Here is a 131,699-nt window from a genome sequence, read left to right on the forward strand (position 1 = left end):
AGTAAAATACAGCTCTGAATTTGGATTGTAATACTATTTGACGCATAGATTTATGACACACAATAATATGATCGAAGAACTTAAAAATTTGGAATTGGACATTTGCCTACTATGGTCCAATATCCAAAATATAAATACATGTTGAGATTAAGTGTATTTAAGAACCAGAAGAATAAATTTTTTGAGGAAACAAACAGAAATTAATTTCAGACCCTTTGGATTCTGCATTTCAAAGAATCCGATATATTTAACTTTTGTTGAAATTAAATGATGTACACATATTTGGGCCTGCTTAAAAAGTGTAAAAGTGAATATTTACCTGTTTCGAGCAAATGGTGAGACCTGTCTTTCATTTAAGAGATATTCTACATCATCTAACCTCCCTTTAGCAGCAGCAACATGAAGTGGAGTTTCTTTAAGATAATCACTGCTGTCCATTTTGAAATATGTGTACCTGACCAATTGAAATTAATTATAATGAAATACGTTGTTCATATTCTTCATGAATAAACTATTTCACTCTTACAAAAATACAGTGTTTTTTATTTTGATAAATCAATAAAGACTATAGCTATGATATAACATGTATAGACTTACTTGAAATCCTTAAGTGTATGTAAATATCCCTTTGAAGCAGCCATCATTAGAATAGTCAAGGTTTCATCTTTTACTGAAAGCTTTACATAAAATGATGAATTTAAACACATTAGGTAAAATAGTTCATTTTAAAAAAAATTACAAACTGTTGACAAACAGATATGTTTTGTCTGTTTTCACTTTAAAACACCATTTGAGCGCTGTTCAAATGCTCAAATAGACTAATAAATAACCCAACCTACCCCAAAAATACACATGCAAATACAGTGGTATAGATTCACACAAAATTTGTCATGCAATTTCATAGAAATTTATAAAAAAAAAAAAAAAAGGGAGCTTATTTCAATTAATATTTAACAAGTTACCATAGTGTCATGGAAATTGCTGAAAGTGTTTATCAGTTATTATGAGAAAACTTGTACAACCACATTAAAGTCCCAAAACTCCAATACATAAAATCAGAATATTTTCCTGATAAATTTTTTTCTGATTTTATCTCTGATTTCTAGATCTTATTTTTTTCAAAACTCCATAAATTCTATCCAGGTTTGAAGTAATGTTACATGTATTTGATAGATTTAGATAAGATTTTGATTAAAATGAGTGGCGTTACCACATCCTCTTTTAAAAAAATTATTTGTTATCTCCAAGAAGGAACATTTTAAATGATAGAAGTACTTGTTGGAAACTTTATTCATAGAATTTTACTAAGTTAAACATCACTTTATAATTGGCTCAATAGTTTCAAATAGGTTTACAATTAGATAAACTTTAAATATTTATAGAGACAAACTCTATACACTACATACCTTAGCCTTTTGTCCTGCATTATTCTTATATTTTGTCAAAAGCTTTTGAATATCTTCATTGTTATCATTCATTGGTATTCTGGATTCTCTGTAGTATTAAACACATACATATGTACAGTAAAACATAAAGACTTAATAATTAATCGATTGCTACCCTAAAACCATGTAATTAGTTTGTATGATTTTACAACTATCACCATGTTAAACTGATATTTATTTTGAGGCTTTAAAAATAACCATAGATAGACATTTTGCAGAAAGAAGAAGTCTAAGATAACTCTAAGATTTTTTTTGAAGAAGGATATAGAAGAACATTTGATAATCGATTGGTTTATTGGTGTTTTCAAAGATTTGCGTTTTCATTTCAACCACCTGTAATTGGTGGGAGAAGCAGGAATGCCAAAAGATAACCACAACCTTCCACAGGAAACTTGCTGCCTAAGTCAATCAAGACTGAAGTACTTCACATTTGTCATATGCTGGTTTCAAAATAACAGTGGATTAATTACTAATACCACTTGGTCTCGTCCAGGCCCCTAGTAGGACATTGAAAATATTGCAGGGAGGTAACAGAAAACCTTTAATACCATCTTTTGGTGGGGTTTGTGTTGTTAAGTCTTTAGTTTTGTATGTTTTGTCGTGTGTACTACTTTTTTTCTGTTTGTCTTTTTCATTTTTATCCAGTGCGTTGTCAATTTATTTTTGATTTATGAGTTTGACTGTCCCTCTGGTATATCTTTCGCCACTCATTTTAATTTTTTCTATCCATAATTTTGAAGCAGAAAATATGAATCCTTCCATTTTATACTTAAGTTCGTTCAGTTGTTTTAACTGGTTTTAAGATGATTTAATGATTGAAGTTTTGTTGGTTTTTGTAATATTTGATTTTCAATTTCTCTAATCTTTCTTTTGTACATGATCATAAGAGTGAAAATAAAAATGCGAAATGTGTCAAAGAGACAGCAACCCGACCACAGAAAAAACAACAGCAGAAAGTCAAGAACAGGTCTTCAACGTAGCGAGAATCCCGCCCCTGGAGCCGTCCTTCAGCTGGCCCCTAAACAAATATATACTAGTTCAGTGCGTATGAACTCCATACTAATTCCCAAATTGTACACAAGAAACTTAAATTAAAATGATACAAGACTAACAAAGGCCAGAGGCTCCTGACTTGGGACAGGCGCAAAAATGCGGCGGGGTTAAACATGTTTATGAGCTCAACCCTCCCCTATACCTCTAGCCAAAGTAGAAAAGTAAACGCATAACAATACGCACATTAAAATTCAGTTCAAGAGAAGTTCGAGTCTGATGTCAGAAGATGTAACCAAAGAAAATAAACAAAATGAAAATAATACATAAATAACAACAGACTACTAGCAGTAAACTGACATGCCAGCTCCAGACTTCAAATAAACTGATTAAAAGATTATGATTTCATCATATGAATATCAGACACAATCCTTCCCGTTGGGGGTTTAGTATCATACCATCATAACATATATGAGGAGAACATAACCCGTGTCAACCCATGTCCTTCTTCATCATGATAAAATATTTTTTGGGGTTTTTATTGAAATCTTTTTACACTGTGTTGTGCATAGAATTAATATTGAAGACCTATTAAAATGAAAATGAACATTCTGTCCTACAAAGTGCAGGATATAAATGTGTACAAAATTTAAATAAAATAAATAAGCTTGTCTAGAAATAAGTGAAAATGAAAGTTCCCTAAAATATCCTTCTTCCCTCTCACAGAAAATTCATTGTTTGTACCTTTAGCTGTATCGAGGTTATCGTTTCTTTGGAGAATCTGATATGAGTTCATCCATCTCTTGTTTTGGAACTGTCTTCACATTTTACAAAATCATACAATTTCATAAACATAATATTTGATATGCCAAAAGAAGAAAAGTTTAACACTGTGAGGTTAATTTACTCATTATGAGATGGCATAGATTACAATTTATTTTATGAATTAAATTTGGTAGACAGTTTGTATAATTTTACAATATTAATGTAAAATCTTTAGTTTTATGTACCTGTCTGGTATTGATACGGTAACCTTTGCCTCTTTGACAAGAAATTCAACAGCTTCCACATGTCCATTTGCAGCTGCAAGGTGCAAGGCAGTACGTCCATCGTAGTCTCTCAAATTCATGTCCACTTTCTTTTCATGTAAGCTGTCGAATAGCATTAAATTAAAAATTTGCACAGAAAGACAGTAAAATATTTCTCTTGTAAAAATTAGATTTAATATTGTTCTATATATATGTATATATTAATCTTTGAAACCGTCTATCAGTGCACATTCTATATGTTTCTGGAATGATAAGCTTAATCTACACCGGTTGAAAGATTTCATAGCCAATATATCATGGTATGAGTGTCAGTAACGCAGACATTCAGTTTCCAAAAGATTTCAACACATTGTACAATGTACTTTGAAAAACAAAAAAATGTATCCTATCCTATATTTTTTCCACAAAAATATGTTTTGCTCTATTATTACACATTTGCATTGAGAGATAAATAGATTTGACCAAGATCAGAAGCAGTCATGAGGTTTTAATGGCAGCATTGAAAAAAATCAACATCTAATTAATTTCAAATTTTTATGATTTAATCAGCAACATAACAGTGGCTTATTCCAACCACTCCTTTAAAAGTAAGTTTTTTTGGATGAGAGCATACAAAAAATACATACTGGATGTTTACATATATACCTTTGTAAAGTGGGAACATCACCATTTGCTGCAGCATATATCAATCTACATGTTCTATAATCATCATTCTCTGTGTCCTTTAACTCCTATCATATAATAAAATATATACACAAATAATATGTCTGAGAAGATAAATGCTCCCTGATCAAGTGTTGCAATATAACAATTTAAAAAGGAGCATAACTCTAGAACAGTGCCAAAATTTCATGAAAATAATACCCAATGCTAAAAACTATAACATGCAGAGTTCTCATTTTGGCATGAGTGAAATACTGAAAACATTCAAGTTTGTCGGTCATTAAGACATTAGCTCACTTGCCGTCCAGAGCTAATCTTTAGATAATCAGGCATGGACTAAGGAATAAGCTCATTTGATATTTTTATAAATGTTACGGACGCAATCATGAGTTGGTTGACCGTTATGAAATAACCATCTCACAGCTCATATCAGATATGTTTCTTGTGTTGTAACTACAATACCCTTCAATTTTCACGAATGTGACATACCTAATTAGATTATATACCGAATTTGTAATAACATAAGCAACACGAGGAGGGCCACATGTGGAGCAGGATCAGCTTACCCTTCCGGAGCAACTGAGATCACCCCATTTTTATGGGGTTCGTGTTGCTTATTCTTTAGTTTTCTATAGTGTGTCTTTTGTACTTTTATTTGTCAGGTTGTCTTTTTAATTTTAGTCATGGCGTTGTCAGTTAACTTTTAATCTATGAGTTTGACTGTCCCTCTGGTATCTTTTGTGTCTTTGATAGTTACCTACTTTTTTATTTATTGATATCAAAGATAATCAATCATGTAAATCATTGTTACATTTGTGATATAGAGTTTTCATGGGCAATGTTTTCCAATTAAAATGTATAGCAAATTGTTATTAAAATTGGGGATATTCACAATTTAATTAGTTCTTAGTTATTCTGTTGTGGTACTTACTGAGCAGTGGTTTAAAAATTCATTATAAACAACCTCCAGTGCAGAAGTTTTTGCTGCTTCCCAAGGAGTGACATTCCATCTATATGAAAGAATGTTATAAAATGATATAGTTGTTTAAATTATTAAGCATTTATTCACAAATTAACTGATGTTTATTCAAACATTGAAGATAAGGCACAGTTGTTATCCCCACCCTGGTAGATTAAACTCACTTCATTTAAATTCAAAAAAGATAAAAATCCAAGATAAAAGAACCCCCAAAAAATCTTAAAAAAATAGTTAATGGGAAATCAAGTCTGTATATTTATGAAATAAATGCCACAATTAGAAAAAAAAATATTATAAATAACGACTCAAATAAATTACTGACCAGATATTAAAACACAGAGAGCATGATACGCCGTCACTATCGATATTGAAATTGTTGCAAAATAAAATAGATCATTTAAAATGCATTTAATCATACGCAAATACAAGGCTCTGTAAAAAAATAACATGCCTGAGGATACACTCAGTCAAATAAGTATAAGTTAGCTGTCAGATAACTGCAAGTACTCTCAGATCTGTTCATTGTGTCTTTTTGTGTCGGAATGTATAAGTACCCGGCCACGTCCACTTGTATTTTTTGTCTATCTGATGAGTTAAGCCTTTTTCAACTGATTTTTATAGTTCGTTCTTATGTTGTACTGTTATACCACTGTCCCGGGTTAGGGGGAGGGTTGGGATCCCGCTAACATGTTTAACCCCGCCACATTATTTGTGTATGTGCCTGTCCCAAGTCAGGAGCCTGTAATTCAGTGGTTGTCGTTTGTTTATGTGTTACATATTTGTTTTTCGTTCATTTTGTTTACATAAATAAGGCCGTTAGTTTTCTCGTTTGAATTTTTTTACATTGTCTTATAGGGGCTTTTTATAGCTGACTATGCGGTATGGGCTTAGCTCATTGTTGAAGGCCGTACGGTGACCTATAGTTGTTGATGTTTGTGTCATTTTGGTCTTTTGTGGATAGTTGTCTCATTGGCAATCATACCACATCTGCTTTTTTATATTGCGTCACTGACTGTTAAATGTCACATAACGACAGAATGATTTACAAGAAAATATTCAAAATCGTACAACAGTGTTCAATTTGTAGTAATTTGATCAAGACATACCAGAGCTAGTACATTAAAAAAAAGACAGTCAAATTCTATTAACGCAAATTGTGGAAAGGCAAACTGGAAAATTGAAAAAATCATAAGAGGGTTTCCTTTCATTCATACCAACAGGAATGTAAAGTTTGAAGAAAATTAATATAGGACTACTGGATTAAATGAGTTATTTGTAAAAAAAAAATGCCTTGGGTAAAAGTAACAAAGCCAAAAAATTTTAAATTGAAAGAAAGATTTCTTCACCTCAATTTATATGTTGTGTATAAGTTATTTAGGTTAAAGCGAACATAAGTTATCCTACAAAGTATTGATGGACAGACAGATAGATGGAATGACATACAGCTATCAGTATACCATAATACTTTCATTCTTTGACATGTATATACAATTTCAAGGCTTTAAAAATATGAAAAGTGTGATGAAAAAAGAAGAGTGAAAGCAGGCCAAATCAGATTGATAAACAAGGTGAATGCAATATAGCTAGCAAACCTACAGTTGAGGGTAAAATAAAAATTCAATGGAATGTATAATGTAGAAATCAGTTTTTATCATCTTTTCTTACATACAAAGTGTCTGTACCATACAAAGATATATATGGTAGAGAAAAAAACATACCTATCTGCGCCATTCTTTGCAATCCCTTGTTGATCACATTCTCCTAACAGGAATTTAACAATATGCTCCTGATTATCACTGACTGCAATATGAAGTGCTGTACGTTTGTCATAATCACAAGCATCCATATTGTAACCACACTCCTTGAATCTGTCATTACAAGTAAAGGGTAAAAAAACATCTACATCCAGTATATCAACATCAAAATTTTTACAGATATGTAAAAGAACAGAATAAGTTATGTTCCAAAAAAAAATCAATATAAAAGCAATTTATGATTGATAAATCAAGTCCTAACCTGTGTATCACCTTTGTAAAAAAGAGCTTTACATAAGAACATTTTCTTATATTGAAATGTAGCCAAACTTTGTTATAAGTTTTTATATTACAATTCAAATCATGTTCACAATGTCGTATTTTTCTCAGTGTATTAATGACGTTTTTCACTTAATTCATTGGATGTTGGATGTGTACTGATTGATATTTCAATCTTAGTCACATGATTTTTTTATTTGCTGTTATTATTGTTATTCGCTTCAAACCAAATGTCATAAAGTGTGATTACTCTCAGTGTCTTTTTTGTTGTAAGCGAATAAAGCATGATGGATGAATAAATTTCTGTGTTTTTTTGTTTTACGTTTTCTGATTTGTATTGATCTAATGAATTTAGCCTTTTTCAACTGAATTGTATATTTCTTTCTCATATTGTGCTGTTACACTATTGTCTTAGCTAACAGAGGGAGGAAAGAGCCCTAAAAAAAAGTGTATGATTGGTGCCATCTCATTCTTTATGTGCCTGTCCATATTCAAGAGCCTGTAGTTCAGTGGTTGTCGTTGGTACATGTCTATCATATTTGTTTTCTTAAAAAATAAGACTGTAATTTTTTTCAACTGAATTGTCTCATATATTTTATGCAAATGTTTTACACAAATTAAACAACTTAAACACACAATTTGGAGGTTTCTTCAGCCCTTATTGTATTTTTTGAAACACAAATCTTACTGTCTCATCCTTTTGATATCCCCTCTTGATGCACAGTTTAGTAGCCGAACAATCTGAACATCTTCTGGTGGGGTGGCCTCCTATAGCAACAAGAAAATTTCATTTAAAATTGATGGGAAGAAAAATTATCAATCCTATCAATACTGTGGTGATACATTGATAATTAATATAGGCGATGGAAATGGATAGGCCATGTTCTACGAAAAGACAAACATGACATAACAAGGATAGCTCTACGTTGGACACCAGCAGAGGGGAAACGAAAGAGAGGGAGACCAAAAGAAACATGGCGACGTACAATAGGGAGCGAACACAGAGTCATGGGAATTGCATGGGGAAGGGCCGAAAGAAAGGCACAATAAAGGCAACAGTGGAGGGCGTTGGTAGTGGCCTCATGTGCAAGTACGCACGAAGAGGATTAAGTAAGTAAGTACATTAATAATAACATAATATATTAGAGTCAAGAAAATATTTCAGAAACTCTTATATGTACCTTACATGTAATAAAATAATTTTTATGGTGAAAATACAAACAAGATTTAATCTTTATAAACTTCAAGACTTTGTTTTCAAACATTCAGTCCAATATAAAGATATTTAAAAGTAACTTTCCCTTGAAATAAAAAAAATATAATTATAAGTGTATATCAATAAACACATTACAGGTCAGATTCTTCTCTTCATATTTTAACATATGCATAATGCCTTAAATATGTATCATTTAAAAAGCAATAAATTTTATAAAAACAATTAAGTATATGATATACTATAACTCATACCAAAATAAACAAGAAGGCAAAAACGTTAGTTTCTTTCAAATTTATGTCAGACTATGTACTGCAATCTCCAAGTATACACAGTGATCAAACTACTTTGTTGAAATAGCAGCAAAGTATTTCCCCGAATATATTAACTTATGTTACCTAATAAAGTAAAAAACCAGCTGCTTTATAAGATGCAAATATATTAAACCCTATTGTATGCGTACTGAAATTGTTGCATAAATAAAATAGGAGACAACATTTCATCAGAAATGAGTTAAATTATCCTACAGAAAATACCTTCAAAGGATTCATTACAACTATTATTAAAAGTATTCAATACAATCAACAGGGAGATTAATTTCACCAAGAAAGACAATGTTTTATACAAGATTCTTAAAATTTTTAAAACAGTTTATCAATTGCACAATGTGTCAAGAGGTCAAGGGAGATTATAGCTAGGTGTTTGTCCTCATCCAACATAATAACAGACTAGATGTCAAGGGAGTCTATAGCCAGAAGTTTGGCTTCCTCCAACATAATAACAGATAAGAGGTCAAGAGAGTCTATAGCTAGACGTTTGGCTTCCTCCAACATACTAATAGACTAGAGGTCAAGGGAGTCTATAGCCAGAAGTTTGACATTCTCCAACATAATAACAGACTAGAGGTCAAGGGAGTCTATAGCTAGAAGTTTGGCTTCCTCTAACATAATAACAGACCACAGGTCAAGGGAGTCTATAGCTTTAAGTTTGGCTTCCTCCAACATGATAACAGACTAGAGGTCAAGGGAGTCTATAGTAAGAAGTTTGGCTTCCTCCAATATAATAACAGACTAGAGGTCAAGGTAGAGTATAGCTAGAAGTTTGACATTCTCCAACATTATAACAGACTAGAGGTCAAGGGAGTCTATAGCCAGAAGTTTGACATTCTCCAACACAATAACAGACTAGAGGTCAAGGGAGTCTATAGCTATAAGTTTGGCTTCCTCCAACATAATAACAGACTAGAGGTCAAGGGAGTCTATAGCTTTAAGTTTGGCTTCCTCTAACATGATAACAGACTAGAGGTCATGGGAGTCTATAGCTAGGAGTTTGGCTTCCTCCAACATAATAACAGACTAGAGGTCAAGGGAGTCTATAGCTAGAAGTTTGGCTTCCTCCAATATAACAACAGACTAGAGATCAAGGTAGATTATAGCTAGAAGTTTGTCTTCCTCCAACATAATGAGAGGCTAGAGGTCAAGGGAGTATATAGCCAGAAGTTTTGCTTACTCCAACATAATAACATACTAGCGGTCAAGGGAGTCTATAGCTAGAAGTTTGTCTTCCTTCAACATAAAAACAGATAAGAGGTCAAGGGAGTCTATAGCTAGAAGTTTATCTTCCTCAAACATAATAACAGACTAGAGGTCAATGGAGATTATAGCTAGAAGTATGGCTTCCTCCAACATAATAACATACTACAGGTCAAGGGAGACTATAGCTAGAATTTTGGCTTCCTCCAATATAATAACAGACTAGAGGTCAAGGTAGATTATAGCTAGAAGTTTGTCTTCCTCCAACATAATGAGAGTCTAGAGGTCAAGGGAGTGTATAGCCAGAAGTTTGGCTTACTCCCAACATAATAACAGACTAGAGGTCAAGGGAGTCTATAGCTAGAAGTTTGTCTTCCTCCAATATAAAAACAGACTAGAGGTCAAGGAAGTCTATAGCTAGAAGTTTATCTTCCTCCAACATAATAACAGACTAGAGGTCAAGGGAGATTATAGCTAGAAGTTTGGCTTCTTCCAATATAATAACAGACTAGAGGTCAAGGAAGTCTATAGCCAGAAGTTTGGCGTCCTCCAACACAATAATAGACTAGAGGTTAAGTAAGTCTATAGCTAGAAGTTTGGCTTTCTCCAACATTATAACAGACTAGAGGTCAAGGGAGTCTATAACTAGAAGTTTGGCTTCCTACAACATAATAACAGACTAGAGGTCAATGCAGTCTATAGCTAGAAGTTTGGCGTCCTCCAACATACTAATAGACTAGAGGTCAAAGGAGTCTATAGCCAGAAGTTTGACGTTCTCCAACATAATAACCGATTAGAGGTCAAGGGAGTCTAAAGCTATAAGTTTGGCTTCCTCCAACATAATAACAGACTGGAGGTCAAGGAGGTCTATGACTAGAATTTTTAACTTCCTCCAACATAATGACAGGCTAAAGGTCAAGAGAGTGTATAGCCAGAAGTTTGGCTTCCTCCAACATAATAACAGACTTAGATGTCAAGGGAGATTATAGCTAGAATTTTGGCTTCCTCCAACATAATAACAGACTAAAGGTCAAGGGAGTCTTTAGCTAGAAGTTTGACTTCCTCCAACATAATAACATACTAGAGGTCAAGGAGGTCTATAACTAGAAGTTTGGCTTCCTCCAACATAATGACAGGCTAAAGGTCAAGAAAGTGTAAAGCCAGAAGTTTGGCTTCCTCCAACATAATAACAGACTAGAGGTCAAGGGAGATTATAGCTAGAATTTTGGCTTCCTCCAACTTTATAAGAGACTAGATGTCAAGGGAGTCTATAGCTAGAAGTTTTTCTTCCTCCAACATAATAACAGACTAGAGGTCAAGGGAGTCTATAGCTAAAAGTTTGGCTTCCTCTAACATAATAACAGACTTGAGGTCAAGGTAGTCTATAGCTAGAAGTTTGGCTTCCTCCAATATAATAACAGACTAGAGGTCGAGGGAGATTATAGCTAGAAGTTTTGCTCCCTCCAACATAATAACAGACTAGAGGTCAAGGGAGATTTTAGCAAGAAGTTTGGCTTCCGCCAACATAATAACAGACTAGAGGACAAGGAAGTCTATAGCCAGTAATTTGGCTTCCTCCAACATAATGACAGGCTAGAGGTCAAAGAAGTCTATAGCTAGAAGTTTGGCTTCCTCTAACATAATAACAGACTAGAGGCCAAGGGAGTCTATAGCTAGAAGTTCGGCTTCCTCCAATATAATAACAGACTAGAGGTCAAGGGAGATTATAGCTTGACGTTTGGCTTCCTCCAACATAATAACAGACTAGAGGTCAAGGGAGATTATAGCTAGAAGTTTGGCTTCCTTCAACATAATAACAGACTAGAGTTCAAGGGAGGTGGTTTGATAGACCCTGTTCTCCTTTAACTAGAAGTTTGGCTTACTCCGACACAATAACAGACTAAAGGTCAAGGGAGTCTATAGCTAGAATCTTGTCTTCTCCAACATTATAACAGACTAGATGTCAAGGGAGTTTATAGCTAGAAGTTTGGCTTCCTCCAACATGATAATAGACTTGAGGTCAAGGGAGTCTAAAGCTAAAAGTTTGGCTTTCTCCAACATAATAACAGACTAGAGGTCAAGGTAGATGATAGCTAGAAGTTTGGCTTCCTCCACCATAATAACAGACTAGAGGTCAAGGGAATCTATAACTAGAACTTTGACATTCTCCAACATAATAGCATACTAGAGGTCAAGGGAATCTATAACTAGAAGTGTGGCTTCCCCCGACACAATAACAGACTGAAGGTCTAGGGAGTCTATAGCTAGAAGTTTGGCTTCCTTCAACATTATAACAGACAAGAGGTCAAGGGAGTCTATAGCTAGAAGTTTGGCTTCCTTCAACATAATAACAGACTGGAGGTCAAGGGAGTTGCTTTGATAGACCCTGTTCTAGCTCAAATTTAAAATCAGGATTTAAAAAACATTAAAACAATATTTCATAGTTTGCACAACAACTATATAAAGATAGACTTTATATCTTTTTTGAACATATAGGTATTAACTTTCCTTACAGCACATAAAAAAAGTACATGACACTTTACCACCAAGGTCAATGAAAAAGGGGAATGTTCTGTTGTTTGTTTGGACAGGAAACGGACATGCCTCAAACAACAATTGTTGTTTGTAAATTATTTATTCATTTGTAACAATAAACTTAACTAGTCTGAATAGTAATTTGTTGTACCCAGCATAATATGTTTCAAGGCTTAAATGTGGTTAAAATCCAGATTTGTTTTGGGCATATTAGTGTAAATGTTAGCATTATTCTGTATACAGTGCTTTTTAGTTAAAACAATCCATACCTTTCCGGCAGCTTTTGATTTTTTCAGGTCATCCATAAAGCTCTGCAATTTTTCAGATATTTGCTGTGTTACTTCATTTTCATCATCTTTTAAGATCTCAATGGGTCTTTGATTGCTAAAAAAGTTAAATGTACGGCATAAACACATATCTTGTAAACATGATCTATATATAGCCTTTTTTTAATCATTTTTAAATAACTGACATACACGCTGACATATTATTGTACTAATCCTATTCAAGGCATATTGTTCACCAAAGGTTGTAAAGATCTGTTTCATGGCTCGGCGATATTGTCATAATATGTAAGAAAAAAATTGATGCAAGCTATACTTAATTGTAGTTTTAACATGGGTAGACATTTTATTGGTGATTGTTTTTGCCTGAGCGATAGTGATATTAGATTTATAGACAATGTGATCATGACTAGTTACGCACTGATCTAAAATTAATAGGAATCTTGTTCTTTCCAAAGAGAATTGTGTGGTGAATTCTGCACAAATGGTTCATGTCGTTGGGAATCAAAGTGCTTGGCGAAATTCATGTCACAACTTCCTATATCTGTTTATTGCTATTATGTAGTTTTGCCTTTGTGTCAGTGACATCAAAATTAATTCAAGTCTCCCGTCGATTTACACTTGGAATTATATACAAGATATATATATAGGATAATTAAAATATTATTAAACAGCAGTACAAATTATTTGTCTTATTCAGTACATCAGTCACACCATGAGAGTTTAGTATTTACTTCCATCTTACAAATGGTGATATTTCACATTTGTCTATTAAATAATCGACTATGTCTTTCATTCCATTTTCTGCAGCAGCATGTAATGCTGTCCTCCCAGCAGAATTAGGCAGGTTCATATCAGTTCCAAGTTTAAATAATCTGAAAATACAATTGAGAGAATGTTATATTTTAATAATGATATATACAGTAAGAAGCACAGTTAAATTCCATTAATGATATAAACATCATTGTTGTTCTCGAATAAATATATGTAATAACATTTTTTTACTTCTGACTTTTGTTGGGGTAAAATGCCTAGTCTAGTATATTGAGATCGTCGTTGATTTATGCTTCCTTTTCTTTTGGGCCATTTTTCATTATTTGACTTCTTTTTATTACAAGCGCTGCAGGCAAACCTTAACCATCATACTACCTGATTGTACTTCAATAATGTATGACCAAGTGAAAAATTGAAGCTGAATAAATACATATTACAACAAGGGTAATTTTGACTGTATTTTAGTCATTTATGATGAAATACAGGATAGTGCTGACATGGTAAAATTGACAGTATCTTGAGGGTTATTCACTTTTGTTGTGGAGGAAAAATAAAGTCTTGCTAGTTTAGATGCTTTATGATCGTCAAATAATAGATATTCGTAACAATAACGTTACTTTACGTTAACAATAGTGTGCGCGAAAATACGGGAAACAATTACATAAGAAAACGATCTAAAGTCTTTTGGCCTATGTTCACGACATACTGGGGGCCTCAAAATGCATAAGAAATAAAATTATTTTAAATGATAAATAATCAAACTTTAAAGTTCTATAAATGGATCACATTGAAAGTTTTTTGTAATTTTACTTTACGTTAACTGTCCTTCACAAAAATCCTTCAAAAGTTACTATAGTTCTAATGGATATAACTTCACAATTGGTCGTGTGGTAACTAGTCCTCTAGAAATCCGTACTTTTGCTGCTCGAATAAGTCCATCCCCTCCTTTTATGACGTCTTCTATCGTTCCTAATCTCCATAAAAGTCGCGTTGATTCACATCCTAGTTGAACTACATCACCGATGTTAACTTGTCCAGTATGTTTTCCAGAGGCTCAATGATATTCACGTAACCGGTAAGATATTCATTAAACCAGCGTTTTGCGAAGTGGTCTAATAAGAGTCCTTTTCTCTCAAATAGTTTGTTTGCTGTGATCGTATCAAGTTCTTGAATATTCGCGTTGTGTTTGTCGTTTTGTATCTCTGTGGTCGTAATAATCTTTCCGCGTAAAAGATGAGATGGCGTCAAGGGTTCGTGATCTCTTATATCTGAAGATATATATGTAAGTGGGCGATTGTTTATAATAGTTTCAATTTCAGTGAGTCAAAGATTGTTCGCTGACGAGTGCTTTACTAAATACTTTCTTTAATGTCATTTTCGTTAAGCCAATTAGACGTTCCCACCATCCACCATACCACGGCGCTCCTTTCGGAATGAATTTCCAGTTGATATGCAAATTCAGCTGACTTTAAAGTGCATTTGATGCGGCTATAAATGTAGGTGCGTTATCAGAATAAATAGTTTGTGGTGTTCCTTTTCGACTGATAAAACGTCTAAATGCTAGGATAAAAGTGTTTAATGACAAATCAGGTACAAGTTCCAAATGTATAGCTCGTATCCATGCACATGTGAATAAACATATATATACCTTTCGCGGTTGTGTTGATGTATCCTTGATGTGTAGAGGTCCGGCAAAATCTATCCCAGTTGTACAAAATGGTATGGTGTCTTTAACTCGATCATTTGGTAGTGGCGGTGGTTCAGGGCTATTGTACGGTTTACCAATTATTTTTTGGCATTGTACGCATTTACGTAAGACACTGTTCACACATTGTCTAATTGCTGGTATCCAGTAAGATTGTCTTATATGTGTTATTGACTGTCCGACTCCTGCATCTACATTTCCTAGATGTGCGTCCATAATAACAAAATCTGTAAGTTTGTGGTTCTTTGGTAGTAAAATAGGAAACTTCGCGTTTTCTTCTACAGATGAATTTTGTATTCTGCCTTTACATCGTATGATTCCATTCCCATCAAAATATAAACGTAACTGTTGTACAAGCGATAGTTATTTAACTTTCGGATTTAACAAAATGTATTCTAGCTCTTTTACGAACCTGTCTTGATGTGTATATTTGAGCCATAAATTCATAGCTAATGAAATTTCCTCTTTTGTTAGAATTGTCTTGAGCTTCCTGTCACCTTGTGAACTCCTCAGACGATATTGACGTTTTTCCTGACAATTCTTAACGAATTTTAAGAAATATCCAGTAACAGTTAAAAGTTTATGTAAATTAGAATACCTTGACATATCTATGATCTGTGATATTCGCTGCGGATCACTTGGCATTTTATCGTCACGTCTGTGTGTCTTTGGTCCGTTGATAGCTGAGTACTTATTTTCACATGTGCTGTCCACGCAGGCCATTTGCACTCGTCCGTTAACCACTGGGGTCCATTCATCCATAATGTCGAATCTTCAAATTGAGATGCAGTCAATCCACGTGTTTGTAGGTCAGCTGGGTTCATTTATGTGGTTTATGAGTTTATGGGTTTCAGTTAATTCTTTAATTTCACTAACACGATTTTTTACAAACTTGTTTAACGATTTCGATGAGGTGAGCCAATGAAGAACTTTTTGGCTATGGCTCCAAAATACTGCTCTTTTAACTCCTAAGTTTTTGATTACATCTTTTGAGAGTCGTGCTCCGATCACTGCAGCCATTAATTCTAATTTTGGTAGAGTAATTAATGTTAACGGTGCAACACGGTTCTTTGCGATAACAAGTGTCGACTCTGTGCCTTTACTCAAGTAAACTAAAGCTCCGTATGCTTACTGACTTGCATCAACAAAAATGTGTAGAGTAGAGTCGCTGGTTTCCTCGTCATGGTTTGCAAAATAGTATCTCTGTATTTTAAGTTTCGTAGTTATCTGTAAGATGTCATTCCTCACCTCGGTCCATTCGTTTTCAATCTCTTTCTGTAGTGTCTCGTCCCATGTTTATCATTTTTTCCAAAGTTCTTGAATGAGTGTTTTTGCTCTGATTGTGATCGGTCCGAGTAGTCCTAACGGGTCATATATAGCAGAAGACTGTATCAAAAGTTCACGTTTTGTTAACTGTGTGTCCATCTTTAATTGTGTTGTTTCGGCAATGCTGAGTGTATCTGATTCTGCATCCAAGCGCATTCTCAATATTTTTGTCTCCTTGTTTGAATCCAGTACTTTTTCCGATTGGGCCAAATCTCTGAAATTGTCGCTGTTGGACATCCATGACCGTAAATTGAAGCCTCCCTGTTTTAGCAGTTCTGTGGATTCATTGAAGTATTTAATTGTGGCTTCTTCCGAGTTCATGCTAGATAGTACATTGTCAACATATAGATATTCTTGTAGAATTGTTGCTACTTTGCTCTGATTCGTGGATAAATGTCACAGTAATGTTGCGTTTAAAATCAACGGCGAACACGTTCCTCCAAAAAGAACAACGTTGAATCTGTACATAATCAACTCACTTGTTGGGTCAGTTAAATCCAACCAAAAGAAACGTGTGGCGTCTCGGTCATCATTATCAAGTCTTACTTGTAAAAATGCCTTTTCTATGTCCGTTGTGATGCCATATTTATCTAATCTAAATCTTGTAAGAATGCTTGTCAATTTATTTAACATAGGTGGTACTGAAGATAGGCAGTCATTAAGGCTGGTAAATCTGGATTTCCATGGCAACTGCAGTCATATACAATCCTAAAAGGGTTCGTGTTTGAATCTTTCTTGACGGGATGGTGTGGTATGTAGTGGATTCTTCCATGCTCGCGATCTATTTCTGTAATGGGTACCTTTTCTATGAAGTCTTTCATCTCCTGTTCTTTGATAATCTTGTCATATAGATTTAACATATCCGGATCTTTAGCCAACCTTTCTATAACATTCTGGGTCCATCTTCTTGCTATATATTCATTATTGGATAACTCGGTATTATCTGGTTACCATGGTAGTTTTGCGACATATTTGTTTTCCTTAAAAGTAATGCTAGCGTTTTGGTACTCAAGCATTAGGTTGTGTACATTTTTTGTGTTTTCATAAGAATCCGCTCGACTCAATTTCCCAAAATTTCTGTAAATCGCACTCCTCGGGTTTGTGCGCCACTAAAACATTCATCATCGTTGAGTTCCATTGTTGAGTATTGATATCTGTGTTCAGTGGTCCTGATAGCAAATAGCCTATTTTGGATTTAACAGCTGTTGGTCCGTCACCTCGAATAATTTCATCTTGTACTAAAGACCAGTAATAATCTGCTCCAACGAGAAGCGAAATATTAAACTTTTCATGCTGCGTAACTGGGTGGGCAAGTTGTAATCCTCGTAAATAGGGCAAGCTGTTCATGTTTACTCGTTTCTTCATATGAATCGGTGCGGCAATTTTTGGAACAATAATTACTTCTATTGGAATTCTTTCTTTTCTTTCTGTCTCAATCGATAGTGTTGCTTTCTCTAGGTTGCGTACCTCACCTTCTTTCCCGCAAAATGCAGAAATTTGCATGCTTACTATACCAGTTGGTTTGATATGGACTTTTTTCAGAAATACATGAATTCTGGGCGCCTTCATCGAGTAGAATGTTAGTCATAACACTTTCATCATTGTACCATACGGGCGCTACGGCGGTTTTCAATAGAATTGCGGTATGTGCTGTAACGGCAGAATGCATAACGGCGCTCTTTATTTCTGTGGTACTTTGTAGCTCTTCGTTGACAGGTTTTGTTACGGCTTTATTTTCATTTGAAGTGGAATTTTCATTCAGTAAATTATTACGGCAGATGCTACTGTGATGTTTCTTTCTGCAATTTCGGCAACTGTATTTTGTCTTGCATTCCGCGAAACCTTGTGATTACCGAAACAGTTAAAGCAAACTCGGTTTTCCTTTACGATTTGGGTGCGGACGTTTATATCGATGATCTTTGTACATTCATTTGGGGTGATGCGGGTTTTGACAAAACAAACACGGCCTTTTAGTCTTAACGGAACTATTGTTATTACTATCTTTAGACCCTGTTGACTTCCATTTTTTATTTGTAGTTTCTGTCACGAACGATGCGGTGGGGATAATATCGGTTTCAATAGGATTTGCGTTAGCGGCCTCTTGGATACAAATTTCTTTCTTTATTGCTTTGCGTAAACTTGAAATATCCCAATCATCATTACCGTGATCTCGAGTAATATTTTGTCTTACAAAACATGGAAATTTGTTGAGTAAAAGCGGTATTAATAGGCTTCCGTACGATTCCTGATATCGACCCATTCCTTCTAGTTCACGCATATTACTTTCTAGTTCACGTATATTACTTTCTAGTGTGTCACTGAACGATTCCAGTACCCTCTTTCCTGGCGTTGGTGCAGGCAAATTTAGCAAATTTTGCATGTATGCGTTAACTATTTTGTGCTGTTGGCCAAATCTCTCGTGTAGAATTTGTATTTCTTGATTATAGTTTTTATTAGTCATTTGCATTCCCGAAAAACACTGGCTAGCTTCTCCATAAAGTTGCGATTTTAAATAATTAAATCGTTGCACGTCACTCAATGAAGGATTGTCATGTACGGAATTATTATAGGAATCCCAAAAGGCTGACTATTCTAGTAGATCTCCGCCGAAAGTTGGCAAGTTGAGTTTAGGCGATTTGTTATAATGGCTTGACACTGTGGAGGTGGGCATGCTTGACTGGCTTAGGCTTGTTTGCTCTGAGTTGAAAAATATCTGGTTAGAATGTTCTTGCACGCTGGGGTTATTGCATATAAAATCTGATGCATTAGGGTTGAGCTGATCGATTTTAAAAATGACTTACTTCTTTTAGGATCTTCTCAATTTTCGTTATTCCAATTTGAATATCTAACTCGTATTTGTCAACTTCTTTAATTTATTGGTCGAGGTCTTCTTCTTCTTCAATAGATTCTAGAATCTTCTCATTGAGGTCAGACAATGTCTTCTTCTGGGTTTTGATGAGCTCCATCATTGATCTGAGGTTGACAACATCTTGTTGCGGTTTTTCTGTCGGATCTGCTTTTTTCAGTAGCTTTATTACTGCTCGTCGACGTGCGGCTCGTACTGTTTTGAGTTTCGAACTCATCTCTAGTTCTGGTTTTCGTCACGACACCAATATCTTGAAGGTTATTCACTTTTGTTGTGGAGGAAACATAAAGTCTTGCTAGTTTAGATGCTTTATGATCGTAAGATAAAAGATATACGTAACAATAACTTTACGTTACATTAACAATAGTGTGCGCGAAAATACGGGAAACAATTACATAAGAAAACGATTTAAAGTCTCTTGGCCTATGTTCACGACAGACAGATTTGAGAAGTATAACTGCATAAATTTGTGATGTCTATGATGCAATATCAGATAGAACACTGATTTCTCATGTTTTTCTACCCATATATATCATTGTTACACTTATACACAAGCAATGGTATGATATAAACCAAATTATTCAGTTCCTTCTAACCAATCAAAATCCAAGATTCTTATATAAGTGTAATTATAAACAGTAACCCTACTCTGACAGAAAGGATTTTAAAAGAGTTAAAAAAATATGTTCCATTAAGGTGAGAGGTACGTAAATGAACGCCTCTAGCGGAAAACGGGAAAATCGACGTCTGTTGTTATGGGAGTTATCTCCCGTACACCACAAAAAAGTTTTCAAGATGTCGGAATATGTTCCGCTTCGTCGGAATAATGATCAATAATGGTCAAGTATTGAATGCACCTCATCATAATATATCAAAAATTGAAGTATGTAAATGAAATATCTTGTCACAGTTAAACAGTGCTTCCCTCCCATGAAAATAAAGTAACTTGGCTTTACGTGCTAGCCGGAGAGTGAGCTGACCAACTTTAAGCTTGCAAGAACTGCTATTAATTACCATAATCGTTTAGAACTACAAAACTGTTTAAAAGAACAAAGAATCGGTCTCGGAAGTATTTTGTATATGCATTGGGGTAACTGTACATACATTAACTTACTACACGCCGGTAATCGGCACATATCAGAGACTTAACTTGAAAATCGGGAATGTTGATACGCCATACGGGACGTGAAAACGAAATGTAGTATTGATAAGCATATTACAAACATGTACCGTGATGCATTACACACATACACTCACACAATAACAACTTAAAGCATACTCAATAAAATGTCATTTTATTATTTGGAAATTCTATAGCTAAAGAAAGTTTACTAAAGTAGTCACAGACTTACATTCAGTCATGCACTTGCATCCAAAGAAATAAATTTATTTCTCAAAGCAATTGTGAAAACGTCTAGCACGTATTCAATCTTCGACAATAGGTTAGTTCTGATCCTCTTGTTTTGATATTCCTGTTGTATAACTTGTTTCCCATTTAAATATAAACATATGGATGTTCATACAAACAAAAAAAACTTTCTTTATAGTGCTTTCTTTCACGGCCGCGATTTGGTCTATAAATAGAATTTGAAAATGAAAGTACTAGTAAACAAATGTTACACATTGCTTTTCACTCTAGTTGAATTGAATGGAGCATTGTGAATTACAAGCTTCTAGCATGAAAACGCGGTAATTAGGGATAAATAAAGCTCCGCTGCATGAAAATCACTCTTTAATTCCACTTGAAAGATGAAATAATTTGCAAAGTATATAAATATTATACTGAAGATTTAGAAATTTCTGCGTGCATCAATCAATTCATTTTAAAAAGCGCAAAATTTCGTAATTACTTACTAAAGTATTTCGTTTAAAGATGATGTTGTTTGTATACATGTGGCACAGTGCAAATGCTGCTATCAAAAGTAAGAGTATGAGATTTTAATTTTGCTATACGTATTTTCTTCTAAATTTTCACAATATTTAAAACAAATAATACTGAAGTATGAACAGAAAAATTGTTGGCAAAAGTTACGAGGCACATAATGCCGTTGGCGATGTCAAAACGCTGCAACAGATAGTTAATACTTTAAAGCTCCATCGAAGACGGTTCTTCAAATCACATGCAGCATTTCTATTCAGTTCATAGTTAGCTTAGTCATTACAGCTAACAAATAGTATGGCGGCTTTGTGAAAAATTGTGCACATCCTGCTACAAGCATGAAATTTGGAAAACAAATTTGGACTGGATACTAGTACATTTATCAGAGAGGTCATCTAATGTGTGTTCAAAGTCCGTGTTGAACAATATATAAACAACACATAGCTGAGAGGGGGATAGAGCAGACTGTTACCCCGAGGAAACAGTGTCAACCGCGGAGAAGCCAAGGTTGACCATACTTTTTCAAAGTGTATTTTTTTGCAAAAATCTAATCCTTCCAGGAAAAAAGAGGAGGTATTGAGGATGTACACGAATAGCGCACAGTACAGTTTTACGGAAACCCCGACTAACAAAAATATCAAATGATAAATAAGTTGGAATGTAAATACATTTGATTTTAAGTATTCATATCTATGCATTGCTGTCAATATAATAATGGAACAAAACCGACGATAGGTATAATATAAACCAAATTATTGAGTTTCTTCTATTAAACCAGTCAAAATCAAAGATTCTTATAATAGGTGTTATCATAACCAGTAACCCTTCTCTGACAGAAATGATTTAAAAAAGAGTTCAATTAAATGTTTTTCTAGAAAACAAGTAGCCCAAAAAGTTCTTAAACAAACATAATGATTTCTTTACCGTTTAATTGTATGTAGATCTCCCTTTTCAGCTGCTTTGATCAGTTCCATAGCTTTAATTTCTCTAAAATGTGTCTTCTGCAATGCAGTAGATTGAACATATTAACAGTGATGCACAAAGGTATTTTTGTCCTCTGTCTGAAGAGAATAGTTTTATAAACAGCTTATGACATATACTTTCTATTCTGCACTTCATATGTCCTTCTCAATATAAAACATGATACACGTGTTGCAGGAACTGCTTAGACTTCTAAAGAACCCAATTTTTGGGCAGTTATTTTAAGAGGGGATCAGCGCTTTTGAATTAGTTTTCTAAATTGTATTCAAATGCAAATGTTTCTATCATCATTAAGGGTCTTGTCTATCTTATTTCTCCCATTTCAAAATCATATTTGATCATATATATATATAAGGGTATAAGAATTTATAATTGGTAAACGGGTTAGATCTAAGGTTTAGAAAAGTGACATCTACAAGTATCTGCTATCTATATATGATACTGTATGACTAATGGTTGGTTCCACTGATGGTGTACTATGATGACTGCACTAAACATCCAGTAGCCAATGCTCTAGTATTGGTCAGGGAGCACTATTCATCTTGTATAGGGTCATAAATATCGAATTTGTCATATGCTTAAATTATTTCAGCATATGCTATATTTTAATACAGCATATGCTATATTTTAATTCAGCATATGCTATATTTTAATTCAGCATATGCTATATTTTAATTCAGCATATGCTATATTTTAATTCAGAATATGCTAAAATCATTCAGCATATGCTAAAATCATTCAGCATACGCTTAATTCATTTTAGCATAAGCATAATTCATTTAGGCATAGGCTAAAATCATTTTAGTATAAGCCAAATTTATTTAATATTTGCTGAAATGAATTAATTATATTATAGAATAAGCTTGGTATATATGATTATATATGCAAAATTTTAATATTTATGACCTTGATTCCTCGCCAGCATTTCTGTATAAGGTAATCAGCATATTCTAAATTGATTTTAGCTAATACTAAAATGAATTCAGCTTACGCTAAAATAAATTTAGCTTATGCTAAAATAATTTCAGCATAAGCTTAAATGGGTTTAGCATCGGCTAAAAGCGATAATTATGATACTGTTTCCGCGCCATATGTATGATAATAATGTCGAATTTATCTTTTCATTTCCAGTTCAAAATAAACTATGTATTTGGGTTGAATATAAGTTTGCAACTGTGAGTTCACCTCCAAATTTTGGATGGGTTCAAGTTCAATTTTTAGTTTACAAGCAGACTTTTGTGAACTGAAGATTTCTTTTCTACTTTTCCCCCTGGTCATAGTGCTGTCTCTCCATTTTGATTTAAGATTTATTTGCTACGTTCATATTTTCTTACTCTTAAAAAAATTAGTCTACCCTTTTATGATTTATTATTATAATTATTATATATTGTATCTGGTCATAAATTTACCTCTTTCTTTCTTGATTGGTATTGTTCTTTATATTTCATTAATTTTTCCAAGACTTCATTGTAATCATCATTGTTTTGTTTCTGGTGCCACTTAACATCGTGCTCAGCCGATCGGTTCCATCTGTAAAGTTGGATTATAATTTTAATCCTTTGATAATTACACTATCTTATTGAAAAAAATCACAAACATAATAGAATATTGCCACTAAATTAAAAAAAAAATCCATATAAGTTGTCACTATGACTACAACTCTTAAATATCAGATAAAACATTGAATACAAAACAAATCAAGTATCTAATCAACATCCACATAATTGCATTACAAATCGTGTAGCCGTTATGTAAAGGTATATGGCTATGCTCATATCGAAATTTCAATGACAAGTTCTTAAAATAAGGCTTTTTGGAAGTGTTTCTAGTTTTTCAACTAAAGAGATATAGTTTTTTTTCAAAACTTTTATTGAATGTGCAGAAAAAGATACTGCAACTTCTCTTTACAAACTATAAACAGCCATGTAATCTTACAGGTCCTACCATAATGCATAGTATCTAACTATTTGCATACTTTGACCACTTTGAAGATTCTGCTGGACATATTGAATACTGCATGTGAATTTATATCATCAACCAATGAAAATATTTGCAATCTTCACCAAGTATCAGCACATAGGACCTGAACTTTTATTTCGGTTTTAATTTCATTAACGTGTACCTATCTGTTGCTTGTGGGAAACAGAGGTGATGTTTTACAATAAAATCCACAGCTTTAATCTGATTTGAACATGCTGCTAAATGAAGTGCAGATCGACTGTCATAATCTACATCTTCCATATCTATAAACTGTTCATTTTTCAATCTGAAATCAATCATAATTAAGAATAATGCAGCACAAAATGAGTCTATGACTTCCAAATACAAATTACACCACATACAATATGTTGTTTAAAAATGTGAGAATTAACAAGAATTTGCTTTGAATGAGTTTGAGGCCTAGATGACCATAAGATTCTCCAACTTAACTAAAAGCACAGGACACAATGTCTGTAAATTGTTCCTTTTTAGTATTTTTGATTTGTATCAAGTAGGATAAGAACATTCGTGGGCCTCAATGTCTGTATATTGAATCGTAAGGTTTGTAATTTCCATAAAAAGAAGGGTAGATGATGCAGGTTTACTTTGGGGCAGCGTCCTCAGCTCCATAAGAGCTTCATACGTCATGGCGGTATCTGCTCCCAAAGGTTGAATTGTTACACTATTATTAACAAATGTATAGTCAAAGGGGAGATGACTCTAAATTGATTGACTTTTCATTTATTACATACTATGCCCATTGGTTCAGACTCTAATGATAGTATGGTTTATTTAAATTCATAATTGGTACTTATAATTGTAGTGTATGCAAATTTTATACATGTATCTTTTGATATGATTGATTTTGAAACATAAACTGTCACATCTGTCAGTCTATGGAAGAAGCGATTCGATAAAAAAAACTTTTCTTATATCAACGAGCGATATTGTCTTATATCAACGAGTTGCATTGTTGGAAAAATTTCAGACGAATTTTAGCATTTGTACGAAGAAAGGCAGATTTCACGGCATAAAGTAATGACTATTTTCTTAAAACAGGGTGACATTAAACATGACATACATCTGGTGTATAATTTCCATGAATTATTTTATGTAATAACAAGCCAGATGTATTTAAACGAGAAAATTGAATTGTTGAATAAATGAAACATAATTGCACGATTTATCATTTGTAGATGTACACATTCTATAATTATCATGTAGCAAATTCAGTGTAATGCATTTTAGATGAATTCAATATTTTGCTAAGACAAAATCACCTATTAGTCAAAGATACTGCTATATTTTATTATATCAATGCGATATTTGTCTTATATCATAGCGATGATTTTTTTAAAATCAAATATTTGTGAATGCAATACTTTTCTAATATAACTGCTATAGTTTTCTAATAAAAAATGAATACGATGACACGTCACAATGCATGTCAAGAAAACAGTGCAAACATAATTCAAAAACTTAGATCATGACTGTTTTAATGTTTAGGATCAATATCACCAGCATTTCGTAACTGTAACAAAATTAACGCTTACATGAACATACATTTCGAAAATGTTGCTTGACCCTATTGATAGTTGAAAGTGTTAACAATCTGTTCAGTCTATTGCTTTCAATCACATGGTTTAACCGACTAATTCTATTTGAAGTGATGATGTAATGGCGGAATTTAAATGCGGTTGCAAGTAGTCTACCGACCTTTTAGATTCAAATATATTGGTCACACTGCTATAGCCTAAAAAAATACTTTTAAAAAAGCAACATTCATTCAAACAATCCGATCCAATACAGCTCCAAATAATAATGAATAATCAAATGGTAAAATAAATAATCCGAACAATTTAAATGTACAAATGCTGATGTCCCGAACTTTGAAGATACCAAATGAGGTAGCATCAGACTATAAATTGGACAACTTCAGATACAACGAAAATCAAAAATCCTGTCAAACAGAAAATGTATTTATTATTAACATAGAAAAAAATATTGAGAAGGAAAACAGTTCCTTTTGGATATCAAAGACTTTTCCCGTTGGTAAATCGATATCTCTATGAACATAATCAGCTCGCCGCGTAGACGCTCTTTTACATCGCGATGACCATGAGGGCATTCCGATGTATTGTTGCCACATATTGCGAGCATATCGGATATATATTATTTCGGTGCGTTCATTATAAAATTTGCTTAATTTTATATATGTGAACAATCATTTTGATACTTCGTTATTTGATTACGACATTGTTTATATAACCCTTATTTGATTAGCTTTGCTTCCAAAACCAATGGAGGAATTTGTAAGGTGTTACCAAAAAAAAATTTGAATTTAAAGCAATGGTCTTAAAACTGTTTATTTACAAACAATAGTACTAAGAAGTAAAATCACAAAAATACTGAACTCTGAGGAAAACACAAAACAGAAAGTCCCTTATCAGATGGTAAAATCAAATGATAAAACACACCAAACGAATGAATAATAACTGTCATATTTCTGACTTGGTACTGGCATTTTCTAATTTTAAAAATGGTGGATTGAACTTGGTTTTATAGCGCTTAACCTCTCATGTGTATGCCAGTCTCATCAAATTCTGTCATATTTACTTGATGCGTGATCAAAACAGACATAATAGGTGAAATGTCTTAATATTGGTACAGCAGTCTAAGATTTTAAATACTAATAAGTTCTTATATTGATTTAACAAAAACACCGCTATGATGTTTTAAAATTATCGCATTGATATAAGAAATAATAGCATTTGTTTATTTATGTATATAAGAAAAACACAGCACTTCAAATTTTACACGGACATAAACTATAGCTTCTAATTAAATTCTGAATGGATGTTAAGACTCGATTGTTGTTTCTATTTGAACAATAAATTTAAAGTTAGTATTTTCTTAATTTTTCGTTGCAAAAAACAACATTTTCCGCATGGAATGTCTGCATATTTACAATTGATATTATACAATATCGCTATGTGATATAAGAAAAGTTTTTATCGATACGCTTCTTCCATAGACTGTATGTGGCCCGCATCATCATAAAATGTGTTAGTTGTTATTTTGACTTTAGCGGACCATAAAAAAAAATAAGGTTCAATTCAACAGATATATAAACTCATCATACATACCAATATTAATATTTTGTAAGCCAGACATACTTTTTGTCTTAACTCATCAGTGATGCTTCAATCAAAAAAGTTGAAAAGATAAAAGAAAGTAAATTTCATTATAGAAACCACAAACAATAAGGCAGTTAGAAGACATGGATTTTTCAGATCTTCTTCCATCTTAAATATATAGATTTGTACAAAGAGCTAGGTATGATACCATTATCCAATTAAAACCCTTTTGCAAGAATACTGAGTCGTGTAGATTAAACTATAAAACTAACCTTTGCATTTCTGTTATATCACCTCCAGAAGCTGCAGTTAGTAGCTTAAATATCCTTATTTCATAGTCTTCATTAAACACAACAGGATCCTGAGTGCAAATAAACAATTTATATGTATAAATGCAAGATCAAACTATATTTAACTTCCTCTTCCAAATTCTTTTAGAAGATGCATCTTTACTAATTTCTTAATTCCAAAAAAATGTTGTAAATCAAAAGGACAATTACTTAAGATCACTTAAGTTTCCTTTTTTAATAAATCTACTAGAACACCCGCGAAATTGCGGGCATTCAGAGCGTAGTTTAAAGTATATAAAGTGTTGTTGGAAGAATTTTTTAAAATAGTGAATGACTGAAGAATTCTAGCAAAGTATCATAAGTCATAGGTTATTGGGGACAGAAAAAATGCTTTTTTTTTTTTATTCCTCCTCCTTTATTTCCAATATTCCCAATTTTTGGTTTTCTATCAATTTTAATATGAACATACATTTAGTATGTTATGAACATTTAAGTAAGGAGCCTGTTATTCAGTGGTTGTTGTTTGTTTATGTGTTACATATTTGTTTTTCGTTCATTTTTTTATACAAAAATTAGGCCGCTAGTTTTCTGGTTTGATTTGTTTTACATTGTTAGTTCGGGGCCTTTTAAGGCTGAGTATGCGGTATGGGCTTTGCTCGATGTTGAAGGTCGTACGGTATCCTATAGTTGTTAATATCTGTGTCATATTGGTCTCTTGTGGAGAGTTGTCTCAACATGGCAATCATACCACATCTTCTTTTTTTGAAATCAATGAATTTTGTAAAAGATTTAATGACTGGAGAATTTCAGAAAAGGTATCAAAAGTTCACATGAATATTTTTAGCGCTTATCTGTATATTATGAACATTCATTACTTTATAAATATAGTGTTTTTACTTTCAATTCTTAGTTTACTAATCGATCCATAGTGGTCATTGATATAGTATACAGACCCTCTCTATTTAATAAACTATATGACTGCCGTGGATAGTAAACTTGAAAACGATAGCAGATAGAATTCTGAAAATACACTTTATTCTTTGTATATGTATGTTCAAAGTATACAGAAAAACGCATTCGTATTTGGTAAACATTTTGGAATTTTGGGTCCTGAATGCTCTTCAACTTTGTACTTTTTTGGCTTAACAACTATTTGGTCAGTGCGACTCTGGTTAATCTTATGTAGACAAAACGCGCGTCTGGCGTATTAAATTATAATCTGGAACCTTTAATAACTATTCACAATGAAGACATGCCAGTATTTCTGTTTTTTAAATTGGACTATTTACTTCTTTCCTTTAATTACATAAACTGCAAAGATCATCAAATGTTGACATTGCCCATTGATATTTAAATATGTTTTTACTGTTTTACAAAATTTAAACATATATGTTACATATATTGATAGTCAAAAGTGTGGCATGTCATTTCAATTGCCAACCATCTTTAAAATTTGTTTATGCTTGTAGATAGAGTATCATAATATGTCTATTTTAGGTTTATGTTCATTTCTAGACATTTCTGAGACGTCAAAGTAACATTACATCTGACTTTTGACAAAATTTTCTGATTAATCATTAAATCAATTGATCAAACAAATATTTAGATAATCTTTCTACTATCCTCTGAATTTATATTAGACGGTTGGTTTTTCCGTGTGAATGGTTTTACACTTGTAATATTTGGGCCCTTTATAGTCTGCTGTTCGGTGTGAGCCAAAGCTCCGTGTTGAAGGCCGTACCTTCACCTTTAATGGTTTACTTTTATAAATTGTTACTTGGATGGAGAGTTGTCTTATTGGCACTCATACCACATCTTCCTATATCTATAACATGAATCACATTATACATCATCCTCTGTAATTGTTACTGACTCATCAGTCAATATTCAAAGTTCCTTTTTTTTTTTTAGACATAAAGAAGCAAACAGTTTCAATGTTGAGAAATAGATTCTCAATCATGGTGCATTTAAATGAAAACGAATTAAAAATTAATAATTTGAAATAATGCATTTACCACACCTTTTGTATTGCATAGGTGAAAATCATCGTCATAGCACAAAAGCAACCTGAAAAAAATTTATTTTAAATTAATAGAAAATGAAGAGAAAAAAAAACCTCACACATTTCCTTAATAAATAGACATGCAGTTCAGTTTTCCATTTGGTAAAGACAATTCAGAGATATTGAATATAGAAAATATTAGGAATTTATTAACGTTTCCGAAATTTAAATTTTTGAAAATGAAATTATCAGTGAACTTCAAATTTGTCATCTAGTTATTACGAATTACTGTGATTGAGTATGAAGTGCTAAAACTTGTATCCATATAAACCAGATATAAAATTGATGATTATGAATTTCAAATCTTCGATGGAATTTTAAATATTCGCCACAAATTACAAACTTTGTGACGAATGAACTTCTTATAAAATATTTTCTCTTTAAATAATTTTAAATAATGAATGTTTTTTTAATACTTTTATGATCATATATATCACATGATTTTACCAAACACTGGCACCACGAACAAAACAGTCAAGGTGATTCTGTAGTCTACTGGTATCATCTCTAAGTATATAAAAGTGCTGAAAACTACAAAAAAAATCTTGAAAGAATATATACAGTTAACGAAACTGCACATAATGTTGTAAAAATTTTCATATCAGGATCCATTGTGTTTGTTTGTGTGTAATTTCCAAATATTAACGTTTATTTTAGTGACAAATGTAATAAAAGCATAACTTTGTCATAAAAAATAGTTAAACAAACGTCGTAACTTTTCTTGTATAAATAAAAACAACATTTTCAAAATATATATTATGCGTTCGAAGCACATTTCTAGGTGTAACATCTTTAATGACGTTCAAAACTAAATATTAAAAAGCCAATAGAATTCCATCCTCAATATGATTATAAGAAATGGTTTTACAATAATTTTTATGATGTTTTCAATAAATTTTACGGTAGCAAGTCCTAAAAATTCATTGCACCAATTACAGAAACGACCAACGGTGTTTCCCGTTTTTCTTAAAATGTCCTGTACCAAATCAAGAATTCGGCAATTGCTATTTCAAAGTATGTTGCATTATCGTTTGTGTTTTGTTGCACTTCAGTGTCTCTGTTTTTTTCCTCTAATAGTTGATGTGTTTCACTAAGTAATACTTCGCAACCCGGATTTTTTTCTCTCTCAATCGATTTATGACATTTTAACATGTGTATTTCTCTGTTGCCTTTATGTGATACCCATTTTTCTCTCCCACCTTTGGCGTCTGTACCCGTGAGCAATGTTTAAAAAGAATGCAACCAAGTTACAAAGGGAACGTTAAATTTTAAAACCCCTTGATTAGTGTTTGTCCAGCTGACTACGCGCAAAAAACTACTGCACAAGCTGTTTTAGTTGTATGTAAGTGGCCTATTGAAAAGCTAAATTAGATACAACACAGTTTATTAACTGATTAAATCTCTCAAATTACTAACACGTCGTATAGCTCAACCTAATCGTGATTATGAGCGTAACACTATAATGTAATGGGAGTTTTATGTGGTATGACTGCCAATTAAAGAGCCTTCAATCAGATACCAAATGCCATAGAAGCTAACATCCATAGTTCACAGAACCGCATTTAACAATGAGCAAAACCTATATCGCTTGATTAGCTTTAACACGTCCTGAACAAATGACAACCCCTTAATTACATTACAATTGGGATAGACATAGCAGAATATGGCGGGGCTAAACTAGTTTGATGGCACTTAGCCCCAGGTATAGGGTAAATACCATTGCAATGTAATGCATTTTTTACAATCACTTTTACAAAACCATGCATCATATTACAATTACAATTAAATTCATTTATCAAAGTAATGCATAATATTACAATTACTTTTGCAAAGTAATGCATTGAACTACACAAAACATTTGTAAATGTTATTATTAAGTGAAAACAAATCTAAACATTTTGAAAACAATATGATGTAACAAAATCAGGTTAAGAAAAAAGTTTAATCCGAAAAGAAATTGACTCCTTAGAGGTGTACATTCTTAAGTATGAAATAAAAGTTTATTCAATACAACTATTACGTTTCAACATCATAAGGGTTTCAATGAATACACCTCTGTGTTTTCTCTAAAAAAAAACCAATGTTAACTTCATTATATAAATATACATTTGTTTTAATAATTACAATCAAAAATATTTGCTAAGAATGTCTTTCCTAATTAAACAATAAACAAAGAGCTTAATTTTTACCAAGTGTCAAAATGGTGAACAGATTGGTTGTAAAACAAAGTAATTAGTGTTTTATGACAATTGACAATTTTACATTTAATCAGGGTATTCGTTTATGTTTTGACAACAATAAAACACTTTTAAAGTCTTGCTTTTTAAATAAAAAAATAAATCAATATCCACATGAATATGTACTTAAGTAATTCAAAAATCTTAAATTCTGCTATAGCTGAATATCTAACAATGAGTGAAAGATTTATAGTATGTGAAAAAAGTAATGCCATGCAATGCATAATATTACATTACTTTTTTCTATTGTAATGCATTAAATTACAATAACATGTAATGCAAAAATTGCTGCATTACACATTACATGTAATTACTTGGGAAAAATACCCAATGTCTGCTTAGCTCTGCCACAATCTTAAAAAGGGATATAAAAGTGCAACATTAGAACAAATTTAAATATAAAAATATATTATATAGAAAGAACTATAAAACCAAACAAAAACTACAATCATACCGCAGTTGCCTATAAGCACTAGGGCAAAACACATCAGATATATAGTTTTTTTTATTTGTTCTGTGTACTTGTGTCGTCTCATCATGCGCCAAAAACCTAAATAAAATAAAGAATAAAGAAATCATTTTGTTGTTCCTTTCATGTTCATGTTCACCCATTTATTCTAAAAACAGTTGTTGGCATGACACGGGTTATGTTCTTCTCATATATGTTATGATGGTATAATACTAAACCCCTAACGGGAAGAATTGTGCCTGAGGTTCATATGATGAAATCATATGATGAAATAATCATTTTAAAACCAGTCAGTTTAATTGAAGTCTGGAGCTGGCATGTCAGTTAACTGCTAGTAGTCTGTTGTTATTTATGTATTATTGTCTTTTTGTTTATTTTCTTTGGTTACATCTTCTGACATCAGACTCGGACTTCTCTTGAACTGAATTTTAATGTGCGTATTGTTATGCGTTTATTTTTCTACATTGGTTAGAGGTATAGGGGGAGGGTTGAGATCTCACAAACATGTTTAACCCCGCCGCATTTTTGCGCCTGTCCCAAGTCAGGAGCCTCTGGCCTTTGTTAGTCTTGTATTATTTTTATATTAGTTTCTTGTGTACAATTTGGAAATTAGTATGGCGTTCATTATCACTGAACTAGTATATATTTGTTTAGGGGCCAGCTGAAGGACGCCTCCGGGTGCGGGAATTTCTCGCTACATTGAAGACCTGTTGGTGACCTTCTGCTGTTGTTTTTTATTTTGGTCGGGTTGTTGTCTCTTTGACACATTCCCCATTCCCATTCTCAATTTTATCATGTATAATCAAAATGGTACTTAACACATATCTGTTTAACAAAGACAAAAGTTCCATAGAAAACAATACACAATGCATAGAATCGATATGAAGTATCAACATTTCCACATGTCTTCTTTAAATGCGGAAACTAAGACTCACTGGTTTATGTAATTTTCATCTCAGAAGTCGATCAATTGAACATTAATATATCATCTATAAAACTGTCACCAAATTCCTTGAATGGGAAGTTAACAATAAAAAACAAGGTTAACTCGTTTCCAGAAATTTGCTTGTGACATCACTACTCGTAGGGCTAATACATTTGTTTGACAGATACACAGCTCGTAAATTTTATTATGCTGTTTTTGTGTACTTTCCTAAATTAATTCTAGTTTTTCATTGCTATTTTGTGGTAAATATGTCAAAATGAACTATTATATTATTTATTTATGTATTTCTCTGTCTTGATTGGTCCTGCATTTATTTGTACTGCATTCTCGTCATGTAATGTTGTCATTTTAGCGGAATATTTAACATTGCCATAAAAATCGAGGTTTAACTATCCACAAAACAAGGTTCAATCCACCATTTTTTCTTAAAATGTCCTTTATGACTTTTGAAAAGCGGCATACTGCTGTTGCCTTTATTTACCCAAATTCATGTTAATGAATCTTTTTAAAAAAAAGAACAGAAATTCTACTTATAAATGTAATAATCAATTGTAGAAGTTTTTCAACAAGTAGATTTAGTGTAAACGTATTGCATTTTGTTAAACAAACTGTTACATTGTTTGCGATGAAATGATAAGTGCTTTTTGAGCTAAACTATAAAATTCATGATAGACATTAAAATTTGAATAACAATACATACTTTATCAATCAATTTAAATAAAAGTAAATACCTAATTTATCAATCTAAATAGCAATAAATACAAAAAGAAAAAGAGTCATATGATTTCACACTCAGATATATATTGATGATTTTCAGTCCATTAAAAATCAAAAACATTGAGGAACTGCTTTTTGTGAGAGTTTATAAGTAAACCGTCAGAAAAGAGCAAGAAACTCTCGGTAGACTAACAATAAATAAACATGGGCGATTAACAAATAAAAAGTTGGAAAAGTGTGATATTCTATACTCACTAATAAAGCAGAAGAAGCAAAATATGGCCACTGCGATAAAACTTGCATACGCAGCGGTTTTCTGAATATGTACGAATTCTGAAAAACAAACGAAAAACTTTTCTTGTATTTACGTGTTTAAATGAAAACTGTGGGATAAAGTTGTACAACACGTAGGATAACAACACAAGAAATGAAGAATAGAGTGCGACAATTTCAGAAGGTTTTCCGTATAATTTCCATAAACTTTGGCGGCTGTAAACAGCTTTTAAACTTTGTGAACTTTATGATTCATTTCCTTGCATTTGCTGTAATACAGGGTACGCGATTGATGTTAATTTTCTTCACCATTGATCGATTTAACAAAATTAAATCCACTAAGCATTGACACCTTGTAATGCATTGCTGGATGGCTGAGCGTTTGATCATACTAACAGTCAACAGAAATATATTTTTTGTAGCTTTCCTGGATTGTGGAAAATAAGAATAGAGACACATCATATTTGACTTTCTGTTATGGCTAAAAGCGTATTGATAAGGACAATAAAACATTCATAGTTATGAAAAGTACCAGGCTTAAAATGTTATACGTCAGAATTGACTTTCTATATAAGACTCATCAGTGAAACTAGTTGAAAACAATTACAAAGTTGAAGAGCATTGATGACCCAAAATTAAAAAAGTTGTGCCAAACACGGCTAATGTTATACGAGCCTGGCATGAAACAATCCTAAGTATATCAAATAATTCATACTTTTGAAAACAATCAATTTATAAAAATTACTGTAACAAAAAAAAATAAACTAGAGTTAGAGGCTCAGTTGTTACATCAAAAGCAGGCAATCCAATTGTTGTCCTACAATAGTTACTAAAAAACCCTTCTCATTATCTAAAAAGGTCTGGAAGTTTTGACTATTAGCATTTTTATTTTTATTTCCCATTAGACCTCTATAAAAACAGTTCTGTGTTCAGCCATGGCGGTCATGTTGGTTGGATGACATTAGCATCAGACAATTTTTTTAATTAACATACATAAAGACAACAGTAGAATACCGCTGTTCGAAAGTCACAAATCGATTGAGAATAGTGATTAACTTTAATTTGTTTGGGGCCAGTAGATTAAGTGGAGAAGAACTTTGTAAACCATTAATTGTAAAACAATTACTACAAAGGAACGGACAATTACTCCTTAAAAGGTCAATTGACAATATTTGTCATATTGATTGCTTTTTAGTTCGTACTTTGCTAAATGTCGTTGTTGTTTAGAGTTTATCCTTATCATAATAATATTTAGATAATACCCCAAAACTTCAAAATTTCCTTAGAATTACCAATTAAGGGACAGCAACTCAATAAAGTGTTGTCTGATTCGTCGGACATTTCAGAGCAGATATAGGTAAACCTAATAAACTTTTTACCCATGTCAGACTTTCTCTAAATGCTTAGATTTCAGAGTTAGTAGCCACAAACTGTATTGTACTGCTGTGTTTTATTTTAGCCATGGTTTCCATGTTTATTATCGCACGGTGTCATCAGACACATTGTGTTCACTAGATACCATATCAGGACGACCATGGCCAAGATTAGTTAAATTTGTATTAGTTTCAAGATTACAAAAAAATGTAAAAATATGGACTGTAAAGGACAGTTATAACTCGTAAGGGTCGATTGTTTTTTTCTTCATGTTATATGTTGATTTTATTTTGCCAAACATTATTGATGTTAACTGTTTATTTCTATCTATAAAAATATTCAAGATAATAACCAAAAACTGCAAAATTCCATAAAATTAACAATTCTGCGGCAGCAAATTTACAACAGGTTTCTATTTTAAGCCATGTCGGCTATCTTGGTTGGCAGGCCGAATCATCGGACACATTTTTAAAACTTGATACCATAACGATGATTTTGGCCAATTTGATCAGAGCAGGAAAGTTTTGTAATAGTTAACTACTGCGGTCGACCACGCCTCCGCCGACGTCGACGAACACGACGAAGGACGACGAGTGGATGAAAAAAACTCACTTGAACCTTCGAGCCAGCTGAGATAAAATAGAAAAAAAAAATATTCATTTCATGTTTTTTTTTAATCTATAGTACACTACACAAGCATTATTTCCAGGTAGACTGTACACACATACATCACAGCTGACAGTTTTAATCAAAATATACCAACATATAATTGTAGTTTTGTTTACCAGTGCACATATCGTAGAGACATTCAATATTCATACTCACTCTCTGTTTCTTTTGACTTAAATGTAGATGTATGTCTATATGGTAAAGTAACATTCTCACTAAAACAAGAAGATGCAAAAAGGTCAAAGGTAAATATGACGAAAAGTAAAAGCAAATCGATTTTCAAATTTTAGAAAGAAAAAGTGTGTGTTACCTCTGACTCTTGCTTTGGCTTCCTGAGATAGAAAAAGAAGTGCCATGGTTGAAAGAAAACCAGTGAAAGTGAAAAGACATACACGGCTACGAAACACTGCATAGAAAACTGAAAACCGATCAACAAACCTAACTAACAAGAAGGAGGTCGAAGGTACTCCATACTAGTAAGCTTATTTCGCTCCACTAGTAGCATCTGCCAATTTACGTATGACAAGAAAACAAATATTATATGCAGTGAGTATTCCAGTGAACCAGCAGCTATACGCAAAGTAAAAAGAGAAAAATTAGTTCTAAATTAGACATTCCGAAAACATCAGAATGAAGGATTTGATAGAATTATTTTTCAAAACAGTGCTAACCAACATTCAGTAGTCTATTCTTCAGATTTGCTCTATATATTTTGTGAGTCTTGCAAATGATTACCGTTGATATACTACGCGCGAACGGAATGATTTTTACGCGAAACAGTAATGATATTTCTCGGAAATGAATTGCACCGGTTTCCAATGTACGCGATGTTAAATTAAACGATAATTAAATACTTTATACATAACATACATGGATGAAGAGTTGTTTCATTGGCACTCACACCACATGTTCCTATATCTATATACTACAGATAAATTCATTTTATTCACGCTTTTTTATTATTTTTTACCTAAAAAAAATTGAAATATTATTCGAAAGGTATGTGAATCAAGTTCTATATGTCTAATATATTTTTTGGGTGAATACACATCGTGGATCGTTAATTTTTCAATGTGTTTTATTGTAGTTACTAATATACAGTTTATTATTACAGAAGATTTCTTTTGAATTCCATGGAGACGCAAATACCTAAAGAAATTCCATGACCAAAATAAAAAAAAAAAGGAAATGCAGAAATAATAAAAGTAAAAATATATCTCGGATAACAGATATCCTTCTTCAGTATGATTATGATGTAACATGAATCATTTCAATCTATTCTGATTTAACTATAACAATCTTTCAATTGATGAATTTAAAACGAAAAAACACTTGTTCAATTTTAAAATGTCAAAAAGTGACGTAGGTTGTGCGTGTTTACAACAGCGATTGCATAGATATACTTCTAACAATGCAATGTAATGTGCAATATTAAGTGGTACGTTTCTAACATTTCACAGGTGACAAAAATTAAGGTGGCTCGGGAGTATTCGACTGCGCATAATTTCACGCATGAAGTACAAAAGTATTTGTCGTAAATTCGACATAATATTTTTTAATATTTTCATTGATTAGATATGTTAAATTATTGTAGTTATGTAACTAATAAATTATTTTCGTTATTATCCGTACTTGTTAAAGGGTCAAAATGATATACAAAGGGTGATTAATTCGACGTGGCTGCTATTCAACATTCCAATTGGATAGCACATCGCAATTTAAACTGGTCTAATTCTAGAATATTAGATTTGACAAAGCATACGTGGCACGGCATTACACCAACAATAGAAAATAACATAAATGTTATGTAGCCTAAGTGGCCGAGTGGTCTAGTGCGCCGATATTTATTTGTTTTTAAATCCATTTTTATGTTTTACTTCTATACATATACATTAAGTGAGACCGTTATAGTAATGTTTCACGCTATGAAAACCTACCTAGAGGTGGAACCGCTTTCATCAGTATTTGCTATGCTACACTTAATGCAGTTGTATCCTGAAATTGACAAGATTGCTTGCACAAATGAATAACGCAATAGAAATGTATCTGTTTAGTGAACACCAATTACTTGCTAAAACAAATGTTTTTAAAAGATTTTTCATATTTTTTCTAATGATTCTTTATATTTTTTTCAAATATAATGAAAAATATTCTTTACATCTATATAACTTATTATCTTTTTAAGTTAAGTTCATTCGATACGATTATACATTTATTTCCGAAAAAGAAGGAAAATACATAACCATAATAAAATCCACATTGCTTTACCTTCATCCAGTTCCATATGTAGGCCACATATCTTTTTGTAGCAAAAGCAGTCTGGTAATTCAGACGGAGAACAACATACACCGCCATTCATAGCATAACCTGATTTATAGTCACACTTGCATGTTCTGTCCTTACGATCAGTCCCAGGGTCACAAATTTCCTGTCCTTCGCCACTACATGTTGTCTTTATTGATAAACATTCACTTATTTCGTATGACTTTACAGGCCATGGTTGGAACCTATCTGCCGGACAAGCTTCATAGTCTATAGGATTTCCAGTCGCATAACTATTAAATCTGGGATGATTACCTTCAATCATATCAAAGTCTATTGCAAAAGCTGTCATAAAACATTTTTATTCAAATAATGAAACAAGTAATATGAATCACAACAAGAGGCTGTCACAACGACAGCAAACCGGATTTATTAGCATTTATATGTGTCCTGGCAATATCACAAGAACCATTACTGATGATTAATGAATGTGAAAATCGTCAATTTCAAATTTAGCCTCTATTTTGTCATCAGTATCAACATATTAAAATTTGAAAAGCTTAGATTGAATGGTTCGTGAGTAAATGCACGGACACGACTGGAAACACCATTTTTCAATCTTTCAAGAACCATAACTCCTGAACTGTAGAAGTCAAAATCGCCATTATTTACCTTGACCTCCATTTTGTCACCAGTAACAACATATTAAAATTTGGGAAGCTTTGGTAGAACAGTTCATGCGTAAATGCACGGACACGACTGGAAACGCCATTTTTTAATCTTTCAAGAACCATAACTCCTGAACAGTAGAAGTCAAAATCGTCATTATTGAACTTGACCATCATTTAGTTATCAGTAACAACATATTAAAATTTTAAAAGCTTTGGTTGAACGGTTTATGAGTTAATGCACGGACAACATTTGATTGCCGATACCGCCCGACCAGACCACCCGCCCGCCCGCCCGCCAAGCATCACCAAATCAATAACCGACATTTTTGTCACAAAAATCCGGTTAAAAATCTATGCTATGAAATTGACATCATTTCAATATGCTATGAAAGATTTACTTATAAACGGAAACTCGGAATATTCAACATACATTGACCTGCATTCGTTTGAGTATTCTATCGTATAGTTTTACCTCATATAATACCAAGCAAATAAAATGGTACAACAGACGTGCAATCTGTCTATATAAAACTTACCAGTTAAACTCGAATCAAAACATAAGCAAAACCGAATTTAATACGCCGTTGAAGAGCATATATAACTGAAAATTCCGAAAAATTGTGACAATACGACAAAGGCAATCTACAGTACTTGCAACCTTACAAATGTAGGCGTTACTGTTTGACTTGAATTTGACTGATCGGTGAATGATCGGTGACGGATGTTTGACTAATCGATGAGTAATCGATGATCAGGGACCCATATGGTCCACCAGATAAGTCAAATATCCTATGTGAGAGTTATCGTGAGAACGGTCAGCGATCGATCAGTAAATTGATTTTATGCATGGATCGGACGGATACGTATATATTCAAAATTCTTATGTAAACCGAACTCGACAGTATTTACAATTGATGAACGCGGACGTCTACGACGACATCTTAATTTACACGTTAATTTGTAATAAAATTGATTGCAATAAAAAAGTAAAAATTGTAGAACAGTATAAATTGCTGAGAGCTTTGTTTGTGTGGATTAATAGTTTTGTTATAATTATAATTTCCAACGGTTCGATAGTATAGTGGGAAATTATTGTAATAACGGTACTAGTGAATACTACTGATACGGGTACTTATGTACACATATATACATACATGTATCACGTGATACTGATATTTAGCGGGAATATTTTCCCTTGTTGGTCACTTCTAGCCAAGCATCAGACTGGAAAACAGTGAAATATGACGGACTCCGGTTTAGATAATTCCGTAAAGCAAGTTATTGTCCAAGAAGTACAAAATGCAGTATCACAACAGGATACCCTTAACCAAATCATCGCTTTGATAGATAACAGGCTATCCACATTCCAGGGAAATATCCATCAGTCCCAGCGAGATATCAGTCAATCCCAGATGTCCAAGATTGAGGAGACTTTGTCGGAGAACTATACTTCCAACGGAAGGGGAACGAAAACCAGTACAAGCACGATGTTAAAGTCCTGACGAAGTTAACGGAGGCAAAAGCACAGTTAGACAGACCAGATTTGTCCGTAGAATCCATAGCTGGAGACAAGATTGTTGAAGGTATGGCAATTGTAAGAGACAGAAAAAAACACTCATTAAACTCGCTGATTCATCCGAATTGGGTTGGAGAGTCGTGAAGGAGTACACAACTCACCAATTGCCGTCGACTCAGAAGATGAAAAGAAGATGATAAGAGCGCAAAATAGAGCTGAACGTAGGAGCAAGTCAGACAAGCTAAAAAAAATCAACGAGGACGGTCAGGAAAGTGCCATATTCCACCAAAGAGAGAGAGATCCAACCCCTACTTGGAGAACAGGGAGATGTTTTAATTGTGGCAACAAGGGCCATTGGGCGAATGATTGTCCTGACAAGAAAGATAAGATAAGTATATTTTAAAATTTTGAATGCACTTATTTGTATTATAATATGAAAGAATGTTATATTGGTCAAGCTGAAAATTCATTCAATGCAAATGTAAACAAACAATGCAAAGTAGAAGATAAACATACGATAGAAATTACTCAATCGAAACCAAGTGTCATTGGTGATCACAGTTTGCTAGAAGTTGATATACCTGTCTCGCCAGTAGGTAAATTGAGGTCAAAATTACATGAATGGAAAGCTATTACCACTAGTACACATATTCTTGATGTTATTGAAAACGGGTATAAGTTACCGTTAAAAATGGAACCAGATGTTAAGCATTTGAAAAATAACATATCATCTTTAAACAATGAAGAATTTGTTGTTGAAGAAATTCACAAACTTCTTCAAAAAGGTGCATTTCCGAGGTTTATTCGAAACCAACTGTAATAAATTCGCTCACAGTAACATTTAATAAAAATAAACCAAGATTAGTACTAGATTGTAGGCATTTGAATCCACATCTTTTTAAATTTAGTTACAAGTGCGAGGATACTAAGATAGCAAGAGATCTCTTTCAAAAAGGAGATTATTTATTTAGTTTCGATATTAGATCTGCTTATCATCATTTGGAAATCTCAGATATTCACAGAACTTTCTTAGGTTTTGCTTGGAATTTTGATGGTAATACGAAATATTTCATTTTCAATGTTCTTCCTTTCGGTATATCAACTGCAGGGTACATATTTACAAAAGTACTTAGAGAAGAAGTTAAGCATTTGCGATCTGAAGGCAAAAGATTAATAATGTTTCTAGACGATGGGTTGGGTGTGGAGATAGCAATTTTGAACAATGCATAGAGAGCAGTCAAATAGTTTAATATAAACTAGATTTTTTTTTGATTTTTTATTGCACATGAGAAGTGTTTTTGGTTACCAAGCCAGAGATTAAAATGGCTAGGGTATACTTGGGATAAAAATATAGGTAAAATATTTGTTAATAAAGATAGAATTATGAAAACTGAGAAAAAGATTAGATTTTTAATAGAAGAAACAAACGAAGGGGTAGAAATATTTGGATCTAGATTTTTAGCTAGCATTGTTGGTCAGTTGATATTTATGCAGATAGTCATTGGTGACTTAGTTAGATTGAACACTAGATACCTTTATGATTGTATCTTGGGTAGAGCAAGTTGGTATGCACCAGTCAAGATTGACATTAAACAAACTTGTGTTGATAGCAATATAAACATAATTACACAATGGGTTCCAAGAGAGAACAACACACACGAAGACAAGCTCAGTCGACACACTGATCATGATGATTAGGCTATTCACTCTGATATATTTGATGAAATCAATAGGTTATGGGGTCCATATACAATAGACAGATTCGCCACACTATAACACACAGTTTGAGCGATTTAACTCTAAAATATGGTATCCCGGTACGGAAGCAGTTGACGCATTTAGTCAAAACTGGAACACAGAAACAAATTGGTTAGTTCCACCACCATCACTCACTTCCAAAGTAGAAAACGACAAAGCAAACAGCACGCTTGTTATACCGGAATGGAACTCAGCTCCATTTTGGTCGTTGCTATTCGTATCGAACAATCTCACCAAGTTTATTCAAGGCACAAAGGTGTTTTACCAAAACAGCAATCAGTCGTTAAAGGTTGTGGTAAAAATGGAGTATTTGATGAACGTATTCTGAGATTTCATATGTTAGCAATCAAACTAGAATTTTAATGTAATCAATATTATTTGCAGGTTTAAGATTGGAACAAAACGTCCAGGCTGCCATAGACAACAGTGGTATATCCCTGGACAACAAACTAAAGAATATAGCTTACAAGATGTCCAGCTTTATTGTGGAATACAAAGCCGAACATACCAGTAAAAAGTATTTTTATGGTTTCAAACAATGGAAAACCTTTATTAACGAACACAACATGTCAGAATTACCTGCAAACCCAGTTCATGTCGCGCTTTACTTGACATATCTTATTGACAAATATTGTTCTCCCAGTGTAATAGACTCCGCTGTATATTCTATCAAATGAGCCCATGAGCTTAATGGCTTCATTGATCCTACTAACAATTCGTATGTTAAATCACTGAGTGTAAAACGTTTAAACGGTAGACCAGTAGTAAAAAGGGATCCAATTAACAATAATATTCTTATTGATATATGTTCATTGTACGAAAGTTCAGAAGATTTATTGATAGTTCGTGATTTTACCATGATTTTGATTCAGGGCTACAGTGAAATAAATTTCATTTTCAATTGAATTGTTATTCTAATTTGTATTTAGTAGGGATTTATATTTAACTATACAGTAACTTGATTTATTATTTCATGTAGTATATTTATTTAGTGATATACAGTCCAAGTGTACCTTTCGAGACGGTCTTCCGAGCATTTGGGTTTGGACACAGGTTTCCAAAAGTTTCCACTTCATTTAAAATGTTGTCTTTTGACTGCAGTTTAAATGGAGTTTTAACCGAGGTAACTCGTTGTTTTTGGTTTTTCCTGGCCGGCGGGATCGTTGATGACAGAGCCCATATTTTTGAACACAATTTACTGGTTTTTCCAAAGTATTCCTTATGAAAGTTTATTTATAGTGCATTGATACTTATGCTTCATGTATATTGTGTATACATATTATTTTTATATTTAATAAAATATGGGGTCCACCAGTATTGCTGGGCTATCGGCTATATATAGTATTTTAGTATATATTGATATGCCTAGAAAAGGTATTTAGTAAAGTTGATACATATCATTATCATGAACTTCTTCTTCCGAAAATGGTAATTATTGATCGCCCTTGGATTTTTGAACTTTTTATAGTTTATAATTGGTTGTTTCCATAACATTAAAAGAACATCAGAGAAATCATATTAAATTTTTTTCGCATGATTCTTTTCATTAAAAATGACACTATTAATCAATTATTTCAAACAACTCGAGATAAGTCTTTCAATTACAATTTAGATATAATAAGATTTAAAATACTTAACCTTTGATTTTTTTGTGGAATAAAAATGCAGTTTTTGCTATATTTTGGGGCGTATTGCATTTCCGCTAATTATTCATATTCCCAATAATACGTTTCCGCAAATTTAAAGTATACGTTTCCGCAATATGTATTTATTACTTTTCCGGAAATTAACTTGGTAAATTATGAATATTTGAATATATATATTAGATAAATTATCTATTTTATTTTTTAAATAAAGAAAATGTTCTGATCTTATTTTTAAAATATATATAATACTAGATATAACTAGTTGACTCTGGTAAGGATTACTCAAACTTTGGCTTACTTGCCAACTGACATGATTGAAGAGTGCTTAGATGAATTAATAGCCAATGCTCCATCTGACGATAAATGCATGAAGTTTGCCGATTATATATTGAAATTTTGTATAGATGGCAATTGCAATTTGAGATATCCATCAACCATTTTGGGCATCACCTCCTGACATCGAGGAAAAGACAACAACGAATGGTGCCGAGTATTTTCATGTCCACCTGAACGAGCAGTTTTACGCTAGCCATCCTATCATTTTTGTCTTTGTCGTTGTGTTATTGAAACTGCAAACAACATCTTACATAAAGATGATAACTCTAACTGTAAAAGCATCCGTTCGGAAATATGAAAAGGAGAAGATGGACTTCCCTCTTGAACAAAATACAAAACTTGTAAACGGTCAATGTACAACTGTGGACTATGTACACAGTACGACGTGTTGGCTACAAATATTTGCCAGAACTGACTTAGAAACTCATATCAAGATATATCTGATTATATTTAGTGCTGAATTTTGTACATATATAGATATAGGAAGATGTGGTGTGAGTGCCAATGAGACAACTCTCCATCCAAATAACAATTTAAAAAGTAAACCATTATAGGTTTAAGTACGACCTTCAACACGGAGCCTTGGCTCACACCGAACAACAAGCTATAAAGGGCCCCAAAATTACTAGTGTAAAACCATTCAAACGGGAAAACCAACGGTCTAATCTATATAAACAAAACGAGAAACGAGAAACACGTATATATTACATAAACAAACGACAACTACTGTATATCAGATTCCTGACTTAGGACAGGTGCAAACATTTGCAGCGGGATTAAACGTTTTAATGGATCCAAACCTTCTCCCTTTTTCTGAAACAATAGCATAACATCACAACATAGAAAAACATACGATAAAATATCAATTGGCAGACTTAACTCAATCAAAAAACGTATGATTACACAATGAATATGTTTTTATACATTTTAATTATGAAGTATACTTGCATGTTATGATGACCTTTATATTAATAAATATTTATTTTGTATAATGACTTTGCTTTCGATCAACAGGTATTTTTTAAATAATTTCGGAAAAGTAATGATTTATTTTTTTCGGGAATAGTTACTTTTTTTCCGGAAAAGTAGGATTTTTATTTGCGGAAACGTAAACTTTTTTCCCAGAAACGTCATCTTTTTTTCGATAAACGTCGATATTTTGATAAAAATTATTAACCGCCATATGATTTCATTCATTTTGAACACCAGGATTGGCTGTGCATCGTCAAATATGCTTACTTAAAGAAAAAAAATTGGAAAATATTGTAACTTCAATTGCAATCAGTTTGTATAAATGAATTTTCATATGTATTTTGTATAAAATGTGAATACTTCAAGAATAAATATGCTTAAAGTTTTGTTTTGGTTGAACACGCATGCAATTATTTCTTCATTTTCATGGAATCTTTGACAGCCATTTGATTTTTGTACTTTTTATTGTTGAGGAATGGTTATTTGTCTATTTAGGTAAAAAAAGAAAATCAGAAAAATATAATGTTATGATGTTTGCATTGTTTAAAATTATTCATTTTTCTTATTATTACCAAGCATTTGTTTTGTAATTTGTTATTTTAAAGGCTTCGATTTTGGCAGCAATATAGAAAGTCCCTGATTGTGATAAGGTTTTTTAAAAGAATCTTTTAAAAGATGATTGTCAATAACTGATCCTTTTTTTTTCGTTTTCCCGAGTTGTTTTGGAAAATAATAAAATCAAAATCGCGATAAATACACCGTTTTAGAACTCGCCGGGTTTGAAAATATATATTAATCTAAATAAAAACGAAAATGACCATTCTATAATGAGGATATTTTAATTTAGGTTTTACCTGTACATTTCTTTTCATTTCAATTCATAAAACTTTGTTAAATTATTAATAAAATCAGTTGTACTCGAAGGTTCATATTTCACGGGTCGCCATTTTAATTAAATTAAACGAAACTAAAATTTTGTAATTTGTATGAGTTTATTATGTAACGTGGTAGCTAAAAGTTCAATCCGTCAGCAAGGTCGATCGGTACTATCCGTCCGATCAGTAAATTACTTTTACTTTTACTATAAGTCTGACGGATTGCTGACGTGAGTTTGACGCGAACTTGACTGATCGGTGACTGATCGATGACCGCTGATTGATCGCTAAAACAGTAAAGCATATAAGGTTTCAAGTACTGTATATCAGAGCGCATGGGATCTCGGTGCTTTGAGTTTTACAACATTTTAGAAACATTTAATTTACAGACGGGATGATTGCAATGTATCATTTATTCTATTTTTTCGTTTACTAGTATCTGAAGTCAAATTTGAAGGTTTAATATATATCGTATAAAGTAATTATTTTTTTTTTTTTTTTTTTTACCTCAGTGTTTGATCGAGAGAAAACAATTCAAAGGCAAAATACATGTTCAAAGGTATCGTTAGTCAGACAGACTTGTTGTTGTTACAAGTACTACAGAGAAAAGGGACGACAAAAACCTTTACCTAGTCAGGAATATGACAGTTGTTATCCATTCGTTTGATGTGTTTGGACTTTTGATTTTGCCATTTAATTTTGGACTTTCCTTTTTGAATTTTCCTCCGAGTTCAGTATTTTTGTGTTTTTACTTTTTAATAGTCGACCTTTCTTATTTGTAAATAATTAAAATTGCTCTGCTTACAGCTTTGAAAAATTTAGATAAATCTAAAATTGTGATTGCATTGATAACTTGTCAACTTCCATAATTTTGTTTCGTGAGCAAAAAGTGCATCCCAGTTTGTATTGTTTTAGTTTTATATGTCATATTTTTTCGATGCTTGATTTTTGTTTTCAATTTATTTGTGCATGCAAGGTGTATTCATGAAAAAGATTAAACAATGAAAAACGTATCTATCATACCTGGAGGAAGTTGTTTATAGTCGGAACAAGCTTCTACTAATACGTCGTCTGAGTTAAATAAACAATGATACTTTTCAACTGGGGTACAGTTCACTAATTCTGATCTTGCTAGTCTTTCTTCAAAATTATGTGGACAGCGACCATCTCGTGTGTGGTTAACTTTTCCGAGAAAGTATGCATTTAATGTTACCAATGGTACCTGCAAAACAAAAATTTAGTCAAACTTTTGATAGGAAGTAAGGTATTGTTGCAAATGTGCTAGCTTTATTAAATTTTACATTATTTTATATCTTACTTTTTTATTTTATGCAACGTGTTTACATAATTTCTTATTTTCAGTTATGATTCAGCTTCAAAAATATTCAACTTAAGGTAGTATGGGAGTCTAAAATAGAAATGATAGAATTTGTTCATACTTTGCCAAAACGTCGTATCTATTGATATATGTTCAAAAATATAATAAAAATATTAGGTCACCGCGCATTTTCTCACACTACAGGTTGTGACAAATTTACACATTTTGTATGGATTATACAGGGAAAAACACCACTTTGTGATTAGAAACTAAACAAAATAATAGAATTGTAAAATAAATTAGGAAACGATAGCTTTCAAACAATGCTTTGAGAATATCAAAAGAAAAGATAGGGTCACAGTACGTTTCCCCCCGGCTAAAATACAAAATAGGATATTTCCATGAACTCCCAAGATTCCCTTTTAAATGCCAATTTAAAAACAACCAAAACTAATCTACACTTGTAAAAAGATTAATATTTATAAGATTTATTATCATAAATTGGTTCTTTTAAATGAAAATTCACATTAGATGTCTGTATTCCTGCATCATATCTTAAAATGAGCTTTGACTCACACCCAACAGCCGAAGCCGATGCATAAAAAAGTGTTCTAGCTGGGTTAATGTTCTTCCGTTTTATAAAAGCAACATTCAAAAAAATGAGGCAAAAAAGACACTTAATTTTCATTTTATCATTTGATAAATCAATATTAAAAGTTTCAAAAAAAGTATCGATCATCAAGCAATACATTTTTAGTATGATATATGCGAAATCGACATCTTACAAAAACTTCAAAACAGCACACGAAAAGATGTTTTTTTCTGTATTATAAGGGCATTTGAAGGCTTACTTTAACTGCCACAATGTAAAACTATTTTCCACAGAACATAACTCCTAAACCGCAAAACTGAAAATCGTCAATATCAAACTTGCAATTGAGCTCCATGTTGTCACCAATAACAACATATTAAAATTTTAAATCTTTGGTTGCGTGGTTTACAAGAAATCGCACGAAAACAACATAATTTTAATATGTTTTTGATTGAGTTAAAAGTAAAGTAAGAAAAAAAACGAACTATGAGGAAAACTCAAAAGGGAAAGTCCATAATCAAATAGCAATACAATCGCTCAAACACATCAATCGAATGGATAACAACTGTTATATTCCTGACTTAGTACAGACATTTTCGTATGTAGAAAATGGTTGATTTAAACTGGTTTCATTTCAATTGATAACGTATAGTGTGTCTTTTCTATATTGTAATGTTACACCGCTTCTTCGTGTAAGGGTGAAGGTGTGTGACTGTTAAATCTTTAAAATCCGCTGCATTTGCTTGCACCTGTTCTAAGTCAGAAATCGGTTGGTCAGTGGTTGCGTTAACTGATGTTGGTCATACGTATTTCTCGTGTCTCTTTTTTTTTATATAGATTAGACTGTTAGTTCCCTCATGTAAATCGGTTTACACAAGTCAATTGGGGTCCTTTATAGCGTGCTTTTTCGATGTTGGCCAAGGCTCCGTGTTGAAGGCCGTATTATGACCTTTAGTGATTTATTTTGAATAAGGAAAATAAGCAGAATCTGCTACACGTGTTGCACCCATCGTTTTGCTCATATTATTAGAAATCTGCCAATAAGTTTAATTCTATGTCGGGAAATACAATTGCATATACAATATAAACAGTCTATCCATCAATGACACAAAATCAGTTCATGCACAGCAAACAAACATACTAAAAGGAAAGTAACAGCGCTTTTTTGTGTTTATCATCTCAAATTCATAGTAATGTATTGAACACTGGAATAAACTCTCACCTCACTGTAAGGTTGAGACAAACCCTAGCACAAAATTGACCGGAATTGTGTACAAAATGATGGTTGTAGACTTTGTAAGACGGAACACCACCTAATCGGGCCCGGTCAAAAAGAAAGAAATGGAAAGAAGTACATATTTTTAATACAAAAAAAAAGATCCTTCGCATAGGTTCATACGACTGCAATATGATAGGCAGGATACCAACTTATAGTTGAAAGCATGAACTAAACATACAATTACACAACTATTCTTCAATTTCAAATTGAGAGTCTATCGTCATTCATAAGGACTTGATGTTATCCGAACAAAGAAACTTATTTGTAAAAACATAGACATTGTAACTTACGACAAGGAATACAGTTACAACTTCCATCAGTTTTATCTAAAAAAAAAACAAAGAACATTTTTGTTATCGTTTTTTTTATTGTACCTTTCTTCAAAATTATTATGTGGCTTTATTTGCGGATACAACAACATATTTGCCATGGAGATAGGAATGGTTCTTAACAACATTTGACCAGATTGGTGGTTGAATAATGGTCGAATTGACAGTACAGTAAAATTGGTACCATTGAAATTATCTAGACTTTCAAAACTATTCGTCGCATCTCAGTATTTTGTTTAATTTTGAACAATAATTACTGTTATCTTTAAACAGTTTATTTACAGTTGTTACGCAGAATGCACAACCTCTTTTTATTTGATCAGCACTCTCGTATATGCAATCTATAAATGAGAAAAGACTTGAAGTTAGCCTGCAGGCTTATTTTTTTTTTATAATGTTATTTGACACAAATTTGGAGGAATCAACCTTTGCGAAGTATCAAATTAAATTTCGACATTGTTCAGGTTCAATATTTTTTTTGTTTTTTGTTTTGACAAGTTTCCATCCATTCATCAAATGGAAACTAATTCATTTTGTACAAGTAACACATCTCTGTTATTGTGTTTTGGTATCCATTTTTGTCAAAATTCACCGTACATACTCTTTCATTCATATACGGATTCGAAGTATAAATTAATATATTTATCTGACCTAAAATAATGAAGTTTAATCTATTAAAAGAGGATCGATAAGCATAAAAAATTATGCTTCTGTAGTTATGAGGTGTTCAACAAATGCACTTCTATATCATTTGCATTGATTGAAATCAAAGATTCGGGTATTTTCGTTAATTTCTAACTTTTACACTTCGTGTGTTCTCCTCAATAATTAACAACAAAAACCTGTACAATATATTTTCATAATGAAAGCAGACATGTTTGAGACAATGGAATACCTATTTTATTAATAAAAATATATATTTATATATTGATTTTATCAGAAAATATCAAATACCTAAGAATAAAATAATCAAAATTAATCTCCTTTAAAAAAGTGATAAACAATAACTTATAGATAAATTTATCAAAAACAAATCTATTTATAAAATATTATGTTACAGGTTTAAACTTGTACGTATATGTGTGTGTTAATCAAAATATTTCTTAATAGTTGTAGTCAGTTTTCCTTTTTTATGTTGATTTGAAAACTTTTGATGTGTACAGTTCTTTTATTTATTATTTAAAAGTATCGGTTTACATAACGATCCAAAGCCCTCATAAGAAAGATTGTCGATAATTTTCTACATGGTATTATTATTCAAATAATCAAAAGCAAAACTACTTATTTAAATTTTTGAGTTTAATATGCATTTGCACGATATATAAACAATCAAAAGCAAAAACATTTTGATGATTATTTTTCACACAAATCTTTTCACGAGCCTTACCTAGTAATATTTTTATTTTGCTTACATCAAACTTCCGTGTTGGTCATTATATTTTATAGCGGTTTAATCGGGTAGATATGTATTTATAGTTCCAACAAGTAAACTTGTATTTATAAAAACAGACTTCAAATGTGAAAGTGATCTTTAAATCTACGTTTTAAATGGCAGTACGCAGCTGTAACTTGATATGCAATCAGAGAGATCTTTTTCCGTGATTGGCTTTCTCCACACTTGGTTTTAAATGAAATAAATATGTTTCTCGTCAAATTGTTATTTATATTCTGGTAATGTATTTTCCAACAGATCTATTATGAAGGACCGCATATTTCTCCGAAGAATGCATAAATGCTGTATCTAGGATTATGGAAAAACCAGTAGTATTCTCAACTTTGACCTGGTGGTCTTATAGATCTTATGTTGAACCTTTGAATTAACAAGCATGTGTCCAAAATACACTGATTCCCCACTCAATCATTTTCCATTGACCGTGAAATAATGTAAAAATATCATGTGGCATTAAAATTAGACAGATTATACTATAGGGAACATGTGTACTAAGTTTCAAGTTGATTTGACTTCAGTTTCAACAAAAGCTACCTTGACCAAAAGCTTTAACCTGAAAATCCCACTTTCATTTTCTATGTTCAATGGACCGTGAAATTGGGGTCAAAAGTCTAATTTGGCTTTGAAATTAGAAAGATCATATCGTAAGCAACAAGTGTACTAAGTTTCAAGTTGATTGGACTTCAGATTCATCAAAAACTACCTTGGACAAAACTTTAACCTGAAACTCCCACTTTAATTTTCTATGTTCAATGGACCGTGAAATTGGGTTCAAAAGTCTAATTTGGCTTTAAAATTAGAAAGATCATATCATAATCAACTAATGTACTTAGTTTTAAGTTGATTGGACTTCAGCTTCATCAAAAACTACCTTGACCAAAAACTTTAACCTGAAGCGGGACGAACGAACGAACGAACGAACACAGACCAGAAAACATTATGCCCCTCTACTATCGTAGGTGGGGCATAAAAACATATTGGTTGACTTATGAGTATATCGGCAAACAATTAGTATTGAAATTAGTTCTAATTGTCCCTCCCCCCCTACTAGCCTATTTTTATTGTTCTCGCATATCAAACAAATGTCATACATAACTTTCTCAAAGCCAAAATGAAAGAAGTATCGTGTCGAGTTATTGGTTTCATTTTCAGATAAATTATTGACGATGTTCCATTATTGAATAACCCATATTTCAGTGTGATCACTTCAGTGGTCTCTAAGAAGCATACTAGTCCGGATGTGGCAGGTAGATCACTTGTTTTAGTCTCTGATGCATGTTTTGTTTTTGTTTTATTAAATGTTTTTGGCTTTTTATTAACTGTCGTGCAGTAACTGCGAGTACTGTCAAATCGTACTTTCTTGTTAGTTTGACCTGTTTATACTTTTTGTAATGTCTATTGTTTGTTTGCTGTTGAATTAGTATCAATTCAAGGTTATAATTCGTCTTTATATCAGCTTTTTTGTATTTCAATAAATTTTTGACTTCTTCGTACTATGAACAAAAAATTTTTAATTGATGAAAAATATTTCCATTCACTATTTTTACTGTTTACCCTACCACAAAATTATATTAATTTACCTTTTTGTTTTAGGTTGTTCATTCTCAAATTGTTAAACATCTCACAGCGGTATACTACTGTTGCCTTTATTTTTTCACCCTTTAACTTATTGATTTTATTTGCACATTGTATCATAGATCAACTTTATTTGTTCATTGTATGCTCATCTCGAGATGCTCATTAGCGTTAATATGTCTTTTAATCGAGTTAAGCCACTTCAATTGATATTTTCAAGTGTGTCCATCTATGTTGTGATGTTACGCTATTGTTTTAGATAAGGGTGAAGGTTGGTACCTATTTAAACGATTAAACCCGCTGCATTTGTTTGCACCTGTCCCAATCCAGGAATATGATGTTCAGTAGTTGTCGTTTTTTTATGTGACCGTAAAGCTGGCGAGTGTATAGTTCACTATTAACCTCATAACCGCATCGTCTTGTAAATAAGGTCAGTATACTGTTATCATTCACGCGCGTAACATACTAATTGCGATAAACAGCATACCACCATACAGTAAAAAGAAACAATTATGGGCCAAAGTTCGGCCCTCATCACGGAGCATTGGCTTACACCGAACAGCAAGCTATAAATGGCTCCACAAATGAAGGATGTAAAACTATTCAAACAGGTAACCCAACCTGTATTTGGATTTCACGAGTTGTTATATCTTAATTTATATACTTGCTATATTTGAACATCGGTAAACTAAGATTGCCTCTGATTTTACAAACAAACCATTCTTAGATCGTAGTTATTAACTGCATCCTTTTTTACTCCTGCATATGGAGTATGTCATTCATGTGGTACGTTTATTCAAAGCTTGCATTTTCTTTAATATGTTCACTGATAAAAGATTCCTTTATACAAGTAGGCTATCAAACCAAGAGCTCTTTCAATATTAACGGTATATATATTTCTGCACCAGTTGCGCATTTCGACAATAGTTTTGGAGTGGACATCGTCCCTCAGATGTATACATGAACATTTGTAAGATGCCTGTCATACAATCTTTAAACATTTATGCAAAATGAAATGTCGTACAATAATTAAATATAAGAGGAAATGCAGAAAATCATGTAATCTTGTTGTTTAAATTAAAATTTAACCTAAGTTGTTAAAGAAGGAGAAGTCATATTATCGAAAATAAAACTACTATAAACTACCAAATAACATATGTTCCATGTTCACAATGTATTGGTTTTTCAGTATTTTCGTCCTACATATTTGCATTAAGCCTCGGGCATTTACCGTGTAGCACGAACGGACGCCTAACGGATGAAAATAAAAGTTGTCCGTTGACAAAATTGGTATCCGGTCGGAGTCCATTGATGTACTGACCGAATAAAACAGACGTGTAACGGATGCATAACGGACACACACCGGATATGCAACGTACGAGAAACGGAAACGAAACGGAAAGAACGGATGTCGAACGTTCATCCAACGGACGAGTACCGCATAAAACGGACACCTAACGGAAGCGTACCAGATAAAACGGATAAACAAGATATACGGAAAAAATCAAAGACGACAATAATAATACATGTAAATCGCATAAATATTCAAAATGATTCTGTGCAACTGGTTTTGGTTTGGTCTTTAAAATTCAGTCAAAGGGCAGTGTCTGGCCTGAAAAAGAGCTGCTTGATTGTGAAGATGTGTCATTACTATAAGATCGATTATGAATAATAGGAATTCATGAACCTTAAGAAATCTGACATACCAATAATTGACATTTCTGACGCGAAATTTTCAATTGGCATTTATCCGTTCATCATCCGTTTTACGTTCGTTTTACGTCCGGTAGAAGTCCGTTTCTCTTCCGTTTTATCCGTTAAAAGTCCGGTAAGGTGTGAACGAGGCTTTATGCGTCCGTTCGAGCTATCCGGTAAGGTGTGACCGAGGCTTTAATGTTTCATTATTCGTATTTATAATTATTGGAAAACGTCGAAAACTTCCAGAAGGGCCTCATTTTGAAATATTGTCATGCATGCAAATTTTTTCAACGATATATAACTTCAATGCTCTTCAACTTTTTACTTGTTTGGCTAAATAAATAGTTTGATATGAGCGTCACCGATGAGTCTAATGTAGACGAAACGCACGTCTTGAGTACTAATTTATAATCCTGATACCTTTGATAACTTTAGTCAAGGTGTATTTCAAGATGTTCGTGTAAAATTTTTGTGTACAGATTATATTAGGTAATACTAGTAATCTTTATTTCATCATGATGACAACAACAACAGTGACATCACATTTGACTCCATGCTCCAGATTATATTATTATAAAGGGGTAAATGCATTCTATTTTGTAAGCCACGAATTGACCTTGTGCAGATAACTATCAATACATATGTTAACATTTTAAGGGTGAACATAATTTCAAAGCAAAGTCAGTTACTGTTTAAAAATCGAGAACACAACAAAACAGACAAAATTCGCTGTACAATTTCGTTTTTAATGTGTTGATTCAATGCTAAACATATGGAAAGTTTATGGAAAATCCATATCCTTTCCCCTTGTACTCTCATATTTGGCAATTCGATGACTGTTAGATAGAATATTATTGAATGAAGTGCTAGCATTGATTTCCTTAAAACAAGTTTATTAATTCAGTTATTGGTAAAAATAACCAAATATAAATATGGACAAAATCAAGTACACCTTTTAGGGTGCGCTCAACTCTAGTGACTCAACAAAGATTTTTTGGAATTTAAAGGTTTTATAGAACTTCTTGTAAAAAAACCACGCTAGCATATCATAGAATAAAGGGCTAAGCTTTAGCGCATGATACGCCCGTTGCTCTTTTAACTTGTCTTTTAATGAATTTATATGATCAACTAGAAATAGTGTGAGCCCTGTCAAATACCCCCCCCCCCCCCCCCAAATAATAAATAAAATTGCACGACGGACGGACAGACAGACGGATAAAGGTATACCAAAATACGTCTCGTCTGAAAGACGACGGGCGTATAAAAATGGCAAAAAAGACTACAATGAGGAGCAGCAAGAAGATAACAGGGAAAGTGAAGATGGTGAAAGTGACTCTACTGAAAGTTATGATCTAAATGAGGAAGTAGGTGATGAAAGTAAGGATTTCATTGATGATGAAGATAAAGATTACATTGATGATGGAGATGAGGATTTCATTGATGATGAGGACAGTGATTACAGTGAAGAAGACACTGATGATTAAACCTAGTTCAGCTTTTCAATATTTAGCATAAAAACAAATATCATTAACATTGGCATATAACATAGAAGTCTTCAATGCAATATAAGGAAAGTGATATATGATTATGGGTTTTAGTAATTCTATGGCTGATTTCCAAATTTTATAGTAGTTTGAAAGAAGGTAATTTTCTTGGGGTAAATTGATTGAACCTTTTTATTGTTTAGAATATTCACAAGATGATCATATTGATAAATGTTTAGGAGACTTGATTTCCTTATTTTTTTCATAAAATTACACCCTTTAACATTTAAGGAATATTTAGTCACATGTTAGGATTTTTATGTTATGACTTGTTCACTTATTATGTGCTATTGTAGACTAGTTATGTTTTATAACATTTTTTATTGCCCTCAACTCTTCCACCGAAACTGAACTCTATCAAAAAGCTGCAATGCTTAGGTATCATTTTTGATTTCAATTGCAACCAATTTTAACAAGAGTAAAACATCCTATATGCAAAAATAGTATTTGATTTTTATCCATAGCTTAGATAGTAAAAATGTTATCATGAAATGATATATGCCTCAGGGAACAGTTAGTATCTTAGGGACTGCTAATGTGCTTTCATCCTTGCAACCATTCAATAATAGTACAAACGTATGACATTCATGGAACCTATTTTTTACAAGAAATGTAAGGTTTTAAATTGAACTAAAGATTTTACAAATTTTATGTTTTCATCAGATTTTATTAAGTATTATTTGTTACATCAATAGTTATAAACAATTCTCCAAAGTTTCATGGACATTGGTGAAAGCCTTTTTGAGTTATTGTCCGAAGTGTTAAAAATCCCCCCTTTTTTATGAATAAAGCCCCATAAATCCAAAACTTAAAATCTGAAATTTATAAAAATTGAAAGGGAGCTTACATCAATAAATATGAACAATTCACCAAAGTTTCATGGACATTGGTGAAAGCCTTTTTGAGTTATTGTCCGAAGTGTTAAAAATCCCCCCTTTTTTATGAATAAAGCCCCATAAATCCAACTTAAAATCTGAAATTCATAAAAATTGAAAGGGAGCTTACATCAATAAATATGAACAATTCACCAAAGTTTCATGGACATCGGTGGAAGCCTTTTTGAGTTATTGTCCGAAGTGTTAAAAAGCCCCCTTTTTTATGAATAAAGCCCCATAAATCCAAAACTTAAAATCTGAAATTTATAAAAATTGAAAGGGAGCTTACATCAATAGATATAAACAATTCACCAAAGTTTCATGGACATTGGTGAAAGCCTTTTTGAGTTATTGCCCGAAGTGTTGAAAATCCCCCCTTTTTTATGAATAAAGCTCCATAAATCCTAAACTTAAAATCTGAAATTTAAAAAAAAACAAAAGGGAGCTTACGTCAATAGATATAAACAATTCACTTAAGTTTCATGGAAATTGGTGAACGTGTTTTTGAGCTATTGTCCGAAGTGTGGACGACGGACGGATGGACAGACAGACAACGGTATACCATAATACGTCCTGTCTAAAAGACGGGCGTAAAAAAACAAGTGAGTAATCTATGTTTGAAATTTTATAACAGAAATCTCTTTATTAAAGGCTGTGGATTTTCTATAAAAATGTTGGGTTTTTGCCACACTCTTTTCTATTTAAATGCAATTGAACAGTTAAAAATAATTGTTTGCAAGAGGTTTCCCCTTGGTAAATGTACAAAATGGCATATCTCTATAATGTATTATATTTGTTGTATTGATACTATTGCAGTTTCAAAGGTTCGTAGTTAACTGGCTACAGAAGGGATCATAAACCTTAGACATGTACATGTTTTTGGCACTTGTATTTGGTCGATTTCGAACTGACAAATTTCATAGCAAGACTCCTTAACCCTGTCACTATCTGTATATTTACTTGTGAATAGTAGCCTGTAATTCCGTTCATCATATTTGTTTTTATTTTATTATTTTGTATATAAGTTAGCAAGTTTTCTTATTTGTTTTTTTTGGTCATTTTTCTAAGGTCTTTTAAAAGCCTCGAAAAAAACACCAATCAATCAATCAATCTGCTATACCTTACTAAAAGGTATGGTTAAGCCTCAATGTTGAAGACTGTGCAGTGACCTTACATTGTTTACTTCTATGTCATTTGGTCTCTGGTGGAGAGTTGCCTTATTAACAATCATACGAAATCCTCTTCTTTTATATACAGCTACAAATATAAGATTAATATTCAAATTCAACATTCAGTATGAATTTAAGATGTGGTACAAACAAGCATTGATAAATTGTAAAGCACATGCTTTCACACAGCCCCCCCCCCCCAACCTAAATAAAAGGAAGACCAGACTAACAAAGAAAACAAACATGTTAAGCTTTAACAAATATATTTTCTTGCATCAAAAACGAAAATAAAGATGAATCAATATAAACATTTCATATAAAAGTTTTACACTAAAAGTAACAAGAATGAGTCTTAAGTAAACGGATGCCCCATCCACACTATCATTTTTTTATGTTCAGTGGACTGTAAAAAGGGGATAAAATCTCTAATTTGTCATTAAAATTAGAACGATCTCATATCATAAGGAATGTGTGTACTAAGTTTCAAGTTGATTGGACTACAACCTTATCAAAAACTACCTCAACCAAAAACTTTCACCTGAAGCAGGACGAACTGACAGACAGACGAACGAGCTAAACAGACGCACTGATCAGATAAAATAATGTCCATAAATGGGGCATAAAAATGTTGCTTACACAAAGCATATACTTTAAGTCTTATTAAGGTGTAACACCACTAATTAGGACCCAGCCAGAAATCACATACCAGAAAGTAGTACATATTTAACACACAAAAAATCCTACGCATGTATGATATTTAGATATTTTTGGCATCAAATAAAATCTGAGGGACTGGTAATCATTGTAGAACACTTTTTGACTTTTAATTTTAAATAATAAAAAAACTGCATCAAATTAAACTAGAGACTCTAAAGAGCCTGTGTGGCTCACCTTGGTCTATGTGAATATTAAACAAAGGACAAAGATGGATTCATGAAAAAATTGTGTTTGGTGATGGTGATGTGTTTGTAGGTCTTACTTTACTGAAAATTCTTGCTGCTTACAATTATCTCTTTTTAGAATAAACTTGGCCAAGTAGTTACAGTGGAAAAAGTCAGTAAAAATTTCCAAATTTTATGAAAATTGTTAAAAATGACTATAAAGGGCAATAACTCCTTAGGGGGTCAATGGACTATTTCGGTCATGCTGACTTATTTTTATGTCTTACTTTGCTGTATATTATTGCTGTTTACAGTTTATCTCTATCTATAATAATATTCATGATAATAACCAAAAATGGCAAAATTTCCTTAAAATAACCAATGCAGTGGCAGCAACCTAACAACAGGTTGTCCGATTCATCTGAAAATGTCAGGGCAGACAAATTTTGACTTGATAAACAATTTTATCCCATGTCAGATTTGCACTAAATTGTTTGGTTTTTGAGATATAAGCCAAAAACTGCATTTTACCCCTATGTTCTATTTTAAGCCATGGCAGTCATCTTGGTTAGTTGGCGAGTTCAACAGGCATATTTTTTTAACTAGATATCCCAATATTATTGTAGCTAAGTTTAGTTTAATTTGGCCGTGTAGTTTCAGTTGAGAAGATTTTTGTAAAAGATTACTAAGATTTACGAAAAATTGTAAAAAATTGACTATAAAGGGCAATAACTCCTTTAGGGGTCAACTGACCAATTTGGTAAAGTTGACTTACTTGTAAATCTTACTTTGCTGAACATTATTGCTGTTTACAGTTTATCTCTATCTATAATAATATTTAAGATAATAACCAAAAACGGCAAACATGTCAGATTTGCTCTAAATGCTTTTGGTTTTTGAGATACAAGCCAAAAACTGCATTTTACCCCTTTGTTCTATTTTTAGCCATGGCTGCCATCTTGGTTGTTTGGTGGGGTCACCAGGCACATTTTTTAAACTAGACACCCCAATGATGATTGTAGCCAAGTTTGGTTTAATTTGGTCTAGTCAGAGGAGAAGATTTTTGTAAAAGTTAACAGACGACGAAGACGGAATACAGACGCAAAGTGATGAGCAAAACTCACTTGGCCGATCAGGCCAGTTGAGCTAAAAAAGAGGGTACATTGTGTCTGTTTGTCAGAGTTATTACCTTTATTTATATAGGAACTGATTTATCTTTTTAGAGCCAAATATATAATCTTATGTGTTTTACATAAACATACCATAACTGATGTACTTATGCTATTCAGCAGATACATCATTTGATATATAATTATATTTGAAACATAACATCAAATTTTTTTTTTTTAACTGAAATAAAATTGGAAGAATTGACAGTGATAAGAATCATGGACAACAATGCACAATACTATAACATTTTACAGATCTCTGCAATTAGCATTTATACAGTTACACAATGCATACACTTAGTTAATAAGATATTGGAACCATGTAAACACTTTGATTATACAGTTCAGATCTAATGGCATTAAATAAATATTGACACCATGTATAACAACCAGTCATGTGAAAGTAAACCATTTACAGAAGTATATCTTTAGTCTTCACAAGGACTTAGTTCAGGTAATAAACATTTAATTTACATCAGACCCATAATCAATACTCCATTGAAAGAGATGAAAGGGCTAAATCAAGTAAGAAATTAATAATGTTCAAATAATATAAATATAAAGCTTGAAGAAGAATACCAATATAAGTACAAGGCATAAATAAATAGTAATTCAGGCAATATTTTACAGTAAACAATTGCACAAAGTTGACATACATAAAGATTCAAATACAAAATAAGCACCAAGATACTCGCAATGGCTAGTTAAAAAGAAATAAAACAAATTCAAATATTATGTAAAAATAAAACTAGAGGCTCCAAAGAGCCTGTGTCGCTCACCTTGGTCTATGTAAGTAAGTAAGTAAGTAATTTTTATTGGTTTAAAATCCAAAATTACAGGATTGATACCAAGACAATACAAATTTGTTATACACAAACATACAAACATATATATATATCATACCAAATTTATAAACATTATATGAGGAGGTGGTACCACAAAGTTATTTAGTGCTTAAAAAAGCATTTCTAGAAATGTACATGTCGCTTATAAATTTAACAATAATTCTAATTATATCAGTCTCAACACACGTATACAAAAATTTAAATCTTGCTTCATTAGTCATATTGAAAAAAGAGGGAACTATTTCCCTAATTCTGGAAAACAGTTGGTCTCTAATTATATTTAATTTTGTACATTTTAAAGTGAAATGAAATTCATCTTCTACTTCTAAGAGACACAAAGGACAAATTCTTTCTTCTACAGGGGTTTTAGTGTGACGCCCTTGTTCAATTCTAAGAACACTATTACTAATACGAATTTTAGCAAAATTCCCTATTACTTTTCTGTCTATATTTAAAAATAAATAGGTTTCCAATTTATAATTTTCTTTAAGCTGTCTATATGTTCTCAGCTTATTACCATGTACTGATTTATTATCACAAAATATATTTTCTTTCCAATAATTAAGATATCTATCATTAAGTTTGGTATGAATTGCATATAATAAACGCTTTTTTGAAATAGTATCATGATTTTTCCAAACATGTGAAAAATTTAATGTAGCAAGTAACTGTTCAATCTTTTTAGCAAATCCATTGGTTAATTGCAGGTTGGAACAATATACATCTTTTAGTAAACAATTGTTATCAGATTTTATGACATGCAACCAGAAGCCAATTGACAGTTTTAAAGCTTCTATAAAAACTGGATACATACCAAGTTCAGCTAGTACTGCAAAATTGACAGCTGATTTATTTACTCCAATTAAAGTTTTTGCAAATTTAATTTGGACTTTGATGGTAGCCAATGACCAATATTTTGACTCTAGATTTGTAATATCTTTTATCATATACAGAGACCAAACTTCGCTACAATAAAGAAGTATAGGTTTAACACAAGCATCAAAAAGCTTTAAGTGAGGTAATACATTGATATTTTCAGAAAATAACAGTTTTCTAATACAAAATATAGCTTTTGAGGCTTTTTTACAAAGAAGTCTCACTGCCTCTGTAAAACTACCAGATGGTTTAAACAGTATACCCAAATATTTATATTCTGTACAGTGTTCCAAAATATTATCACTAAAAACAAACTTACCTATAATGGTTTAATTTTTAAATTGTTATTTGGATGGAGAGTTGTCTCATTGGCACTCACACCACATCTTCCTATATCTATTGTCTTTTATAAGTTTTTTACCTGATTTGTTAAAAATCATAACTTTGGTTTTGTCAATGTAATAGCTGACTTTTAGGCCTCAAGGATAACTAAAGTCAGTTTGCTAGGGTTCAGGATATTTATTAATCAGTAACGTAAAACACCCTGTAATAACAATATGATAAAGTTATACTAATTTTACAGATTAAATAATAAATTAGTAATACACATAATAAGTATAATATTCTTTCATTACATATAATGGTATTATACAAAACATTACTCTTTAAAAATACATTTAAGTTATGAACATAATGAGATCAAATATTATGTTTAATCATCAAATCATAGCATTAATGTCTTTACATATAATGTTCAGTTGTTCCGATTTACAACATTGATAAATTAAACAAATATTAAAAGCATCTAAAATCAAGGGAAATAACTCTTTATCAAAACTATGTGCTTAACATACTCCATAGTTAATTCAACCTTTTAAACGAAATACATTATAATTCTAATAACATATTACTAATCCTTACCAACTTGTGGAGCAAGGTTGTTACTGTCGTGGCACAAACCAATTCAAACGTACATATTGTTATATCACACAGTGATATCTATATGACAGCTTACAAGTTCTGTAAACCAAAATTACAATGTTAAATAACGGATTTTAATGAAACCGTATTTAAACATAAACCTAATTATAAAACATACAATATAAACAATGTCCTTGTGTATACAATAAAACATAACTCGGACAATACTTTAAATATGTGCAGAAACGTAGTTCGCTATCTAATACAACTTTGTTTATGTTTTCTATTTATAATCAATCAACAATGTTATTGTGTACAGACTAGTTCACACAACTAATACACGGTGGTATTTAAAATCTACTCATAACAAAGTCTTATCGAATACACCTCAAAGTATCGATCGGAATGTGTGTACTTTCTAAAGTGATTTACATATAGCTCTAGTGAATGACTACCAGTACTTTATATAATAAAATAAGTGTATAATATATGCATTTTATGTAGCGATAATACTTTTCGGGATCATAGAGAAAAATAACCTTTCATACCAAAAATCATTCAATCTATGAAAATATATTAGAAATAGTAATAAAGAATTAGATAAAGAAAACTCACGTCAAAATGTCAAGTCTGTCAATACAAATACAATCATGACTATTCTTCAAACTATCAAACTATTTCAATGGCTACTGGACATAAACGTCTGTCCATTTCGACTCCATTAGTCCTTCTAACTCTAAACAAAGAACCTTGGAACTGAGCGGTAAAACTTTAAACTAACCAATCAAATCCAAGTAATCATGAATAATGTATGGAAACGTTTCAGTGTAATAAAAGTTTATATGAAACAATATGTTTTGAAGTTTATTTAATATTAACATAATTATACATCTTTATTTTACAATTACAATATATACAAAATAAAGAGGCTACCACATCAAGATTTACTGTTAAATCCCAACTAGTGCAATATAAACTAAGCTTGTCAAGGCATTTTTGTAAGCCATTAGCCGATTCAGAAATAAGAACTAAATCATCAGCATATAACAGACATGATATATCATTATCATTTAACTTGGGTGGTTCACATGTTGAGTCAAAAATAGATGGTAAATCATTAATATATAAAGAAAATAATGTAGGGCTTAAAATACACCCTTGTTTTACCCCAACTGAGGAATTAAAAAAATCAGTGATACATTCCGAGATCTTTACCGAGTACAAAACCTCTTTATACATATCTTTCATTATACTAAAAAAGGGACCATCTATGTTGTAATAAGACAATTTGTAAAAGAGGGCATCTCTATTAATAGTATCAAATGCCTTCCTGAAATCAATGAAACAGGCATATATCTTTTTTGATGATTTAAATGCTTTATCAATTATAGTTTTTAGAGTTAAAACATGATCACTTGTTCGACTTCCCTTTCTGAATCCAATTTGCTCACGACATATAAGTTCATTTCCTTCAAGATACTTTTCTAATCTGTTATGTAAAACTTTTAGAAAAATTTTTCCCAAACAACTTGAAAGGGCTATACCTCGATAATTAGATGGATCATTAAAACACCCACCCTTGAAAATGGGCTTAATAAAATTTTTTCTCCATAAAGTTCGGTAGATACCAGACTTAAGAATAAGATTAAACAATTTTACATACACATCAATATTCATATAACAAGATATTTGTAACATTTCATTCGTAATACAATCTGAACCACTTGCTTTATTATTCTTTATTCTTTAATATTCTATGTGAATATTAAACAAAGGACGCATTTGAATTCATGACAAAATTGTGTTTTGGTGATGGTGATGTGTTTGTACATCTTACTTTACTGAACATTCTTGCTGCTTACAAATATTCTATCTATATTGAACTTGGCCTAAGAGTTTCAGTCGAAAATGTTAATTAAAATTTACAAATTTTATGAAAATTGTTAAAAATTGACTTTAAAGGGCAATAACTCCTTATGGGGTCAATTGACCATTTAGGTCATGTTGACTTATTTTTAAGTCACACTTTGCTGTACATTGTTGCTCTTTACAGTTTATCTCTATCTATAATAATATTCAAGATAATAACAAAAAACAGCGAAATTTCCTTAAAATGACTAATTCAGGGGCATCAACCAAAAAGCGGTTTGTCCCATCCATCTGAAAATTTCATGGCAGATAGATCTTGACCTGATAAACAATTTTACTCCCTGTTAGATTTGCTCTAAATGCTTTGGTTTTTGAGTTATAAGCCAAAAACTGCATTTTACCCCTTTGTTCTATTCTTAGCCATGGCGGCCATCTTGGTTGGTTGGCTGGGTCACGCCACACATTTTTTAAACTAGATACCCCAATGATGATTGCGGCCAAGTTTGTTTAAATTTGGCCAGGTAGTTTCAGAGAAGAAGATTTTTGTAAAAGATTACTAAGATTTACGAAAAATGGTTAAAAATTGACTATAAAGGGCAATAACTCCTAAAGGGGTCAACTGACCACTTTGATTATGTTGACTTATTTGTAGATTTTACTTTGTTGAACATTATTGTTGTTAACAGTTTATCTCTATCTATAATAATATTCAAGATAATAACAAAAAACAGCGAAATTTCCTTAAAATGACTAATTCAGGGGCATCAACCAAAAAGCGGTTTGTCCCATCCATCTGAAAATTTCATGGCAGATAGATCTTGACCTGATAAACAATTTTACTCCCTGTTAGATTTGCTCTTAATGCTTTGGTTTTTGAGTTATAAGCCAAAAACTGCATTTTACCCCTATGTTCTATTCTTAGCCATGGCGGCCATCTTGGTTGGTTGGCCGGGTCACGCCACACATTTTTTAAACTAGATACCCCAATGATGATTGCGGCCAAGTTTGGATTAATTTGGCCAGGTAGTTTCAGAGAAAAAGATTTTTGTAAAAGATTACTAAGATTTACGAAAAATGGTTAAAAATTGACTATAAAGGGCAATAACTCCTAAAGGGGTCAACTGACCACTTTGATTATGTTGACTTATTTGTAGATTTTACTTTGTTGAACATTATTGTTGTTAACAGTTTATCTCTATCTATAATAATATTCAAGATAATAACCAAAAACAGCAAAATTTCCCTAAAATTACCAATTCAGGGGCAGCAACCCAACAACAGGTTGTCTGATTCATCTGAAAATTTCAGGGCAGATAGATCTTGACCTGATGAACATTTTTACCCCATGTCATATTTGCTCTAAATGCTTTGGTTTTTGAGTTATAAGCCAAAAAACTGCATTTTACCCCTATGTTCTATTTTTAGCCGTGGCGGCCATCTTGGTTGGTTGGCGGGGTCACGCCACACAATTTTTAAACTAGATACCCCAATGATGATTATGGCCAAGTTTGGATTAATTTGGCCAAGCAGTTTCAGAGGAGAAGATTTTTGTAAAAGTTAACGACGACGGACGACGCCGGACGCCGGACGCCAAGTGATGAGAAAAGCTCACTTGGCCCTTCGGGCCAGGTGAGCTAAAAATGCTTAGTACATGTAGTAAATATTAACAAAAAAGTATATAAACCATAAATAGTATAACTACATTATAAATGATCGGTATAGGAGATAAAAATATTAAGACAACTGCAAATAGGTTCTGTAATGACTAGGTTGTTTGGCAGTGTGAAATTGTCTAGATCTGTAAAATTGACTTTTATTTAAGGATCTCTCCAAGTTTATTTAACTATTGCCTATAAAAAGAAATAAGAAACCACATATTCTGAATAATCTTGGCCAGACCCAAGATAAAATAAGGAGCTAGTTCAATTCATATTGCTAAAATGTCATTTCAACATCAAAAGAAACTTTTGCAGTAGGAAAACTGCTTTAGAGCATGTTCAACAAATATAAAATTTGAACCTAGTTGACCTTTGATACCCAAACAGTGAAACTCAATTAGTTACCCTGATTTAAACTTGTGAAATAAATGAACTCACTGTACTGTTTTCCCTAAGTAAAACATAAAGGGGTCAAACATGTTTCTTAAATCTGAGTGTTTCATTTGCCTACACTATTTGTGTCACAGTTGCAATTTTTAAAAGTCACAACTGATTGGTGGTTATGAGCAATACACAAACTCATCTTCCTTCTAATGTGTTTTCATCATGGGTATTGACTGGTAAGGAGTAAACCTAACTGTTTTTCTTGTCTACACCTTGCTCCATGTGAGCCCACACTTTTGTTTTTGCCTAAACTTATTATAGTTCTTTGTCAATGATGGTCATTCTCTGCATATGTCATATGTTACTGTAGCAACAACCTCACATCAAGTGAATTTTACATTCACACATAGAATGTGATGTAATTTTACCAGTTTAACTATTTATAAGCCCATTTAAAGTATGAGGCCATTTTAATCTGGTTCACCAATGGATAGGGTTAGATGTTTAAAGTAACCAAATGTAACCTTGATTTCAGGAAATGCTTCATACAAAGAATGCTATCAAAATTCAAAAATCAAAATTAAGCAAAAATAAAATCATTGCTAACATCTATAAATTGACAGACTTAGTAACATGCATAAAATGATGTCACTCTTTGTAAAATACAATAGAAAAGTGACTAGTCTTTTGAAGCGTCTGTCCAACACAACACTGAACAAAGACCTCACTTGCACTTCAATAATACAACAACATTTATCCAACATTGTACACATATTGGAAATATCTATTTAAAAAAAAATCCAACATTGTTGGTCCAATTTTTACTTAAGTAAGAGCACTATTGAATGGATCAAAATTCATTCACTGTTAATAATGTACAATAGAAATTTTTTCTTATGAAACACTGTTTGTGAGAGTGGCTGACTTTAGTTAAAAAAATATTATAACACAGATAGTTCCTGAATAAGACTATGAACTATACCTTTTTGAAACTTTTTTCTTTGCTAAATTATAATTGTGTACAAAATTGTTTAAAACATTTTTTAATTCATGAGTGAAACAGACAAACATTTCTTGTTATTTCATCTGCAGTATTTATAAGTAGTAGTAGTGTAATAAAAAAAATGCCTTATTTTCTTTGTGTGAAAAAAAACCCTGTACTGATCCTTCTTATTGCATTTAAAGTAAGTGTATTTTTCTGATTCACTCTATGCAGTTGCATATATCCTTAAAATTGTTTACAATAAATGCATGGCAAAATATGCTGTCATTTATCATGTGACAGTTCAGTGAGGCAACATTTAGATGACATGTAACAGAAATGTCAATAACTTCATATACAATAGATTGAGGAAATTACTTTTTCAACAGCTCAATCATGTCATTATCTTTCCTATTCACTGCCTCATCGTAAGGTGTACATTTCCATCTAAAATTAGAAATAATTTTCACTAAAAATTCATGAAAAAAACTTTAAAGACTTAGTGAATGTAGAGAATGACAACATAATATCATAGCAGCAGGTTAAGAACGTTGTGCTTGATTTCAGTAGCTGGAAGCACTCTTTGAAACAGTTTTGTTAATTGTTTTGTTTGTGCATGATTTTTTTCTATCTACTATACAATTACTTTTAAGTTAGTTGCTTTTCTAGTAATTTTTAGTCCTTGTATATACATTTGTCATTCTACTAATTGAAACTAGAGGCTCTCAGGAGAATGTGTCCCTTTCAAGTATCTACTGTTGTTTTGGAAATCATGTTAAATAAGTTAAAAGTCATAATAAATAGAATTAGATACCCTAATAATGATTGAGGCCAAGATTGGTTTAATTTGCCCAGACGTTCAATTGCTGGCCATCCCAATGTAGTCTAAAACAGTTACTGAAGACCCCTTATCATTATTTAAATTTACTTTTTTAGTTGTGATCATTTGAAATTGTTATTTTACAATTTTCCTATAGATTTTTTTAGTAAACCCGAGCTATAGTAAACCACAGCTATAATCGTGAAAATTGAACTTGACCTTCATTTACAGGAGACAACCAATCTAAATTTGAAAAAAAAGTGTCAAAATGTTTTCATGTTAATGAACGGACACTGTTTGGCAGCAACCTGCCTGCCTGCTGCATATCAAAAAATCAATAACCGATATTTCATTAAAAAATCCAGTTAAAACTGCAAAATTTTCTTAAAATTTTCAGGTGTAGCAACCTAACAACAAAATGTCTTATGCATCAGAAAATTTGAGAGCAGATAGATCACGACCTGAGGAACATTTGTAACAATATCAGATTTGCTCTTATGTTTTATCTTCAAAATTATAAGCGAAACACTGAATTTGTCCCCATGTTCTATTTTTAGCCATGGTGGCCATCTTTGTTGATGAACAGGGTCATAGGATACATTTATTAAACTAGGTACACTAAGAATGATTTAAATAAAGGAGTAGGTAACTGATTAAGTAAAGAGATAAAATTAAAGCTGCATTGCAACTTACTGTTTTAGTATAAAGTAATGGATTTTATTGGAACTCTATAAATATAATAGTAAGGAATGTGGCTTTTTCTCTAGATAAAGAATATCATATTTATGAAATATTCCTCATAAGCCTGTAAAAAAAGATATCTGTTTTTATTGTAATTTTTTACTCATTAATTTAGGAAATTATTTTATGACTCCAAATTTTACCTGTCTTCCACATCCTTATTCATGATGTTTTGATTCAGAAGAAACTTAAGCAAGTGAATATGTCCCTCTGCTACTGCCATATGTAATGCTGATCTTTTATCATAGTCAGTTTTATTACAAAGTGTTGGGTCTGTCTTTAAGTACCTGCAATACAATAAAGGGAAAAGCAATTATAGGAAATAAATTCAGATTATTGAGTACAATAGTCCAAAAAATTGGTCCTTGTCCATAACTCCCTTAAAATTTGTCATAATGACAGTATAGCATGGTCATTTACATATGATGTTAAAAAATAGTGCCAATGATAGTTTTCTGTCAAAGGACATCAGAAAACTTGTGTTCATAATGTGCTATTGTTTCAATGCTGAAAAAATAGTCTCAGTTTAATAGAGATCCTGTATAAATGGTCAAATCAAAATGTTGGTAGAGTCTGGTTGAGAATTTGATGACAAATAATCCTACTGACAGTTTCATGCAAGGGTGTGTTTGAACAGACAGAGCATTTTACTATTCCACAATTGTCACAAGAATAATTTACATTTCAATGTATACCTGCGAATTGTCTTTAAATCACCTTTACAGGCTCTATTAAGAAATAGAAATATCCTTTCTTCATCTGAATGTTTGATGAAGTTTTTGTCTTCCTCCTGTTCAAATAGAAACAACGTCAGTTTTACATTATCATCATAATTTGTCTAGTTTATCCATTATAAAAATATAAACAATAACCATGTTAAAACTCAATAGATAAATAATAAGATATACTTCATTTACAAACCAATCAATGTAAAATGATAAACACTATATTCCATTTAATTTTTACATTTGTTTGATTACATTACACTTAAATTTAAAAAAGAAAGTATCTGCAGTAATGATGGTTTCAAAATTCAGCTATCAAGCATAAGCTTATCAAATATTTCATTTTTTATTGCATACTAAAGTTTAATGGTTGTAAATCTTTAATTGAAATCCAAATGACTAGAATAGTTTATAGTTTTCGCAATAGTTGATTTGTTGAAATTAAGCTGTAAAGATCATTTTGTTATCTGCAGATAAAACCAAAGTACTAACATAGTTTAAAATTTTTGCAATTTTTTTTTTGTTGAAACTAGCTTTTAAGTTTATAACCATGACTATAATTATTAAGGAACATGTAGTGATTGAAAAATTGCTGAGGTTGCATTAATAACTTCAACAGTACCAATTTAAGTGCATCAAATGCACATGTAGACAATTAAAGTTTTATGCGCTATCAAATAAAGATTGCCAGCAACTAACAGCTGATTTGTAGCGCAGACACTCTCATGATACCATGTCATGATATTGTATGGATGCATAGAAGTTGATGTTTATCCCAAATGAAACAAGCAAAACTAATCAACTCTATTATAATACTACCATCAAATCGTAAAACAAAAAACACAAGTTGAAGTATTTTAACCAATCCAGTAATTTTTAACCTATGAATGACAACAGGCTTGTGTAAGAAGCAAGAGTTGTTGTACTTATTTAAACTCAATGGCATTTTTTTTCCATATGATATAACAGATTTCTCAAGGGTTTGATGCTCTCACACTGTTCATTTTCAAACAGAATGGGGAAACTCATGATTGAAATTGATGCCATCCAAATTCAACCTTGTTCTGTGTTTTGTGATAATAAGCCTTGTGTATAACTTTCATATCATTTGGTTGATTCAAACATAAGCATATAGAGTGGGGTGCTCATTTTCGCCATATCTTTCCATGTTTTCTTCAGTTTATGTTCAGGTCTTTATGTTTTTGAATTATACTGATATTTCTATATGAAAATAACTTCAAATGCAAAATATTCTTAGCTTGAAAACGTGTTTGTTTTGAGTAAAATCATCTGAAAAGTTGGATTAAAGGGTATTTGAAATTTCCTAATTTTTTGTTGACAGGGGACACATATTCGCCGTTTTTACATATCTATTTAAAACCAAATAACTGCAGCTTTAAACAATATTTATCAAATAAATTTCATTATAGACGAATAGTGGACATTTCAAAGGTATAAAAAACTGAAATGTAGGGCAATCAGTCAAAGAATTACTAAGGAATGTTTCTTTGAAATCGTTTTTGTCATTCAGGAAAATGGCTGAAAATCGTTGTCCATTTTTCGGTCATTTGCCGTAAGTGCCGAAATTTAGTTTCATTTTAAAAAATAATCATAGTTGCTATAAAAATATAATTTAACGGCATATTTCTTCCATTTCAACCATCCTTTGAAGTTTTTACACCTCAAAATCATATAACGGCGAAATTGTGTCCACGGCGAATATGAGCGCCCCACTCTACACAACATGTGTACATAACATACAGACCAATGGACAATGGTAAACCTTATTGACCTCTTTGTCTAGTGGCAACATTAACTATATGAGTTCTTACTATATCTATATCTTCATTAGAGGCTTCATCCATTGCCTTTTGCAGTACTTCTTTTACTTCTTCAAATTCCTTTTTGCGTAATGTATTTCCTTTTTGATGCCAAAAGTTTATTTTCTCATTCAGTAAATCTACCGGCATTTTCAAAAAGCTGTAAGTAATAGAATATGAAAATACAATAGATAATGACAAGAGATTTTTTAAGTAGTATGGTTGTTTTGTGCTAAACGTCCAGTGAATTTTTCATACATTTTCAGAATATGGAAAAATTAATTTTGGTCAACTGAGTTGAATTATAGTAATCTCATAACATTACCAGTGTGTACCACCAAGTTTATACCATTTTGTAACATTGTATGCTATTTTTTTTAATTGTCCAATATTTGATAGAAACAGCAGCAATTTTTTTGATTGGTCACAGAAGGTGCAAATTCTTAAGCAAACAGACAAATGTGTGACTTCTTTTCATGAACAAATGTATTGACCTTTCCTCTGCATTTTCTGGCATTTATTTTTTAATGACTATGAAACCATATGCAGATTTATATTCTTTTGTTGTTTAACTAACCTAATTTTTGAGGAGTTAACAAATCAATTAAGCTTAAAATATACATATAGTGAGACTATTAAAATAAATATATCTGAATGTTTACCTGTTTCGAGCAAATGGTGAGACTTGTCTTTCATTTAAGAGATACTTGACATCCTTTATCTTTCCTTTAGCAGCAGCAACATGTAGAGGTGTATCTTTAAGATAATCACCACTGTCCATTTTGAAATATTTATACCTGACACAAAGGAATATAATTGTAATGGTACATGTACTACCTGGTTAATGGTTGATACTAAACAATTAAGCTATTTCACACAGACAAAAATAATTGCTTTGCAAAGAGCAGCTAAATACTACCTCAGAGGTCCAACCCTGAACAGTTGGGGCAAAAATGTACACAATATTGGCACTTGATACAGGTCTGAATTTGGATTGTAATTTTAAAAATATATTATTGTCCATTAACCAAGAAATCCTTGTTTCCCCCAAAAATCCTCAACAGTTTGAACCATAACCCCCAAAGCCAATTTTACAATCCCTTTGTGGTATGAAAATTTGTGGGAAAATTTTTCAGAGATCCATACACCATTCCAAAAGTTATTATCTTGAAACTATAAAAGTGCTTATTTTAGCCCCTTAATGGCCCCTAATTCCTAAACTGTTGGGATCATAATCAATCCAATATTATTGTAAATGCCTGTATTTTTATATTTATAACTATAGAAAAATTTCTATTGAAACAGTCAAGATTTAATCAAATTAGAACTAACAAAATCAGGTCTGAAGATGTATGCCAAACAATTATCCAGAACTGTCATTATTAACAGATGCAGATTTAGGGGTGTGGGTATGTGCACATCTTGATTATATAGGGAATCAGTGAAGCATGACTTGAGCAGGTCCTCACTTATGAAAATTTATGGATCTGCCACTGATCCATTTTAAATACTATGTGCTACTTACTTAAAGTCATCAAGTTTATGTAAATTTCCCTTTGAAGCAGCTGTCATTAGAATTGTCAATGTTTCCTCTTTTGGTGTTAGCTGTGCCCAAAATGAAAAATTAACACACATTTTTACACATACATTGAAGTAAAGTTTATTTTGTAATATAAACTATTGAGAAAGAGATCAGTGTGGTATAACACTAACTACAATCATTTTCCATGTTTTGACTGATGCTAATGTTGACGCTAATAGCAGACTTATGTGTTGCTTCCTTGACTATTGTTGCAGGCTCACAAAGCAAAACACCTCATAAAATTAAATCAAATATTGTATTGTTTGATTTGAAGCACAAGACCATCTGAAAAATAAGGAAATTAAATATTTTTGGATTGAAAAATACTCTTGTGACATTTTAAATAAATAAATTGCTTTTAATGATCCTTCTAATTTCAGTTATGAATTTTTGACACTCTTCACTACAGTTTCACACAATCTTCTCAAAAAAGACTATTTAGAAATATATATTTGGATAAACTTCTCTTTAGAGGATTTCAATTTAACACTATTGTAAAACTTATGAATACTGCCTTTTTTGTACTAACATTGATTTTGTTATCAACTAGAAGTAATAAAAGCAAACCTCACAAAATGATACCCTTGTCGCTTGCATAGTCCATCATTTGCTCAGGGAAACTAAGCAAGAGTACACATGCTGAAATTTTTTGCCTGCTTTACTGGTCATTGATTAATCATGAAAGTCCTTAACATAAAGTTTTTACTACAACTATCACGTAAACTTAACATTTTCAAAGATCCATGACAAAAAGGTCAAGGTCAGATAAATCTTGTGAAATGAAATGTTTTATACAAATAGTTTCTCTACCAGAGAGTACATGTAAAACCTATGTCTCCCATACTGCATATTCATCATAGGTGAGACAAAAATGATTTCAATATTAATGTATAAGTATATTTGAAATTCTAATATGATGTTCTTCAAACACTTTGAGTACACACTCGTGGTAAAATATGAATATATTGTTTGGCCTGTTCCTTTTGTACTTCAACATCATATGCTTTCCAACATCATAGAACAATGACCTAAGAATATTAGCATTTTAACGGAAAATTCACGCTTTTGAAATCGAAAATCATCAAATGGAAACATAATGCTTAAATGTGTTATAACCGTTTTTTTATACATATAAGACATATAAGTAAAATAATCATTTAAATTTATCTAAACCTATAAAAAGATGTTCATTTAATTTCACTTAGTTCACATTTAATTCATGATTTATTTGAATTGGTTGTAGAGACACACAATTAAAGTCTGTTATAAACTACTAACCTTAGTCTTTTGCACTGTATTGTTCTTACAATCCTCCAAAATCATTTTTACTTTTTCAGTCCCATCGTCTATTGGAAGTCGGTTTTCTCTGTAAAAGGATATGCTAATTATTAACATGTGATTTATAAGTCAATTGAAAGCTTTTAAACCAGCTATGATTTCACATTGTAACTACAGTGTTTCATTATTGGCTTTTTTATACATAATTGCAGTTAGACCATGTTGAGTAGAAATGCCTGAATAATTTTTCAACTTTTTTAAATATAATTCATTGAATTTACAATATTGAAAATTAACAGAGAAGTAATATATTCTTTTTCAATTTTTATTTTAATTCATATCTTTTTTTCAAAATGACTAATCTTTCAAAGTCATGTCACTTCTTCACTATGAAATTGATAGAACAGTTGTCATCGTAGTTTGTCTTAGTAACAGTGATAAAACACCATTACTGGCATGTGTGTGTTAAAGACTTAAATCTTAAGTGAATATGATTTTCAGTCTTCCTGCAGATGGCTGTGGTTCTCTGAGCTGTTTCCTCTATTAATAAGAACTGGACACCACAAATTTGCATAAACATGTGTTAAAGACTTAAATTCAACCAATCCTTCACCATGAATCACTTTTCTGCATTTTTTATATCATTATAGTTTGAATCAAATGATTTTTGGCAGAAATTCAGCCCAAAGTGTAACATTAAAAGCAATGTGTTGATTATTATTACATTTTTTTTATATTGTATTTGAATTTATCATAAATTTGGGTGGTAGGGTACAAACTTAGGTAGAACCTAAGTGGTGATTTACATGACAAATAAAACCTATGATCTTAACTTTGTGTAATGTAATTCTAGCAAAATTGTGATTTGATGAATAACAAGTGATTTGAAGGATCAGAATGATGTAAAACAAGACATTTTTGAACCTGTCCTAAGTCAGAAGACTGTTGCTCAGTGTTTGTCATTTATTAATGTGGTTCAAAAGTGTTTCTCATTATTTCATATAGAATAGATTTTTGGTTTTCCTGTTAGAATTGTTTTACATAAGTTATTTTGGGGCCCTTTATAGCTTTCTGTTCTGTGAGAGCCAAGGCTCTGTGTTAAAGGCCATACTTTGACCTATAATTGTTTTCTTTGTACACATTGTGACTTGGATGGAGAGTTGTCTCATTTTCACTTTTCTTAATTCTTTAAAACTAAATATACCTGTCTGGTATTGCAGCAGTAACCTTTGCCTCGTTGACAAGAAATTCAACAGCTTCCACATGTCCGTTGGCAGCTGCAAGGTGCAAGGCAGTACGTCCATCATAATCTCTTAAATTCATGTCCACTTTCTTTTCATATAAACTGTCAAATAGTGTGAATTTAAATATTTTACAAGAACACAGAAACTTAATACTGATATCAGCAATTCTTTTTTTAAACATCTGGCTTCGTATTTTAGTCTTGTACAAAGCAGGGTTAATATTTATACTACAAGTTCTTACTCAGAATATGCATTTACTTTGCCACTAGACATTTAGCATTCATACATTCATGGTTATTGGTACATGCCATCTGTTACCATTATTTCAATTTTTTTGTATTTTTGTAAAATAAATAATAATAAAGACAACAACATCCACCAATTATCGCATTTTTTATTGGTCTACATATTTTGCCAACAGACGGCATCTTCAGGACCCAATTCCTGTTCCTGAATCCAGAATGATTGACATTAGCTGGTAAAAAGTCACCATATGAACATCAAAATTGTAATTGATTGACTATATAACAGCTTGAACTAGCTCTTTCATGTCATTAATCTGTTTAAACAAACCATTAAGGTGTATCCATAGTTACATTAAGACATATTAGAACAATATTCATCAAAAAAAAAAAAAATAATGAGTCTAACTATTAGATGACCGAACATGCAAATCCATTTTATTGTGATTTTTGTGATTCTTCTCAGATTTCATACATTACGTGCTAAATGTTATAGGTATATATTTACCTTTGTAGGGTGGAAATGTCATTAGTTGCTGCAGCATATATCAATCTACAGGTCCTATAATCATCATTCTCTGTGTCCATTAACTCCTATCATATCATAAAGTATCAAACATTATTATACCTCAGTTATCATTTTTTATATAAATAATTACATTATATTTTAACAATTTTTCAAATTGCAAGCTTTGAAATATATACTGCAAGCGTCATTATATCTAGTAAAATATCAAATGCAGCTACCTATTGTATCTCTGGTTGACATCAGTGCAGAACGTAGTAGTATTTGCAGTATTTTCAAAGATTTGCATGATGTGAATTTGATATCATAGATAAAAAAACAATGTAAAATATATATACATGTAGTAATATTGAATTTTAATGGGCCAATGTTTTCTGACCAAAAATTTGTATCAAACTTTTATAAAGATCATGAAGATAGGGGAGATTCACAATTGAGTTAAAATTGGTCTGTTGTGATACTTACTGGACAATGATTCAAAAATTCATTATATACAACATCCATAGCAGAACTTTTTGCAGCTTCCCAAGGAGTTATATTCCATCTGAAGAAAAAAAAATCACACAATTACCTGACACTATAGGTGTTTATCTAAACAATGGCAGTAGAGGGTTAATTTTCTACATCAGGATAATAAAAAATCTAAGACAAAACAGAAATGTATCCATAGTACATGGATGTTCCATTTGTGCTATCATTGTCTATGTTCAGTTGACTGTGAAATTGCAGTAAAAACTCTACTTTGGAATTAAAATTAGAAAGATCATATCATAGGGAACATGTGTACTATGTTTCAAGTTGATTGGACTTCAACTTCATCAAAAGCTACCTTGACTAAAATCTTTAACCTGAAGCAAGACAGACAGACCAACAGACGTGCAGACCGAAATACTTAATGCCCTATAGTGGGGCATACAAAAGCTATAAGTCTGCTTATTTAGAAATAAATGCCAAAATAAAACTTTGCTTATCTTATATTGATTTATTCATTATTAGTGCATCCATTTTTCAGTGAATATATATACTGTTGTTTAACATTTGTTTTTTCCTAATATCTATAATACATTTGGTGTATATAAATAATATTATGAAATAGAAGTGGCAAAACTTATAAAATTTTTTCAAGTTCTGTTAACGTCAATGTTTCAATAGACAAGTTGAAGTATGAGCTATTGTAAAGCAAAATTATATCCAGGTGAAATTTGATCCGGTGGAAAAAAAGTCACAGTAGTTGATGTTATTTTTTTATCAAAAGGAAAATATTTTCCTGGGATATTTATTCCTTTGCCGTGAAATTCTATCTAGGTAGTTAACTTATTGCATAGTTATTAAAAAAAACATAATCTTTTCAAATGCTATGAAATAGTAATAGTGTATTTGAATTTAAGCTCCATTGTTAAAAAATGTATTATAATGGAAAATATTTTACATTGAAAATAATAATAATATCCTGAAATATTCAAGTAAATATCATTCTTTTAAAAAGAAAATTAGCATGAAACACAAGAAAGAAAACCAGAAGTAATTTCAATAATTATCATAATATCATGATTAAATAAGGTTAGTCAAACAAAGATAAAAGTAAGTTGTTTTCAGATCTCAGTACAAATATAAATTAAGAAGTAAAGGTAGCATTACTACTGTTAACAGTAATGGAAGAATATGAGTATGATGATATTTCTAAACTATATAAAAAGTTTTATCTGGGGACAAAGATGTAGTTGTTGATTGTATAGAAATCAGATAAATCATAGCATAAAAATAAATTAGAACAAAAGCAATTTCAACAACTGGATAGTATTTATATGTGAAATATTATCTGTCTTATTAAATCATGTTTTAAGTCATCTTTTTATATAAATGAATATATAAAAAATAAGATTCAAAGAAAAATTTCACTATGAAATAGATTCTGGAATATAGTGCGGTGACAGAAGTGTAAAAAGTCGTCTAGATCGCGAGATTAATCTCCCCAAATAACACATGGCTAAAAATGGTCTTAACTTAAAGACAAATATGTCTTCTTTAGTTTTTGCCCTGTCGTCAGAATTTCGTACGGTCACATTTTTCTAAAAAATCGTTTTAATGACTAGTAGTATATTGGAGAGTTTCAACCCCCCTTTTTCAAAATAAAAAATTGTGTATGTTTGCTTACATTTAACTGAAATAGTTTTTCCTGAAGGTATTTTCATACATCGAAATATTCTATTTAGTATTTCATTTTCTTACAATCTATAAAATTTGCGAAGTTTAGACTGTTAAAAATTGAGGTAATTTTAATTGTAAATTCGGACACAAACTTTAGTTTCTTTTTCATAGTAGTTATAAACATTATCCCATGATATGTTCAGCATATAGTATTATATAAAACTAATCAGTGATAAAAATTTCGGAACCAAGATATGAAAAAAACCTTAAGAAATCAATGGAAAAAGAATGGAGTAAAAAACTTCAATTTCAACACGGAACTTAATCACCTGCCTTCCGTCACATTTTGTGTATTAGCCAATAATTTGCTCTTAACTGATATATGATATTACTACCTTTTCGCTATTATATTCACATATTTGCACTGATATATGCTACATTCTTTGTTTGTATGTGTTTATATTCTATGTTTTTTGTTATAAAACATTAAATATACTTTGTCAGAAAAGTCTAATTGTAAAATCAAAATAATTGACGGATAGTTTCAGTAAATCTTCCGTGATATGTCAAGTCCGTTGTAACTTGCTCCATTAAGTTCAAAGAAAAGACAAAAGTTGTAAAATTTTATGCAGTGCTTAATATGCAAAGAAAAGAAAAAATGGATCTGAAATTTTGAGTCAAGTTACCAGTAGAGGAAAGTCGATTTTTGTATCTGCATTGAATAAAAGATTAGATGAGGTGAACATCAAGATGTTTCATGCGAAAGCTGGTAATTTACAGAAGATCGTGCAGGCTGTTTATCATTGTTCATGCTACAAAAGTTACACAAGTAAACATATTTGTTCCCCCTTTTAGAGTGAGGAAGCTTCTAATCTGATATTTAATGACGACATACACTTATCGGACTGTTGTCCCTCAGTTTTGGGTATGTGTATGCGTTCTAAAATGCAGTCGTTCAACTGGAGCGCTCGTATATTGTGTTGCAACAAAAAAATTAGAAAGATCTAAAACTACTCAAGTTTGAATCAGATGAGCGTATTAAGAATGTTTTAACCGTGTCAGATAAAGTTAAAGTTGAAATAGTTTCCCGTCCATCTTTTTAACTTCAAGCACTCTGTCATTTTGGTTGCATTACAAATCATTTTAGTATTTGCTAAAAACGAAAAAAAAGCAGATATCTCAGATCACGATACTGCTTTTACTAATTTAATTTTGGCTATTGACAACGATGTAATGGTCATTCCTCATAACACCGTTACTAGATAAATATACTACTTAGTAGTAGAACTTTTCTTCCAGCTGATTCTAATTTAAAATATTCCACTTGTAAAATGCAGTCTAAACTCATTGATTTCTATAGAAATTCAGTTGTCAAACAACTTCAACAAGTTCAAGGCAAATATAACAATATATTGTAGCAAAATAACTATTTGAGATGCCATATCAGCTGCTAGTCAATTGAAAACTGAACTCAAAATTTTAATGTCAAATGTAATAGACACAAATAACGGAGATATGTCATTCCGCTGCAAGTATACAATAGAAAAGACATCTCTACAAACTCTACAGAAGTATACCCAACTTCGGAAGAATTGTCTCTTTCTTCTTCAATTCAGTCAAAGCCTTTGTCTTTATTGCAATTCATTTGATGGTAACTCGATGAAACTGCCTAGCAAAGACTATTCTCAGGAAATGGCATCACAGAAATTGCGTAATTGCTAAAGCAAATGGTGCGTCAACCGTTTGTGTTGCCATTTGTTTTCACTCCTTTTCATTTAGGATTGGCTTTACAAATGTACCATGATTTTGGTTCGAAACAGTTACACCTTGTTGAAATATTGAATGCCAATGGATTTTATGCTTCTTAAAGTAGAGTGCGACGCTATCTAATGTGTTGCCAACCATGTAATTGAGCTAAATCAAGATAGTGTGTACGTCTCATGCCTAATATAAAAAATCTTTTATATATTCAGGATCTATTTTATGGAATAATTTACCAATATCCATGAAAAAATCAACATCAAGTACAAGCTCATTCAAAAAAGATTTAAAAAATTACTGGTTGGAACATTAAGAAGCTGTGTTTTTTATATGCATAATTATTTTCACACACTTACTCAAACTTGTTATTGTTGATGTTATTACTATAAATATATGGTACCAAATATATGTCATATGTGAATTTGTAATTTTTACCTGTTGTGAAAATTGTATACTTCATTTTTTATTTCATTATTCATGTATGTGTGTCTGTTTGATATTTTGTAATTGTTTGTTATATTTCATTGTATTTCATGAGGGCCTCAGGGAAGATTAGCTTTATAGCTAACTGTGTAACCCTCTTTAAATAAAGAATTATTATTATTATTATTATAATGTTTCCCCATTATCTTTGCAGACAAGCATATGGATGTCATCTTAACCCCATTTTAGATCTCTGTTAAATCTTGGATGAATTGAAAGGGATGGTATGAAGCTGGTATTTCTTTGAGAACAAATGTCTTCGGACTTCCTACAATACCTTGTCTGTACTTGTAAAGAAAAACTCAAAATAACGTGTTTGCTTTGAGGAGAACCTTTCATGTGCATACCTGTGGCCATGAGTGAAATGTATAGAAATATTAAAAACATGTCTTGTGACGGTTGGTGAAAATGAACATGATGGATATAAAGGTTGATTAGGTATAGAGCTTGTTGAACTGATACTCACGTCCCAGCCCCTGGGTTTGGGGAATGTTGGTGTGCCCTTAAAAAAGTCAAATCCCGCCACATTCTGTTTGTGTCTGTTTCAAGTCACAAGACGGTAATCCGTATGTTTCTATATACTATATTTTTTTGTTTCTTATTCATTTTGTACATTAATTAGGTCGAGAGATTTTTCGTTTGTTTTACAATATTCATTTCGTGAATACTATGCATTATAAATTTTACTCATTGTTGAATCCCGTACGGGACGTATTGGTAAGTTATGTCTCATTTGCAATCATATCACATCTTCTTTTCTTATATGGAATACTTTTGAAGTTTGTGGTACGTGGTAAGGAAAAAAAGGGGGGATATAGGTATAAAACTTAAAATGTAATAGATATTAACCAGAGTAAAATACGCAACAACAGATAATACTATATGGAAGCAGTAATACTTGTGAAAAAAACCAAAAGCAAACGAATAGTCGAATAAACGAAAACCTGAAGTATCCGCAATTCAATTTGAGGTCATATTTGACTGTAGTGTTCTATTGCTTTGATTTGATACCTCACTTAATATGATAGTTTAAAAAATAATTTTAAAGTATTGTCCTTCATGACACTTGATTTTTACCTGAAATTGAAATTTTTCAAAAGGTTAAGGTGCTCAAACATTTTATAAGTTGAAAACTTAATTTTTGAAGTTTTGTTTATAAAACGTCGTTTTAGGATTTTTTTGATAAAATATATCTTAATGATTAAGGTTTATGTATAATAGCAAACATTATTAAAGCCGAAACAGTATCGTTTGTATATAGGTAGAGTTTAGAAATAGAAAAAAATATCAAAATTGAAACCTTCCCAAATTTGACAAATTTTCACATATGACCTTTGACCTCAATTTCAAAAAATTGTGCCCATACTAAGTCCTGACGACAGGCATATTATTATAGTACACGATTTCCTCTTTCCAAGTGTATATTATATAGGTGTGTGTTCGGTGGGGAGATTAAATTCAAAAAAATCTACCTTCAGTCACCGCACTAATATATTATATTACTATCTTTAAAATATAAACTGCTCATAGTTACCTCCCTTTGGTTCATAAATTATGCAAATTTGTTCTACCTTTGTGAAACATTTTAAAATTATGGTCAGATATATATTGATTGCGAGTAACTAACATAGTAGTTAATGGGACTCTATTTCACAAGGATCTGTAAAATATGGCACGGCAAATATTTACCAGTACATACTATCCGCATAACACAGATAGATTTTCACTCTTCTGGATAAAATCTAACTGTGAAATACCATGCCTGGAAAAAAATACTGGAACAAATTATCCCCAGGATAAAATATCACAGAGGAAGAAATAAACTGTTACACTACTACTATCCCATAATACTTCTGCTATGAGTATTTTTTAAAGAGCAACTAATCAATGTGAACATACATCACTAGGAAAAGCATGCTCACAAGAAGGTGAATACCAAATTTCATGGTGCTCTGTTCTTTGATCTTAAGAACTAGAGGCTCACCTTGGTCTATGTGAATATCAAACAAAGGAAGCAGATGGATTCATGACAAAATTGTGTTTTGGTGATGTTGATGAGTTTGTACATCTTAATTTACTGAACATTATTGCTGCTTACAATTACCTCTATCTATAATGAACTTAGCCCAGTAGTTCCAGTGGAAAATGTTAGTAAAAACTTTACTATATAGGACAATAACTCCTTAAAGGGTCAATTGACCATTTCTGTCATGTTGAATTATTTGTAAATCCTACTTTGCTGAACATTATTGCTGTTAACAGTTTATTTCTATCTATAATAATATTCAAGATAATAACCAAACAGAGCAAAATTTCATTAAAATTACCAATTCAGGGGCAGCAACCCAACAACAGGTTTTCCGATTCATCTGAAAATTTCAGGGCAGATAGATCTTGACCTGTTAAACAAGTTTACCCCCATGTCAGATTGGCTCTAAATGCTTTAGTTTTTGAGTAATAAGCCCAAAACTGCATTTGACCCCTATGTTCTATTTTTAGCCATGGCAGCCATCTTGGTTGGTTGGCTGGGTCACCAGACATATTTTATGTAACCAAATGATGATCGTGGCCAAGTTTGATTTAATTTGGCCCAATAGTTTCAGAGGAGAAGATTTTTGTAACAGTTAACAACGACGGACGACGACACTGGACACAAAGTGATGAGAAAAGCCCACTCAGCCCTCTGGGACAGGTAAGCTAAAAATCTAGGATGCATTGTATTAAAGGGGCTACAAGATATATAAAAATAATCCAAATTTAATTAATTTAAATAAATTAGCTAATGATGGATTATGCATGGATTATCAGTGTTCATTTATTAATAGGAAAAAGATGTCAACATTGAAAGTGAAACAAAGGTAAATCATTTGGTTGACTGATTCAATCCGGAAAGACTCATTCTTATTATCTTATCGAGTAAAAATGATGATAAACTTATTATTTTAACCTATAACATGAAAACAAACAGACGTAGATAAATCCAGTGCACTAGCTATAGGTTACTATATGTTTCAGTTTAAATTGTGTTATGTGACTGATGGTAGATTATGGCAGGTCATCTCAATAGTTATTTAGATGGTATTTAGAATAAAATACACACAAAATTCGGATGTATACTTTCTAGTATATGCATTGTTTACTGGTTAATTCAGACGTATTGTAATTTGTATATGTGTTTTAGTATGTTATAAATCAAATATGAGAATTTGAGAGAAATCGGTGAGTATGATTTTGACAAGCTTGTGTCCTTTTAATTAGAAATCAGTGGATTTCGATTTTCTATACTTCGAAATTATTTTGATTGAACCTTTTTAAAATCTAATAGGTGAAGAAAATAACATACCTGTCTCCCCCATTCTTAGCAATCCCTTGTTGGTTACATTCTCCTAACAGGAATTTAACAATATGTTCCTGATTATCACTGACTGCAATATGGAGTGCTGTACGTTTGTCATAATCACAAGCATCCATTTTGTAACCACACTCCTTGAAGCTGTCATTAAAGTAAACTTGAATAATTACATAAGGACATTTGCTGAAATCTATATGTAGTCAAATTTTAATATAACTTTATAAGTTGTTATTGGCTTTAAACTAGCTGTCAGAAATTGTCAGTACTCTTAGATCTATACTTACTGTCTTTTTTGTTGTTACAGAGGAGGAATGATGGATTGATAAATACTTTGCCACATATGGTCTGTGTTTTTATTGATGTTTTTCTGCTTTGTATTGATCTAAAGGAGTTAAGCTTTTTTCAACTCAGATATTATTTTTTTTTTATGGCGCTGGGGCCTGATATGCTGATTTTTATAATTTGTACTTATGTTGTGCTATATCACTACTGTCCCAGGTTAGGGGAGGGTAGATCACTCAAAAACATGCTTAACCCCATCAGATTCTAAATGTGACTGTCACAAGTCAGAAGCCTGTTGTTCAGTGTTTTTTGTTGGTTCATGTCTGCCACATGTGTTTTTTTTTTTTAATTTTGTTTTAAAATAGGCTGTAAGTTTTCTCAATTGAAATGTTTCATTTATTCATGTTGGGGCCTCTTATAGTAGACTATACAGTATGGGTTTTTCTTATTGTTGTAGTCATATGGTTGCCTATAACTACCAACTTTCACTTAAATTGAATTTTGGTTGATAGTTGCCTCATTGGCAATCACATCACATCTCCTCATTTTTAAATTTTGCTTCTTACAAAAGTATCTGTTAACAAACATATTTTTAGTAATTTTGCATTTCAAATCATTTGGTTCTTTTTTTTTAGAAAATTCTTCCAAACCTTTCTTTTGAGTGCTATATATTTGGAAGCAAATATTCTACAAAACTTAAACAAACTAAACACACAATTTGAAGGTTTCTTTAGTGCAAATCTTACTGTCTCATCCTTTTGATATCCTTTTGACGCACAGTTTAGAAGCCGAACAATCTGAACATCTTCTGTTGGCAGGGCCTCCTATAAACACCAAGAAAATATCATTTAAAATTGATAAACAAATAATACTGTGTCAATACATTTAAATAACTACATAATATGGGAGTTGAGTGATCAAATTTATAAAAACTTTGGTGAAACTTACACATTATAGAGTATAAAAAAACAATTCTCATGTTGAAACTGCAAACATACTTTATTATTTTTTATAAACTTAAAAAAAAAATTCTTCAAAAATTGTTTCCAATACAAAGTTTTTCAAAAGTAACTTTCCAAGAAAAAAAAATTAAAATAAGGGTATATCAATACACACTTAAGGGCATACGATACAGTTTTGATCCTGTATTTACAACTTCGTGAAAATTTGCATATAGGCTATTTTTTACCTCATTAAATCAAATATGTAATAAAAAATATACCTGCATGTGCTACTTTTTGAGTAAAATGAGGTCGAAATTTTGTATATTTGCTCAAAATTCAGATTTGTGGACGTAATTTCTTTTTCGAAAGAAAGACATAACTTTTTTGTTATAAAAGATAAACACAAATTGTTTTTTGTTAAATAATCGGCAATTTCTGTATTTTATAAGTATCCTAAAAAAATTATGCATTTTTCATTCAGAAATAACTCATATTTATCAAATGTTCATGAATTGAGGAAAATACATCATTTTTTGCTGCATGTTTATCACAATAAAAAAAAATCCTCTATTTACAGTTTTATAAAATTTGGGTTACATAATCTCCCTGCAAAATGAAACAAATTGCTGTTTTGAAAAATAGGGGTCCATTAACTTGTTTTCAAATTAAATCAGTTTAAATGATAAAAATAAGTCGAAAAATGCATCTTTTCCCGATGTGTCACCGTTTGACGTCGCGAAAATAACATTTTACGTTAGCAACGTCATTACCTCTTCTGTAACTGTATCATATGCCCTTAATAATTCAATTCTATTCTTCATGTGTTAACAAATAAAAAATTGCGCCTTAAATATTATCATTTAAGAAGCAATAAATTTTATTATAAAAAATTAAATACCATATACTATAGCTCATACCAAAATAAACAAGGAGGCATTGAAAAGAAGGGTAAAATGTTAGTTTCTTTCAAATTTATGTCAAATTTTCTTACAGAGCAACAAAGTATTTTCTTTGATCAACTAATGTTACTAATAAGGAAAAAAACCAAGTGCTTCAGAAATTAATAAAATTTGTAAGGGTTCTGCGGAACCCAGTGTCTCGCCTATTTTTTTGTAAATCGCAGGCTCAACAACAATGAGGAAAAAAATCAATAAAAATATTCCTCTTGTTACTATTTTATGATTGTAAGAACATCTAAGTCCATTTAAAAGTAAATTACAGAAAAAACGGAGTAATCTTTTTACAAACTTTACTTCTGGATACAATCTTATGATCATAAATAAGCTTCTGTCCAAGTTTGGTACAAACCCAGGATAGTTTAAAAAAGTTATTAAAATTTTAAAAACTTTAACCAGAGTGAATGTAAAAACTAAGTCCATTTAAAAGTAAAATATGGAAAAAATGAATTTATTTATTTACAAAATTTACTTCTGGATACTACCTTATGATCATAAACAAGCTTCTGTCCAAGTTTGGTACAAACCCAGGATAGTTTAAGAAAGTTATTAAAATTCTAAAAACTTTAACCACAGAGTGAATGTAATGTTTCCCCGCTGAAAAAACTAACTCCATTTAAAGTAAAATACGGAAAATGGAATTTTATTTTTACAAAATTTACTTGTGGATACTATCTTATGACCATAAACAAGCTTCTGTCCAAGTTTGGTACAAACCCAGGATAGTTGGAGAAAGTTATTAAAATTCTAAAAACTTTAACCACAGAGTGAATGTTTTGGTTCCCCGCGAAAAAACTAAGTCCATTTATAGTAAAATACGGAAAAAATGGAATTTTATTTTTACAAAATTTACCTCGGGATACTATCTTATGATCATAAACAAGCTTCTGTCAAAGTTTGGTAGAAATCCAGTATAGTTTAAGAAAGTTATTAAAATTTAAAAAACTTTAACCACAGAGTGAATATTTGTTGACGCCGCCGCCGCCGACAGAATGTAGGATCGCTTAGTCTCGCTTTTCGACTAAAGTCGAAGGCTCGACAATAACCATGTTGTATGCCTTCTGAAATTGTTGTCAGAATAAAATAGGAGACAACATTTCATCAAAAATCAGTAGAATTATGCCACAGAAAAAACTATTAAAGGAACTTTCCATTTTTTTAAAACAATACAATCAACAGGGAGCTTAAGTTCACGGAGAAAGAAAATGTTTTAAACTTTTATACAAGTAATTGCACAATGTATGGACAAACTAATGGACAGCAGTATTTCACATCAGGTACTGTCTTTGACAGGAATATAAAACTGACTTAAATTTCACAGATAAGTTTCCATCAATTTGAAACTTGGTAAATCAGATAATATTCAAAATTAAAAAGAAGCTCACAACAACTGTGTAAAGTCTAAAGTAAACTTAAATCAAGGCATACAGCTATTGTACAACATGTGAAAAATCACCTTTAATTCTATTGTTAAAGTTCCATAAATCTGGAATGACAAATTAGAAAATTAAATAAATGGAGAATCATGAGACACAGATCTCTTGTAAGCTGTTGTGGAAATTATTCCCTATTTATCAATATTAATAAATCATTTATTAATATTAAAAAAATATTTTTTAATATTAAAAAATTATTTTTTAATATTACAAAATTATTTTTTAATATTACAAAATCATTTTTTAATATATCAAAATCATTTTTTAATATTTATAAATTGATTTTTTAATATTAAATAAAACATCAATTTTTTAATATTAATAAATGATTTATTAATATTCAAAAATAATATTTAATATTAATAAATGATTTTTTAATATTAATAAATAGGGAATAAATTCCACAACGGCTTGCCATACAGATCATGCCTGTGGTGGTTCCATATAACTTTATGAAGGAACATTACTTAACAATTGTAAAAGTGATGCAACCCAAAATCTTACTTAATCTGTGTTATTTGATAATAAGCATTGTGTAAAAGTTTAATAAATTTAATTTGGATGAGAAAAATTAAAGTTACAGACTGAAGGTCAACCAATTTTGGAACATACAAATGGACAAAGGTACAAAAAGGAAAATACTCATTTCTAATATGGAACATATGATATATATTTTCAATAATATTGATTAAAGCAAACTATCGTGAGTATGTTATTTGTAAAAACATTTCTTCAATGGGATATTAAATATCTTAAACTCTGTTAAGTCTGAAATTATAAACAAAATTGGTGGTTTTAATGAAAATGAAGAATATCTTATAATCAAAGAATTTTTGTTATGTCAGAAGGTTGGCAGCAAAATTAAAAGCAAGAGTGCACACAGTTCCCAACTGGCAACATCTTATGGTTTTACCTAGTTTCATGTTGATCTCTCTTACGGTTTGGGAGATATGCTCCAAAAACATGCCGACATTGTCAGAAGTGTGTTGCTTTAAGTGTGCCATTATTTTTTCAAACTTTCACTGTCGTGTTAAAAACAAAAATAATGAATGAATTCTAACAAGATTTGTTCTCATTTTAACATAAATTATTTTTGATATCCTGGATTTTTTTTTTTACATAAGAAGATGTGCAATAATTTAACACATCCCAGAAGCACCTGCATACATAGAATATCTATAAGTTGAAACATACTTTACAATGGTATACTATCTACATTCTGTTTTTTGCAGGGCAATGTATTGTAACGGAGGGGGTCGGTGACGACACCTCCCGGGACGTGTAGCTGCCAGTACTTCGCCCCTATTCGACCATTGGGATACCTGATATCAGATTATGGCTGAACAACAGACAATGAATCAAATGAAACTATAATTTTATTCACAAATGTACAGTAATTGCATGAATATTAAACAAAGTCGGTAATAAACAGGAGTCAGAAAACTTTCTAAAATGGAGTTCAAAAATAAAGTAATTTCAAATGTAAAATGAAAAATAGAGTGTTCCCAGAGTTAGTCTTTAATATAAAATAAGGTAAATTTGCTTCGCGTTGTGTTTTAAAGTAGTAAAATTGCACCAAAAAGGGGTGACTAACTCTGGCGAACTGCACCGAAGTGGTGGCTAACTCTAGACTCGATTAGTACTAATATTAGTTCCGGCGAGTATTTGGAGGCCTGTGCAAGGCCGACTCCGACTGAATATCAAATGATATCCTGAACTTGTCATTAATCAGGAGAACTTTAACATAAAAGGTACTGAAGAAAAGTTAAATAAATGAATATTCTTAAAACATTATAAAAACATCAAAAGTTAAATACTAAAACAGTTAAATTAACATTCATTACTTTTATCCTACTATATTTAAATCAAATTTAACTTAAAATAAACATTTAAATACTAAATAATTAATCTGTCCAAATTAAGGGGAATTAATCAGGCACATCAAAGCACATCTATTACAATCCTCCCCCCTTAGGACAAATATTAAAGAAATTAATATTTGGGAAAAGAACTATTTAAAATAGATGTGTTGAAAACAATTAACAATATAAATCAATGAACATAAAATGTCAATAAATGTAACAAAAATGTCAATAAATGTCACAAAAATGTCATATAAACACACGGTCCAACCATCGGAAAAGTTCCACACGGTATAAATGTCCAGGAATAGGCGGTAAACACAAATTATAAAGTACGTTCCATAGAATATAAATGTAAACGGACACAGTTATGCAGCAGTCAATAAAACACAGTTCTAGATTCAAACGGAAACGGAATGTTAATACGAATAATCTGCATTGTCCAAGTTGTACCAGGTATAGTCCCCCAATTGTTGTTCTCACAAAAACACTTTAAACGTGTGTTTTCGGGTTCTAAAAAGTCCATCGTTGTACCAGGTTTAGTCCACCATTGTAGATCTCACGGAATCACGTATAACATGTGATTCCGGGTTCAAGGTGATCAAACGTTGTACCAAAAGTAAGAAAGGTGTTCTCGATACAAGAACGGCTTACTATATCAGCTGGTTGTCTTCGCACATAAACTAACTGCCACTCAATAGATTTCTGCCATGACTTTAAAAAGTCACAAAAGGAATACCATAACCCAATGAAACAAATTTATAACAATAAAACTTGTTCAGAGAGGTTAAAAATCCAAATAAATGAGCAAACTCATAAATAAAACTATTCAAACAAGAAACTTAGCCACAAGCTAAACAAACCAACATCAAAAGAAAAACACAATCAAATCAAACAACGTTTTTGAGGGTGGTTTTGATTGCAAAACCGGATCATTAACGTGACCAAGAAAAACAACAAATTCAATGACAACTTTGAAACCATACCTACTAAACAATAATATAAACTGACAAAATAAGTAAAATACTAAATATACAAATTAAAACGAATAAAACATACTATATGAAAACTTTAACTTTTCCTGTCTTGCAACAAGAAGTTTGCACATTATCATCCCCAAAATAAACAGATGAAAATCTAACCAAGTCAGATGGAAATAAATTCTGAACTCTGTTGACAACTTTGCATGATTTTTTCACTTTCTGAAGTGAAGTAGAAACTGGTTTGTCTGGTTCAACAACATGAACAGAATTGACACTTTTACAAACTTTATTGGGACAATTAGCTCTGATATGTCCAACAACCGAACAATTGAAACATTTTTTAACTTTAAACTTCTTATAAACCAGCTTTTTAAGAACTTTGACAATTTTATCAAAACCAGACTTCAAACAACTAAAATCTAAACTTTCTTCACTTTCCTTAATTTCACATTCAACAGGTTCGACTGTGAAATTAAAACATTCAAACTCTGTAGCCAAAAATAAAGCATCATCAAAAGTTGCAGGATGCTTAAAATGGACAAACTTTCCCATTTCTTTCTCTAACTTTCCAATAAAAAGATCCATAAAATAAGTTTGCATACTTTGAAAATTATCTGGATATGCATGATGACATAAAAGTTTGAATCTATGTCCAAAATCGAACACAGATTCATCTGACAAAATTAAACAACTATTCAGTTGAGATTTATAAAATGCTATCCTTTCCTTAGGATTAAAGCGTTGAAAAAGTAAACTTTTCAAAAAATCATAGCTTTGCAACTGAGTTGGAGTAAGAAGACGTAAAATAGTTCGTGCTTCTTCTCTTAAGTTTATTACTAACTGAAGAGCCATTTCAGATAAATTCCAGTTATTCCAAAGACTAACTGCTTCAAATTGAATAAAATAATCTTGTACATCGGCACTAACACCGTCAAAAGTACAAGGTTTCTGTTCAAACTTTATCATTTTTAAAATCAAAAATTGAACAAAATCAAAATAAATGTAATAAAAATATTCAAACCAAAACTGAGGGATCAGGTATCCTGGTCACGGCACCATTTGTAACGGAGGGGGTCGGTGACGACACCTCCCGGGACGTGTAGCGGCCAGTACTTCGCCCCTATTCGACCATTGGGATACCTGATATCAGATTATGGCTGAACAACAGACAATGAATCAAATGAAACTATAATTTTATTCACAAATGTACAGTAATTGCATGAATATTAAACAAAGTCGGTAATAAACAGGAGTCAGAAAACTTTCTAAAATGGAGTTCAAAAATAAAGTAATTTCAAATGTAAAATGAAAAATAGAGTGTTCCCAGAGTTAGTCTTTAATATAAAATAAGGTAAATTTGCTTCGCGTTGTGTTTTAAAGTAGTAAAATTGCACCAAAAAGGGGTGACTAACTCTGGCGAACTGCACCGAAGTGGTGGCTAACTCTAGACTCGATTAGTACTAATATTAGTTCCGGCGAGTATTTGGAGGCCTGTGCAAGGCCGACTCCGACTGAATATCAAATGATATCCTGAACTTGTCATTAATCAGGAGAACTTTAACATAAAAGGTACTGAAGAAAAGTTAAATAAATGAATATTCTTAAAACATTATAAAAACATCAAAAGTTAAATACTAAAACAGTTAAATTAACATTCATTACTTTTATCCTACTATATTTAAATCAAATTTAACTTAAAATAAACATTTAAATACTAAATAATTAATCTGTCCAAATTAAGGGGAATTAATCAGGCACATCAAAGCACATCTATTACAGTATAAACATTTTAATACAACCTTTGATGTATTGACCCATAAATTAATAGGGATCTTTGATGCCAAAAAAAAAATCAAAAATATATTCACAAACATCTAAAAAAGGGATACAAATTGCTTGTTAATACCAATAGGGAGCTGTAATTATAGGTTTGACAATAATAAGTAAATATTTTTCTACACCAAAAGCATACAAAGCCTAAATAATATTCTGTAAGACAAAAATAGTTGAGCACAAATTCTACTAGATTTTACATTATATGATTAACAACTCTACCATATTACACTGTATATCATTTATATATTTCCATTTTTCACTATCTTGCAAATCATTAACAGTGCTCTTCTTTGATTTTAAATAAAATATATTGTAAAAAAAATCTTTTGAAAAATGAAAATACTACACATATGCCAATTCATTTTACTATATATTAGCAGGTATATATTTGGTGATAAATTAGCATTATAATGCACTTCTAGTGCTTCATTTATATACAATACCTTTGGGTTGGAACTTTTATTCTATGAAAGAAAACCATATTTGTTAAATCTTCAGTATTACTAAAGCTAAAGCATATTTATACCCAATGCTCCCTTTAAAAAATGAAATTATCTAAGATAAATAAATTAACAATGTGGGACATTTAACTTTTAATTTTTATAGATTTAGCATAAAAGTATCCTTTTATGAAAAACAAAAACTTACTTCCAGTTTGAAGAATTTCAACAGTGTATAAGTGAATAAAGATTACTTGTTGAGGGTCTAGTGGTTAAAAAACTAGACTACAGTACTGTAAATTTTACCCTCCCACACACATCTTTGGTACATGGTTTATAAAAGGGGACCCTAGATTTGACCTAGAGATCATATGTCTTTATCTCTATAGTTTGACTATTCACTGCAAAAAGCTCAGTGGTTCTCTCCTATAGCTAGAGATTTGGCTTCCTCCAACATAATAACAGACTAGAGGTCAAAGGAGTTGTTTTGATAGATTCTTTTCGAGCTCAAATTTAAAATCAGGATTTAAAGCAAGAATGTGTCCCCAGTACATGGATGCCTCATCCGCAGTATCATTTTTTATGTTTAGTGGACTGTGAAAATGGGGGAAAATCTGTAATTTGGCATTAAAATTAGAAAGATCATATCATAGGAAATATGCATACTAAGTTTCAAGTAGATTGGACTTCAACTTCATCCAAAACTACCGCGACCAAAATCTTTAACCTGAAGCGGGACAGACAGATGAAAGAACCGAGGGATGGACACATAGACCAGAAAACATAATGCCCATAAATTGGGCATAAAAATCCATACCTTTCCAGCAACTTTTTCTTCTCTCAAGTCATCCATATAGCGTTGTAACTTTTCAGATATTTGCTGTGTTACTTCATTCTCATCAACTTTTAAGATCTCAATGGGTCTTTTATTGCTAAAAAGTTAAATGTGCAGCATAAAGACATATCTTATAAACAGTGTAAACATGATCTATATATAGCTTTTAATCATTTAAAAATAGTTGACATACACACAGACATGTTATTGTATTAATCCAATTAAGGCACATTATTCACCAAAGGTTGGTAAAGATCTGTTTCATGGCTCAGAGATATATTCATTTATAGACAATGTGACCATGACTAGTACCACACTGATCTAAAATTAATTGGAATCTTGTTCTTTCCAAAGGCAATTTTCAAGCTAAGTGTGGTGATCGAACGCTGGACAATTGATTCATGTCATTCGGAATCAAAATGTTTGATGAAAGGAGTAGATTCAGTAAGACCCCTTTTTGGCCCCAAAATATAGCAGTTTTACAAAATTGTGATAATGTCATCATGAAGCTATTTATTGGAAAGTAGAATGATTCTGCTACATAAATATGGGCTGTTTTTGACAATACAATGCACATATATCGGGTACTAGCATTATAAAGTCATGCCAAATTACTGAAATCTTCACAAAATTAGCATTTTAGTTAAATTTTAGACAGTTTCTGTCTACAATGAAAGTGGCTGCATTCGTGTTCATTCATAATATTGAAATGCAAGATGTATTTGACGATAATACATAATATATATAAAGGTTGAGGATGAACACAGATGCGGCAACTTTCATTTTTGACAAAAACCATCTGAAAAGTGATGATTTTTGGCAAATTTGATAGATTTTTCATATTTAAGCTTGAATCGGAGCGTTTTTAATGACTTAATCAGTTAAAATCTTTTACAAAAACTAATTAAATAAATTGAAATAGACACTTAAGTATTTAAAAAGTGTCTAAAATATTTCGTCAGATGAACTTGAAAATTGAGGCCAAAATCGTCCCTTACCGGACCTACTCCTTTATGTCTGTTAAATGCTATTATATAATTTGGCTTTTGTGTCACTGACCTTAAAATTAATTAAAGTTAATACCTCGATTTGGCACTTGAAAATTATATATAAGATAATTAAAATATTATTGAACAGCAGTACAACTTATTTGTGTTATTCATCACACCATGAGAGTTTAGTATTTACCTCCATCTTACAAATGGTGACACTTCACATGTGTCTATTAAAAAATCTACTATGTGTTTCATTCCATTCTCTGCAGCAGCATGTAATGCTGTCCTCCCAGCAGAATTAGGCAGGTTCACATCAGTTCCAAGTTTAAACAATCTAAAAAAACAATGTGTGAACTGTAAACATGAAATACACTGTCATGAGTGTTTTATATTTTAAATACAGTAGGAGCATAGTTAAATTCTTGTAATAAACATCATTTTTGTTCTCAAACAAATATATATTATAATAAAAAAAATTGTTTTTTTTAATTAACAAAGTTTAAGAGACACTGAATTTCTCACTGTTAATAATCATAAGTTCTTTGTTGTGTACAAATTGTGTTTTTTTTTTATATAAACACTTGCTGGGGTAAATAACTAGTTTATTGAGATTGTTGTTTAGCTTTTCTATTGTGCCATTTAAATTTTACTTAATGCGTGGTACATGTTTACAATGAATTTATGGTGAACTTTTTTTATCATTGGACTATTTTTTAGTACAAGCAGGAAAACCTTTAACAATCATACTATCTGAGCAATTGCTAAAGTCTTGTCTTTCAACAATCAAGTTAAACATTGAAGCTGAATAAACACATGTTACAACAAGGGTAATTTCGCCTGTGTATTTCTGACATTGCATGGATAATACTGACTTGGTGAAATTGACATACTTGTCAGATTTGAGAAGTATAACTACATAAATTTGTGATGTCTATGATGCAATATCAGATAGAACACTGATTTCTCAAGTTTTGCCACCCATGGATATCACTGTTACACTTATACCAAAGCAATGGTATAATATAAACCAAATTATTGAGTTTCTTCTATTAAACCAGTCAAAATCAAAGATTCTTATAATAGGTGTTATCATAACCAGTAACCCTTCTCTGACAGAAATGATTTAAAAAAGAGTTCAATTAAATGTTTTTCTAGAAAACAAGTACCCCAAATCGTTCTTAAACAAAAATAATGGTTTCTTTACCGTTTAATTGTATGTAGATCTCCCTTTTCAGCTGCTTTAATCAGTTCCATAGCTTTATTTTCTCTAAAATGTGTCTTCTGCAAGAGTTAACATATTTACAGTGATGTACAAAGGTATTTTTGTCCTCTGTCTGAAGAGAATAGTTTTAGTTACAACTTATGACATATACTTTCTATTCTGCTCTTCACGCCCTTGTCAATATAAAACATGATACAAGTGTTGCAGGAACTGCTTAGACTTTCAAAGAACCCAATTTCTGGACAGTTGTTTTAAGAGGGGATCAGCGCTTTTGCTTTAGTTTTCTAAATTGTATAATAATATCAATGTTGCTTTTATTGTTAAGAGTCGTGTCTAACTTATTTTCTATTAAATTCTTAATTGATTATATATTAAAGTATGATAATTTACTATTGGTTTATAAGTTAAAAAGTGACATCTACAAATCTCTGCTATCTATGATACCTTACTACTACTGGTTAGGTCCACTGCAGGTATACTTTAATCCCAGAAAGCTCTAGTCATTCTGTAGCGAATGCTCTAGTATTGGGAAGGTGATAATGCACATCATTAACATGTAACATTATTTCATTATTAAATCTATTCATTTCCAGTTCATAAAAAACTATGTAATTGGGATAAAGATAAGGTTGCAACTGTGAGTTCACCTCTAAATTTTGGATTGGTTCAAGCTGCTCAATCTTAAGTTTAGGAGCAGACTTATGTGCAATGTGACAATTCCTTTTGTTCTGTGCTTTCTGTCCATTTTGATTTAAGAATTTTTGCTAATTTGATATTTTCTGACTTTGTTTTTTTTTTAAATGTCTACCCTTTAATGAATTGTTCATAAATTTACCTCTTTCCTTTTTGATTGGTATTGTTCTTTATAGTTCTTTAATTTTTCCAAGATTTCCTTATAACTGTCAGTGTCATGATGATACTTTTTGTTTTTCTGGTGCCACTTAACATCATCCTCAGCCGATCGGTTCCATCTGTAAAGTTGGATTATAACGCGAAATTTAAATACTTTCATAATTACATTAGTTGTATTGAAAATAATATAATATAGAATCTTGACACAAAACTATATAGAAGTTTCATATATTAAAGTTGCCACTTTGAAATTTAATATCAGCTGCAACATAGAATGTAAAACAATGTTAATTATATCAATATCCCTATCATTGCATAAGGCATCTTGAAGCTTCTAAGCATATGTATATGATAAGCTTATATCTAAATATTTATGAAACAATCTCAAAATGAAGCTATTTTGGAAGTGTTTTAGTTTTTTCAAAATTAATTGAAGGTGCTTAAAATATGACAGCGACTCCTCCTTACAGACTGTAAATAGCCATGGAATCTTACAGGTCCTGTGATAATGCATAGTATCTAGCTATTTAGATATAGGAAGATGTGGTGTGAGTGCCAATGAGACAACTCTCCATCCAAATAACAATTTAAAAATTAAACCATTATAGGTTAAAGTACGGCCTTCAACACGGAGCATTGGCTCACACCGAACAACAAGCTATAAAGGGCCCCAAAATTACTAGTGTAAAACCATTCAAACGGGAAAACCAACGGTCTAATCTATATAAACAAAACGAGAAACGAGAAACACGTATATATTACATAAACAAACGACAACTACTGTACATCAAAATATTTGCATATTTTGATCACTTTCAAGATTCTGTTTGACATATTAAATATTGCATGTGAATTTATATCATCAACCAATGAAAATATTTGCAATCTTCACCAAGTTTCACCACACAGGACCTGAACTTTTATTTTGGTTTTAATTTAATTAACAAGTACCTATCTGTTGCTTCTGGGAAACATAGGTGATGTTTTACAATAAAATCCACAGCTTTAGTCTGATTTGAACATGCTGCTAAATGAAGTGCAGAACGACTGTCATAATCCACATCTTCCATATCTATACACTGTTCATTCCTCAATCTGAAATCAATTATAATTAAGAATAATGCAAGACAAAATTGGTCTGTGGCTTCCAAATACAAATTATAACACCTGCAGTATATTGTTTAACGATGTGAGAATTAACAAGAACAAATGTTTCCAACTCATTTGATTAGAATGAATTTGAAGCCCAGATAAACATTAGATTCTCCAAATTAAGAAGCACATTACTACAGTGTACAGTAATGAGTGATGAATCTGAAAACGCATCAAACAGTATAACAGACTTATATAAACCCTGAAACCAAATTTCAGAAATCCTTGTTTTGTAGTTCATGAGAAAAATGCTACGAAAAATATTCATAGGACGTACGTAAAACAGTATACCCCTCTTTTTCGAAGCGGGGGTATAGTTATAATAAATTTACTTTTAGGGCTTGAATTTGTATTGATTTTAACACTATGTTGCCCTTTATGCTGAATAATTTATCATAAGTGACAAAGAGGTTCTTTCGTTACAATGACGGCGGATTGTTCAATGACATGATTTATATCTATTTACCATGGGTTTACTCATTTACACAAAGCATAGGACATGGGAGTATGATAGGATTAGCACAAACAAATCATGACATTGCTGATCAGTTGGCACACAATATATTTGTATTTTACCACTGGTGTGTTCTTAAAGCCTTTAAAGACATCTAATAAAATATTATTTAGAACTGTGTTTACTTTTTAATATAAACTAGAGGCTCTCAAGAGCCTGTGTCACCCATCTTGGTCTATGGGCATTACAAACAAATGACACTCTTAAACACTGTAGAAGAGAATAGCATACCTCCCAATGGAGGCTCCTACATGGAAATTTTGTTAGAGCAATTTTATCCAAAATTGCAAAGAAAACAATTAATTTTACAATGACTATGAGCTTGTTAAAGCATGAAGAAGCCAAAAAACAACATCAAAATATATGTGAAGGCCCCCTTGAAGGTTTTGTAGGACTATAAGAACCATCTTGCAGGTAAAACCCCCATGGACATTTTGAAAAGTTATGGAATAGACCATGACAAAAATCTCTATTTTGTTGATCTTATATTTCTGATTTTTAGTCTGTTAAGTTTCATTGACTTGGCCAAGTTTGGTTAAATTTTTCTCAGTAGTTTCCACAGAAGAATTTGTAAAAGATAACAAAAATTGTCAAAAGACAGCTAACCATCAACATGTTAACTGACACATCTAAAAATTCAGGACAGATACCTGATGAACATATTTATCCCTTGTCAGATTTGCTTGAAATGCTTTAGTTTCAGAGCTATAAGCCAAAAACTGCATTTCCCCCCTATGTTCTATTTTTAGTCATGGCAGCCATCTTGGTTAATGGGTGGGGTTGTCAGATACATTTTTAAACTAAGATACCCTAAGGATGATATAGGCAAAGAAGTTTGGTTTCATTTGGCCCAGTAGTTTTAGAGAAGATTTTTGTATAAATATCAGAAAAGGTGTGAAAAGTTGACTTTAAAGGGCAATTACTCTTTTGTAGGGTCAATCATTTTGGTAATGTTGACTTACTTTTAAGATCTTACTCTGCTGAATAATTTTGCTGTTTACAGTTTATCTCTATTTATTAAAATAATCATGAGAATAACCAAAAACTGCAAAATTTCATTAAAATTACCAATTTAGGAGTAGTAACTCAACAAGGGTTGTCTGATGCATCTGAAAATATCAGGGCAGATAATTTTTGTTGTGATCAACCCATGTCAGATTTGCTCTTAATGCTTTAGTTTCAGAGCTATAAGCAAAAAACTGCATTTTACCTCTATTTTATATTTCAAGCCATGGCAGCAATCTTGGTTGATGGGCTCATCAGTTACATTTTTTTACTATTTATCCTAAGGATGATTTAGGCCAAGTTTGGTTTCATTTGGCCCAGTAGTTTCAAAGAAGAAGATTTTTCTAAAAGTTAATGGACCACAAAGACGGAAGACATCGATGATGGACGACAAAGACGGAAGACATTGATGACGGACGACAAAGACGGAAGACATTGATGATGAACGACAAAGACAGAAGACATCGATGATGGACGACAAAGATGGAAGACATCGATGATGGACGACAAAGACGGAAGACATCGATGATAGACAACAAGACGGAAGACATCGATGATGGAAGACAAAGACGGAAGACATTGATGATGGACGACAAAGACGGAAGACATCGATGATGGACAACATCAATGACAGAACCAAAGTGATGAGAAAAGCTCACTTACAGGTGAGCTAAAATGAAGATATGGTATGATTGCCAATGAGACATGTACAATTATCCACAAGAGACCAAATAAAACAGAATTGTTTTATTAAGTATGGAAAGCACATTATTTTTCAGTCAGAGACTTATTATTAGAATAACAAGGCATTGTTATAGCGCATTATATAACACTACAATTACTCTAAGTGCTTTACATATGAAATAAAAATGAGAAAGGAAATGGGGAATGTGTCAAAGCGACAACAGCCAAAGGCTACCAATGGGTGTTCAATGTAGCGAGAAACTCCCGCACTGACCGGTAGGCGTCCTTCAACTGGCCCCTTAAAAAATATGTATACCAATACAGTGATAAAGGACGTCATGCTAAACTCCAAATTATACACAAGAAACTAAAATTGAAAATCAAACAAACATACACAAGTTTGTACATACACAAAACTACAAAGTTAAAATAGACCAAATTATGTTTAAAAGCATACAACGTCAAATTAATCATAAAAAGTGAAGACTCTAAAAACTTCATCAACTTGGTTAACAATGAATTTAAAGAAGATTAATGAATAAGTAAAAATTTCAATACTTGTTATCTGAGCTAAATATTTCTAAAATTGCTGAATGCTGACATGTACTTTCACGCTGATCTTGCGATGTGATTACTTGGAATGGAAATATTAAGGTACCTTGACAATCCAAGAACATTAATGTGATACTATTGAAAAAAAACCAATCCTGCAGTACTATGCTATAATTCATTAAAAAATACATCAAAACAACAGATATATAAACTCTTCATTCATACCAGGATTAAGATTTTGTACGCTAGATGTGTTTTGACTACTCAACACTGATGCTTTCTGATGTACAGTAGTTGTCGTTTGTTTATGTAATTTATTCGTGTTTCTTGTTTCATGTTTTTTTATATAGATTAGACCGTTGGTTTTCCCGTTTGAATGGTTTTACACTAGTAATTTTGGGGCCCTTTATAGTTTGTTTTTGGTGTGAGCCAAGGCTCCTTGTTGAACCTATAACCTTACATTGACCTATTATGGTTTACTTTTATAAATTGCTATTTGGAAGGAGAGTTGTCTCATTTGCACTTACACCTCATCTTTCTATATCTATTTAATCAAAAGTTAAAAAGACCATATAAGTATATGTCCGATGGAAACCACAAACAATAAGGCATTTGTATAAAAGATATGGAATATCTAGCTCTTCTTTTATCTTAAATATGTATGTTTATAATAAGAGCTAGGGCTACTGTCATGGTCAAATAATTTAAATCCCTATATATAAAATACTGAATGTTGCAGATTATACTATTAACTAACCTTTGCATTTCAGTCAAATTACCATTAGAAGCTGCTGTTAGTAGTTTAAATATCCTTTTTTCATATTCTTCATTAAACACTTCAAGATCCTGAGAGAAAATAGACAATTTATATACAAGATCAAACTATATGTATCTTCCTCCTGCAAATTCTGTAAATGTATCTTTAATAATTTCTTATTTTCAAATAAATGTTGTAAATCAAAAGGACAATTACTTAAGTTTCCTTTTTAAATAAGTCTATAATGTGGATTCATTTATTTTCTTGGGTACCAGTTTTCTTTGATTAAGGAAAACCTACAATTAAGATTCCCAGGGAATATATGATACATATAATACAAGGTATGAGATGTTGACAAAATTTTTGATTTTCAGTTAATTTGTTATAACTTAAGACACCATTTATATTTTTTCACATGAAATTCATGTGAATATCTAATGTGAATTTCACGTGAAATCAGTTCACGTGAAATTAACGTGAAAATTTATCATGAATTTCATTTCACGTGAAATTAACGTGAAGTTAATGTGAAATTCATGTGAAATTTATGTGAAATTGACGTGAAATAACATGTGAAATGCAATTCACGTGAGCCAAAATTGCCTGTGTAGACTACTTACTTTTAAAAGTATGGTTCAATGTATGATGGTTTTGAAGTGCATTTTGTTAATTTGATTTCTTATTCACATACCTTTTTGCTTATTCTATCATCTAATTATTAGGCTTAAAAGGAAATCAATCTACCTCGAAATTTCTTAGATTTGGAACAGGAACATGCACAAGTGACTTTTATTGATGATTATGATCACACCTTAGTGGAGATATTTTCTTTATGATAACAAAATGTAACTATTTGTTGATCTGTTTAAATATCAACTGAAAAATGGTTTAGCCATTATAACAACTTACCTGTGCTATCTCACTTGTAAACAGTAAATAAAAAAAGAGTACGAACACACCTAAAATGAAAAGGGGATACATACATAAATCTCATCGCATATGAGTTCTCTAATGCAGTTCTAAGAATGTTAAGAACATTTTTTTATATTTCTTCTTTAAGATTACATGTACATGTACATTAAGACTTAAAGATTTTTTCCGAGTCAGCATTTTTTGGTGATTTGATAACATAATCGGCATGTTTAATTTTCACTGCAAATTATTTCTGTACAGGGAGAACATAGATATGAAAAAAATCACTGCAGCGTTTAATGAATAAAATTAGAACAAAATAAACTGGGTCCTTTTAAAGCAGACTATGCAGTATGGCTTTTACTCATTGTTGAAGGTTGTACAGTGAACTTTAGTTGTTATTTCTATTTGATTTCTTGTGGAGAGTTGTCTTAATGGTAAACATACCAGATCTTCTTATTTTTAAATTGATCAACTGATAGCTAAGAATTGATAACAAATAAATATGAGAAAAATTGAAGATTGAAGGCAAAGGAGTAGGGGCTTTAATGGCCTAAAATGGCCCCAGATTTACAAGATAATAAAAATTCTAGCAGAGCAGATTTTTCTCCATAAATTATTAGAATATGAGTGAATGATTAAAAAAAAATGTTTTTATTTAACTAAAAAAGGTTCAATGACGTTACAATGGTAGGTGCAAATGACGTCATAATTGGGAAAATAAGAAAAAGTACCGAAAATTTGATGGTTTTACTAAATTTGGACCACCGCACCATGCTTGCACCATAACATTTTGATAAGTTCATACATATCAAACTTTGGATAAAAAATCTTTTTGGAGCAAGGTTGGTGCGATGGTTTATTTTATATGTTTCATAGCCAAGCGGAGCAATAAAAAGCTGAAATTTGCCGTCCAAATTGGACCTTTTCATCTGACAAAGTTTAGTTAATACATTCTTATGCCTACAGAAACTTTTGTTTTGTTTATGAATGTGAAGTGAATTCCTTATTATATTTCCGTAAGTTTATCTACTTAGATTTCTTTAAAAAAAATCCGACAGCAACGAACTTCATGTGTAAGGGAGTCAATAACAACTTTGAGGACATTTTTTTTTAATTATGAAATTTTAGATAGACCTTCAATATAACAAAATCTATACATTTCTTATGTTTCTGCTTATTATTTAAATTCAAAATTTGTTGTTTGAATGGGACAATCTTCTCTTTCTGGTATTAGGGTCAGATCCATGATTTATGTAACGAAAAAGGGGGGGGGGGGGGGGGGATTTTACAATTTATAATTGGTGAGAAACACGAGATTTATTTCAAAAATGAAACTACCTATATTCCAATTCTTTGTGGGTAATGTGCATAGAGAACAAGTTCTATTAAATTTGATGGTAAAAAAAACGGAAACGGCATAAGGTAGACTATACCTATATCCGTATATACATGTATATATAAATAAGTATGTCTGAGCCAGCGACAACTCTACAACAGATTTATTCATTGGATCACCAGCAGTGATGGTGATACATGGCTGTGTACATTATGTATATACAACTCGTCTATACATCAACCCAACAATGTAAGATCTGTTAATTTGCAAATGTATATATATATATATGGATAATTGACCTTTCCATGCATAGAAACAAGAGCCTGAAGTCTGTAAACATACTACATGTCTGTTACCTTTTAAAGGTTATGTTTTGAATAGTTTTATAATCATGCGTAAAAATGAAGTGTATATTTTAAAATGTGACCCGGCTTTGTTGTTATGCCCCATTTGTGGGCATTATGTTTTCTGGTCTATGCGTCTATTCGTCCGTGTGTATGTCAGTCTGTTCGTCCGATTGTCCTTGTGTCTCGCTTCAGGTTTAAGTGTTTGGTCAAGTTAGTTGAATCTAACATCAAACTCAGACTTTTTTGAAGTAAATTTTACTGTGTGTATTGTGTGTTTGATATTTTTCTACTTTGCCTAGAGGTAAAGGAAGAGGGGGTTTGAGATCGCAAAAATAACATGTTTAAATCTGTTTTTGGGCCTGTCTTAACCTAGGATTTCCAGGCCATTGTTAGTCTTGCGATTTGGGCATCCATGTACTAAAGACACATTCTTGTCTTCAATAATTTTGACGAATATATAATGAATATTGTCATGAGGATCAAAGACCAAGTCATACGACACTTGAGATTAGTGAAGGGGAAAAGTAAACTAGTCACATTGACAAAAACTACAATAAAACAAATAATATATATGATTTTCTAGGCACTTTATATATATATATAATAAATATAGAAAAAAATCTAAGAATACAGATTTATTTGATATAGTAGCATGTTCCAGTTTTGTTATTCTATAGAATGATACGGTTATAAGTCTGGACGACTGAAATAAATAACCAAAAAAAAAAATGACTTTCGAAAAGTCGACCCTAACGATCCTTTACATAAGTCTAGAGGGGGTGGGGTGGGGAGGGGTGTACTTCAATACTTAATTGATAGGGGTGCCGCTGTTTTGTTACCTTACCTAGCTTTACATTTTAAAAATATATACCTTTTCACAAATTGCGTAGGAAAAATAGTTATATCATATATATCTGATAGTTTTCTTAACTTTTCACTTATTCAAGCTTAAAAAGGTGTAAATAGAAGTGCCCCCTTCAACCCCAACCCCTTCCGGAAACATAACTACTGTCATGGAAATACACTGACTTTTGAAAACACCCTGTAATGCATGCATCTGTATCTATTAATTTAAGATAATCAATATTAAGATTTCTTAGCGCTAAATGTGTCTTGTCTTTATATTATTCTTCTTGTCGCTGATAAATGAGACCCCACCCAGCATGAGATGCACAATCTGTATATATCAGCAATACCTGGTGTTTTGTTTTGTTTGTTGGTGTTTCAATATTGCTTTCCCCCTTAATATTTACCTTGGAGTTGGTTTCTTTTTACAATTTACATCTTAAATTGCCTTTCTGTTTCAATATATTTAAAATTAAATCTTGGAAATAGAAAACAAATCGCGGTTGCCATGGGCACAGATATGTTGCTAGGGAGAAACAACAGTGAATTTGGCAAAAATGTGCAATTAATTATGTAATATTTAAATAGTGTGCAAGTGTAAAGTTCACTACATGCTAAACAGGTTCAATTTCAAATATAGATATATTAAAGCTGTATAATAATCATATTTGATGAGTTTAACTCTGCCATTTTAGTGGTTGCTAGGCAACAGAATAAACGAGCTAGACCCAACATTCGATTATTTTCAGAAGGTCTATGGTATAGACTTACAACATGACAATTTAAATGAAATTTGGGGGTGGGGCCAAAAATGGCCCTTATAGCCCCTAGTCCTTTTCTTTTTTTTTTCTTTGGCATAAAGATTTCTTATCTAAAGGATTTGGGTTATAGTACGGAAGCGTATTAGCGCCACACATTTTTTTGTCCTATGTTTGCGTTATAACGCAAACCTTTGCTTTATAACGCAAACCTTTGCGTTATAACGCAAACCTTTGCGTTATAACGCAAACATTTTGCGTTACAACGCAAACCTTTGCGTTATAAAGCAAACCTTTGCCTTATAACACAAACATTACCTTTGCGTTATAACGCAAACATAGGAAAAAAAAAAAAAAAAAATGTGTGGCGCTAATACGCTTCCGTATTATAGTCAGTCTAAGGAAAATTTAAAAAATATTTTACAAGCCAAGACAACAATATGTATAGAATTACTGTCTACTTCAATTCATAACAATATTTGTGATCTTTTTTTGTCATCAGTCCTTAAATTTTAATTTTGATTTTTAATTTCAAAGAAAACATGTTGAATGTGAAAGACAGGTTTCTTTCATCCTTTTTGCCAAGGGACCCCACTTTTGAAATCAAAATGGGTTCTCAAATTAGATTAAGTCCTTGTTTAAGTTAAATAAAGAAAAGTATAAAGAAAACCATAAAAATAATTTTAATAAGATGATTAAACCAATTCATTTGTACTTCATGAGAAAATAATTCTGTTAAAGTTGCTAAATAAATTTCTTTCATGTGATTCAGAGGCAGATGCTGATACAAAACTGGGATAGAATGTTGAATGAATGAAACCACAAATGGACTAACCTATAAAACACCCACTTCCTAAAGCAGGGGGTACAAAAATAGCAAACACCACTTATGCCCACAAGATGGACATACCTATGTCTCCACTGTGACAGAATCATATGCAATCAGTAACAAATGTATTTAACAACTCAAATCAAAAACAACAATGTATCCATTGTACACGGATGCCAAATCCCAACTACAGTTTCTATGTTCAGTGGACCTTGAAAATGGAGTAAATTAGAAAGATCATATAATAAGGAACATGTGTAATAAGTTTCAAGTTGATTGGACTTTGACTTCATCTAAAACTACTTCAACCAAAACCTTTAATCTTGAAGCGGGACAGACGGAGGAACAAATGGATGGATGAACAAATGGACGGATGAACGAATGGACGCACAGATCAGAAAACTTAATGCCCATAAATGGGGCATAATAAAATAAAAGTATTAAACAATACAAGCCAGACTCGTTCTGTCACATTTAAATCCTGATCTGAATTGACTTACTTTTAAAAGGTGTACATTATGCTAACTTCATACTTACATAACAATTCTATTGTAAATACAGAGAAAACAATTTGTGCAGTCCACTTAAAATCTGCAAACACTATAGAAAGAGCTGAAATATAAGAATTATCTCAAAATGTATATGAATGAAAAATATACAATTAGTGACAACTTTTTAAAATTTAATCTTCTTTCAGAATTCAATGAAATAAAGACAACACTTTCATTGATGATGTAAGTGTAAAAACAGACTGAAATTTCCCTTTTTCAAATATTTTCAATGTAAATGATTTTCTCAAAGGAATGCAAAAACTTTAAAAAAGATACATGGATTTTTCACAAAACTTAAAAACCAACCTACCTAAAAAGAGTGTCATAATCGAAGTCCAAGCTAGGAATGGGAAGAGTTTATACCTGAATGGCCTCCATCTTTCAGTGGATGCACCATAGACTGTAAAAGCAAAAGTAACAAAACATTTGATTATTCTTCTTTAAATCATTAAATGTGGAAAGATAAGCTTTCAAACCTTCATCTTGGTTTTTTTTAAGAATATATATATAGCCTTATAGCATGTATAGGTAAAAAATGGCATAAATTCCAAATGATTATGACTACCCCAGTAGGTTTCTAGACACGGTAAGCATTTCTTGTATGCATTCAGCTGTGACATTACTTCTCAGTCAAATCCAATGTTTTTGTCTGAATATGCATTTAATGTGCAGTTCAGGGCGGTAACTACCTATGAGGCAGGGGAGATAACTCTGCCTCCCCTGAATTTCAAACAAAAATATCTTTAAACACAGATAATAATTATTGCATAAAAATTGCTTCCAGGATCAAGCATTACTGACGAGTCTTAAAGTAAGGAAATCAAAGGAAAACTGGTAATTTTTAGCCATTGATTTTATTTAGAAAAAAACCGCGGTCACAATGTATTTAATGTTAATAATTATAGGTCAAAGTACGGTCTTTAAGACAGGGCCTTGGCTCACCCCAAACAGCACTGTGATTTCTGCTTGTTTTTGCATAAAAATTGATTCATGCAGGTTCAAGTAATACTGATGTTTCTTTAGTAAGGAAATCGAAGGAAAACCAGTAATTTTTAGCCATTTTTTTAAAAGAAAAAAAAATCAGTAGGGGGCCTCAATAAGCGGCTCCAAACCCCTGCCTCCCCTGAATTCGAACCCTAGTTAAGGCCCTGCAGTAATATGTTGAACAAGCCTCCATCATCATGGAATCATTGTAATTGCAATAAGCTCTAGCATATTCTATAAGTAATATTCAGGTAACGGTATTCAGATATCATCATCTTTTTGTCTCATTGAACCCAATCAAATAAAAATTTAGAAAAAAAAATTCCCATCTTCCCACAAAAACTGCTAACAAAATGAAATATTTCAAATTTCAAAGAAAAATATGAAATTTCAAATATGAACCCTCCCAAAATATTTGAAAAAAAAATCCAAAATTTTCTAACCCCTCCCCCATGATTTTGAACATTATTTCTTTTTTGGAAAAAATGTACCATTCAGAGAGTTTGATAAGCTTTAACACAAGTTATTGTCTGGAAACAAGAAAACAATTTTGTTTTTGGCCCCTTTTGTCCCTTATTCTTTTTTCTGTTTGAGACTATCAACCCCAAGCTCAATCCTACCCTTTGTGGTAGGGAACCTTGTGGTACAATATCAATGAGATCCATACACTAACACACAAGTTAATGTCTAGAAACTACAAAAATGTTTGTTTTTGGCATATTTTTGGCCCATAATTCCAAACCTGTTGGTACCATAACCCCCTACCTTTTTTGTGGTATAGAACCTTATGGTAATTTTCATAGAAATCCATTCAGCTAAAGTGATTGTCTTTGGAAGTCAACGACATGATAGCAATATAGGAACGAAAAGTTTTTGCGGTCGTATAATAATAGCTTTTATGCTCTCAAGACTCATACAAAATATTAATTTTTTGCTTCATAGAAGCCAAGAAAAGATTGATGAAAATTTTCTGTTTTCAATTATTTCAAACTACATGTTCATCAACCAAAAGTGGTTCCATAGTTGAGGTAAAAATTCATTACACCCTACAACTTTGATAAAAATTCTATCAAAGGTCTGTCTGATGGATGGACAGACAAAGAAAGTTGAGTCAGAGAGGTTACTAGACATACTTTTGACCATTGGTGAATCAGGTGAAAATACATAAATACTTACATATTACAACTACTATATGCAGTATGTATAAGCCAATAAGGATGTAGAGGATGGTTTGCATGTCGGTAATATCATAATGCTTAAAAGCATTATCATTAAATAGGTCTGTTCTCTTTTTGCTTCCAAGGTCTGTAATAATGTTATGTTTTATAGGTTAGTGAATTATTTTCATCATTTTTATAAATATAGTATTACATGTGAACAAAACGAGGCAATATTTTGTTACAACTACTTATATGACTATCATGAATAAAAGGAGATGCAAGGTGTATATTATAGAGATAAGAACCAACAACATAAACACCATGAAAAAGGGCAATGATAAAAAAAACTATATTCTTAAACATTATACAAGTATATGTACCATGTCAAACTGAAAGTTCCTGATAATATAAACAAGTAGTAAATACATTTAACAGAGACTAAAACAGTTATGAACACTAAATCCTTTACAGGAGAAAAACTTGTAGAAGATATATATAACAACAACCACTGATAAGTTTCTTGCACTGAAATAGATGCAGTCAAGACTATTATTTTACTCCTCAACACCCTTTTTACTTAAATCTTCAGTCAATTACTAAAGTTTATTAATTGGGGCACATTAGCATTATAGATATTGACTTATTGTCATGAAAATAACAATATCATGGTTTTTTTTTTAAAGTAGAATTTGCTTATGTCTTATGAGTAAATAGAGCTGTTGCACTGCGAACATTGAATGATGATGTGATTTTATAAAATTCTCTCAGAAGAAAAGAAATTTTGATTGAACATTTGACATGATATACAGTTCATTTAAACAGGATGATAGACATATACTAAATCCGTGGGATGTTTTTTAGTATTTATTTGACCTGTTGATACTATTTGTATATTTTTGTTATTTTTTGTTTACTTATACAGGGTTATATCTCGTCAATATACAAGCTTTAATAAGTGTTTGGTACAACTGTAAATTTTCACTCCTTCATACTATGAACAACTTTGTAAATAATATTTCCATTCTCCATCTAAACTGTATATCTTATAACAAAATTATTTTCATTTACCGGTGTTTATAATTGTATTTTGCAGCTTTTGGTTCAAGATAATTGGTTTTTTTTTTCAATATTGTTGACCATCTCACAGCAGTATACTACTGTTGACCTTATTTATTCAACCTTTTATTTTATTTTATTGATTTTATATTTACATTGTATCCTATAGATCAAACATATTGGTTCAGTGTATGTTCACTTGTGCTATTCTGTCTTTTGATTGAGTAAAGCCATATCAATTGATATTTTATAGTGTGTCTTTCTATGTTTTGATGTTACCCTATTGTTTCAGATAAGGGTGAAGGTTCTTACCTATCAAAACGTTTAAACCTGCTGCATTTGTTTGCAACTGTCCCAAGTTAGGAATCTGAGGTTCAGTAGTTGTTGTTTGTTGATGTGGTCCATAAGCGTTTCTAGTTTCTCATTTTTGATATCTATTAGACCATTGGTTTTCCTGTTTGAATGATTTTACACTGGTTATTTTTGTGGCCCTTTGTAGCTTGCTGTTTAGTGTGAGCCAAGGCTCCATGTTAAAGACATTTCTTTGACCTGTAATGGTTTACTTTAACAAATTGTTACTAGGATGGAGAGTGGTCTCATGGGCACTCATACCACGTCTTCTTTTATCTATAGTATAAATACATGGGATTTTCTAAACCTTAAAGTTTTATAAAAAAAACTTACTTAAAGAACTATTGTTTGAAGCAGGTTTTGTTCTACAAAAGAAAAATTATAAGAACATGAGTACAAAACAAGAAGATAAAAAGAACATGAGTACTAAGCAAGAAAACCAGGGGTAAAACTAATTTAACTATGCTTTATTCTAGTTAAATGTATACTGCATTGTTCTTTATGACATAAAACATGGTGTAGTACTTGTTTGTCTTTAACTTATGCGTTGAAATGTAATTATGTTTAGAACTGATACTGAATCCTTCTCATTTTGTACACTATTTGATGACCATTTATCTCATGTCAGGAATTAACCAGATTATATCCATACAAAACTCATGTCATGAGTCAGGCAGTCAAATTTCAGATAAATATTTTTGGAACAGAATGCAAAACAAATGTTCATGCAAGCATGTATTATTTTTTTGATATTTAAGCATATTGCTAGGGTTTTTATGATGTTGCTTACATCCAAGTCCTTTGATCTCTGTTGTATAGTTGTTTCATTGGTAATTATACCACTTCTCCTTGTTCATATAATTTAATAAGATAATAATATTAAGAAAAGCATGAAAAAGGTATTTAAACTTAAACATGTAATGACACTAATGTTAAATGTAACAAAAAACTTAATTTGCAGAGAGGATTTTTTTTATATACATAGAATAAAGACTCGTATGTTTTCATCCAGTAGTTTTACCTTCCTTATAACTTACATGTTTTTTGTTTGAACTATCAAGGTACAATCAAACTCTCCTTGTTTTCTTACAAAACCAGGTTTGCATTTGTTAACACATCTGTAATCTGAAAGTAAGTATATACAGTCTTCATGCAACCACTTGTCAACACATAACTTAGTGATCTAAAACTAATTATATAGTATACATGCAACCTATATAGATCCTTAATGCATTTGTATACTAAGACTTAATATTTATTATACTATGATCTAGAATCAATATGAAACTTAATATGTGCCCATATTTTGTCTATTTTATTTATTATGTCTGTTTTGTTCACACATTGTTGTAAATATAACAGAATTTGATGAGACTGTTGTAAAAGTGAGAGGTTTAGCGCTACAAAACCAGGTTTAATCCGCCATTTTCTAAATTTGAAAATGCCTGTATCAAGTCAGGAATATGGCAGTTGTTGTCAATTCATTTGATGTGTTTTGTCATTTAATTTTGCCATGTGATTAGGGACTTTCCGATTGAATTCCTCAGAGTTCAGTATTTTTGTGATTTTACTTTTTACACTTCATACATTTTTTTCATTTAAAACAAAACAAATTTGTCTGTGTCCCATTTTATAAATATCATCAATATGAAAACTTTATGTCTAGACTGTAAATGCATAAATTATTGGGGGCATTTATTATTGCGATTTTATTTTAGGCTTTTTGCGATATTCAGAAAAATAGTGTTTGATTGATATGAAAAATTCAAAATGCAAGTTTTAATTATTGCGATGATAACCCTGTTGCATTTTTCACAATAATAAAAACATCACAGTATTTCTTATTTCATATTGATAATCATTATTTGATTCCAAGAAAATTTGGGGAAAAATGCAGAGATCAAAGTTGACCATTAGTTTTCTTATTTACAGAAGACAAAACGTCAACATTTGAAAAGAAATACAGCCTAGTAGTATTAAGTCAAATTTAAACATCTATCATAATAATTTTTGCTTAATTTTAACATGTTTAATTGTTTTTCTCTCTCTAAAACTTGACAGAACTAAAATTTTTGTTTAATGTTATCATACAGAAATTTATTAATTTATTCAAAGATCTTAAGGCCACACCAATTTGATTCCTTGTTCGACGGACCCGCCCGCATCATTTTTTTTCAAAACAGATTTTTTTTATTTTTTTTATATTCCCGCTTCCCGCATCCGGAAATGTAATCATGTCCATTTCCCGCACTGTTTTTTTTGTAAATATTATAAAAAGATATCAATATCTGTCTTTAAAATCACAGTCTAACCTGTATATATAACGATTTTAAACATGAAAGCACCCCACCACACTGTGTAAATATCTGTGAGAATATTTGTTTTAGCATGAAACCTATTTATTCAAAGCGGGAGTGCTCCGATATAAATTTAGAACAGCGGAAATACCTTTTAAGAAAAAAAAAATGGTTTCTTTCCCCCTACTTATATTCCCTATCAACAAATGTTCGTTGTTAGAATAAAGTAGAAAGAACTTCTGAAGGATTTGCCTTCAACTGCAATTATATTATATTGTATGCTGGCGAAACAAAACTATCCAAAGCCAATGCATGTTTATGCACCTGTCCTGATTGATTCAGGGGCCTGTCGTTCAGCATCGTTTGTTGATGTTGTACATTGGTATTTTACCGTTCGAATATATAAATTAGATCGTTGGGTTTCCTGTTCGAATTGTGTATGCTTATAATTTGGGTGTCCTTTTTAGCTTGCTGTTTGGTCTGTATCAAAGCCCTGTGTAAAAGGCCGTACTCTGACCTGTGTTTGCTATTATCAGGTTGAGAACAACCCACCCTCAGACCATGGAAGTATCAATATAATACTTCCATGCTCAGACAAAGGGTCATTTTACTGATGTAGAAAAAAGAAAATAGAATGACTTGGATGGAGAATTGTCTCATTGTCATACATAGACCAGATTTAATTATTTCTTGGTGAATAGGGAAACAATACTTCAGAAATTCAAGAAATGTCAAAGTACAAGTGATAAATCAAGCATTAATATTGTCAAAACCTACTATTTTATGTTTACAAAATTTTTTTATTAAATTTGTCTGTGTCCCATTTTATAAATATCATCAATATGAAAACTTTATGTCTAGACTGTAAATGCATAAATTATTGGGGGCATTTATTATTGCGATTTTATTTTAGGCTTTTTGCGATATTCAGAAAAATAGTGTTTGATTGATATGAAAAATTCAAAATGCAAGTTTTAATTATTGCGATGATAACCCTGTTGCATTTTTCACAATAATAAAAACATCACAGTATTTCTTATTTCATATTGATAATCATTATTTGATTCCAAGAAAATTTGGGGAAAAATGCAGAGATCAAAGTTGACCATTAGTTTTCTTATTTACAGAAGACAAAACGTCAACATTTGAAAAGAAATACAGCCTAGTAGTATTAAGTCAAATTTAAAACATCTATCATAATAATTTTTGCTTAATTTTAACATGTTTAATTGTTTTTCAGACAAAGGGTCATTTTACTGATGTAGAAAAAAGAAAATAGAATGACTTGGATGGAGAATTGTCTCATTGTCATACATAGACCAGATTTAATTATTTCTTGGTGAATAGGGAAACAATACTTCAGAAATTAAAGAAATGTCAAAGTACAAGTGATAAATCAAGCATTAATATTGTCAAAACCTACTATTTTATGTTTACAAAAAAAAATTATAATCGCTAGCCTCTACTTTTCAAGCTTCGCCTCAAAAATTTGCAAATTAAATATTTTTTTATTAAAATTTTCAAATCGCTCGCTCGCCCCAAATTTTGGAGTCCAAAAATCCGTAGAACAAGAAATTAAATTGGTGTGGCCTAATAAAAAAAATCAGGAATCTTCTAACTTGAAAATTAAGCAAAGTATTAATAAACATGATAAAGCTTACCGACCAACAGACAGGCCAACCAACCGACCGACCTACCAACTGACAACTTACATTTAATAAGGTATCTTAAACAGAATAATTTGAACTACTTAATTGTAGTTAACAACTATATTGAGAATTTGGACCATCAAATAAAGATTCTTTATGTTTTACTTTACCTGGATCCAGTTCTTGATTTTCACCTGGACATCTCTTTTTGTAACAAGTGCAATCTTCAAATAAGGTAGGAGAGCAACATTTGGTTTGACCCATTGCATATCCATTCTGATAATCACATCTGCAGGTGACATCAGATATTTCACTTCCATTTGAGCAAACTATTTGCCCCTCAGATGTACAATGAGATTTTGTGAACAAACAATTTGTTATTTCATAGGATTTGGCTGGTCCCATTTGATACAACCCAGCTGGACATGGATCATAGTATATGTCATCACCAAAGCTACTGTAGCGGGGATAGTTTCCTGTAAATGTTACAAAAAAGTGTCAAAGAGCTTGCACAATGATGGTTAGTCAATTCTTAAGTATATCCACTCTTTTATCTAATAGGGTCAAAAAACATTTTGTATATTTCAAAACTGATTATAAGATACATTGACAAATTTCAGTAAATCAATTCCTTTAATGACAAAGGTGACAAAGATGAAAAGATACACTACAGTCACTACAGTTGTACCAGGTTATCTGCACCATGGAAAATGTGTTGTTTCTTGTATTTGTTACAAGTATGTTATTTTTTTTTATAAGGATTCATATTCTAATGGTTAAAGTAGTCAGCTATTCTGTTTTTTTTCTCCTTATTTTGGCGATTCCTGAAATCATTTACAATGAATCATTTCTTTACAGACACAACATCTACAGTAAATTATTACATAATCAATTATCTTTCTATAAATGGCATATTTAAGCTTCATATATATAATTATGTATTATGTTATAATAACTGTTAAAATAAGGTAAATACCCTCCTATAAAACATCTGATACAACATCAATTTTTTTTTTACTAAGGTCCATTATATAATATCCCTAAAAACTCTTTTTAGTTATGAAGCCGCTTTTTCTTGCAAAAGATTAACACACATGATCATGATGATGGAGAGGGATGTATAATATTGCTGTTACTTTTTATGGAATTAAATATAAGTTTTAATTGAATTATAATTGATGCATCAATAAGACATTCAATAAAAGTTTATATTTTATTCTAACATGAAAGTTTTGAAAAGCAAATACAACTAAATATTGTTTAAATTACATATTTTATTACCTGGGGGAAGTTGTTTGAAAGTTTGACATATTTCTGCTAACCGTAAATCGTCATCATACAAACAGTGGTATTGCTGTACAGATTGACATACTGATGTAGACCTGAAGATTCTCTCTTTACCTTGCAAAGGACACTGGTCAACATAAGCTTTAAACACTGATTCTGCTACATGTATGTATATCTAAAAGAAAACAACTGGTTAAAAATATAATATTGGCATTTTGGTTATGGCATCATGATCATGATGATGTTAACAAACTTAAATTGTTGTGTGTACTTCATCTTTAAAAGTATCCTGAAAATCTTTCAAATACATAAAATGTAAGACCTAGATAAAAAAGATTTATCATGCTATAGATAATGTATGCACCCTTTTTCCTTTTAAAGATATCCTGTTTTAATAGATTCCAATTAACATATTTTTTTCATCACTATTGACAAGATAAAAGCTAAAAGAATGCACATTAATTTCAACATCAGAATTGTGTAATTTTACACTAAAAGGTGTGATGATTGATGTGGTAGGTTTTTATGAAATAGATTTAACCTTCATTAATAATATTACCACTGAAAACATAGCCATAAATCAGTACCGGTACATGTGTAATCAGCAAACATGTTATAATATAACTTACCCCAACTAATACAAGTGATAACTTCATCTTCCTATAGCTAAGGTTTGCATCTTCATCATGTCATTTAACAATACATTCTGCAATAAGAGAGCATAATGTTTAAAATCCATTTATTTTTTTTAAATTTGCTGTAAACGTCCTGTAGTACATGTAAATAAAGAATACAACTAAGTTATACTGTAAATTCAAATATTTGCATGCTCATTTTAATTGTTGAAATGTCAACATAATTATTGTAATTTCAGGAAATGATGCGTTCAAATAATGACAAATGTTATCAAAACTAAAAATGGAAGCTATTGTTTTTGTGAAACCTACATGCATATATATCTGGTGGCAATTTAAACTTTGCAATGTTAAAAACATCACAAAAATTTCTGAATTTACTGATGCTATGTACAGGAATAACATTCAGAAAGCATATAACTTGAATAAAAAATTTCCTCCTAATCCTTTTTAATTTCTGGCTAATAAATTTATAAGACAATATATACCAATCTGGAGTCGGATGTTCGTCTATTCATTTAATCATAACCATTGATTAAATTTTAACTCTAGATTATTTACTGTATTACATCATGTACTTCATGCGGTTAAATCTAACATTTAATTAAATCCTTTGTTAAATTATTCAGATTTAACCTGGCTTTGGACCTTGGTTTAAAATTTTAACCAAGGAATAGTGTTGTTTTAACTATAGGTACAATTCCCTGTTGATAACTAGAATGTTTAGGTCTCCAATCTTTTTTTCTTCTACAACCATTAGTAATCCAAAACTGATTATAATTTATGTAGTTATCACGTTTAACAGTCTGAACCATCAAGGTTCACATTCATTGTGTTAACCAAGGATTTGTATAGTGAGACTCACTCTCACTATACAAATCCTTGTGTTAACATTTGTTTTACTCTGTCATATTTCATTGTATTCTAAGTCAATTAACTAATTGATGCAGAAATTAAACATATTCTACTACTTGTAAAGATGATTGAATTATATCCATGATATATAATGAAATACAATTCTAATGCAATTTAAATGCAATTATTTTGTTACAATTGTTCTGATTGGATGACAGCAATAGTAAAATTCTCTATCTCCTTGTCTGTAACTAAGGAAGCCGACATTTTGAATTTCGGAATATATTTACATGTTATTTCTACAATAATACACAAAAAACTCACTTGTTGCGCCTAAAAATCTTCTTTTTATCAAATTTTATTACATTCTGAAGCGGCACAGAAGCCAAAAAATGCCCGGTGTTTATGTTTGACGCCGGAAGCTTACCTATGACGTCACCTAGAGTAGGGACCAAAAAAGATAACATCTTTTCACGGAATTTTCTTTTATGAAGATTTTACACTGAAATAATGATTGAAATTTAATTATAAACTTGTTTTGCAAAATTTGTAAGGATATAAATGATAATATTGAAAAGAATCCAAAATCATTTTGGGCAATGTTAAATAAGTTGGATAAGATGCATGACAATGCTGACTCCTTTCAGGACATACCTCATGACAATTTTGTTCAATTCTTTAAAAAGTTAAACAAAAGTGATGATAACTGTAGTAGTTTCCATAAAACCATAATGGAACATTTCCAGCAATTAAAAGATAATATAGATAATGATCCATCTAATAACATTTTAGACGTAGATATCACTACAGATGAAATAATTAAGTCTATCAAAGCTCTTAAAAATGGGAAAAGTACTGCAATGGATTTGGTATCAAATGAAATGCTTAAATATGGAGGTCAGGCTATATTAAATCCTCTCACAAAGCTGTTTAATTTTATTCTAAATATTGGCCAATTCCCATCTAAATGGAATGATAGTTTCCTAGTCCTTTTACATAAATCTGGAAGCAAAATGGACCCTAGCAATTATAGGGGCATTTCTATCACTTCTAACTTGGGAAAACTTTTTAATAGAGTCATTCATTCAAGATTACTGAAATTTGTTAATAACATATCTCTCATCAGTCAATATCAAATAGGATTTAAACAAAATTGTAGAACTGCTGATCACATATTTTCTTTAAAAACCATTATTGATCACTATAAAAGTAAAAAGAAGAAAGTATTTGCTGCTTTCATAGACCTACGTAAAGCCTTTGATACCATATGGAGAGTAGGCTTATTTTATAAACTTTTAAAATCAGGTTTACCTAAAAAGCTTTTTAAAATTTTTTCTGCAATGTATGAAAATACTACCACTAGAATTAAATTTTCAAATGGTCTTAGTACTGCATTCACTTCAGAGCGAGGTGTTAAACAAAAGGATGTTTTAAGCCCCACACTTTTTAATATTTTTATTGATGATGTTGTAAAAGATTTATTCAATGGTAGCTGTGAACCAGTCAGAGTTGGTGATTTGTCTGTAAATTGTTTATTATATGCTGATGATATTGTATTACTATCAGAAAGCAAAACTGGTTTGCAAGCCAGTCTCAATACTCTTAGTACATATTGCTCAAATTGGAAGCTACAGGTTAATGTTCAAAAATCAAAGGTTTTAGTTTTTAACTCTAATGGTAAAACATATCTAAATGAGTTTTTTTATAATGATAATGTCATACAAACTGTCTCCAAATATTGCTACTTGGGAATAATGTTAAAGTGTAATGGCAACTTTAACTTAGCTGTATCCTTACTAATGGAAAAAGCTAGGAAAGCATGTTTTAAGATTAAAAAAACAATTGGATTGGATAATCCTTGTAAACTTTTAGAAAAATTATTTGATTCATTAGTAAGCCCCATATTGCTGTATTGTAGTGAGATTTGGGGTGTTTTTGATAATTCGGGAGACAATTCCATTTTGGAAAAATTCCATATGAAATTCATAAAAGAAATTCTAGGTGTTCATTGTAAAGCAATTAATGCTGCTTGTAGAGCTGAGCTTTGCAGGCTACCGTTATGCTCAAAAATATCATTTTCTTGTATTAAGTTTTATGATCATATTTTAAGGTCTGAAAACGCACTTATATCCAAAGTTTTTCTGGCAACTGAAAAAAATAACCCCTGGACAAAGAAACTTTATTCTATTTTTAACAATCTAGGATTTTCAAACCTAGCTGGGGGAAACTTTTCTATTAAACAATATCTACCAAGTATTAAACAACGAGTGATTGATCAGTGCACACAGGATCAATCATCAAAAATTCATGATTCATCAAAACTAAAATTTTACCAACAATTTCATAATTCAAAGCAGCGTAGTTCTTATGTTGATGTTCTAAGTAATAGATTAGAAAGGTCATCTCTGTGTAAAATTAGATTGAGTGCACACAATCTTGCTATTGAAAAGGGGCGATATCTAGGTTTAGCCACCGACGAACGAGTTTGTAATGTATGTAAATCAGGTGAGGTAGAAGATGAAAATCACTTTTTACTGAAATGTGAATTTTTTTCAAACTATAGATTTAACTTTAAAAATAAGATATTAAATATACTTCCTACATGTTGTAGTGAAAATCAGCTAAATATTAATAGTTGTATTAATAGTAATTCTTTAAAAGTCCTGAAAGTGACTAGTTCTTATATACATAAATGTCTGATGTATAGAAACGAGATTTTAGCTTCTTATTTATAACATATTTAAATACTAGTAAATGTATGCTGTATTCATTGTTGTAATGCACTGTAATATGGGCCTTTGCCAATTATTGTAATTGTGTTTGTGCCAATAAAATATTTGTATTTGTATTGTATTTGCATTAAAATAGAGATAACTGTATTGTATTTGAAGGTTTTCGGACGTCCATCGGTATTTTTACTGTCGCAAATACCCGTTTACCTGTCTCCGCTCCGTGTTGCCAGGTAAACTAAATTTGCGACAGTAAAACTACCGATGGAAGTCCTTAAAGCTTCAAATACAATACAGTTATCTCTTAAGTGTCATAGTCTATTTGATAAGCAGTGATTCTATAGATCCCTGAACTTGGCCTGAAGGTTCCTTCCCAATAGATGGTGATGTAACTCGAATAATTCTGTCCCTCCCATTATTGATCTCTCCTACTTGAGATGTTAATGTTACGTATTCATAGATCAGCGGAATTTAACGACTGAATTATTCGGGTATATGATGTAAATTTCTGTGGGATATAAGTGAAACCCATTTTGGGGTTATTATTGGCATGAGATAAAAGTGGCTATATAAAATATAGACACATCCAAGTAAATGTGCTATCACAGGAATGATAGGGTTTGCTACTAGTACTTGCCCGGTTACCTATTCATGCAAACTCTGAAAGTCTAATTTTTCTTGGATTCCATCATAGCATGGACAGTAAGCTTTGCCAATATTAACAAACCCCTGCAACAGGAATAAAAAAAAAATCATCAATTTATAAAAGTCGACTGGGACACTACACAAATCCTTGCTATTATAATACCAGACTTTTATTGATAGAATTTCCGATTCCTGTGGTCTTATTTATAATAAATAATTAATGTATTGCTAATTTACCCTAATTTACCGACATAGTTAAATTCTTACCTATGATGTCATAATTGATCAACTCTATACATCATTCGTTTGTTTTTTTCAATTTAATCTCCTCCATTGAGGCATTTCTTTCTCTACTTTCATTTTCATTTTCGGGGGATGAAAAAAAAACCCGAGTACGGGACGGGAGCGGTTTTTTTTCTTTCAGAGAATACCAAAGAATACAACAGAGCACAAAAGCCTCAGGCTTCCACAGAACATCGAAATAATAATAGTTGAGACAGTATAGTTGTTGTTATTTTTAATTCTTTCTATAATTTGTCTTTTATTATTCAAATAAATTTTAAAAAATCCAACTTGGGTCGACTCACATTCTCTACGCCCCCCAATTGACTCGGCCTTTTAATTTGGTCTATACCAAAAACTCCTATTTAACCAACCAAATTGGCAATAGAAAAATGAATTTATAAAACATAGTAAGCGTGTCTTTTTATTGAAAGTTCAAGATCGAAGAAGTTGATTTAGAATGTGTGTGTCAGTTTTCCTTCCAAGATTACGTATATGTAATTCAAGTTGATTTTTTATTTTAGATAGCGCATCGGAAATTCTTCTGTGTTCAAATTTAAATTATAAGAGAGATAAAGATTTAAATGTATTTTTTCGGTACTTTCGGTTCTTGGTCTCTTTCTCTGCATCGGTTTCCTGGCTTTTGCACTTGCCTGGTTAACAACCGAATACAGTCCATCAAATGAAGTTATAATTATGACATTGTCATGTTTTTGTTTCTTACTGTCCAGTAAGAAATAGTTATAGACTGAGCTTCCTTTTTCCTCATCTGATTTGGTTTTCCAGATAGCATCAGCAAGTTCAATCATATATTGTTAGTAGGAATCGAAAGGAATGTTATCTCCTGAATGATGCAATGCTGATCCGTCAGATTGATGAACTGAAATTACACCAGTATAAATTGTCCACAATATGTTGGTGCCCAAACAGTCTAGTGGACTTGTAACATTCTTTTAAGAATCCAGTCCTAAGCAAGGAAGAAGAAGAAGAAGAAGAAGAAGAAGAAGAAGAAACGTCTAGTTGCTACATTTACCAACTCTCGAACTATTGGTTTAAAACTCTGTTCTTTGTATTTCAGAAACTGAAGGTAATTTGAACATAAATCCTTAAGTTGCGCATCTGCACTTGCAAATTGTAAAGTATCGTCTGCCCTTGCGTCATCTTCAAATATTAATGTTTATCGGTCGTCTCACTGTCTTTATCGGTCGTCCCACTGAAACGACATGGCCACTTTTTTAGCAGGTACTTTTTAAAAATTCGCGCAACCAAAATTAATGACGTCAGTGAATATTCCGCGAAATATGACTTCTTTTAAAGCAACGTCGCGAAATGTGAACGTTCTTATTAGAAACATCGCGTAATTACAACGTTCTGGCTACCAACGTCGCGAAAACAACACGAACAGTTTTGAAAACGTTATTATCTGCCCCTGCTACTGTATCGTATTCCCTTAATATTATTCCGTATTATGTCTTTGTGACGTCAAATACGTTGACCCGGCCTTAATAACTTTGACCCGGACATATCAGCGACGTCATAATGTTTGAACCGACGTTAATAACTTTGACCAGAACTTATCAAGTCATCTTTTGTGTGCTGGTGAAACAAAGAAAACACTTCTTAAACACGCAAATATAGCCCGATAAATTGATTATCAGATTATCTGCATATTGATATTGTAAAATATCAGCTGCTTGACATAATATGAAGGCTTTTTGATCTCGTTCGCTACGCTCACTCGACAAAAAGCTTCATATTATGTCTCGCAGCTGATATTTTACGATATCAACATGCAGATAACCTGATAATCGGTACATATCACTCTGTTCAGCTCTTTTAAATATTATTCCGTATCATGTTTTTGTGACGTCAAAAACGTTGACCCGGCTTTAATAACTTTGACCCGGACATATCAGCTACGTCATAATGTTTGAACCGACGTTAATAACGTTGACCCGAACTTATCAAGTCATCTTTTGTGTGCTGTTGAAAAAAAGAAAACACTTCTGAAACACGCAAATATAACCTGATAATCGGTACTTATTAATACGATCCTGTAAGTAATGCTGCACATTGTCTCTTAAATATGTGTACATCCACGTAGTTTTGCTGTTGGAAAAGCTTATGCTATGGCTTTGATTATCGCTTGTTCGTCGTCACTGTCGAACTCACTCTATACTCTCACGGAGTCGAAGTTCGACATCATCTATTGCAAGTTTCAGTGTGGCAGGAATGTGGAGAAAAACCTCTATTGGTTGTATATGATGCGCCCTTGTGTAGCAGCATTGGTCCTGCGAAGATTTGGATGATATTAAGTTCCTTTTCTGTGTACCCGCAGTTTGTTATATAAACTATTTTAGATCTAACGTAAAAGATACCCAGATTGAAGGTTCTGTCAACCTCCAACGGATGCTCTGACTTTTGTGACAGAAAAAGTTTTAAATCTATATTCATATCTTCGGTATAACAAACTATTGCCGCGGTAGCTGGTTCTTTTTATGAATTATCTGTCGGACGACGGATGTTTATCGATAATCCATGCATACGGCAATAATCTCATCTGCAACTTTAGCATAGACAGGCTGCGTTTTAATCTAAGACTTGTATCGGTACTTATCATTAATTTTCTGCTTTGTTTAGTATATCTGGGTGCATTCAATGAGTTGTCTCTATTCATTTTTATAAATTTTTGTTTCTCTGTGGGCACCTTACATTTATCAACGACTTTTTTCCAAAGTTTTGGTTTGCGTACTTACATAATCTCTTCTTGCATATTCGAAAGAATAGATACCGGAATATTCATACACTGCAACGGATGATAGATATTGGCAGAGGACGAAGTAAGCTGGCAATGTGATGTGTTTTTAAAAAAAGAATTGTACAAATAATGTCTTTTCACCTAGCCTAGGTTATTGTTTTTAGAAATACTAGAACACACCCGCGTAATCGCGGGCATTCAGAGCGTATTTGAAAGGATGTAAAGTGATGTAGGAAGAATTTTGTAAAAGATTTAATGACTTGAGAATTTCAGGAAAAGTATCAAAAGTCATAGGTACTTGGCGGGGACAGGAAAATGTTTTTTTAACCCTCCTCCTTTATTTCCAAAATTCCCAGTTTTTGTTTTCTATTAATTTCATTATGAACATACATTTAGTGTACATGTATTATGAACATTCCAGTCAGGAGCCTGTAATTCAGTGGTTCAGTTATATTTGTTTTCGTTCATTTTTTGTACATAAATAAGGCTGCTAGTTTTCTCATTTGAATTGTTTATCATTGTCATTTCGGGGCCTTTTATATCAGACTATACAGTATCGGCTTTTGCTTATTGTTGAAGGCCGTAAGGTGACCTTTGAATGTTAATTTCGGTGTCATTTTGGTCTCTTGTGGAGAGCTGTCTCATTTTTTTATTTCAATTTTAATGACACATGAATAATTTTAGCGCTTATCTGTATATTATGAACATTCGTTAAAGGGGGTCGGGGAAGAGGCGGATTTATGGGGCCCGGCCCCCCCCCCCCCCCACCCCCCCTTTTCTGGAAAAAAATTGGTTGCTTATATAGGGAATCACTGAAGCATGACCGGAGCGGGCCCCTCTTAGGCAGTCAACGGGCCCCTGCGTATGAAAATTTCTTAATCCTCCACTGCGGAGAGGCTCTGATCCCAATATCCCGGGCTTAAAAACATGAAATCCCGAGGTTCTGAATTTATTATACAAATTAAATATCTCGACATCCCGAAATTCGAAAAAAGAAATCCCGGATCCCGAAATGGTCAATCCTGAAATTTCGATCTTAAAAAACACCCGTTCCTGACGTCCCGAAAGTGTATTTTCTTTTTTCAGTCAATTCTCAGTTTAATAATTGATCCACAGCGGTCATTGATATATTATTCAGACCCTCTCTATTAAATAAACCCTGTGACTGCCGTAGATAGTAAACTTGAATATGATATCAGACAGAACAGATATAGGAAGATGTGGTGTGAGTGCCAATGAGACAACTCTCCATCCAAATAACAATTTAAAAAGTAAACCATAATAGTTAAAGGGGGGTCGAGGAATATAAGAATATACACTTTATTGTAACGTGTAACCGGACGATCAATGGATCCGTATCTGAATAAATCAGGATTTCAAGTGTTCATCTTAAATTTCCACCACAACAAGTTGTCCTATTTAAAACAATTAACACACCCGTAAATGAATTCACAATGTCAAATATATACACAGCACAATGCACATAAATCAAATTACAAGGTGCTGTACCTCATTCACAATGCACAGACACAATGTTTCATAGCAGAATATATATACACAATGTCACTATGCAATTGCTATGCAACATGTTTCAGACCGATTAATTCACAATGTCACTAACATTTTCTATGCAACATGCATACGGCCCTTTATAACACAATGTCACCAACAGATTACTTTGCAACATGCATCAAGTACGTATCACACAAATCGTATGAACACAAAATCACATATATACAACTTCTATTTACAACGTACACCAATATGTAGTAACACCTTGTTAGTCTGCAACTAACCACAATAACACACAATAACACACAATGACACATTTACACATGCACAAATCCTTCAATTCACAAGAAATATACATATAAACACAGCTGAACTCACGCACTTCCTATCTCCTTGAGTTCACACACAATGCATATTATCCAACTGGTAAGGTTTAACACAGTGCACTTTCACTAATACACTTCCACAATATTACAAATTGCAACACCAGCAAGTAAACACGTTGTATTCTCACTAATACAAATTTATGAAGTATTCACACTTTCAAATAGTACAACTTGCAACACCAGCAAGTATACACCTTGTATTCTCATTAATACAAATCACTTATATATATATATATCAGATTCACTTTATACATTGTATCACAATCACTATTGCAACATCCACATATAAATCCGAACACTATTTATATACATCCTTTGGAATCACTTATTTCACTCTACTTACCAGTTGGAATATCTAATCCTGATGTTAACACTTCAACGGTCCACATATAACTGACGAAGTTTCTCTGTCTTGAGCTGCCTTATATACTACGATATGGAACGGTCCATTATACGTGAAGGGGTGAAAAAATCAAGACTATACCAAAATTAGGGGTGTTTTAAGTAATAGATGGTGCTCCAACTATGGAGAAACTTGTATACATATAGAAAGTCCCTAACAAATTTTGCCTCTGCAGCGGCCCCAAGGAGCCTACTCTTATCGAAATCTACAGGAGGAGTCTTTTACATGCACAGGGCGTGACATTTTCCTGTACATGGGGCCTCGGATTTAACGTCCCCATCCGACGGACTCACATTTAACTATGTACACTATATACACTACAAAACTACAAAACTATCTATATACACATATACATTGATCCTTTACCCCAAAATGCTTCCTCTTTTCAGGCTCACGATTACTTTCTTCCAAACACTACAGTATATTTTAACATCATCTTTAATTCCTGAATCATTTTCGTTTTGCAAACAATAAGAAGATGAATGAATAAAACTGTGTCTGAGGCAATATTTCAATTTTTCAATTTCACTTGTTAAAAGCCCAATTTCCGCATCAAAAAGATTTTCTGCCATTTCTATTTCAACTGACTAAATGTTCCTTCTTACTAAAAAAAATGCACTATACTTTGACTACAAACACAACACACAAATAACTTTGAAATATTACAACTGGTTCAATCATACATTCATATAAGTATTTACAGTCACGAAATCAACACATGAAATCCCACCGCTGCCACCAAATTTGTAACGTGTAACCGGACGATCAATGGATCCGTATCTGAATAAATCAGGATTTCAAGTGTTCATCTTAAATTTCCACCACAACAAGTTGTCCTATTTAAAACAATTAACACACCCTTAAATGAATTCACAATGTCAAATATATACACAGCACAATGCACATAAATCAAATTACAAGGTGATGTACCTCATTCACAATGCACAGACACAATGTTTCATAGCAGAATATATATACACAATGTCACTATGCAATCGCTATGCAACATGTTTCAGACCGATTAATTCACAATGTCACTAACATTTTCTATGCAACATGCATACGGCCCTTTATAACACAATGTCACCAACAGATTACTTTGCAACATGCATCAAGTACGTATCACACAAATCGTATGAACACAAAATCACATATATACAACTTCTATTTACAACGTACACCAATATGTAGTAACACCTTGTTAGTCTGCAACTAACCACAATAACACACAATAACACACAATGACACATTTACACATGCACAAATCCTTCAATTCACAAGAAATATACATATAAACACAGCTGAACTCACGCACTACCTATCTCCTTGAGTTCACACACAATGAATATTATCCAACTGGTAAGGTTTAACACAGTGCACTTTCACTAATACACTTCCACAATATTACAACTTGCAACACCAGCAAGTAAACACGTTGTATTCTCACTAATACAAATTTATGAAGTATTCACACTTCCACATAGTACAACTTGCAACACCAGCAAGTATACACCTTGTATTCTCATTAATACAAATCGCTTAAATATATATATCAGATTCACTTTATACATTGTATCACAATCACTATTGCAACATCCACATATAAATCCGAACACTATTTATATATATCCTTTGGAATCACTTATTTCACTCTACTTACCAGTTGGAATATTTAATCCTGATGTTAACACTTCAACGGTCCACATATAACTGACGAAATTTCTCTGTCTTGAGCTGCCTTATGTACTACGATATGGAACGGTCCATTATACGTGAAGGGGTGAAAATCAAGACTATACCAAAATTAGGGGTGTTTTAAGTAATAGATGGTGCTCCAACTATGGAGAATCTTGTATACATATAGAAACACAATTAACAGGGAAAGACAACTGGAGTTTCACATCAAAATAAATATACTATGACCGATTTTCGTTACACTTTATTCGTAGTATATAGATGTATTTGTTTCAAAGTAAAAAGAAAAACGCAAACCACTTTATTCGTAATATATGTATTTGTTTCAAAGTAAAAAAGAAAAACGCAAACCGGAGCTCTAATCTGACTTAAATTTCGCCCAATGACGGATATAAGGCAGAAAATACACTGTATTCGTAGTATTAATGTATGTTCAAAGTATAGAGAAAAACGCAAACCGGAAGTCTAATCTGACTTAAAATTTCGCCCAATGACGGAAACATATCCGGACGTCTTTTTTCTCGTTTTTCACCCAAAATATTTCAATCTGAATAATCATATGAATGGATGACAAATGCGATTATGCACTGTACCCATAGGACACTGAGGCATGATGATTAATTTATTGTGGAAAGAAGAGAAGCGACACCCAAAATGAGGTCTTCTCGTTTAATAGTATAGATGGCCAGGAAATTGTATGGTAATTAGTAATTTTGGTGGAAGATCTTCTCTTTTGAAGATTCCCATATGCCACAATCATATTAATTATTTGTAATGACCGTTATTTGCCTTTCTATTCATGTTACCATGATTGGTAACCAAGAACTTTGAGTGTGACTTATTTTTTGATTGCGCATTGTCAAAAACATGTGACTTTTCTTGGGACAAATTTTCAACAATCGAAGGCTGACAGAATTTTTTCCTGTTGTAAAGTATTTATGGGAATATAATGTTATTGTCTAAAGATGTAGGGTCTAAGTCATTTGATGAGTCCAATGATGGAGTGGCACACTCTGACTGTTGAATATGTGGCGGTTGTGCATTTGGTGTGGTATATCCACTTTCATCTCGACATAATGCATTGGTCCGGTTTTTAATTAGTAATCAGCAATTTCTGACCATTCTGAAATTTTCAGCCTAATCGGCGAACTATGGTTTGTTGGAGTGAAACTTTGAATAAGTGGGGTATCATTTTGTGGTAAGCCGGTAATTAACGGGACTGAATGATTTGGCGTCCACATACCATCTTCTCCCACATTAGTGTGAATCGATTATGAGTAGAAGGGAAGAAATAATATATCCTTGTCTAATTCCCGATTTTTCTAGAAAACTGATTTCTGATGAAGTACCTACAGCGCATCAGAATACTATATAAACATTTTGATGAGTTGCACTATTTTTTCGGGTAATCCATAGCTTTGTTAGATCTTCCATAAACTTTCTCTGTGTTTGCTGTCAATGGCTTTTAAAAGTTTATTATCAGTTGTCTATGCCATTCTATGCACTGTTCGATAATATTTCGTAGCACACATATGTAGTTGCAACAACTCCCTGTTCTTGTTTCTTGTCAATTGCTGTTTTTATTCTATCTATTAGTATTTTGCTGAAAATTTAACTTGTGATTGATAATAATTTTAAGGTGATTCCTTTCAAGTTATTGCAGTTTTTGAGATCGCATTACTTAGCCAGTCTTATGACATTTCCTTCTGACCAGTTTTTAGAAGTCTTGATATTTTGCCAAATCTTTTCAAATGATGTGTATAGAATTATCGTTGTTAACGCTAGTTCTGATTTAAATACTTCTGCTGTATCTGTTGAGTTATCGTTTCCAGGGACTTTTTTGTTTTTTAAAACCTTTACTGCACTAACAATCTTGATTTTGATGGCATATCTATGTTTACTTCAAGGTCGTGTTCTGCAATTAGTATGTTTGCTGTTGTTTCTGGTTCTGACTTATTTAAAACATCTTTGAAATGTTCATCTACATAAACTCACTTGTTCTCTTTTAGATGTTAATAGATGACCCTGTTTGTCTTTTACTGGCATGTTGGTTTTCTTTTGTGGCCACACATTTTCTTTGTAATTTGATAAAGGTTGCCTTTTATTTGCTATGAAGCGGCAACTTCAGCTTCTATATAGCCATCCCTTCACTGACAGATCTTATATCTTTTCAAGTGGCTTTCGTAACTTTCTTATATTGTAGTTGGAGTATTGGCCCTATTAATCTATCTTTAAGTCTATCAGAGTGTGCATGGCAAATCTATTTCTTTACTTCTTTCCTGTCATCAATCAGATTACATGTCTCTAAATTGATCCATTCTATGTGTTTTTGGCGTTTGAAACTGAAGATTTTTTAACTGGTCTTTATAAACAGATTTTTCAATTCTTGCCATTGATCATCTACTGTTTTACCTTCTTCCATGTTGTTACATTTACAATTTTCTATAAGATGAAGCAGATTTTTTTTAGTTCTAATATGAAGTTCTGGTGGGTTTTCCCTGTGTCAAAGTTTAAGTATGATTTTTTCTGTGACAAGATGACATCCGTGCCTCGCCTTACCCTCATATCTTGTAGGGATCTCACTAATTTACAATTTTTTCCTATGTGATCAATCTGATTCATATATCTCTGCCTCAGCTTGTGAAGATTGTTCAGCCCACAAAGTCTACTAGATGTTCTCCGTTTTCATTCATGATTCCATAGCCATGTTTCCCATTGTTCTCTAAACCACTGTTATCATGTACCACTTTAATATTGAAATCTCCAATGATGATTATTAGGTCTTTTGGCGGGATTTCTTCCATCTCTGCTGTCAAAACCATATAGTTATTTAAATTCAAAAGTAATAATTTATAACTCCATGGGGTAGATTACAATAGCCGTATTTGGCACAACTTTTTGGAATTTTTGGTACTCAATGCTCTTCAACTTTGTACTTGTTGGGCTTTATTACTATTTTGATCTGATCCTCACTGATGAGTCTTATGTAGACTAAACGCGCGTCTGGCGTACTAAATTATAATCCTGGTACCTTTGCTAACTAATCATAAAGAACATATGAAACATACACTCTGTACAGTTTACAGTTCTGTCCCAAAAAATTACCATACGAACTTTTGCAAAAAACTAACTTAGTTCAGCTTAAACAACACAGCTTGTGGTTGATTTATTCAGATGTGAAATGAGTTTGCTAAATTCAAGGTGCACCCGCTCTAATAAGTCAAAGTTTTCAAAACCCCAAATCTTTGACCCATATAATAAAATAGTTACAACAGCCATATCAAAGAGATATAGTTGACTTTAAATAGAAACATTTTAAATTCAACTAATTTTCAAGATAGAATACATTGAACTTTAAAATTCATACAATAATGAAAATATGTAATAAAGGGGAACAGCTCTTAAGTCAATTGTTAAATAGTGCATCTTTTTGTTTTTAATGTTGTTTTTAAAACGTTTATTTATTGTATAAATGATGTCTTTATCTCTTTTGATAATAGCAAAATAATGTGTTTTCATCTGAAATTTACTAAAAATTTTATTACT

General features: G+C 31.8%; 4 protein-coding genes across 4 annotated transcripts in view; all 4 read right to left on the bottom strand.

Moving 5' to 3' along the window:
* Positions 1-4,480, bottom strand: part of LOC134711057 (uncharacterized) — a 12,812-nt gene extending 8,332 nt beyond the window's left edge. The window contains exons 1-6 of the mRNA XM_063571485.1: positions 4,445-4,480; positions 4,130-4,215; positions 3,446-3,586; positions 1,407-1,494; positions 598-677; positions 320-454 (exon numbers count right to left, since the gene is read on the bottom strand). Coding sequence (XP_063427555.1) covers positions 320-454; positions 598-677; positions 1,407-1,494; positions 3,446-3,586; positions 4,130-4,215; positions 4,445-4,480 — 566 coding nt within the window. The remainder of the gene's footprint in view (positions 1-319; positions 455-597; positions 678-1,406; positions 1,495-3,445; positions 3,587-4,129; positions 4,216-4,444) is intronic.
* A 62,978-nt stretch (positions 4,481-67,458) lies between these two features.
* On the bottom strand, positions 67,459-76,165 carry LOC134712568 (uncharacterized). The gene is made up of 8 exons (XM_063574267.1): positions 76,029-76,165; positions 74,825-74,912; positions 73,490-73,569; positions 72,627-72,761; positions 71,977-72,124; positions 70,115-70,209; positions 69,563-69,706; positions 67,459-68,305 (listed from the first exon to the last, which is right to left on the bottom strand). Exons 1-8 carry the CDS (start codon positions 76,145-76,147, stop codon positions 68,233-68,235), a joined length of 882 nt encoding a protein of 293 aa, XP_063430337.1. The 5' UTR covers positions 76,148-76,165; the 3' UTR covers positions 67,459-68,232.
* A 653-nt stretch (positions 76,166-76,818) lies between these two features.
* LOC134712569 (putative ankyrin repeat protein RF_0381) lies at positions 76,819-107,863 on the bottom strand. The gene is made up of 13 exons (XM_063574268.1): positions 107,780-107,863; positions 107,456-107,530; positions 102,797-102,846; positions 101,888-101,976; positions 98,175-98,318; positions 97,207-97,342; positions 96,354-96,430; positions 95,343-95,483; positions 94,137-94,251; positions 85,609-85,686; positions 84,572-84,721; positions 77,302-77,380; positions 76,819-76,904 (listed from the first exon to the last, which is right to left on the bottom strand). The coding sequence occupies exons 1-11, from the start codon at positions 107,793-107,795 to the stop codon at positions 84,686-84,688; spliced, it is 957 nt and encodes a 318-aa protein (XP_063430338.1). The 5' UTR covers positions 107,796-107,863; the 3' UTR covers positions 76,819-76,904; positions 77,302-77,380; positions 84,572-84,685.
* Positions 107,864-108,154: 291 nt separating this feature from the next.
* Positions 108,155-121,452, bottom strand: LOC134711060 (uncharacterized). Its single transcript, XM_063571490.1, has 9 exons — positions 121,385-121,452; positions 121,118-121,201; positions 116,883-116,959; positions 116,248-116,428; positions 115,137-115,442; positions 112,058-112,145; positions 111,354-111,385; positions 109,630-109,758; positions 108,155-108,189 (listed from the first exon to the last, which is right to left on the bottom strand). The coding sequence occupies exons 3-9, from the start codon at positions 116,907-116,909 to the stop codon at positions 108,155-108,157; spliced, it is 798 nt and encodes a 265-aa protein (XP_063427560.1). The 5' UTR covers positions 116,910-116,959; positions 121,118-121,201; positions 121,385-121,452.
* Between the last annotated feature and the right edge of the window lie 10,247 nt (positions 121,453-131,699).

Source organism: Mytilus trossulus, chromosome 3 (assembly GCF_036588685.1).
Source record: "Mytilus trossulus isolate FHL-02 chromosome 3, PNRI_Mtr1.1.1.hap1, whole genome shotgun sequence".
Lineage (NCBI taxonomy): Eukaryota > Metazoa > Mollusca > Bivalvia > Mytilida > Mytilidae > Mytilus > Mytilus trossulus.

Coding starts and splice junctions, on each gene's coding strand:
- LOC134711060 (XM_063571490.1), bottom strand. CDS start 116,909: ATGAAGTTATCACTTGTATTAGTTGGG. Junction 116,429..116,882: donor TATCACTTGTATTAGTTGGG/GTAAGTTATATT, acceptor GTTTTCTTTTAG/ATATACATACATGTAGCAGA. Junction 112,146..115,136: donor AAATCAAGAACTGGATCCAG/GTAAAGTAAAAC, acceptor ACTTACTTTCAG/ATTACAGATGTGTTAACAAA.
- LOC134712568 (XM_063574267.1), bottom strand. CDS start 76,147: ATGAATTTAAGAGATTATGATGGACGTACTGCCTTGCACCTTGCAGCT. Junction 72,762..73,489: donor CATAAACTTGATGACTTTAA/GTAAGTAGCACA, acceptor CCTTTGTGTCAG/GTATAAATATTTCAAAATGG. Junction 70,210..71,976: donor CTAATGAAGATATAGATATA/GTAAGAACTCAT, acceptor CTATTTGAACAG/GAGGAAGACAAAAACTTCAT.
- LOC134712569 (XM_063574268.1), bottom strand. Junction 94,252..95,342: donor TCACCATTTGTAAGATGGAG/GTAAATACTAAA, acceptor TTAACTTTTTAG/CAATAAAAGACCCATTGAGA. Junction 85,687..94,136: donor AAGAAAAAGTTGCTGGAAAG/GTATGGATTTTT, acceptor TGGTGTTTATAG/GAGGCCCTGCCAACAGAAGA.